This window comes from Sander lucioperca, chromosome 15, assembly GCF_008315115.2.
Source record: "Sander lucioperca isolate FBNREF2018 chromosome 15, SLUC_FBN_1.2, whole genome shotgun sequence".
NCBI lineage: Eukaryota > Metazoa > Chordata > Actinopteri > Perciformes > Percidae > Sander > Sander lucioperca.
Window position 1 is genome coordinate 19,577,989 of NC_050187.1, and position 117,976 is coordinate 19,695,964.

General features: G+C 40.9%; 6 protein-coding genes and 1 long non-coding RNA gene across 7 annotated transcripts; 5 read left to right on the forward strand and 2 right to left on the reverse strand.

The window, feature by feature from the left end:
* The first annotated feature begins 5,527 nt into the window (after window positions 1-5,527).
* On the forward strand, window positions 5,528-8,419 carry nkx2.3 (NK2 homeobox 3). The gene is made up of 2 exons (XM_031305156.2): window positions 5,528-6,303; window positions 7,368-8,419. Exons 1-2 carry the CDS (start codon window positions 5,913-5,915, stop codon window positions 8,003-8,005), a joined length of 1,029 nt encoding a protein of 342 aa, XP_031161016.1. The 5' UTR covers window positions 5,528-5,912; the 3' UTR covers window positions 8,006-8,419.
* A 3,623-nt stretch (window positions 8,420-12,042) lies between these two features.
* On the forward strand, window positions 12,043-14,447 carry nkx3.3 (NK3 homeobox 3). The gene is made up of 2 exons (XM_031305158.2): window positions 12,043-12,507; window positions 13,263-14,447. Exons 1-2 carry the CDS (start codon window positions 12,228-12,230, stop codon window positions 13,760-13,762), a joined length of 780 nt encoding a protein of 259 aa, XP_031161018.1. The 5' UTR covers window positions 12,043-12,227; the 3' UTR covers window positions 13,763-14,447.
* Window positions 14,448-32,524: 18,077 nt separating this feature from the next.
* Window positions 32,525-38,751, reverse strand: slc25a28 (solute carrier family 25 member 28). Its single transcript, XM_031305172.2, has 4 exons — window positions 38,183-38,751; window positions 35,554-35,782; window positions 34,036-34,092; window positions 32,525-33,573 (listed from the first exon to the last, which is right to left on the reverse strand). Exons 1-4 carry the CDS (start codon window positions 38,525-38,527, stop codon window positions 33,032-33,034), a joined length of 1,173 nt encoding a protein of 390 aa, XP_031161032.1. The 5' UTR covers window positions 38,528-38,751; the 3' UTR covers window positions 32,525-33,031.
* Window positions 33,908-54,766, forward strand: pyroxd2 (pyridine nucleotide-disulphide oxidoreductase domain 2). The gene is made up of 17 exons (XM_031305184.2): window positions 33,908-33,918; window positions 41,203-41,365; window positions 41,777-41,796; window positions 41,939-42,032; window positions 44,381-44,454; window positions 44,550-44,705; window positions 44,933-45,086; window positions 45,184-45,245; window positions 45,330-45,427; window positions 45,511-45,652; window positions 45,761-45,895; window positions 45,976-46,048; window positions 47,889-48,042; window positions 50,625-50,776; window positions 53,329-53,435; window positions 53,795-53,915; window positions 54,178-54,766. Exons 2-17 carry the CDS (start codon window positions 41,242-41,244, stop codon window positions 54,246-54,248), a joined length of 1,737 nt encoding a protein of 578 aa, XP_031161044.1. The 5' UTR covers window positions 33,908-33,918; window positions 41,203-41,241; the 3' UTR covers window positions 54,249-54,766.
* Window positions 54,767-56,766: 2,000 nt separating this feature from the next.
* Window positions 56,767-71,398, forward strand: zgc:123010 (uncharacterized protein LOC641500 homolog). Its single transcript, XM_031305197.2, has 16 exons — window positions 56,767-56,988; window positions 63,190-63,272; window positions 63,368-63,448; window positions 63,554-63,610; window positions 63,700-63,900; window positions 64,165-64,278; window positions 65,314-65,359; window positions 65,555-65,645; window positions 65,741-65,882; window positions 66,072-66,176; window positions 66,384-66,477; window positions 67,928-67,961; window positions 68,157-68,234; window positions 68,438-68,540; window positions 68,638-68,759; window positions 68,900-71,398. Exons 1-16 carry the CDS (start codon window positions 56,931-56,933, stop codon window positions 69,033-69,035), a joined length of 1,545 nt encoding a protein of 514 aa, XP_031161057.1. The 5' UTR covers window positions 56,767-56,930; the 3' UTR covers window positions 69,036-71,398.
* Window positions 71,399-74,221: 2,823 nt separating this feature from the next.
* On the reverse strand, window positions 74,222-77,050 carry LOC116053977. The gene is made up of 2 exons (XR_004105970.1): window positions 76,961-77,050; window positions 74,222-74,487 (listed from the first exon to the last, which is right to left on the reverse strand). It is a non-coding gene; the product is annotated as an uncharacterized LOC116053977 (long non-coding RNA).
* Window positions 75,784-101,812, forward strand: loxl4 (lysyl oxidase-like 4). The gene is made up of 15 exons (XM_031305208.2): window positions 75,784-75,869; window positions 76,967-77,308; window positions 78,249-78,544; window positions 78,628-78,842; window positions 86,515-86,553; window positions 86,842-87,055; window positions 87,160-87,337; window positions 91,806-91,960; window positions 92,049-92,216; window positions 92,610-92,772; window positions 92,869-93,112; window positions 94,171-94,286; window positions 94,717-94,853; window positions 98,628-98,739; window positions 98,824-101,812. The coding sequence occupies exons 2-15, from the start codon at window positions 76,987-76,989 to the stop codon at window positions 98,892-98,894; spliced, it is 2,430 nt and encodes an 809-aa protein (XP_031161068.1). The 5' UTR covers window positions 75,784-75,869; window positions 76,967-76,986; the 3' UTR covers window positions 98,895-101,812.
* The last annotated feature ends 16,164 nt before the right edge of the window (window positions 101,813-117,976 follow it).

Genomic DNA, 117,976 nt, shown 5'->3' on the forward strand with positions numbered 1-117,976 from the left:
CGTACATGTCTCCATTTGATATAATGACATGAAATCTGTCTTTTTTTCAATGTGCAAGCAAACATTTACACTTGGCTCTCGTATGTACACCTGAGGGACAGAAGTATACATTGGATTGTGTATTCAAATGAAATTGAAAAAGTGAAAAAAACATGAAGGGAAAAGTAAAGCTCTTTTCTTTTTGTTTAGACTCCCTGAGACAGGCCATAAACCACCTGAGATGGTTTTATGAGAGAAATCCTGTCAATGTCAATACATGTGCCACATAATGAAGCCACAGAATAAAGGAATAGCTCAACAGAAATATGTTTATTCACTTTCTTGCCTTTAGTTGGATGAGAAGATCAATACTACTCTCATATCTGTACAACAGACATACAGCCAGCAGCCTGTCAGCTTAGCTTAGCATAAAGACTGAAAATGGTGAAACAGCTAGTCTGCCTCTGTCTGGAGGTAACAAAATCCAACTACCAGCACCTTATTTTGTCTAATCTAGACAAAAACCAAAGTGTTAAAACAAGTTATGGTTTTACTAGAGGATAACATGTTAATCAGTGAGCTGTAGAGATGCTGCTAGGCGGCTAGCTGTTTCCCCCTTTGTCTTCAGTCTTTATGCTAAGCTAAGCTAAGCAGCTACTGGTCTGTACAAGGAGTAGTAATGAATAAGCATATTTCCCAAAATGTCGAACAATTCCTTAAAGGTGCAGTAGGTAAGCCTTATAAAACTAACTTTCTGTCATATTTGCTAAAACTGACCCTATGATCCAGTAGAACTACATGAAGCAGGTAATGTAAAAATCCAGCTCCTCTAGCACCACTTACAGCCTGTAGTGCGATTTACAAGAATCCACAATCTTAGGAGACCGTTTTGGGCTTTAGCGGAAAGGGGGAAGGGACTGAGAAGTTGTCGATGTTCCAATTTTTTGGCTAAGTCCTGGATCTTCACAATCCTACCTACGGCACCTTTAATTCCTTATCCTAAATAATAATAATAATAATAATAATAATAATAATAATAATAATAATAATAATACACTTAATTTATGTAACACTTTTCTTAAACAAAGTTCAAACAAACTTTGATCATTGTTTTTGACAAGCATGATAATATAAAGGTCTGCTAATATGCTTGTCACTCACTGCTTTTCACTGATATGGCCTTTACCCTATAAGGCTGGGTGGGACCTCCAACACAAGGTCTACAGTGTGCTATTCTAATTGATTGATGTTGTCTTTTGGCAACTCAGGCTCTCCAGGCCTCAGCTTTATACAAATATGCATGTAAAGAAACAAAGACAGGAAGTAGAAGAGTCACGTCTAAATTTTTTTTATCCTGACTGCTTATTTTCTGTCTGCATAAAGCCAAAAAAAATGATAGGTGACAAAAAAACCTGACTGTCTATCATGAGCCTTAATATTTTATTAATGGGAAATTTTATTCTCCCATTCACAGACGGAAACTGCATCGTTTGGTGTTTTATACAGTAATTATTTACAAAAAATGAACTTTATTCATTCATGAGTTTTGCCAAAACAAACTGTCACTTTGATAAAGATACCACCATAGTTGCTGCAGAGACAGTAACATTTTCTTTCAAGGATGTTTACCGCTTGAAGTCAGGATGCATGCCTGCTTTTATATTACAGCAACATTGTCTTTCCCAAGAGAGCCATTACTGCATGAGCTAGTTCGAGAAAATCCCTCCAGTAGCAAGCTGAACTTGATTCAACCTTTTGATATTTTTGATATTTTTTTCCAATGCCAAATAGGACAGAACATACAAGCAGTATAGAGGGATCATTCAAGGCCTACACATCCTATTCAGTTAAATTCGCCTCTCTGCGGCTTCTTTATCTACATAGCCTGTGTGGCAGCAGAGAGGATAAGCATATTTAGGTTGCATGTTTCCTCCCAAACTACATTCCCAACACCGTAGATCACAGACATTACAGCCCTTACATCCCCCTGTTAGCGCTCATATATACAAACACACACCTGCTGGGGCAAGGCCGTCTGGGAGAGAATTACAGCAGGCTAATTTATGAGACCCAGGGGAGGGCAAAGGGCAGGAGACCCAGACTGGCCTGACCTCACTTCCTCATTTCATGGTCTCCAAGTTAGACCCTTGATACACAGAAGAGGGCTTTGGTTCTCAAACACATCAACCTCTTACAGTCTTTCAAACAAACGATCTAATTAGGGTATTTTTTTCCTAACCTGGTTAACAAAATGAGCCCTCAGGGACTGTTGCAACATGCAAGTTAGCAAGCACCTCAGGCCCGCCATTGTGTAATATTTGGCACTTTCGGAGCTGAAGGTAAGGGTGAGAACAGGGTTTTGCTCAAAATCTGGCCTCGGGCTCGCCTCTGGCCTCCTCATTTCCTCCAGTGAGAAGCCCTGTCATCCGTCACTCGGGCCCAGGCAGGGGCACAATAGCACAGTCTGGGTCCTGGCTACTGACACCATCACGCGGGCTGCTGATAAGCCTCACCTTCCGGGACCCAGGAGAACTGAGCCATTACTGACACACAACAGTTTGGTCCTACAGATGACCATGAAATAAAAGTAAAGTACATTATGAGCTGCATGAGGCAAGCACACTCTGCATGTAATTGTGCTTGTCTTATTATTTTCAAGGTCCTTTAATCTTTATGGCGTCCTGACGTCCATATTGCAACACGCTCTCCTAATGCAAGATGCTGGGGAAAAGCTATCACACCCTAGTAGATAACCCACTCACACACAACATGGAAAACAGATTGTGCAGACACACTTGAGCTAATCTATTTTCCTAATGTAACAATCTATTGTTGTATTGACGAGTGGATAGTCATACTTCAGTTCCTCTTCAAACAGATTCAGGCTGTTATAGTAACACCTGTAAACAACCAGCTCCTTTGTAGAAAGATGTTAAGCGCTCTTCTACAAAGCTCTGTCAAGTCATAATAACACACATCTTCTTTCAATACACACACACACACACACACACTACACAAGGCCTGTACAGTGCACCCACAGACGCTGGAGGTGTTGATGCTTTCTTTACGCAGAGTTTACCACTGTGGTAAAACCATCAGATACCAATCGCCTCTCGGTTTTACAGAAGCAGAGACCACAGGGGAAAGATAATTGCAGTCATTAGCAAGTCATCAAACTTTCATTCTGCAAGCAGGGATCTGCTGTCTTTAGAGAACATTCAACCGTACATCTGCAAGTGGATCGGTGTTGTGGGCCTGCAACCACGGATCTGACTATACACCTGCCACTCTGCAGAGAGGACACTGCTTCAAGCCTAGCCAGTTGATATGGAGAGGAGGAGGGGGGGACAAGAAGAAACATGTTCAGCGCCGCCTTTAAAGAACTCACCAGAAAGTGAATTGTGAGGAATTCATGATTGAAATTTGACTGCTGCAAAAGTGGAAAGTAGACTGTCCAACAAATGATATCCAGAGCTCTGCAGTCTATCCGTGCCGACTTCTGCTGTGGGCCTGACCTTACCCAGCTTATCACGATGATTCTGAAATGAAAATGATGTATTGTTGCACCCGAGCAGATCCTTGACACTCTCTGGGAGTCTGGGTTTTGTTACAGGCAGGAAACAGACTCTTCCGCTCCGTAAACACGCTTCTCTGCTTGGCCACTTTTGGGCTGCCGGTGGCACGCGAAGACCACTGATGATGGTCAGTTGAGGACTCGCGAGGCTGTGTGTGTGCGCGCGCGCGCGTGTGTGTGTGCGTCTGCGTGTGTGTGTGTGTGTTGAAAAGCTAATTGAGCCATTAGCGCGGTCCCGCGTCTCTGACCCGTGACGCTTTGAATTTACATGAAAAAGGCTGCAGCGGCCTGTAGCACTGACTTTTCTGTGCGAGACATTAAGATAGACTACTGCAAGCTTTTCTCGTTTATTTAACCACCTCAGGCTTATTTAGCTAATAATGTGCACCTTAACACTTAAAAAATGTATTATGTCGTCGTCTGTATGCAACGGATAGCCTATTGATTTCTGTTTGGTCCGTCGTCTCTTACTGCACTCAACAGGACTTATTTGGGAAAACAATCCTACCAGATTTACAGCCTTTTTGAGTATTTTACGAGCCAATACATTCCACTTAAGTCCTCATAAATTCCTAGTATCTCGCGCAAAATCCCCTTTTGACATTGTGACAACTAGCATATATTTTTCCTTAAATAAATCTTTGAGAAAGACTATATGACCTGTTTCAGCAGTTTCCCGGGGCGCAAACTGACCATTCAAAATCTCCTTTTCTTTTTTCCCCCCTACGGGGGCACATTTAGAATAGCTAAAGCCTTGTGTACACTAATGCCTATTTTCTCCGCAGAGCTAATTCCCTACCCTGACTCTCCACTTAAACGGAACATTTTAAAGACATAGATCTCCAGAAGAGGGGAAGACGCTGCCCTAATCTAAACAGTCTTGTTGATGGTGAGCGGATGAGATTATGTCGACATGCCCTCCTTTTCTTTCCACACGGTTTGGAAGCAGTGGGCCTTCAGACCCTGGCGCCTGCACTTGGCAATAGGCGACTAGGAGGGAGGTGTCCCGTTACAACGTGTTTGTACTTTCGCACACAGGTAGGCCTACAATTCAAGATATATTTCACATATTTAAAAAACACAATATAAATAAGACAACACTTGTTGGGAATAATGGGAGTCTGCTAACATGAATCTGTGACTATACTCACACGCCCAAAGTAAAGAACACTTTGTGCCTAAACTACATGTATAACTTTTTTTTAAGCAGGAAGCATTATTGATGTTAATATTATTAATATGATTAGGCTATTCTTATTTAAAGACATTTAAAAACAATCTATTGAATTAAAATTATTTTATTATTATTAGCGACATTAAAGCGTGTCTTTAAGTGTATCACTTGCTGCACATGAAACGAATTATATCAACTGAGCAAACTGTCTTGTAACAATTTACCCAGGGCTTTTTTCCAGAAATACTGACCTAATGTCAAGGGAAAGCATCGTCGTGGCCAAATGTTGGTGGAAAAGAATCCTACAACTTTCTCAAATTATGAGACATAAATAAAGCACTACATTTATATTCTTCATATCTCCTTGGGTTGCCAATTTTATCCCATTTCCCACAGTTGAGGCATAGTATCTTATCCACGGATTGCCGAGACAGGAAACGAAGATAGGTCTAATCTTAAAAGCACCGTAGTGATGATGGGAAGAACTGTGATGTCGTGGGACCATTCAGAGACAAGAAGATAATAATACTATTCGAGTTACGGTATTTAAACTCAACCAATTACTTCCCAAATCAAGGATTTAGTTGTTTAAACTGTTTTGATGATACAAAATTAAAAGGCGTTTAATTGTGCTGCCTTTTCGGTTTGACTGTTTTCTTTTGGGAAAACAAAAAAACTGTAATAAAAGCTTCCTTACCTTTATTACCTTTAACAGTCTGAGGGGAGTCGATAGTGTTAATATTATTTCAAAAATTAGTCTTCCTTGACACACAACGACAGCGAGAGAGAGAGAGAGAGAGAGAGAGAGAGAGAGAGAGAGAGAGAGAGAGAGAGAGAGAGAGACTCTATCAGTCCCTCCCCCGCTTCAGGACGTCACTGAAAGGGAGAGGACAGCATCTTGGCTGACCCAGCTCTTTCTCTAGATTTCTGAATTCAGCCAAACAAACAGGATCGGCCTCTCTCTTTCTCTGTCAGCCATCCAGCCATAGACACACAGCCAAGGGAGAGGGATGTCACAGCTGAAAGAAAACCAGTCCTCCTCCAGCTGCATGAAAAACAAGCAGTCTGCGTCCATTATTCACGCTTACGCACGGTTTTACTTTTACGCGTCGTCCGGAGACAAATTGGTCCAATTTTGGGCCTGTTGACTATTTGTTATCTGTCATCTCTCTGTTGGTGGTAATAATGCTCCCCAGCCCGCTCATAACTTCTTCCACCACGCCTTTCTCTGTGAAAGACATTCTGAAGTTAGAGTTACAGCAACAATCTCAGCAGCACCAGCTCCAGTTTATCTCCTGCTTCGGTCTCTCCGGCGCGCTGTCACAGCCGGGAGCTTTCCCAAATAAACCGTTCCGCTCTCATTCGCCGCCCTCCTGCATGTTGGCCGGTAGGGACAGTCCGAGTCCCGTAAGCTCCGGCCTCTCGGAGAGCGAGGAGAGGATGTCGTACCTCAACACGCTGACTGTACAGGACCGGCTGGCGGAGTCCGGGATGCCAGGGGAGATGTTCGGCAACCCGGCGCAGAACCACTCTGCAGACCTCCGGCGGGAGACCGAGCAAGAGGACCAAGATAGCAGTAAGTACACATTCTAATAATAAATATGTTCATCCAAAACTGAGTGAGGATGATGATAATGATGATGGCTGTCGTTGTTATTGGTAAGTGTATAAATAATAGCATGGGCAGAGATGACAGACAGAGGAGTCAATCAGAATCAAAAGTCCATCAAAGTTAAATATTTGCCTATTCTGAAAAAAAAACATTAGGTTGCATCTAATTTTCTAAACATCTAAAACAAACAGATTTTGCTGGAGAAATAACTACTGGGAACAGACAAGTTATTTGTTGATTCATGTATAAATGACACAGAGGGAATAGGTAATCAATGCTGCACTGGTGTGAGTTTTACTAATATTACATTTAAAAACATGTAGGCATTGAATTGAATTGCTTATTTATTTTTTGTAATTATACATATAGCCTACTAAATATAGTGAGTGCCACCTTTACGATGAACGTCCATTGTTCGCTGCAAGTTTTATACATAGCGACTAAGCTGCAATTAAGTGTTTACATCTGAAGTGATTTGTATTTTTAACAATTCATATAAATAAATTCATATGACAAACCATAAACCAAACTTTCTTATATGTTGCCTTATGTGCATTAATCGTCACAGAAATTAGTAGCAATATAATCAAATATTTACCTTCAACTTTAATTTCCCAGATCTAAATATTAGTTCAAATTCACGGATGAATTGACAAATATTTCTCACTCTTTCATTAAGTCCTGTTTAAAACTAACTGTTGATTTATTTCCTAGTATACTTGCAAAAGGCTCATGAAGCAATTTCCAATCCAGTAGACCTAGAGACTTTATTATTATTTTGTTTTTGAAAAATACACATTTCATTAATATTTGTAATAAAGGTGAATATTTTGCGGAAATAATGCAAAATATAGTTAACACATTTTTAAATCCACAACAAATCTGTTTCGCTTTTAAGAAAGTTAAGATTTAAAAATGAATGAATTCATGTGTATCAGTGTGTGTTGGATAAATATGTGTAAATACTGCATAATTAACACGTCTCATTTTAGCTTTGATGTGCATTTAAACGTTTCTTTTCCACGCAGAGAGCTGCGGTGCGTTGCGGGGTGATTCTGAGGATCCAGACTCGGAGAAGCCTGCCACCAAGCAGCAGAGGAGCAGGAGGAAACCCCGCGTCCTCTTCTCCCAGACTCAGGTGTTTGAGCTGGAGCGGCGCTTCAAGCATCAGCGCTACCTGTCCGCCCCGGAGAGAGAGCACCTGGCCAGCTCCCTGAAACTCACCTCCACCCAGGTCAAGATCTGGTTCCAGAACAGGAGGTACAAATGCAAGAGACAGCGGCAGGACAAGACTCTGGAGATGGCAGGTCATCACCATCACCACCACCCACCGCCGCCCAGGAGGGTGGCTGTGCCTGTGCTGGTACGGGACGGGAGGCCTTGTCTGACTGGATCCCAGAACTATAACACTTCTTACACAGTCGGAGCTCCAAACCCGTACAGCTACAATGGCTATCCAGCCTACAGCTACAACAACTCGGTGTATACTAACACGTACTCCTGTACTTATTCTAGTTTGCCTGCTCTGCCGCCCAGCAACACCACTGCTAATGCTTTTATGAACATGAATTTGGGAAACCTCGGTGCACAGACGCAAAGCCAGGCGTCCCAAGGACCAGTCGTCACACCCTGCCAGGGAACTCTGCAGGGCATCAGGGCATGGTAGCGCAGACTTTACGCACAATCACAGCTGGGAGAGACTTATATGGGATGGCTGAATGGACTCAAGCATGTAAACCTGATCAACTAATGCAACGAAAGCACAATTTGAAACTCTGTAACAGAAAGTGTTGGCCAGTTGGCTGTAACTCTAGGCAGGCCTATGTGGAAACCCTAACCCGTTGACTGAGATACAAACCAGTTTGCGCATTTTTCTCTGAGGCACAATGTTTAGAAAACGTATTAAACCTACTGTTGGATATTTGATTGTCGCCGATTAGCAAAGACTGTGCGTAATGTGGCATATTGTGGTTCAAAATGGATGTAATGATGTGCGACAAAAAATAAAGGGAAACACATTTCTAAGCATAAGGTATAGCCCATAATGAATCTGGCCTAATACAAATCTGCAAGAAAATAACAATATGGACCACAATTGCTAATGCATTCGTATTGTGTTTTTTTGTTTTGTGTTTACAGTGTGATTTGTTTTTGACCATCAGGCTTTGGGTTTTTTTTACTCTAAAAGTGAATAAGATTGAAACATAGCCATGCGTGATGATTAAAATGGGCGCTTTTACGTTAGGGCTGTTTTTACGCTCAAGTTATGACGAACATTATCACCGATGATAAAATTAAATGATACAACAAGCATAACGACAAACGTGACTGCATTGTTCTGTGCTGTGTGTGTGTGTGTGTGTGTGTGTGTGTGTGTGTGTGTGTGTGTGTGTGTGTGTGTGTGTGTGTGTGTGTGTGTACGGAACTTAAACAAATAGGCTGCATTTAAAAAAAAAAAAACGTTCTTATACCCAATAGGGTCTTTTACGGAAGCACGTGTTATTGTATTTCAACATTCAAATGAATTTGGATGGGAAACTTAAATACATTAATTTTGAGTTGAGTTGATTCCATAAGCAAATACACGGTTTCTCATCTTCTCAAACCGTTTCTCAAGCCAAGCAAGCATTTTTTCTGCGAGAAAGCTTGTAGTAGACTTTGGCCTGAGACAAGAACCAGAAACAGAGAGAATTTAGAGGCGAGCTGATGTCCGGTCAGGATTCAGAGATGGACATTAACCAGACAGCCAGCATCCTCGGGACCCACAGAGAGAAGAAACTCACAGAGCTTTAATAATAAATATGGTTGGATTTTTTTCTCTTTTTTGACGTATACCACCGAAATATAATACATAGCCTAAATAAATAAAAATACTTTAAATTCTAGGTTACTCCAAATAATAACAACATGGTTTAAGTAGCCTGCCAGTAATTGTATGATTAAATTATATCATAATCAACATAATCAAAATAATTACCCAGTTTACATTACACTCAAGGGCACGCACACACACACACACACACACACACACACACACACACACACACACACACACACACGCCGTTAATTGGAGTTAAACTTAAGAAAATACCTTCACCTCCTAGGCATGGTCGATACGCAGACACTATTAATGGAGATGAATGGCAACGTAAACAGAGTGTTTGTCTCCTCTGATAGTCTCACCGGCCACTTCCCCTGGCTACTGCACTGCCGGTAGGACATACCTGGAGTCGGCTCTAAGTGCTGCAGAGTCACTAGTGTAAATAGAGCTGGCGACAGGACGGCGATGCCTGAGGACGCGGCCTGGCCACGGCTGCTCTGACAGGCGCTGCGATCGCTATCTTGCGCTTCCAAAGATAGCAGCTCGGATCATCGCCGCGCTAGGCGTGGAGTTTCCCAAAACAAAGTCTCCAATGGCAACCACTCAAGGAGCTCACAAAGGAACAAGTGCCCAAATATAGAGAAGGAAAAGTGCGTCGAGAAGCTGGAGTAAAGGCGCTCCCATTAGGTGGACCTTTCAAGTGTCCCAAACGCCAACATGGCATCAGATGGACATTTTTCCAGACTATATTAGCCATTATCTTAATTATTATTATTATTATTATTATTATTATTATTATTATTATTATTATTATTATTATTATTATTATTATTATCGTATTTACCTTAGATAGATTAGAATTAAAAATGCCATTTTAATCAGGCTTTTAGGAAAATGTTAAATGAACTTGGAATAGTCTAAGGATAGACGGTGTGCATGTTGTACAGATTGAAAAAACCTCTGAGACAAAATGTGGTTTATAAATAAAATTGGCTTGATCTGATGAGTCACAAGACCCAGATTTAAACATGACTTTTCTTTTGTGCTAACGGAAAGGTCATTATTTTTTCCAGCACATTTTTAATTGCTGTAGATATTTAGTGGATGCACAAAAAATATGTCTTAAACTTTGGTTGAAACTATGATGTATTTGGACGCGTTACTTATGAGGGAATCAGTAAACAAATGGCTGCTTCATGCAGATAGTATACTCAACTGTAACATAGTCTAGCAAGCATGTTATAGGTAGTATCTGAATTCCCACACGGTTTTGCGATTTAAAATGTTGTAGTTGTGGTAATGACATGTCGTGGTTTGAACACATGTAAGTGTGCCAGTACTTCCATGTTTCCCATCCGGACATGTTGTGACACCCTGGAGCTGCTTTGGCTCTGTGGCAAACAGAGATTTCTCTGTTTAGTCAGAGGAAGTAAAACAAAACAACACGGAGGAGGCAGATCACTGCATCTGTCATCGCGTCTTCTCATTGAAGGGTAGGCCTGTGTGTGTGTGTGTGTGTGTGTGTGTGTGTGTGTGTGTGTGTGTGTGTGTGTGTGTGTGTGTGTGTGTGAAAGAGAGAGAGCTAGAGAGAGCGAGAGAGAGAGAGAGAGAGAGAGAGAGAGAGATGTAATGTAATGGATGCTGATGTTGACGATGGTCGTTGTTGATTATATTGTGTCAACTTTGTAGGCTGTTATGCACTTTTGCTACCCTAGGTAGGTTACTTTGACGCTGCTATCCATGCACCTTGTACTGGTATTTTTTTGTCCTCGTACTGTTACGGTTGTGTTCCAGTTGGACTGTGTGTAGAACTTGTATGTATTTATGTTGAGGTGGAGAGAGAGAGAGAGAGAGAGAGAGAGAGAGAGAGAGAGAGAGAGAGAGAGAGAGAGAGAGAGAGAGAGAGAGAGAGAGAGAGAGAGATGTATACGAGTTGCTATTTTCTTTTCTTTTTCACTTTGGGAACCATGCATCATGACCACACGGCGGCGCTACTCACCTGTTTGAGCAACAAGGCTGGAAGTCTTCTCTTTACACTTTAAGAGACTATCTATGACCAATCTCAGCTAGTTTAGTGAAATTTCATTAAGGGGTTTTGTTAACATACACTGTGGTTTTGTATCCAAAAGCTCAGTAAGCTACATTTAAACATACACAACTGTAAGATTAAAAATGATCATATATGTCTGCAATTTAATGTACAAAAGAGAACTAAATTGCTAACATTCACTAGCATGAAGAATTGCATCTTAAATTCTGTTAAGATTAAAGAGTAGACTGGAGCCATTTTAAATTAGAAGGGTCCTGTCCGAGTACTGTAGAATTAAGCGAAAGCTTAAATCAATGTTGTATAATAACAGCTGTAGGTCTACTTCATATGTAAGGGCGGGCTGCAGTATTTTGGAAGAATTTAAAACCACATTGTCACATGTGAAAGTCTGCACTGAGCAGCGTTTTACGCACGCTTAGCGAACTTTACGCATCCGATTTTCTTATTCCAGTTTAATACTCGGTAAACACACAGTGACTGAAACGGCTTCACTTAGCAAGAATACTTCACAGCATCCACTCTGAGTTTCCAACTCATGTCCAAAATTCAATGAAATAAACTGTATTGAAATTCCCAACATTATCTAATTGCTCTCCTCGTCTTAGGCTCTGAATAATTAGGGAGCTATTAAGCTTTTTTAAATAATTAACTGCGTTCGTAATGCAAGCTAATAAAAATCACAACATACCAAAAATACCTCGTCTGGAAAATCTGTGTCCGTCGTCCTCAATAGGGCGCGGAGACCAGCATGGAGCTGGGCGGTGCGGAGGAGGGACCAGGCAGAAAAACCAGCCTATCAGAGGTTAACTGGAGCTGAGAATATTGTAAAAGACTTGACAGCTCCTGGTGTCGACTGTTCATTAGCAGACCGGACATAGATAACCACAATTAAATTAAAGCAATTCCAGAGAGCGGGGAAAAGATCGAATCAGTAAGGAAATTTTGCCTTCGAGTGGCTGATGCCTCTAAATAAATCGCATGCGAGCGTGAGGACATATCCGTGCTCTTATTTTAATCATGACATTACGTTTTTCGTCCTTCACCATCCAAGACATCCTCACCGGACGCGGTGTCCGGGGGAAGTCCTGTACCAGGAGTACAGAGGAGCTCTACGCACAAAAGCACAGCATCTGCACCGGGCATGATACGAGAGTCCCCGATCTGTCTCACCAAGACGTAGATGAGAACCGCATCTACCGGGAGAGACTTCCTGCTGATCTCAGGCTGTCTGTTGGAAATGTCCGATCTGATACCTACAACGAGGAGGCCACAGGAGAGGAGACTGAGCTCAGAGAAGGTGAGCAGTTTTATTCTATTCGACAGTTAAGACTCGGTGGTTTTAAACTATAACAAAACATGACAATCAATTGACAACGTCGCTTGTTGCCGGCATTTAGATCATATTTGCGCATCTTGAAATAAGACAGATAAAGAAAAGACAATTTAAGGGGAAAGAATACAAACTTGCTTTGGAAACAGGGCGAATAAGTCTCACCTCAATGGCATGTTCGTGTCATCTTTTCGAGATGAAATATGGGATGAGTTTGATTCACAACAGACTACTTATGTGATGGGATATGTTCTGCAGTATTTACAGTGATTAGCCTACATGTATTATGTTCCCTGTTTAAAAGAGCTAGTCCAAAGATCTCTAAAAAGTCATATTTGGCTTATAGGGATTTATATCAATAAGATTGAGGGCCAGAAATATAAGTAGCCTATAGTTTGTTAGGAAAATACCATTTAATAGATTTATGATCATTTCGTTTTTTGCCCAGTCAGACTTGTCTGGGAAAGGCAGCAGGCTGTGAGACACTACTGGACAGGTTGTGTTGAAGAATCTGAGAGTTTTGTAAGTCTTCTAAAAGCCGTATTTATTCCATTATATCCCCAGACTTTCTGACTGTGTGAAAGGGATAGAAGAGAGGAAAACCTCTTATTGGCCAACATCAGCACCTTGTTGAAGTAACCTCTCAGCCAGCAGCTCTAGCGTTACGAGCTTGACAGAGAAAACACACTTATTGTCATCACATGTTTCTATTGTCTTTCCAGACCAGCAGCCACACGACGTGGAGCAGGATAAACGGCAGAAAGAGGAGGAGGAGGGATGTCACCACGGCGGGGAGACGGTCAGCTGGTCGTCCGATAAGCAGCAGTGCAGGCCGGGTACGAAGAAGCGCTCCAGGGCGGCCTTCTCTCATGCACAGGTCTACGAGCTTGAGCGCCGGTTCAACAGGCAGCGCTATCTGTCAGGTCCTGAACGGGCCGATCTGGCAGAAACTCTAAAACTCACAGAGACCCAGGTGAAAATCTGGTTCCAGAACCGGAGATATAAAACCAAACGGCGCCAGATGGCGGCCGAGCTGGCGGCGTGCAGCTCACCAAAGAAAGTAGCGGTACAAGTGCTGGTGAGGGACAATCAAAAGCAGTACCATCAAGCGAATGGAGTACACATCCCGATGACTGTGCCCCTGTACCACCAGGCCTACCAGTACCTGGGACAAGTGTCTCTCCCAACTCAAGGTGTTGGCAGCTTTCTGTACAGTCAATAGATCACCCTCTCCTGTCAAACGGACTGAGATTCTACAGGTTCTTTTGTTTGCCGTTTGTTTTCAATTAGGGTTCCGTATTGTCTTATAACTAGAAGCCAGTTTAGCTATAGGCTTCATAAAATGTGTCTCACAATGACTAAACATGGAGATATTCTATAAGTTGTTAAAATCAAGGAAATTAAAATAATTAACGCAACAAGTGTTAGCCTGCAGTGAAGATTAGTGTGGGCATGCATCACAAAGCTATACACTGTCAATTAGGCTAATGTGTGTGAAGACTTTCTTTTTTTTTTAAATTTAAGACAAAGTGTGTGTATGGTTATTATTTTGTAATGATTTACAAAAAATAATAATGTAAAGGCTACATACGACTTGTTCAAACGTTCTTGTGGGCTGACATTTTTTTCATTTCATATTTCAGCATTCCCATGCAGGGTTGATTAAAAAAGGTGGTAAATTATTGTTATAGTTTGATTATACCATCTTAAATGATTTATGTTTTTCATTTTATTTTACTGGTGGAATGAGTTTTACTAACACAGTGCTACATTTTGAGATATAGAAGGAGGATATTGTAGTTTTTTTCTAAATCAAGGGCAAGTTAGCAATTAAATATTAACAATGCTGGAAAATGTGTTTTAATAAAAAAAAAAAAAAAAAAAAACTTAAATTTAAGATTGAATACCCCTCCACACCCCAGTCATTTTCATACAAACTCTGAATATCTCAATACTGAGAAGAAAATGTTAAAAGTTGCATTTAGTGGGTAATCTTAACGATATCCTACAATTAAGCACACTGAATAAACATGTATGCTTTTAAATGGTTCAATTTATAAAAAGATAGAAAAGATTTATTCAAATACTTGAAATCACTCCAGTGAGTCTGATGTAGCTGCACTTCAAACCAATTCCAAATTATTAACAAAATATATCAGTGTAGTGACTCCGTCACAGTCCACAGCAATGGCTCCTGACTGGCCCATATGATCTATAGGTTGCTTTTTTCCTCCTTGATGACTGCCAGCAACAGTCCTTAAGTGACTAGACAGAGCAGAAAGGAATCCTGAATTTATACAAACCCAACGAGAGAAAGTAGCTTATCGCGACGTGCGAGAAGCATGGCCAAGACTCTGACATTTTTAGTAGGTATTTATTTAATTTATGGGACATCTTTATTGATCATGAAACTCAACATAATACCTGAGAGAACACATTTTTTTATATAAGGTTTGTGGACCTTTAGTAACCATTTGGAGCGTGTGTTAGCATGAAAATATAACAAAACATTCCCAAAAACAATGCAGCCAACAGCTAAGTTAGTTCACTGATTTTAATATTACACAAAACTGCCACATTTCACTAACTCAACCAGATAATTTTTAGAAAGTGAATATTTACTGTTCCATTTAAAAAGGTGGTTTTTGTATGTGTGTTTAGATTCCTGCGTAGGCCCACTCTCCACCGTGTGCTGCATGAGTCAGAGAGGGTCAATAGACCGTGAAGATGTTGCACCATCTAGCCGGGCTCGGAACACAGCACACATTAATCATGTCTTAAAAGACTACACACTCATCACAGGGATATGTACACAATAGCCACAATTGACAGGAAAATAAAAACGTGATTCCAAAATGGACTGACTAGTGCTGTGGCTTAGTTCTTAACTGCTGGTACTTACTGCCAAAATTGTGTGGCATTGATGGAGCCTGCAGGCTGCTGGGGAGGGCAAAACACACAATCTGTTGATGTACTTCAGATAAATAGATATAAGTTTTCTATGTTGCCAGAAAAAAGAAAGAAAAAGAAGACATGTTTGTGATCACGTTGACACTACAAGGTACATTCTGTGCTCATGTACATATTTGCCTACAGCAAGGTAGTATCATGTCTATATAAGCCTATGGCAAATATTATTATTACAATATTATAACATTAAAGACATCAAAGAACTGTGATGTAAAATAGGTACTTCAACCTCCCTTTTCCCATGAAAAACTGCTTTGGCACGGAGGCTCACCTTGTGCCGTACGCTGGCACCAGCCCAGACCTCATTTATCTCTTATATCAAAACACCACTTCAAGCTATTCTAAGTGGTTGACACAACAGGATTCTGGGAGGAAGGAATAATACACACAGCACTGCTTTTGACTGTCCGACTGTTAATCACCAGGGCACCATTAAGTCTAATTATTTTCATTTACACAGGGTGTATTGGCTATTCAAGATGACTAAATAAGACTATGCAACAAAAAAGGTCAGGGTATTGCATCGTGGCTCCGAGGTATGCTACTTTCTATGTGCTCTGATTAGTCGCATTGTGCTGGTGAATAGTTGCTTTAGTCATTGCCTGCAACCGTGACTGACTAGATAAGATTTTCTTTTTCTTTTCCTGCACCCAGTGATGTCACACTGATGTACATTTCCATAAGAACAAGTAAGGCACTGGAAAAAGGCACAACCTCAGAGATGATTTTGATGACTCTGGACCTCATTCATAATAATCTTTACTTTAAGGATATTTCTAAATTTCTTACAACTTATTTACGTGTGTTTTAGCTATTCTTTATTTGAGCAGTTATGGTAAAATTATACTCACTCACCCAGTTAATAGCTGATTCATAATCTAATCTAATGGGACAAGAGACACAAGAGGTTAGAAATCAAGCCAGCATTTTAGTCATATCTTCTAAATATTTTAACTTTATTTAATATGGTAAAACTAAACACACATCTTTGCTACATTCCCAGATCTCAGCAAGTGTGTGTTGTTGCAGGCAGTAGTCCACTGAGCCTTCCAGCATTACTGCATGCATGTACAGTTTAAATATGTAAGGCTCAAGTATGTAAACACTTTGAGTCGTGCTTTATTAGTGTGCTTCCTCATGAGCATAGAGAGAGAGAGAGAGAGAATGAAAGGAGTAGGGCTGCATGGTATGAGGAAAACATGTTGATATCGTGATGACAATAAAAGAAACGATGTATTGTGCAGCCCTAGCAAGCAGCCACACAGTAGTGCAGAAGAACAAGTTTGTCTGCCTCTTCGCACAATCCTCAGCACTGGCTTCCACAGCTTAACAAAGCATTAAAGGGGAGATTTAATTAGGACTTGTTAATGCCAGTGGAAACAGGTAATTTCCTGTTGTCTTTTTCAGAATCAGAATCAGAATGGGTTTTATTGCCAAGTACGTTTTTTAACACATACAAGGAATTTGTTTTAGTGCTGTAGGTGCACGTCGCACATTCTCTAAATGGAATATTAAACAATATAAGTATGTAGGTATAAACAACATTTGTTGCAGGTTTCTCAGCTCTGCTGGGACGAATGCATTGAGGGTTGGGCCGAATTAAAGTGTGCAACGCAGGAATGACAGTCCTCACCTAATCCATGCTTGGCTTGCTTTTAAGATCTAGATCTATTGATGGTGAATTCTCCCAGGGCTCCTGAGCAGCAATTACACATGCATTTCCGATGCACCTATTGTAACAGGAACTCATTTCTCAAGGGCCTTGTTGATTTAAACAATATCATCTTCACAACACAACTGTTGCTGGCACTGAGACTGTGACAGGTAATATGAACGGATTAAGAGCTCACACGAGACTGGGAGAGGCTTCCCTCTTTTGATTCAGATCCTGCCAGTTGTTGATTGAACTGTCAGAAACAATTTTGACCAATGCTAAATATTTTGCTTTGGGAAAAAGATAGCAGTAGCGTGTGTTTTGCTTCTCCTAATGCGTTAGCCCTCGTCAGACACAGGGGCAGGAATCAAGAAGAAGAGGGGTCATGGTTAATACCTCTGTTTAAAGACAGATCTGCTCCCCTTTGACCTGGTCTCTCTCTCTCTCACACACACACACACACACACACACACACACACACACACACACACACACACACACACACACACACACACACACACACACACACACACACACACCAAATAATCCCACCCAGAGGACTCTTCAGGCTTGTTCCAGAAACTATTAGCAGATAGCATCAGTGCACGTAGGAATGTAAACATTTACAGTAAAGCTATAAGACATCAACTCCCCCTGGGGAAGACACATCCATCACGCCAAACGCATCAGCACTCACATGCCCCCTGGTTTTAAAAGGAATTAGATAACACACCTTTGCGCACAATTTTAACCAATTCTGTATCAGCATACATTGTTCTATTTGTGAAGTTGGTGACTTTACTGTGTGAAGATGCATAAGTGTACAAAGTTACTAATAATTTCTTAAACAAACCAAAGTGGAATTGTTTGATGAAAACTGGTTTACATCATTTGACAAATCTTGTTTTTGAGGTTTTAGGCTGAGTGGAGTAAAGAACCCATCAGTTGTTGTAGCCCAGTGGTCATAGTATTGTGCCTGTAAAGAAATGCAGTGATCCCAACTCTGTGTTTGTCAGAGCAGCAGGAGGAGTCGTCATGGGGGGGGGGGGGGGATTAGAAAGAATAGAAAGATGAGCCCACCCAGAACTTTAAAAAACAGGCTCATCTGAAGGAAGTAGCACAAGCCTAGTCCACGCGTGGTTGTTTATGTGCATGTGCATGTGTATGTGTATGTGTATGTGTATGTGTGTATGTGTGTGTGTGTGTGTGTGTGTGTGTGTGTGTGTGTGCCCATTAGAAGCAGATACAGGATATTCAGGGCTGAGAGTCTGAGTGGAGGCAGATTAAGAAACAGCCCAAAGTTAAAGCTCACGAGGGAGTGGAAAGACACTATACTACCAAACATCCCCATGCTACTATTGCTACAACATGTGATGAATATTGAATTTAAACTATAAAAAAATATATGTCCATACAAGAAACATAAATGAAGTGTAATGTGTCTGTATATGCATCAGCGGAAACAGTGTGTCTATCATTGGTTGAGGGTGAGTATGTGTTGAGTTCCTCTGTCCATAGATGGACAGGAAGTCTTCCAAGCTGCCACTTTACCTTCCTCTGACTCCTCTCCGCTCTCATGTCTCCCACACACATGCTCAGACAGACGCATACTCCTCCAGAGCCGGCTGGAGGAATCCAAATGTTTTAATTAACGGTGATAAGCAGAGACAAGGAGAGCATTGAGCAGCTCTGACACACAGAGAGACCGACTCCTATCAGTGGGCTGATAAAGATACTACTCAGGCCCACTTACGGCCTCTCAAGCTTCCTCCTCCCTCTCCTCTCCCTGGTCTCTCTCCACACCTCCAAAGAGGGGGACTCTCATTCTTGCTGTGTGAAACAGAGAGTATCCAAGGTCTCCTAAACCTTTGTGAGGCAAGCTTGTTGACTTCTCATCAGAATGCCAATTTGAGCTACCCTCCTCTCACCTGCTTGCAGCCTTTTTGTTTCCTCTTTTGCATCTGTACAGTAGTTTTACTCATCTGTGCCATAGTTTTACTCTTTCAGGCCCCAGGTTCTGCTCTTTAGACCACATCATTAACCAAACAGCAAGAGGATAATATATTTCACAATGCTACAGGGTAAGGACGGAAACTCAGAGCAAAAAATATGTCCTAACCTTGAACCAATGCTCTATCTCCGGAGGTCTGGAGACACACACACACACAAGCCCCAAGTCCACCTGTTACACACTGAGGGATACAATGTCAATTGGACAGATCCTCCCCTGAAGCTGCCAGAGAAAAACATTTTTGGACATGTGTTGATAACAAATTTACAATCTTCACCTGGACTGTCAGCGACTTTGCAGAACAAAAATGAAATGGATTAAAATTAAATTAAGTAAAAACATTAACTTAAAAAAAAGAATGGCTTTAGTATAGATCACTGCTGATAATGCCTGCCACTCAAGTTATTTCAGATAAGTGTGTAATGAACACTTTTGAATTGGTGTGAATGCTTTCGGTGAATAAATTAATGGCTCGTGGTTTTCACCAGACCAGTTTGTGCTGACTGGAGCTTGAAGGCATAGCAGTTAAGCTTATTTGACAGGAAGGGAAGACAGCTTTCTTTTCAAGATCAAGTTCAAAGGGCAGGAGGCCTGTTTCTTCCTCAGTGTCCCTGACAGCACCTGTGTTGCTTTGGCGCATACACACACACACACACACACACACACACAAGGAATCTTATCCACACCGCTTCCACACCATTGACAGACAACTTTAGTTTTAGTCCTAGGCCGTGTGTGTGATCTGCGAGTGTGTCTTTGCACTGGCACACATGCTGGGTGTGCACTGAGAGAGTGTGTGTGTGTGTGTGTGTGTGTGTGTGTGTGTGTGTGTGTGTGTGTGTGTGTGTGTGTGTGTGTGTGTGTGTGTTAAGTTGCGGTTGCAGCTCTCTGAAGTGCTTGTAAGAAGATTTTATGACCTCGCTTACCTTTTAAAAGGAATTTGTCACAACATTTGAGACAGAGGGAAGGGCAGAGGAGAGAAAGTGCTGGACACCTGCAGTCATCTGTAACAATGCTACAGTTCATCAGACCCTGCCAGGGCTTCACTCCCAAAGGCCCAAGGGATAATAAGTGTGTGCATTTGTGTGCATATGTGTATGTGCCTTTTGCTTTGATCATGAAAGTAGTGTGGCAGAAGACTGGGGATCCCTCCTTAGGCAACAACGGCAAATTTTCCCTCTTCACACACAGTCCAAATTTTGCACTAAGCTTTTCTAGCTCTGTTTAGCTACTATTAATTTTAGGTTTTTGTCATACTTTGGCTTTGTCTGCTCCAATGAAAATATCACTTTCCCTGCCATATGAGCCTTATCCCCCCTCTCTCCCCTTCTCCATATTCTGGCCCATTAGCAATGGCATTTTACTATAAACACTATACACTAAGCTTTCTATTCAATACTAGTCTTGCATGTTATTCTTTTATTGCACGAGAAGTGAGAAGGATCCTGTTTCAAACTCACACTCATGCCATAGCCACACAAAACATCTTCATGTTGTCCTGCGTTCTCTACAGGCTTCACATCACATATAAATGCTCATAATCAAAACAGCTGTTTCTTTCTCTTCTGTTGCACTTTCTCCCACAGAGGAATTGCTGTGCGTGCATATGTGTGTGTGTGTGTGTGTGTGTGTGTGTGTGTGTGTGTGTGTGTGTGTGTCTGTCTGTGTGTGTACATTTGTGTTAGTGATCATCTTGTATCCTCGGTGGTGGTGGGAAGAATTTTTCCTCCCCAACTTGTTCTCTTAAGTGATGACAGGAGCTGTATCTCCCCCGCATCCTAATTCTTCACAGCACGGCACTATGGGAGACATTCAAGCCACAACTGGTACAGGCGTCTTTTTTGTTATTTTGTAGATTGCCCCTTATCCAGAATTCACATTTTGCTGTGCTTCATAATTCAGTCTGATGTCCGATGAATAAACAGATCATAAAATCTAGCCAGGAACCATTTTCACCTGTCTTTGAATTTGATTGCAGTATGACCAGACCTCTTTAAGAAAGTCTACTAAGTGGGCATGCGTAGACAGTGAGGGCAACATTAGATTACTGAGCAAAGCGGGCAACTGCCTCAGGACCCAGTTGCACTAGGTCATCGTACATTCCGTTTGTAAATCTGCACTCAGCAAAGTGTAGATTTTATTGGCAAAGCTAACGTTAGCTCGCTAACATATAATCTGTTTAGAGTGAAGAGAGAATTAAATATACAGTTGACATATCTGACCTGAAACTTCAAAATAATGTCAAATAATGTGAACTGGGAGGATTTTCAATCACATTTCACAATATACCTCAAATTACAAAACTTGATGCTAGTAACGTCAGACTAAATCACTAAATAGTCCCGGTTAGGTTAGCATAATCAGGTATTTCCGACCCATTTTAAACTGCATGTATTCTGGAAATGTATGAATGCATAAAACAAAGTAACACCTATATTTACAAAAGACTGGCAGTTATGTTTAATATATCACTTGGCCATCTAAAACTGTTATTTGTAGCAGTTTGAGAAACTTCCTGATTACATAATGTATTGGTTTTGTTGACGGCCGTAGAGATGTTTCCTAGCAACCAATTAACACATAACTAAAGGCTTTACTAGCTAAGACATTTCCAAAGTTTTAATGGTGCAACTCGAGTAGTAAATCACTAGTTTGACACTAGCCAGTGGTTACTAAGAACTTAAACAAATGTAGTAATAGATGTACGAATAGCTGCAGCAACCTAATCTAAATTTAGCACAAAAAGTAAGGAAATTTGTGTTTGGTAGATTATTTCTCTGTGGTAACAATGCTTTTTGGCAATAAATCTTATACCGTTGGAAAATCTGTTTAGTTCCCTTTCAAATGGTGCCCCATTTGTAAGGAACGTGCATTTGTGGGATGAGCAGCAGCGCTGAGTATGTGGGTTGCGGCCATGAAAAAATTGCCAAATCTTCTCAGCTTATTCTGTCATTGACTCGTTTGGTGTTTGGTGGATTGGATGATTCTGCCTACGGCAGTTGGATCGTAGGGTCAAAGTATGGCGAAGACGTGGAGAACGCTATGCTGATTGCTGCACCGATAGAGTAACACCTTTTGGTGGAGGCAGTGTGATGGTGTGAGGCGGCATCTCCCTCACTGGAAAAACGAGGCTTGTCATCATTGGAGGCAATCTCAATGCAGAGAGATATAGAGATGAGATTCTGCAACCAGTGGCAATCCCATATCTCTACAGTCTGGGACCGAACTCTATCCTCCAAGATGACAACGCTCGCCTCCACAGGGCGGGGTTTATCAGAGACTACCTCCAGAATGTGGGAGTGGAGAGGATGGAATGACCTGCCAGCAGTCCTGACCTCAACCCCAATGAACACTTGTGGGATCAGCTTGGGCGTACTGTTCGTGCCAGAGTGACCAACACAACCACGTTGGCTGACTTGCGACAAATGCTGGTTGAAGAATGGGATGCCATCCCACAGCAGTGTGTGACCAGGCTGATGACCAGCATGAGGAGGAGGTACCAGGCTGTTGTGGCTGTGTATGGTTCTTCCACACGCTACTGAGGCTCCTGTTTGTGAAATGAATAAATAGTTAAATTGCCAATATGTCTAGTTTCTTCAAACTTCAATCATCCAATCCACCAAACGAGTAAATGGCAGAATGAGCTGTTTGGCATTGGCAGAGAAGATTTGGCAAATTTTTCATGGGCGCAACCCACATACTCAGCGCTGCTGCTCATCCCACAAATGCATGTTCCTTACAAATGGGGCACCATTTGAAAGATAACTAAACAGGCTTTCCAACGGTATAAGATTTATTGCCAAAACACATTGTTACCACAGAGAAATAATCTACCAAACCCAAATTTCCTTACTTTTTGTGCTAAGTTTAGATCCTCAAGGACCCAAAAATTCCCAAGTCAACTGCAATTAGTTTGTCGCAATATGATTTTGACAATTTGTTCAGTAACATGTAAGCTTGTGCCAAATTGTTTTTATTTATTATTATAAACCAGTTTGCTGCCTCTTCTCCATGGATCTGAGACCTGATGGGCTAGGTCCACCCGCATTGATAATGGGGGCTAAATTACAGTAGCTAACATTAACCGTTTTCCTGGTGCAAATCCGCATTTCCAATTCACCAAGTCTTGCCTCCAACACAGCAAATAAACTACATTTACCATAATCACTAAAGGTGGCAGAGGAATAGCTACAGAGTGGGAGGGAGAGGAAGAAGCCATCACTAACTGCTAAACTAAAGTAGCTAACAGAACTGAATAGTGTGTAAACAACTGTGGGATTAGCAAAAAGTCACTATAAGGAGAGAGCTACGAGTGCTTGAGCAGAACAAAATAAACGGGTTTGAGCTACTGAAGCACAATGTAATTAGCAACACAGAGCTTTGTCAACCGCAAATGACGCAATATCTTTACCACTGTACGTCGCCACAACAGCCAAGCAAGAGGCAAGACAGCCAAGCCATGTGTAGTTTCATTGATTAAAGTGGAAATGTAGTGCTGCAGAAGCTGCTTTGCAAACAATCCACATATGTTATGTTCAATTAGGTGTTCAATCCAGTCTGCCTGACAGACTGGTGATCGGATCGCCTATCGGTGATCTCAAGTAACCACGATTAGAAGATATGAAAATAGAAGCAATCGCCCAACCATAGTAACTACTAAAGTTCCCTAGTACTGTTCCTGCATTATAACCTTTATCTTGAGCCCGTCTTGTGGAGTATCAGAATTATTTTTTAGCGCTTAAATAAGCCAATTAAAAGTATGTGTCAAGAGTGCATATTCATAAATACATTTGTGTTTATTCAAATTATACCAAACTAAGGGGTTGTCAGGGGCCCCAAGCCCACTTTTACCCTGAAGCACCCTAGCGGGTTAATCCGGCCCTGAGTGAGGGGGGAAAGCCCACATTTCTCCGAAATACAATTCATATCAGATTGCATAAACCCAAATAGCACTTTGCTAATGGAAAAGAAACATGATGAAAATCAGAGATAATATCTCAATTCATTGTTATCTTGTCCACAGATAGTTGTACAGGATCAAGTTTTAAAGAATGCCAGTAAAGAACAAAATCTAAACAAATTACACCAGCCATAAATGTGTATCGTGTTCTTTTATTTGCTAAATGTACGCACCAAAAAGCTTGTTTGCTTTACTCTCACTGCAACCTTTCTGCTTTAGTTTCTGGTCTCTCCTCTTCTCTTCTCTTGGCTTCTTCCTCTCCTCCCCTCACATCTGCTGTATCTGCCCAGAGTGGGAGAGACTGCAGCAGCCAAAGACATTACAACAGCAGCTCCTTTATCCAGCAGCACCACCAAGGAGCGTGAGATCACAACCTGTATGTGTCTGTGTGTATCCCAGTGAGTTAGACGAAGAGCCTGTAATCACACCTCATCCATTAGCTGCTGGCAAGGATGGAATAAAGTGGACATTATGGCATAATCCTGTATCACTCTGTAATTCATGCTGAGTGGTTCAGTCGTGATTTGGTTTAATATATATAGAGAGGGATCAGACAAGAGACACAACAAAAGAGACATAAATATGGAGAGCGTAAGAGAAGGCAAGCGACTGAGGGAGAGTTGTTGTAGAGGACCCGAGTCCTTCAGGCATTCACATTCCTAAGTACCCTTAGAGTGTGTGTTTGTGACCGTGTGTGTGTGTGTGTGTGTGTGTGTGTGTGTGTGTGTGTGTGTGTGTGTGTGTGTGTGTGTGTGTGTGTGTGTGTGTGTGTGTGTGTGTGTGTGTGAAATACACCCTTCCACAGGTGCTTGCTGTAAGGGGCTTTGACCGGAGGCTTGAGTTTCCAAAACATGGGCTTACACCAATACACAAGGGAGTGTATGCATGCGTTTCTGCCAGCCCTTCATCAACTTGTAAGTCTTTTCCACCAAAAAAAGACGAATGTGGCACTCTGAGAGCAATTACTATCTTCTCTTTCATGTCTGTGTATCTAATTAAAATGACCTATTGCTTTGTTTAAAGGGTGTAATTAAAGATCACGACTCATTATCGTAATGGTAGACAATGTTATATTGGCAGACCTCTATTAGGATATGTGAGGGTTGAAGTGGTTAAAATGAATCATCAAAGAAGTATTTACTGTGTATACAGTAGCTCTTCACAGGCAAATCTATCTGTTGAATTACTTTACAGAGAGGTGAGAGAAGAGAAGAGAAGAGAAGTAATAAGTAATATGTTTTGTTAACAGTAGTCTGGCTCAACAGATTTTGCTATATATATATATATTTTTGTTGGTATTTGTGTAGGTTTGAGCATGTCTCTGTATTTGTGTTTAATGATTTGTCTATGCACTACAAGCCTTGTGAATTAAAATAGTATTAAAACAAAATACAGGAGACATTTTGACCTGTAATAGCAGGTAAAGCACCTGTATCACTGCCAACTTATATCAGGGCTCTGGAATTGGCACACTTAAATGAGGAGCAGCCATTATTAATATATAATTAATTACATCCTGCTACGACATGTTAAAACATCATGGGACTCTAACTAGCTAACGACTGCAGCAACAAACAAATGTGTTGGCATCTGCAGAAACTAAAGCCAAGAGGAAGCAGTTTTGTCTGAGTGGCAGAAAGGAGCAACAGCCATACACACACGTACAACAAAATGTAAGAGTTGTGCCTTGACACCAGAGCTGTCTGTGAACATCATAGGTCACATCATTGATCGAGAACAGGTCAAAGTCATCAACCAAGAGTGGGTGAGCAAGGAAGAACAAGGCAACCACATCTGACACCAAAGAAACCAACAGACGGGGGTTATGATCCCCCCACATATACAACCACTGGAAGTCACACACACACACACACACACACACACACACACACACACACACACACACACACACACACCTAAAAAAAAAAGCTACTAGTGGACCTTTGGAACCCCAAAGTAATGACAGAACTGCCAATGTTGTTGATTCGACACATGAAAGAGACAGATTTGTGAATGTCTAATGACAAGAAGCTGGTTTTATTTTCATACAGAGAATAGAAGAGAAGGTCAATATAAAATACTTCAGACTACTGACACTGCTTGCCTTTGAATTTAACTGTAATAATGGATACTGTATAGGCATGCTCTCCCACTCTCTCTTTCTCTTATCTCTTCACTAAAGTGTGCACCCAATTTGGGCAGGCCTGTAAAAAAATGGATAGGCCTAGGTATTTTGTTCCATGATTTTCCATAGTCATCCTGCTATCCCAAATCTACAAAGGTGATAGCAAAAAAACTTGATTATATACATTATATATATATAGGGTATTTGTATTACTACCATATCATGAGCACATATTGTTCTATTCTAGTAACATGCACTTTGTAGGTGGTAATAATTAGCTAGAACTATAACTAATAACTAGAAATGACAGCTGAGATGTAACTTATAGATCTAAAAACCAAAGCCAAAGGAAACCAAACCACCCAGACCTAAACACACTTTTAAAAACACACACCATCAAGCAGTTTACAATTCCACGTGTCCTTTTAAGCAGAATCATCTAACCACTCTAAATGCAAAGCCAGCACAGAGACAAACAACAATCTTCACCTTCAGTGGCCGCGTCATATTTATTATGACCCATGGCACGATGTCATTCAAGGGCCGCGGCGGGCATAAAGTAGCGTTGTTATCCCTCAATTAAACATTGGATCTGCTAAAAGAATTAATGATGATTTAGCTGTATACACAGCAGAACTGTTAGCAGTATGGATGGCCTTGATGTGGGTAGAGAGCAATAGACCTAAGCAAGCTGTGATTGCCTCAGACTCCAGCTCAGCTTTGACAAGCATCAAGTTTCTTCACTCTGAGTCTAGACAGGACATAGTGTATGAAATATTGCAACTAGCTAACAATCTGATTAAGTCCGGTATTAGTACTACATTTATATGGGTACCTGCCCATATAGGTGTAGGAGGTAATGAATTGGCAGATAAGTATGCAAAGAAAGCAGCAGAGCTGCCTGATATAGAGGTGGATATTAAATACAGTAAAGCTGAAGTCAAGAGTATAATTAAAGCTAAAACAAATAAAAAATGGCAGTTTTTGTGGGACACTGAACAATCTGGGAGACACCTGTATAGCATTCAAGAAAAAGTGGGGAAGAACAGGAATACATACAGAAGTAAGCAAGAAGAAGATGTGGTGTCCAGAATGAGGCTAGGACATACAGGATTAAATAGAACATTATTTATAATGAAAAAGCATGTTGATGGAATGTGTGAATATTGCGATAGTCAAGAAACCATAGAGCATGTAATTATGTATTGTCCTAAATACCATCAAGCCAGACAAAGATTGATTTCACAACTGGGTGAAAACCAGATGACATTAAATTTACATGATATACTGCAAAAAGGATCAGGTGAAATTTGTTTTTATTTTTTGTTTTCTTTTTTGAAGATAACTGGGTTATTAGAAAAGATTTAAGAAAGTGTAGGTTGACCTCTTGATCCACACTCCAGTCCAGATGGTGGCGGTAATGCTCCAAAAAGCTGGTTGCCAACCGCCATTCAAAAACACAAGAAGAAGAAGAAGAAGAAGAAGTAGCGTTGTTTCTTACAGTGGGTGGCTTGTGGGGGAGTCGCTGCCTTCTTGATTTAAATATTTAATCCAATGAATCTGTCAGCCCAAATTCCAGTGACAGTAAAGTCAAGTTGTTATTGTTTTAATCCTGTTCGTTGTAGAAAAAACAGTCTCTTTAGACGGCAAGATGTCGTTGGAAGTTTGCCAATGACCCTTAGGAGTGGATTTATATTAAATATATTGGGGGGCAGACAAAGTAACGTTAATGTTACATCCATAAAGAAAGAGCCGGGACATTTCCCGATTTTATTTTGTGTTTCAGCCGCTCCTGCTGTTTTAGCCATAGACCGTAGTAGCTATCTTAATTTATGCTAGCTAGTAGCCAAGTCCTCACTTGTTTTGAGTAGGCTACTTCTTCCTCTTCCATCCGTGGTTTCTATAAAAATCTTGCTATGGATATTTGCTTCAACAGTAACGTTAATTATAACTTAGCCTAGTAGCTGCCGCTTTTTTATTTCACTGTGAGTTCGAAATACTGAACACACCACACAAACACTTCCATACACACGTCTTGTCAAAGGTTAAAGGTAAACCCTGCCCACTCTTGTGTTGTCTTCCCGTCAACCTTGAAAAAAACACGTATTTTTTCGACGTTTTGACGCCTTTTTTCACAGTTTGTTTTTGCTTTTTCCAACGTTTTAAATTGTTAAATTTTTCTTCTACACATTTTCAGCGCTTATTTCTACGTCCCATATTTTCTGATATAAAACAAAAATTGAAAACGGGTCAATGTGACACAATTACTTGCTACTTTATAGCCTACTTCTACAATTTGGAATGCAACATTTTTACTTTTTCTCCACTACATTTATTTGATAACATGAGTTTTTTGCTGATTCAGAAAAGGAATACAAAATATGAATCAACTAATAAATTATGATATATTATGGATTAAGGTACACAGCTGTAGGCCTGTTTAAAGTATTAGCTCCACCTTTACAAGCTGCAACATCAGTAATGTAACGTTAGCTACACATTAATGCAATATTCATAATCCAGTATTCTGAAATGGGCCAATTACTACTTTTACTTTTGGTACTTTAAGTATACTTGAATGCCAATACTTATACTAATACAATACAATACAGTATTTTATACTGTGGTATTACTACTTTAAATGATCAAGTACTTCTTGCAGCACTGCAAAGAAAATCCTTATGTGATTGGGTAGGCCTGTGGTCTGTGGTGGAGATTTGGAACAGACAGGTTCAGTCCCAGTCTCCCACACAGACAGACAGACAGTAAGGCGGACAGAAAGACAGACAGATAAATAAAAAGCAGACAAACTTTTAAAAGACATGTGACATCCAGTTTCTACTAGTTGTACCTCTGTATCTGTATCACAGTATTTCTACACACGCGTGCAATTTCAACCCATACCTTTTCTTCTCTTGTAAAATCAGTCTCTCATGAGTTTCATTACTGGAGACACATTGGGCAATCTCTAGCTGGCAGAGCATTAGCACATGAAAGAGAGAGAGAGAGACAAATACACCATTCTAACAGCTTATGACTATGACAGGCCACACATACTGTACATGCATAAATAGTGGGAGAGAGAGAGCGACAGAGGCGGTTCATTAACACTCCCTGTTTGAACAGGTGTCTGCCTGACAGGCATAGGTGTGTGTGTGTATGTGTGTGTGTGTGTGTCTGTGTCTGATTCTGTGTGTGTATGTAGAGGCTGAGGTGGTGGAGCTGTCACTCCTCACTACGATTTGTCAAAGCATTAAACTTGCTGCTTTGAAACCGATGTGTCCACAGATTCTAACTAAAGGATTTTGGTGTTTGTGTAGGCTGTTTCATATTTAAGATAAGATGGAGAAGATAGAGTTGTATTGTCCCGAAGGAAAGTTGTCTTGGACACATACACAAACCGTAGCTGCTATTCAACACAACATAGTGCATACATACAAACAGTACACAGACAGTACCACTCCACATGGACATACTCATAGTTCATGCACAGACTGCCACCAACCAACAAAATTGCACACTGCCTGTTGTACAACACATCATAACAGTCATCATACTACTGTACATAATATGTGCAGTAAGGGTAAGCGGCCTCATCAACATAAAGTCATGATAAAATTTTTAAAATCCCCAGATAGTGCGATGATGTGAGTGAACATGTCCTATAAAAAGACCTTTTGTTTGACCTTCTGTTGATTTGAAAATACATTTTCCATTCATAAAACAATCATCAGTTAATTGTTTCATAGTCTGGATCGACGACAATTCATTTACTGGATAATCGACAGTTCTTTCGGGGAATGAGTGTAAAGATATTACAAAGAATATGTTTACAGCATTTACTATCTAACTGGAACGTTTTGGCACCGATTGGTGGGGATTTGCTACGGACAAAATACACACAGCGATACACTGGTAAGAGCAAATTACCTTTAACCATGTATCCAGCTAATTTAAATAGCTCACGTCACGTTACTGTATTGTGTGAACAGTAAACTTTATTTAATATTTTATGTGGCGTTTTCTTTTGCAGGTGCAAATGTTCCACCAAAACAAATTTCTTCCCGAGACCAATTTGCAGATACGCCATTGCTGCGACCGGAGCTTAGTGCCGCCCAAGATGATTGTGATTGGTTTAAAGAAATGCAAACAACCCAGGCCGTTTTTTTTCTCCTATGTATGTGTGGAGGGGCCAGACCTTACTATGCAGTGCTGTGGAGATAGGTCTGGCAAGCAAGACTAATCAGTTCACAACCTCACCCAACCCTGTCATATGCAGACATCATTACAGGAGTCCTGTTATGTAATGCAATTTTGTACACAGATGAAAATCATAACAAAAACATTTGACATACACGTTTTGGCCACAAGTAAAATAATAAAAGTCTAGACTAGCACTAGGGGATTTTATTCTTCTCATACTTTATTATATCCTAAGGATGATACTTTCAAACGTGAATGACTCACACCAACAGGTTTAATGATTCTAATAGATTTTAAATTAAAATGGTGTTGTTGACTCAGTTGTTGACAGTTTTTGTAAGGAAAATGTATTTGACTCAAACTCTTTATTCCAACACAATTATTGCCCCTGATGATTCTCTTATCCCACATATCTCTTATGTCTCAACACTCATTTTTCCACTGGAGAAAGAGGTTCTCCTGCAATTTTGACCACCAAGATGATCATTAGTCCTAAAGGTATAGAGGCCTGCTAGCTCTAGAAGTCATGGCATAATAGGACAGGTCTTTGTTTGAATTACCATTTTAGTTACTATAGGCAATTTAGTTTTTCAATATCCAATCTACTTTTCAGTCCTTTTTTGCTTTTTAAGGTTATCAACTTTTACTTTACCATGCATCATTTGCTGAATTCCAAAGCTTCACTCTACTGGCTGTTTGTATGCAGCCAATGTGTCTACAAGTTCATGTTTCTTTTCAGTCTTACAGGTCAAAGTTGAAATCTGCACCTGTGTTCAAGACTAAACAACTGTACCCGCCTCAAACTAAAAATAAATAATACCTGAAAACACAAGACAAACTCACTTTGTGTTTTTGGCAGTACAGATGTGGCTTAGTGCATTGCCTCTTGTTCATCCATCCCATTCTTTGGTTTCTATTCACCAGGAAAGTTATTTAGAGAAATTTAAGATTATTTTATACACACCCAGATTATATAGAAAATATGGACTTGTCTTGTTGTATGACAGGCAAGAACAGTCTAACTCATCTTCACATAGCAAAGTATTCAGAAAAATTTAAAGAAATCAAAAGAGGGCTTGCATCATTTATGAGCAGTGAGTAAAGCCCCGCTGCTCAGCCTTTATTCAACGAGTGCAATTCAGTGTCCGAAACAATCAGACATCAATCAATAAGAATGACAGCTTCCATTGATGTCTACTCAATGGGGGTACAGATACGTTATCTTGTGGGATACTGAACTCCTGTTGGGCACAGTGCAATGTACACAACCGTTGCGGTCAAGCACAGATATTGAAACTCAGTAGTTCACAAGCTGAAAACAGGCTGACAGCTACAGTTAATGCAGAGAAATGGCCGTCTTAATTCTGCCCTGGTCTGCTCTGCCAAACACGTACACAAGGCATTAATGGTGAGTATTTGGATGATCCACGGGTTGGGGGGGGGGGGGTAAAATAAAATAACATATAGGGAACAAACATTATTAATAATAAATTAAACACTCTTCAGAAACCCCAGAGCTATGGAATATTTGTATTTTCAGTCCAATTATATCATAGGGAACAATCTTGAACTTCGACATTTGAAAAAAGGAAAATAATTTCAATCATTATTCCTTTAACTGCCAAAAGCAAAAACGGAAACCCACATCTGGTCTATGGTCTTTTTGTTAATCTGAAACCATCAAATACTACTGGACTACATTTAAAATTACACAGTTCAATTTATCAAGATCCACACAGATGGTCCTAACTCTTGCTCTCAACATTTTGAGTTGACATGTTGGCAGGGTTCCATTACAATTCTACAAAGGTATCTGGGTACTGATCCATGCCAGGAAATAAATGTGTGTAACAACAAAATGTTGTCAGCTACTATATTGGGTCAATTTGCTTTTGATTCTTAATGGTTGAAATTATTTTAAATTGGATCAAATAAAAAATATTTTGACTGAATGCCTGTGTAGCCCAAACTAGAAAGTGAACTTGTCTTGGATTACTGTGAGAATATTCTGTTATGATATTAAAAAAGCAAAACGGATATATTCATAAATCCAGAAAGGGGTCTGTATCAGGAGTCAGTTATAATTTTCATTTGCAAACTGAAGGCTTGGATGGGTGAAAATGGGAATCTGGTTCTAGGAGAGCAAAGTCTATAAAACGAGAGAGAGAGAGCTAACAAAGTGACACTAGTGCCCTCTGCTGACTACCTTTCCAACTCAAAACTTGTGCGTTCTTACACTTATCCTCCATTTGGACAAATGTAGTGGTGACTGGAATGGCTTAAAAAAAAAAACTGAAGATTAACTAGTCCTATATTACTGTGTAAATGTTTTCTTCTACAGGAGAGAAAAAAAACAACCCAAACCATACCTAGTCTTGAAATAGTGTAGCAGAAATAAAACAACTCAAACTGTCTTTGAAGTGGTCTTTCTTATCTGCTATGTCTGAAAAGGATGGGACAACTGAGGTGAATTTTAGTCAGATTCTATGTGCGTATTGACTTGATCTTCTCCTCACAGGGAGGACAGAACAATATTAGAGGAGAATAAACAAAGGAGAGCTCAGATCTCTAAATCTCAGCCTCCACGTGCTGCGCTCTCCTCTTATTGTGCTGGTGCTTGGTGAGTCCATACTTGAAGAACTCATAGACCGACCAGCTGATGGCTGTGGAGGGCATCTGGTAGATGATCCTCGCCTGGACTCCCTTGAAGAAGCCCTGCAGGCCGCCCAACCTGTAAACCGTCCGGAAGGCATGGGCCAGGCCTGAGATGTGTCTGTGGGCTCCTTGGCCCTGGCCCAGGGTCAGAGACTCCTGGGTGTTGAGCAGGGTCTTGCAGACATCCAGAGGTGTGGTTGCCGCAGCTGCGATGGCTCCAGCCAAAGCTCCGGACAACATGTGGGATGAGGGATTGTACTGTCTGTGGGGGTTGAGCAGCTCCTGGAGGTACTCATAGGTCATGAAGTGGAGCGCCTGGAAGGGCACGTTCATGGTGAGCTGGGTGGTGTAGCTGCGGTAGAACGCAGCAGGGCCCTCTTTCTGCCACACGGCCCGTATACAGTCCATCACGCCGCCGTAGGGTGAATTATACATCTGCATGCGCTGTTTCACAACTAGATACACATGGGTAGATGTATTGATGAAGGAGAAGCCCAGATGTGTCCAGGGTTAGCAGTATGAAGGTGGCAAAGATAGAAAAAGAAAAGATTGCATACTGTAAATATGTCCTTAAAGCACATGAAGTTTCAATAAACACAAAGATGTAGTGTGTCACTTTGATAGCGTTTGCTCAGACAGCTGCACCCCATCTAACAGCTGCACATGAGGACTCTGACCAGTGGCCTTCTACTTAACATGTTTGGGCAGGTGGACAAGAGGCAGCTGTGAAAGTCAATATGTGCGACTGCAGGGTTAAGGCCAACATGTGAAGATGGTTGGCCCAGGCGTGGCACCTGTAAGTTTCTTCACTGAAATTCCTGTATGGCAAACTTTTGTTTTGTGAGAGAAAATGTCTTAATACCCATCCTAATTCTGTGGTGAAAGACAAATGGCATTGTACTGTAAAATGTCCTTACCTTCCGCTGGGTTCATGACTGCATCGTGAAGTAGTGTGGCCGCACACCCAGCTGTTCCTGAAACAAATACGCCTCATAATCACTACAAATTAAGATAACCATGAAGAATACAGAAGGAAAATAGAGAATGCAGTAAAAGGGCATAGACAATATGCTAAATAACATAATAATTTTCACTTGCAACATAATGAATCCCTTTGATCGTGTCCCAGCCTAACTGCTTAAAGCTGCAGATGTCATGCTGAAAACAATATATCATCATAGCAGAATTGTGCATATTCAGCAAATTGCACAGGTGTAAACTAGAGATCACGCCTGACTGAATTCAGGTGGCCCAACCTGAGCAAAGAGAGACACCTGGTGGACGAGGCAGTTCATTGCGCTTTTGAGAGGTTTAAACCAAAAGCTTAAAAAGACAGGACCAACAGAGGAGAGAGCAGATGAGATGGGAGAAAGAGGACTTACCCAGCCTCCCACTAAACTGGAAAAGAAGGAAGAGAGAGAGAGTATGGAGAACAAGGAATAAGAAAATGGTTGATATTCAGAGCAAGGTTTTCAAATTGAATCTTTGGTTGGAACTTTCTATTTTGTAGCCAAGGTGACTTTTCTGAACCTGACCCACATAAGACAAACTGTTTACCTTTTCTAAAAGCCAGTGACGGGCCTAAAATTTCCTAACCCGGATTTTCCACCAGGAGCGTCTGTGTTGCGTTACGGCTGCGCCGCAGTTTTGTTTCAGCCTCCGCCACGCACCATACCGCACTGGGAGCGTCTCAGATGCGGAGCGTCTTGCCTGCCCGACTCACAGATTTTATGGTTTCTACAAGTACTTGAAAACAATCAAGTTTATTAAGCTAGTATCTACTTTCCACTCCAAGCACTCCTGCAATTAAACTCCATGCCTTCTCTCTCTTTCCTGGCAGGATCTGTGGTGTCGTATTTTGTTTTTCCACCTCCAAGATGAATCTCTCGTCGTCCATGGTGTTGTAGAGGAGACGTATACGATATTGGGGGGGGTGTCTTTCGGTAAATTGACTGGATGTTTTCGCTGTTTTACTTCCTGCTCGGCTGTCCGAACACCCCGCGGCTCGCGTATCTTTAGCGGAGCAGAGAGCCGCTTCACACACGCTTCTGGGACGCGCCGTGACTCGGGTGGTAGAATATCAAGCATTGACTTGAATGGCCGCGATTGCTCGTGGGGGTCGCGGCACCTCCGGAATGCAGCACAGACGCGCCCGGTGGAAAATAGGGGTAACAGTGTACAACTGTAGCTAGGAAAAGCTGTATCCAATTTGATGGTCAGCCAGGTTTTTTTAGAACTAGTCAGGCCATGTCTGTGCTATACACGGATTAGGCTGAGTCAGCAGCTCCATCGAGATCACACTGATGGTGTTTGGCATTAGGGTTGGACAAGTCCTACATATCAACCTATCTTATAGTGATCTCCAAGTTAAGATACATGATCTGAACATCTACGGTACATCTCACTGTTAATGTGTAATGTATGTTTTATGGTACCATTAGCCAAATGGCTGTTAGCCCCTGGGTGTATGACATCACTTAGAGTCTTTTTGAGTTTCTCATAGCTGGCAAAGTAGAGGGCATGGGCAGGTCCCGCCCCAATTGCCGTTACATTCAGCCCTCTCATTGGCCGCCAGACTCCCTCTGTGGCTACAATTCGGCGAAGAGCATCCATCACATTCTTGTAGCGGGCTGCAGGGTCGGGCTGGAGGCTCTGCATGCGTGTCTGGAAAAGAGGAAAAGGTGAATGTAACAAAGTTCAAAGTCAACAGTGTTCTTCCTTTCTATTTACCCACCAGGGCTAGGTATCAAGTTTAGTAATATCTTCCCTGAATTTTATATAAAAATAGAATGTAACTAATAATTTAAGTCTTGCCATATGTCTGCCTATAGCAAAGAACGCCACGGCAAGGAAAAGAGTCCTGATTAGACTGCAGTGTGAATAAGGGGTCAAAAAAGGGAAATGAGATGTTCAACATTGTGTGTGGTGTACACGCAGAATTGAATAGAAGGAAGTATGGAGTTACAAGCTCCAAGGTCACAAGAGGACATAAGCCGACTTCCTGTAAGCCTCTTTTTTCCTACTGACCCTGAAGCACACCTTTCTCTCTTCCTCTTAACACAAACACACACACACACACACACACACACACACACACACACAAACGATAAAATGACCTAAAAAACAAGTGCAAAGGATCGGTGTTTCTGTAACCTGCTATTTGTATGTAGAGAGCGTTGCCTGGGGTCGCACTGGGTGAGTGTGTCTGTTTCTGAGAAACGAACAGCGACATTATCTCTGAATACCAAACTTCCAGCTGAATGGACAAACTTCCACCCCACTGTGGAAATGCATGTAGTGCTCTAGCAAAGCATAAACATGGCCTAATGTCACTGTATATTACAGCTGTGGAATGCAGGCCCCAAAGAGAGCTAGCTAACAGTGGTACGACGAGTATATGCATTATGCACATCTCTTTGCATAATGGTAAAAAAAGAGACTGTACTTTCATTAATTCATTAGTTCCCCATTACAACGCATGGATGTATGTCTTGCATTTAACAGCTATGGGTGTGGAGTGTTTATCTATGGTATGTTTGCACATCTAGAAAGCAATGACCTTTGTGCTTAACGAAAACACTACATCAACCACTCTTTGGAGCGAACACTGACTTTTTGGTTTCTTCATTGACAAATTGAATACAACTGTAATTCCAGTCATGTGTACTTTGCAGTACACTCTGGCAGACCTACAAATGCAACACGCTTTTTAAAATCCACAACCAATTACTGGGATTAAGGATACATTAAGGGGCGAATAACAACCTATTCTAAACTATAATTACACAACAATCTCTTAAGTGAGAGGCTTATCGTACAGGAGGAAAGTCTTTATTTGGTGTAGGGGAAAACATCTATATAAAAAAAACATACGCATCTCAAATATTTTTCAATTTTCTGCAAATATACATTTATCTGTATAAATGTGTATCTGTTTAAGTGCAGTAGACTACATCTTGCACAATATCACTAATCTCTTGCAGCTCGCTTGGAAAGATGCTGAGATACAATAGCAGTGTAGCAGACACTGTGTACATTCTGTAAACATAAGTATTGTCCGGGTTTAGGGATGGACAGGCGGCGACAGAGTGAGACTACAGGTGGAAGAGACATGGGTGTACAGCTTTTCAGTCTGACATGGACAGCTGACTCTACTAAGCTCATTGCCACTTGCCCCATCTCTCTGACCCTGTGCCTGTGTTATACAATGATAACTGCTGCATGTTCCCATCTAGCTGACCTCTTGGCTAGCCATGCCTCTATAGCTATGTTTAAGTTAAAAACTAAATAAATCCATACATAACAAAAAAGACCGAATGATGAGAAGAACTGTCCCAGTGAAGTTGCATGAGATCGCATGTGATCAAAAGACCTTTGCATACAATTAGTTATTGTGTGTGAAACTGTGCTGCCAAACTGTATAAAACTACCAAACTGTGTGTTAGGAATGTAGCAACAGATGGACTGGAAGGGCCAAATGGTATCACCATTGTAGTGTAATTCATTTATGTGTGTCTTGTAAGAGTAGATGCAGAAGGTGTGTATGTTACTCGAAACAACATTAAACCTTCCCCCATTGTTTGTAAACAGAGTACAGCTTTGGTCTCCCATAACTATTGTTGCAGCTGGAAATAACGCGTTCCCCTTATTTACACTAACGTTAAGTACTTTAGTTAACTAGCCTACGTACTATTATGCTGAGGCTTTGACAGCATATTAATATGATGATGTTTAGTAGTTTTACGCAAAGACCAAATTAGCTCGTGTTTGACCCTGCTAAAGGCTGTCATAACTAGCCACTAGTTAACGTTTGTCGCGCTTAATTTATAATAGCATGCTAACAAGTTAGCTAGCTAGTAGGGATGTACTGAACACACTGACCTTGTCCTTACAGCCGTCAGTACTGCAGCGTGTTAAGGTTAGCGAGTAAGCTAATAAGCTATGCTAACAAACACGTTGGTTACAAGAATAACGTGCACAGAACACAACAGAGATCAGGCTGTGAAAGCACTGGACATTCATAAAAGGTTGTGGGTCAGCTGGTTAGCCACTGAGCTGTGCTACCTTGACACAGTCGATTGGGAACATGAGGCAATGCTCCATGATCCCGGCCACGGCTCCAGCCAACATGTGGGTGCTTGTGGAGGCTCCCTGTGGCAAACCCTCATAGTCTGGTTCAGTGTCCTCTGTTTGTGCATCCTGTGCACTACGGATAAAATCAACAGTCTGTAGCTCCGTTTCCCCTCCGACCCGGGGGGTCAGGCTTCCCACGATACTTTCCGAAACTCCCCAGAATCTGCCCCCCAGCCATCGAACTTCTGCCCCGGCAGATGCACCAGCAACCCCGGAATCATTGCCTGTAGTCTCCGCTGTCATCCGACGCCTCCTCACAAATCCATCTGCTTCCATTAGAAACCAGGTTAAATGTTAGGTATTTAGGCACGCAGACACGGCGTCTTGTGGGTGATTGCAGACTTGAAGTTTTACATTCCCGTGTGGTGGTATGGTATCACAGCTTCTTGCTTGCTAGACCATTCCCTCCCCGCCTCTTTACATCCCAGCCAGGACCAAGCAAGAAGGGAGGCCGTGGCGGACAAATACACACCGATACCATAGCCCCACCACAGGCCGCGATGAGGAAATGATCTCTGATTGGTTACTATGGCCAAGTCGTACTGACACTATTGGGTGATGGACATGCCATTCATGATGATAGCTTTTGGTGAAGACTTCAAACCCAGTTATGTGACTCGCACTGCCAGACCTGACGTTAACTCTGTTCAAGTAATTCATGCTTTCATCTTCTCCAGACTTGACTACTGCTATAGCCTACCTCCTTTCTGACAGCAACAAAAAGTCACTCTCGCGTCTCCAACTACTTCAGAATGCAGCAGAGCAGGCTTCTTGGTTTTAACAGACAGGCCATCACCCCTATCCTGGCCTCTCTCCTATGGCTCCCTGTTCAATTTAGAATTGATTTTAAGATTTTATTATTGCTTCTATCTTTTTGATTTGTATAATTGTATTGGTCATGTTTTCTATTTGTCTTCTCTCTATTACTCAAACTTTGTCTTGCTATTGTTTGGCCTGTTAGTTCTCTGTTGTTATATTGACATCATGGGTATCCGGCTTTGCTTTGCTTTGTCTGTTTAAGCACATTGTAAACGCGCTATGTAATTAAAGTCATTATTATTATTATTATTATTATTATTATTATTATTAAGATCCCATTAACTTGGTAAATAATAAGACACTGTATTATTAATGTCACATCAAGTGAAAAACGTTTTATGTGTAGGCTAATGAACAAAAACAGTATGTTATGTTTTCACTTAGAATGTTATCATAATATAATATTCTAGTTTGTTCAGTATATGGGCTAATCGATTAATAGACTAATTGTTTCAACTCTAGATCAGTGTTCACCATACATTAGACAGACTGACAATTCTCCACACCAAACTGTAGTATGGACATTTAACTCAGTGTTTATTGGCTCTCTCTGCTGCAGGCGTTCAAATACGTTCATTCATTTTTTCATTAATTCTCCTTTGAGTAGGCCTACCTATAAGTATTATATGGACACATTATTCTTGCAAGTGCACTACACCTCAAATCATTTATCTTTTTGTCATTGAACAGTAGATGACCTCAGTGTAGCAAGATACTCACAAATGCACAGTAACACCTTTTATGATATGCTATCTTATTTATTAGGAATGCTAAAAGCTGATAGATAAATGTCTCCAGGCCTAACATCTTCACCATGTGAACATCTCACCCTGGAGGAAAATGGAGCACTTTTTTTCTCCAGAAAATGAGGTAATTGTGTTTTGGTGCGGCACTGTTATAACACAATTACATTTTCTCCTTTTATTGCCTGGGAGAGCCTTCAAGGGCTGTAGTGTTGAATTTCTGCTGACAAAGGGGAATGAAGTGTTAATTTCTGCTTACAAGAACAAAATCTCCTGCTTGTGATCTAGTTAAGGTTGATTGGCTGTTGTCCGCAGACGTTCCTTAAAGGAAAATCAAGCAGACAGCCTATCAGGATCATTTCTCTTTCCTGAAACTAATACTACTCTAATACACCAAGGGAGAGGCATGTTAGGTCTAGCGGGAAACTCTAGATCACCATAACACCTCATTTTATTCCCTCCACCAAGAGAGTGCACAATTTCAGGAATTATTTTACACTGTCTAAGCAAAACATAGTCTAAAATCCACATTATATAGACAAGATGAGAAGATAACTCGATTCTGTTCTGCTGTGTTTGGTTGTTTTTGTACCAATTAACACCCTTCCTTCCTTGATATCTGACTCTATCTACTCCTTGGACTGCTGCTCAGGCCCACAGATGATCTATGGCCTCTTATCTTATTAATGCACAATAAGTGAACCACTAGGCCAATATGACATCTTCAATAGCATCACTGAGAAACCATTATTTGTTAAGAGCTCATCTTAAAACTCTTAAGGTTGGCCCTTACTGTGAGATGACTTGAGCCCAACCCCCAAACCAACTGAGAGAGAGCTTGAACTGCACTTTTTCATTATATATATATATATATATATATATATATATATATATATATATATATATATATATATATATATATATATATATATTGATATTTTGTGTATATTGTCTGTGAAAACCAAAAACAAATGCCTTCACAAACAAGTCCCATGTGCTCTGTGGAGCAAATGTTTTTGTTTTTCACATGCAAACATTTTGGCCACATTGTATTCATAAACTGATTGCCCATGTCTTAAGTCATATTTTACACTACACACACACACACACACACACACACACACACACACACACACACACACACACACACACACACACACACACACACACACACATATACACACACACACACCCACACACACACACACACACACACACACACACACACACACACACACACACATGTGTTGCTGTATGTTGTATGTTTGTGCAAAACCTTGACACGAGACTTTGGAGCTGGATTAAATGGAACAATTGCGCCACCAAGTGGACAGCGCGGCAGGGTGAAATCGGATCTAGCCTTAAGCAGCTGCAAGAGAAAAAGGGAAGGAGAAAAAGGGAAGGATTGAGTAAGACCAAACTCTTCCTATGGCTGCAGCGGTGTGGACTGATCGAGGACGGAGGGCTGTGGCTGTTGTCGGGACAGTGACTAGATCCAGATCCAGTCACACCGCTTTAAAATCCCAGTATGACGCACTGGTCATCGGAGGAGGTGAGATCTGTGGACTGTGCAGAAAAGTGCAGAAAATACAGAGGCTATGCTACAGTAGGCTATTACATAACAATAACATCATGCTCCACGCCTGGCAACATTGATACAAAGTTTTAGCTAAGTTTGCAAAAGTAATAACGTATTTGACCCTTCTGAGAGAAGTGGTTTGGCACTGTCTCTTGTTTTATGTTATGTTAAGTGTTATTAAAGTTTCATCTGAATTGTTCAACTTTGGACTGATTTAACTTGACTGTAAAAAGTACTGGAGAGCAGTTTGCACAAACTGCCCAATAACAATTTTATTGAAACTTAAATTTGAACAACTATCAATTAAGTTTTGAATTTTCAGTAATTTCTATGGGATATTTGTATTTTTAGGAACACTTTCTTACATGTTATATTTCATTGCAGGACACAATGGACTGGTGGCAGTGAGTCCATGCATATGTTTCCCAACACCTACATTATACGGTTCAGCAACTGGGTAAAGGTGATGTGCATTTGGCATGTGTGTGTGTGTGTGGTGTGTGTGTGTGTGTGTGTGTGTGTGTGTGTGTGTGTGTGTGTGTGTAGGCTGCCTATCTTCAAAAGGGAGGACTGAAGACAGCGGTGCTGGAGCGCAGACATGTGCTGGGAGGAGCAGCTGTTACAGAGGAAATCTTTCCTGGTAGGGTGACCTCTGTCTGGGATACAATCCTGGCTCAACCCAGGTCATAAAGGGTCGGTTCACTCAAATTTAACTACAAAAACAAAACAAATTAAAGTTGCAAGCAGCGATGAACGGGCCCTCGCCTTCTTGCAGTCGGGGGTTTTGGCAGACGCCACATCACATGTAGACATTCTAACATTCACATTCTAAGTTTGATGTAAATCGGAATAACTTTTGCCAAGATACAACCGTTCATGTTTTAACAGCCTCTTACAGGAAGTTGTTCCTCCATAACTTGCGCATTGTTTTAGCTATCAAAATTCTTTTGATAAATCTTAGTCAGGAGGCTCCACCGAGTCTATATCCAAGTTTTCGTGCAGATTGGACTCACGGCCCAGGAGGAGTTAGACAAAGTATGTTTCCCATATATCGCGATGTGGCTAACTAATAAAAAAATCTAAAAGCACCATCTAATGGCCGATTCACTCGATATTTGGCATGGAAGCTCAAGCCCCTATGCGGAACAACTGTGTCATGTTTGGTGTCAATCGAAATAAATCTTGGTAAGATACGCAACTTCCTGTTTCGACAGCCCCCTACAGGAAGTTGATCCTCTGTAACTTGCGCATTGTTTTAGCTATTAAAATTCTTTTGATACCTTTTTGTCAAGAGGGTCCTCCGGATCTATATGCCAGTTTTCGTGCCGATCGGACTCACGCCCCAGGAGTAGTTAGACAGAGTAGGTTTCCCATATATCTATATATATATATATATATATATATAATATTTTTGCTGATTAATTAAAAACAATTAAAACAGCGCCATCTAATGGCCGATTGACGCCAGGTTTGGCATAGATGCTAAACCGGCCATGACGAACAACATTGTCAAGTTTCGGGGCAATTGGAATAATTGTTGCCAAGATAATTCAACTTCCTGTTTAGACAGGAAGTTGCTGTAACTTGCGCATTTTTTCAACTATCAAAATTCTCTGGATAACTTTTCGTCATGATGGTCAACAGATACTACCTGCAAAGATTCAAGAAGATTGAAATCACGGCCTAGGACGAGTTCGAAAGAATGTAAAACACATGAAAAATGCATAATTAAAAATGTCCGCCTTCTGGTTGGGCGGAGCTAATGAAGGTAAATGGGAAAGATGTCCGCAATGATTAGAGCAATATGGGTATTAAATCTGGTGAAGATCGGAGCAACTATGTCCAAGTTAAGGCCTTCCAGGCATTAGGGGGCGCTATGGAGCCCACTTACAGGTTTGGGCCGAATCGCTGTACATTCTTGTAAAGCTCCCAGGTGTTTATGTGGGGGCCAATTTTTGTGAGTTTTCGTATATATTGATGCCGTCAAAAATGTGCCCAAGTGATAAAACCAATTAGGGGGCAATATAGAGCAACCATACCACTCCCAAGCCTAAAAGTGAATTCAGATGAAAGAGTTTACTATTGTGCACATGGCTGCAAAATCTTGAGAGTTTTTGTGCATCCTAAAGTCCTTAAACAAGTGTTCGTAAAATGAAGATTTTTACACGAAAACCAATATTTTGGAAATTATAGAATTTTTGTAATTTTTTCTAAAAATAGCACCATGGACTTGAAGATGAGACCTATGTTCCCTCAAAAGTTGGTATATTAACTTATTACTTTTGTCCAATTTAAGGCGCACCTTAGGGGGCGCTATGGAGCCCCCTGGCAATGTCTGAGCCCAATCACTACAGAACTTTGCAATTTTCACCAGTTGTGACACGTGTGCAAATTTTTGTGAGTTTTGTGCATGCTAACCCCCTCAAAAATGCAACGAGGAATTGGTAAAAATAATAATAATAATCTTATGAAAAACAATAGGTTCCTTCGCACTATCAGTGCAAGGCACCGTTGGGCCTTGCACTTTCGTGCTCGGGCCCTAAAAAAACAACTATTTTATTGCTCACCCCTAGTTGCATCTCAATGTACATGCAGACACTGTATACAGGGAATTACTAACAAGTAGTCCATTAAGACGGTAACACTGTGTTCTGTGAATTATTTGGACACACACACACATACACACACACACACACACACACACACACACACACACACACACACACACACACATATTTCTGTAATTTGGGTAAACTGACCCTTAGTTTGTGGAGGAGGTTTAATTTTTGTAGACTGCTAGCAAATGTGCTACAAGTGGTTGAATGAATGTTGCATAATCAGCGGGGGTTACACACTGTTTTGTAATTATTAATTTTTACTTTTACAAGTTTCTAACTAAAAACACGGTGTTAACATGTTTTATCAAGTGATGCTTAAAAGGAATGTATTATTTTGTCCTTGTTAGAGTAACAATACTCTTGTGTGCAGGTTTCCTCTTCTCCAGGTGTTCCTATTTGCTAAGCTTATTAAGACCCCACATATGTGCAGACTTGGAGCTCAAGGTAAACATAGCAAAGTTGTAAAATATATTAATTCAGCTCATTATGAGAAGGCTTAATGTAGTTGGTCTTCATTTTTTGTTAACATATTTTTTTAGAAACATGGGCTAAAGGTGTATTTGAGGGATCCCCATGCTTTCACCCCCTTGTTGGAGGAGGGGGTGAATGGTGCCCCACCAAGGTCTCTCACCCTGGGCTCAGATATGGCCATGAACCAAATGGAGATTGGAAAGTTCTCACAGAAGGACGCTAAGGTGATTTTAGCATTATGATAGCCATAGTAAATGGTTGACTGTATTGTGCATGTTTCTGCATTTTAAACTTTAGTGCAGATTTAAGTTTTTGTCACAGTAGAACTGAAAAAGTTCTTCATTGTCCCTCCACCAGTATAAAATTAAAATTATTCCAGCCTTTTTTCTTATACAATCCCACATCCTTACGCTCATCCTCATCTTCACCCCATTCTTTGACATGTACCCAGGCCTTCCCAGATTTTGTTGCACACCTTGAGAAGCTAGCAGGAGCTATCCAACCTCTTTTGGATGCTTCTCCTGTCGACATTCCAGGTGTTACCACTGAATCACTGAGGAAGAGGCTGGCTGCAGCTAAAACACTGATGCCTATTGTCAAATGTGGTGCGTTGGTGGATGTGTGTTTGAGAAATGACCTTTTATATTTTCTCATTTTGTTTTGCAATAACTGAGTCATGGTGTTATGTTTTTGAATTTAAAGGTCTGAAACTGGGCAGAAACATTCCAGATTTTTATGAGATTATAACTGCACCAATAATGAAGGTTTGTTACAGCTTCCACTAAGTTTGGCATTCATTTCTGTTTTCTATTGACTGATTCGTGACTAACTCGGTTTTGGGGTTGTAGATCCTCAATCGGTGGTTTGAGTCAGAGCCACTGAGAGCAACACTGGCTACTGATGCTGTGATAGGAGCCATGACCAGTCCAAGTAATCCTGGTAGTGGGTGAGACACATTTTATGATACCCTGTGGCACCGGTAACTACAGGTTTAACCACATTGAATTAAACACTGACTTTGCATTGAAGGTATGTGCTCTTGCACCATGTAATGGGAGAGTTGGAGAAGGAGAAGGGAGCATGGGGTTATGTGGAGGGAGGCATGGGAGGCGTGTCTCAGGCTATTGCCAGCTCTGCTCGATCCTACGGTGTAGACATTTTCACTGAGAAGGTAATATGGTTTTGATTAATATACTGATTTTGATACAATTTATTTTTTGGAAACTATATTCTAGCATTTGAATTTTGGTCCTTATGCATAAACATGTATCCTTGGCAGGATGTAGGACAGGTCTTGGTTGGTTCAGATGGTGCTGCCAAGGGTGTGGTGCTAAAGGATGGCACAGAGATCCACAGTAAAGTTGTTTTATCAAATGCTACCCCACATGTTACCTTCAAGAACCTCACACCACAGGTAATATGGAGAAATAAACACTATATCTAATCATGGCACCAGACAATATGATTTATTCTGGCTTCCTGTTTTCATTGTAGGCTGCCCTTTCTCCAGAGTTCATCAAAACCGTAGATCAAATAGACTACACTTCACCTGTGACCAAGATCAATGGTAAATCCGTTCTGTTTCTGTCATACTAATTGATCTTATATACAATTCTTTCATTAGCTGGTAGCTCTTGTGTTTTGACCATAGACTGTATGGTTTGACTGCTAAAATAAAGGAAGATATCAATTGTATCCAAAGGTGCTGACTGTCAAAATAATATAAAATCTTCCCACTCCTGAGATTCAGTAGAGACCTTTTTCTCTTTAAAGCTGCCTCAGAGCATGATTATGTTTACTTTCACAGTAAAGCGTGAATTATGCTTCTGCGTTAAATTTACCGTGTCTACGTACGTAGTTACGTGGAGACACGGACTATACGCCATATTCTGATGTGCGATGCAAGTCGCTCGGCTGTGGCTCGGTAGCGTTGCATTTCCCCGTACTCATTTCCTGGTTCTCCTTCTCCATAAACAACATGAAATCAAGGAGAGAGTTAACTTTTCCTGCTCCAGATTTCCCACCGTGGTCAGAAAGCACAGGGGAGACACACACATGCCAACCCTGCTATTCTCTTGAAGAGATCGACGCACACACCAACGCACAAGTATAAACTTAAGGCCACTTACATAGGCTACGGCGAAAGCTCTGCGTGGAGCCTCTGTAGAACCATATATCACGCTTAAGGTTTAAAAGAAACCAAATTTAAAATATATCACTTAGGCTATAGCTACAGGGCAAATAATCTTATCTCTGTGCAAACTTTGTTTCTCTAGCCATATGTTTAAGATGTTTAAATGAAACCCGACATTCTTTAGTCATACTATGAGGTCTGTTTTTGTTTGTGTTGAACCACTACGTACACACTTTGAAAGCTGCAAAGAAGTGGGAAATTGTAAGGCAGACTTGACAATAAGCCACAAACAGATGTAGTGTATCAAGAGGGATCAGCTCTTATTCGTTCACTATTGAGTACTGTCAGTATTTTTACAGTGTGAGATTAGGTCACCGCCTAAGCTCTTGTTACTCTAAACACAAGTCCCAAAGTTTGGGGTATTATAAAGCACACAAAACTAAGAAGATGTTTAGTGTTCTTCAGCTTCTTGCGTGGTGCCAATTGTCGCTCCTACTTGTTAATTACAGTAGAGCCTGATCTGTAGGGCTTTATTACTCAGGAAGTCTTTACTCCCAACTGATCTTTTATGATCTTTAAGTGCATACAGTGCAATGCTTCTTAGACTTAACGATAGTCAGCAGTGTTAGGCACAACATATTCCTTGCACTGAGAGTTGCCCTAATTGTAGTCTCGCTTTGCCAGACCCTCCTCCAAAGCGCACTGGAGGAGAGTCTGGCTACTCCACATAGCATTCGGGGATGGGAGGAAAACGTGCTTTGGTTTATTGGCATTTCTTTAAACCAATCACAATCATCTTGGGCGGTGCTAAGCATTAGAGAAAAGCTGCGGTGCAGCTGCAAAATAGGCTCGGAAGGAACTTGTTTTGGTGGAATATGTGTATGTTTAAATGTTGTTTTAGTCATGCAACAGAAAACTCAGATTGGACAGATAGTCTAGTCAGCTGTCTGGATTTACCCTGCAGAGATCTGAGAAAAGGTTAACCATAGTCCTCATAAATCGATCAGAGTTTAAAATGCCAACACAAAGGAAGTCCAAGGCAGCGGATATCTGGCTTAAATGAGTACAATCCGGCGGATTTTCCGGCAGCAACAGAGCAATCCCGGAAGTGGAACGTCAAGGATATAGACTACCCTAATTGTAATTCAAATATTTAAGTAAGATGACACTTAAGCACACACTATAGAAAAATAAAAATGGATTTAAAAAAAGACACATAGAGCATACGCTGATTCCATGTAATTTTCTCTGTTTTATTTTTATTTTTTTACAGTGGCAGTGGACAAGCTACCAAACTTTCTAGCATCTCCCACACCAGATGATAAACCTGGACCCCACCATCAGTGCTCCATTCATCTCAACTGTGAAAGCGTGGAGCTCCTGGAGACTGCATACAAGGAGGCCATAAATAGACGTCCCTCAGCAAGGTACATCTTCAGACTTCCAAGTGAACACTTTAACACATAACACTTTTTCCTCAAATAAGATTCAACAATACATTCAGCAACCAAATTGTCCCGCTGGTTAGCTGACCATACATGCTAGAGATTCAACTGGAGGTAAATATCAGGCATATACAGCACCGTACAATTCGTCATATATATCTTGACACTATAATATTATGTGCTTTGTAGTAGATATTTTCTCCATAAATGAATGTCAACATAGTCTCGCATTGCCAGACCTATCTCCACAGCGCAGCAGAGTAAGGTCTGGCTCCTCCACACACACATTGCAGGACAAGAGAAAGAAACGCTCTGGGTTGTACAGGTGAAGCACTGCTACTTGGGCGCAGAGAGCCTGGTCATCGATGGCAGTACCTTGTCCCACTCGCAACAGCACAGACACTCTATTTCAGTCGGCATAGGTTGGCGTATTTCCCCACACTCACACCACCAGTTTGTGTTGGTTCTCATCCTCAAGTCCTCAGGCTGGTGAGCGATTGCAACCTCCTCCTTCTGTCGTTCTATTTCCAAAGCACGCAGCTCCTCTTCTGAAAACTCTGGTTCGTAGAGGTATGGTTCTGGATCTTGACTGTCTGAGAAGTCATCCTCTCGGTCTCTCACAAAATCCGCCGTGTTCATCGCCATTCACTATGTCTGCTGTAATAAAAATAGCCCGCTAATATTCACGCCGGTATGTTGACGGAAGTTGGGGGGTTTCAGGTGTTGCATGATATCTCTGCGCCCAAGTAGTAGTGCTTCGCCTGTGCTTTGCCCCAATATAGTCCCAAGTCAATATCTGCCTAGGAAATTGCCTAGTCTTAAAGAAACACGCCGACTTATTGGGACTTTAGCTTATTCACCGTATCCCCCAGAGTTAGATAAGTCCATACATACCCTTCTCATCTCCATGCGTGTTGTAACTCTGTCTGACGCCCCCACCGCTAGCCTGGTTAGCACAGATCCTGAAGGTAACCGGTTCCAACTAGCCTACTGCGCCCAATAAGTGACAAAACAACGCCAGCATTTTCCTATTTACATGTTGTGATTTGTATAGTCACAGCGTGTACAAATAACAACGTCACATGAGACACAGCCATCTTCTAACCGTATACAAACTGGGAACTATATTCTCAGAAAGACGAAGCAGCTGCTACTTCTGCTACTTGGGCGGAGTGATTTGCTTGCAGCACCCGAGAAGCCCAGCAAATCACTCCGCCCAAGTAGCAGAAGTAGCAGCTTAGCGGGGGAGCTTTTGGATGCGCAACACTTTTTACGTTTTAGTTTGTGATCTCCCTGCAGGGTAAACGGTCTCTGACATGTTCCGTTTGAGCTTCAACTTTACTCTGCAAACAAAAGTGTATTGGGAGTTGCACCTGGAATTGCCTATAGCCTGAAAAGAAACAAGAAGAACACCAAAGGATGCAGCCAATGGCCAAGTGTGACTTTGCTTAAGATGCAAAGGCGTTATATACTATATATACTGTCAGCTATTCCATCAATCAGTCGATAATCTCTCTCAAGGGTTAAAGACGACACAAGGGTTAACAAACAGCCATGTATATGGGCTCTTCCAGTCTCTTCACTGCTGGCTGTTCCAATGTAACGGGAGAGAGGAGCAAGACTTTAATGAAAACCTATTGACTCCGCCGCCGTTCCGGAGCGGATCCGCAGCCGTTCCGCAGTTGGTGGAAATTGGGGGTTAGGATCGTGACCGGCCTCTGACGAGCTGTTACCACCATCATCTACCAGAGAGGACATTATTTCTTCAGCTTCTTCTTGCGTTGTCACCCCGGCGGGAGGTGTGCTAACAGGGCTTGCAGCAGGTGAATCGGCCGTGCTATTAACGCCATTGCTACATAATTTCTTAGCAAAACCAAAATTAATTAAACAGCCTTGTTTTCTTTTTGCCATGGCTATATGATGCTAACTGCAGAATGGATTTCAAGGACTTTGCGCGCCGATTAATGGGCGCCAACGTTTATATTTTTTCTATGAATCTTTGAGTTAACATGTACTAAACATGAGTTGAATTTGCACCGCAGCGCCGCCACGCCTTGATGCTCATCACAAGAATAGCATGTATAGTTATCTTTATTGAAGTGAATTAGGTTTAAAAAATAATATTTTTTTGCAATTTTACATATAATGATCAACGATGATCACATTACACAAAACTGAAATTGCAGGTCAAAATGACTGTCAACATGTTTAGAGACCTCCCCCCAAAATTTCACAAATCCAGTTTTCAGGGGAGCCCATGTCTTATTAAGCCCTAGCTATTTGTACTCGTGAATACGCAGTCCACAAAAAGTAATACGTTTTCTTTTTTTTTGGCTCACTGTTACTCACGAAATGCTATCCGACAACAAAGGGTTCCATTCACAATGCTAAGCTAAACTAGCGGCGGTGCTGCCGGACTAAGACAATGCATGCACTGAGACAAAAATTTGTTTGCCCACATGTCTAAATCTAGGGGAGACGGTGAATAACCCCTATTTCAAAAAACGGTGGCGTGTTCCTTTCACTCCCCCACCATCTTGTCTCATCATGCCCCTCTGTTGTAGACCCATGCTGGAGATGACTATCCCCTCTGTGTTGGATCCTACTCTGGCTCCCCCTGGCTGCCATACGGTGTCACTGTTCACCCAATTCACCCCCTACCACATAGAGGGCAGGGAGTGGACTGACCAGGACAGGGAGGCCTACGCAGACACTGGTTTGAAACACAAAATGATCCAAGAGTTCTAGCATGCTGTGCTTAAAGCTGATCTTAAACTGATGATGTAAAAGTGTGTCTGTATTTCACTGTAGAGGATTGTAACACCAGACTGTAGCTGTCGCTGTGTCTGAAAAACACAGACTCAGCCTCGCCTCGCGGTCCGTGTACTTGGTGGCCAACGGATTTTCGTTTTGAAAAGAAAAAAACAAAAACGAAAAACGGCCAGTTTCCCAATTACCATTAGTAAATAGGAAAACAAAAAACGGAAAACAACCCATTATTCGTTTTTTGTTTTGATATTAAAAAACGGAAAACGAAAAACAATCTCGTTATCCGATTTTCTTTGATGTATTTGTAGATGGAACTCGGAAATTAAAATGTGTGTATAAATCTTATTCCTTTGTCAGTACCCGATCTGTACCGCCTGTAAAATCCGTTCTGTGCACTGCCTGATCAGTTCTACGCTTGCGCGAACACCGGCAAACTTCACAGCTCTATGCACGCATTGGCGTAAGGATGTTTGGACATTCCCGGTTACCGGAAGAAAACATTAGACAGTGACAGTAGACCGTTATGATGGCAAAGATGAAGTTTACAAGGTGTTTGCTGGAGTTGCCTAAAGTATCTGTTAATGATATACGGAGGTCGTCCGGCCATCCAGTACAACACCATGTAGCAAATTAAATAAAGGCTTCAAATTTTACGTTTCGTCATTTCTTTACAACTTTGAAGGTAATTTGCTAACGCTAGCTAGCCTGAGCTAGAAGCCTTGCTTTGGTGTTATAAGTCATGACTCCGTCCTGCTTCAGGTTAACCATGTTTTAAATAAAGTTTAAGCATGTGTATACCTCTCACTTCATGTGTTTGTACTTTTATGAAAGTATCAGGTAAAAACAGGGCTACAAATGAGATCTCTGTGAGAGACCAGCATACTCCTAGCAAACTATTATGTAGCTCAATGCTGGACATTTCACCCCTAATTCCGGTCACTTTACTGTATTTGTATTTGTTTAGTATTTGGTTTAGAAGCCTTTATTGGTGATTTTTTACGGTACAAAGTCCTGCTATATACGTACATAGCTAGCTATATATGCTCCGCTATGTCGCGTTAGCATGCAGCTACAATAGTTAGCTATGAGTATGCTAACGTTAGATTGTAGTGGAACGAAGCAGCACTTTCTAACGTCAAAAATCGCAGACCAAACACTACACAATCGGACATGTTTCAGCAGGAATGTGACCCGGAATTGGGGAGAATTTAACAACATTGCCAGCTAAGATGACCGTTAGCATGTAGTTACTATAGTGTTTACTGCCGTTAGCATGTAGCTACTATAGTGGTATACAGCAGTGGTGGCTGGGAGAGCTGTCATCCCATCTTCAAAAGGACACTTATGTACGTTTACACTTCATCGCATTAATAATAGACAGTCTATGGTTATTAGTCAAAACGAAGTATTAGGTAAAAACATTAACGTAAACAACACAACAACGATGTCGCTACACGGTTTTGGATCAGTGACAAGTTTCGAATGTTTGTAGCTATGACTATTGTATAATAAAGATTTAATAAAAAAAGATTTAATAAAAAAGTTGTAATGTTTGGTCATAAAGTGTTGACACATGTTACTTATATACAGTCTATCGTGCAGGCAGAACGGATCGTGTACCGACAGTTACAAATCGCACAGGGACATTGTTAGTTTTCTACTACGTAATTATGCGCATCCACAGAACGGATCTTACAGGCAGTACTGGCCAATAAATGCTATTGAAGGGCGGGTCTTGGCGTGGCGGGAGTAACTTCCGGGTCACGAAAAAAATACCAATGCAAAATTAAGGAATACGACTTATACACACGTATTTTAATTTCCGAGTTCCATCTACAAATACATCAAAGACAATCGGATAACGAGATTGTTTTTCGTTTTCCGTTTTTTAATATCAAAACAAAAAACGAATAATGGGTTGTTTTCCGTTTTTTGTTTTCCTATTTACTAATGGTAATTGGAAAACTGGCCGTTTTTCGTTTTTGTTTTTTTCCTTTCAAAACGAAAATCCGTTGGCCACCAAGTACACGGACCCCTCGCCAGCCTCGTGGTGCATTCAAAGTTATATTACCGTTTTGTGCTCCTTTTTTTTTTTTTTGTTTTTTTTTTTTTAGATCAACTTTTTATTGTTTTATATTTTTGAAAATACAGAACAGACAAATAGAATTGAACAAGGTGCTCCTTTTTTAATATATATGTATATATGTATGTATATATATATATATATATATGTATGTGTATATATATATATATATATATATATATATATATTTATATATATATATATATATATATATATATATATATATATATATATATATATATATATATTAAATTTTTTATTATATGATGGCAGAGTTAGAAAGGAAAAAGGTTATCCCAAAATGAGACTGATATTTTAAGGCTAAAATTGATAAACAGTGTTTAAAATAAATATACAATTTAAATGTGTAGTGATTAACCTGTTTCAGTGATAAAAGCCTGTGTTTGTCTCTTCAGCATTTGACTGGGTGGAGCAATACGCACCAGGGTTTAAAAAGTCGGTTGTGGGCAGGGACATCTTGGCTCCACCTGACCTGGAGAGGATCTTTGGGCTCACTGGAGGGGTACATACACTGAAGACATTGTAGAGCTGGGCAGCAATTTGAATGTGGATCCACAATTGATTTGCTTGACACAACCGTCAACTGGATGAGGAAGTCATTTGCGTACTCTGCAGTGTTCTGTTGTTCACTATCTGCTCAGGGACAGATCTGTTGCATAAGCAGTTAATGGTTACAGACAGTTTTACCACAACCCATGAGTGAGAATCAAAGTTCATATCCGCTACATAAAGTGGCACTGTTTGTGTTTGCTTACAACTGTATGAGGCAGTCATTGAACAAGGCTACTTTTATCATAATAACATTATATCTTATATCAAGAAACAAAAAGAAAAGTAAACATTTTGGTTTTGTATTTACAGAATATTTTCCATGGATCAATGTCGCTGGACCAGCTCTACCTAGCACGACCTTTGCCCTTTCTCTCAGACTACCGTTCACCAATTAAAGGGCTGTATCTGTGTGGCAGTGGCTCTCATCCAGGTTTGCTTTTAATGCTGAACCCTCAGCTGAATATTGAATTGCAAATGTGGCTGTAGGTTGTGTATATTGTAGTGCAAGCACAATAATTGATGTTAAGTTGTCTGGTGTTAGAAGAGCACAGTTAATGAACCTTTGGATGAAAAACTGCTGATGATAAATTAGTCGCTTGATGATGTCAGGTGGCTGAGTAAACTGTTACTGATTTTCCACACAGAGCAAGACTGACTAATTCTTGTCAATTTTATACGTTTGTTTTTTTTAGGTGGTGGTGTGATGGGTTCTCCCGGCTGGAATGCAGCGCTCGCTGTCATGGCTGACCTGAAGCGTCGCTGAAACATCTGATGCCATCAGTGTGTAATCAATCAGTGTTCAATTTCTTTTGTCGGATTTGTGTGAATTTGACTGATTTGAGAAAATAATTTCAAAACTCACTCCAACTATCTATCTGATCAGCTGTCTCTCTACCATATTATGTTTGTTAGGGTATCTGAAAAGAAAAACGTTGATTCAATAATACAACTGACATGGGATGAAAGACGAGAGGGGAGACTCAATAAAAGAGGCTTTTAGGTTCTTTATACTGTAGGTCGTCCATGTCAAAAGTCCACTAGTCAATCACTCCTGATATTAAACACTAATGCAACTGTTGTTGTAACTCCTGTTATGAAGTCATCTAACTGAGTCAGTAGAAAATAACTGATACTAACACAACAACATTAATGTTGAAGACAAATCCATTTTGAGAATAACTGACAACTTGTCTCAATGAAATTAACTGTTAATCTAATGATGGAAATGAAGCACAATGGGACTTTTTACAACTTTGTATGAATAAATTCAAATTATATCAAGCTACTGTTTTTCTTTTTTTTTTAACTATGCATAATGATTATTGGTGTGTTTTACATGAGATATCAGCGTAGAAATCTCATAGATCTTTTTCAGAGCTGAATATTTTGACTTGTCATGGTAGGAAAACACAGGTGGTACTAATAACATTAACAATGGCTCTGTTGTATTCAAATGTCCCAGTAAGGCTCAGGACCATGAAACTGAAGCAGCTAAATGGAATCCAGCCATCATTCATTTCATTATTTACATGTGTGCTTTTACTACTATGACATGTCAAAATGTCCCTCTGTGAAAAAGCACACAAATTCATGTTAGAATGAAGTTAATGTTAGGTGACTGACAAAATAAAACAGTATAAATATAACGTTACCTTTATAGTAGTCTCGCATTGCCAGACCTTTCTCCACAGTGCTGCAGAGGGTCTGGCTAGTCCACACAGCATTCTGGGATGGTGGAAAAACGTGCTCTGGTTTATTGGTATTTCTTTAAACCAATCACAATCGTCTTGGGCGGACACAATGACGGTGCCTCTGCAAAATAACCTTGGGAAGGAACTTGTTTTGATCGTTCAAAAGTTGTTTTAGTCGTCCAACAGAAAACTCAGATTGGACAGATAGTGTAGCTAGCTGTCTGGATTTACCCTGCAGAGATCTGAGGAGCAGTTAACCATAGTCCTCATAAATCGACCAGAGTTTAGAATGCCAACACAAAGGAAGCAGAAGGTGACGGACATCCGTCCGGCGGCACCTGACTGTGGAATGTCGTCAATATAGACTACCTTCATAGTAAATGCAGGCTAATTCTGAAATGTACAGTTTGAGTTAGAAAACACGTTAAAGCAACACTAGGTAACTTTTCCCGCTTCAGTCCCCCTACAGGTTGGAAGCGGAATTGTTCTGCTCTGAGTCACTTCCTTTTTTCTCTCGAGGCATCGACAACACAGCTGACAGGTTAGACTCTCCCTGTCAATACACATGCTAGAAAGAGGTTTGCTAATGTTTTAAAGACCACGCCGAAATATGTCACTCTGACATTCTGGTTCTGCTTCGGATGCCGTCAAGCGGGATCTCTGGTCGTAATCAGTCCTTCACTGACCAATCAGCATTCATTAGCAGAATGCTAGTGTGTTATGGGCAACAACAACTCAACCTGTAAGAAATCAAAAGGACATAAGTACTCATTCATTCAACTTTCGACCTATAACCCATGTTGAACTTGCAAAAACTACAATCAAATCTGAGCTTTCTCAATGACAATCAGGCAAAAGAGACAAATTTAGCCGTCTAGCTCCATAGAGTCCCATTCATTTTGCACTCGTCTGCGATCACCCCCAGTGGAACTCTGGTGGAACTGCAACCAAATTCGGTACAATGCGGCTGAATAGGGAGTGAAAAGGCTTTCCGTAGACGGGCTTTGGCGGAGCGCACAACTTCACACACTTGTCACACTGATGTCTAAAGAGCAACCAAGCGGCACCGCTACATGTCGCACGACACCGCCACCTAGTGGGTAAATATTGAACTGAAAATGAACCTTCTTCCAGCAAACAAACAAACATATGCACATTTCTTTTATATGTTCAGAACATTTGAATTAAATACAAGAATAGAAAATACATACTATAGGTACCCAGAAATAAATATGATGGGGGTGTTCCATCAAATTCACCACCCGGCTACACTTGTAATAAACATCCGGTATCAGAATTATTAATATATTATGACAATAAACTGTATATCAATTTAATTAATAATGATATTATTGTTTTTTTTATTAATATTATCATTCTTAATTAGCGATAGAAGGCATATATAAATGTAATTCTCTGTTGGTATTAACCATAGGCTGTTAATTTTACAGTCAATGGTATTAACTCACTATATAATATAGTTAACTCACTATATAATATAGTGAGTTAATTAATAATTTAATAATATATTATTAGACCTAAACCGTTCAATAATCGATAACGGTGTCCTGTCTCTTTAAGACGCCGCTCAGGGTGGATCCAGCGTCGGCGTTTGACGCTCAGGAAGTGGACTAAACCACCAAAAGATTCCCGCAGATTCGATATCGATTGTCCCAATGTTACAAACGTGTTCACACTGACCTAAACAATTGATTTAAATACTTTTTGTGGGATATTTTAGACGATAATGCTGGATGGTTGCACTCATGAAATTCACCAGAGATATATGCAGGCTGTTGGGACTCGGGAGCGGTAAGAAACGTCCCACTTTTTCAAAACTTTCTAAACTCAACCACAAGTAAAAATTGATTCCGTAAGCGATAACGAAGCGCGTCTAACAATAAAACGGTGGATATTATCTAACACGCGGTTTATTAAACCGTTTATTTGTGATAGTATTCCGCAGTTGTCTTTGTCTTGAAGTTCAAATGTACTTCTTGGTTAAACAATGAAAGTTCCCCTCTTGCTAGTTACACCCTTGCACCACTTCCAAGTTTGCGCAGTCGGTGCCATAAAGTTGTTGTAATAACGTATCTAAAACACTTTTCACAGACTTTTACATTCACCACGCCAGTAATAACATAACTTACAAGTCTAAGTATGCCTTATATACCAGGAGATGTGCGTAAAAGGCCTAAACTAATACAGATTAAAAGTACATTCCACGGTGCATATTGGTATGATAACAATGCCTCAAATAAGTGGCAAATGCCATGTAGCCCAGAACTTGCACAATGGTACATTTAGAGTATGATTCAGAATCACGTTATGTGTCTTTATATGTTATGTGCCCACACTTATGTCATGTTCCTCTTCTTGCTTCTCCGTATGTGTTTGGTTTCCATGTAGTGCAGGCTGTAGAGCAAGTTAGTTTACTGACTTAACGTTACTGTTATTCAAGCCACATTAGAGGCGGCTCAACATCACTTGATGTTCATGATATAATTATGTGATTATATAATCTATGAAATGTGAATCTAAATCTGCGTATTCACGTGTCACATTTAAACGTAAAACACATTTAAGGGGTCACACCAGAGAGCAGACTGAATGTTTTGGTGGTTCTTTATGATGAAGAGAGCTCTGTCATGTCACAAACTGTCCATGCCATGTCAACTTTGTAAAGACTCATCTCCATCCAAAACATTTAGATGAGTCACATAGTCAGTTTACAGAATCGCTTAAAACCATTGACACCTGATTTAGTGATTTTGTTAATGATAAGGTTATGCTCTCTCTCTCTCTCTCTCTCTCTCTCTCTCTCTCTCTCTCTCTCTCTCTCTCTCTCTCTCTCTCTCTCTCTCTCTCTCCCTCCCTCCCTCTCTGTGTAATGCCCTGTAAAGAAAACACAACTGTGAAGCTGATTTCCAGGTTAAAGGATGACACTTATTTACATTCCTGTTGAAAGAGCTCGCCTTTCAACTCAACACTAATTTATGCAGTCTCCTTGAAGGGGAGAAACAGAGACTTTTGTTGCTTTTGTCCACTGATCTTGGGTCTTTTATTTGTTAGGGCATTCTATTATAGTTAGGATTTAACAAAAAAAAACAGATTCAGCTAATGGGATGGTAGCTGCTCGTTAGCAGTGGTTGTTTCTTGACATTTGAGTAGTGAGCCAGATAGGTAGACTCTTTACCAAAGCCAATGACACTTGGTGCTACAGATGCAAAAAACAAAAGTGCTGGAATGTACATGGATGGATGGTTAAGGCATTGACTTGTTGTTGCATTTATCATCACTGTCTAAAATGTTGACCAGATCCCAAGTATGATATAGAATATACAGAATGAAGAAGTCTAGTGGCTGCTTGTCTTCTTTTTCCCCACAAGAAATGTAGTATGCTTAAAGGGCAAAACGGTATTGAGCAGTAGGAGAGTTGCAATCACTCACATCAATGCCTCCCGAGTCACAACATGAGTCACAGACCAAGTATGAATTTGTAACTACTCTGGAACTCTTTGCTGAACAAATGGAAATCTGACACCATAGAACATCTGCATGGTCCAGTGTTTTGCTTCCTTTTTGTCTTTTCATTTGTCTGCTGCCGAAATCAGCTCCGCTCCTGATCTTTGATCTATGTGTCGTCTCTCCCCAACACACACACACACACACACACGAAAGAAACTGTGTTCAGTTCTCAAACAGCAGTGCCCGAGGCAGCTGTGTGTTGCATGTTGGGCCTGTGGCAGTGAAAAAGTTTGAGCAAACATCTCTCTCTTAAGGACCAAAAAGAAACCATTTGAATCAAAAACTCTTGAGTGCATTCTTGTCTCATGTTGAGCTTTCCTGGCTTTTTTTTAATAAGAAAGCATTACATCATCTTTCCTGTTTCCACCAAAGTGGAGTTTTACATTTAGTTATCAAAGCTCAATGTGGTTAGACTATAATGTGAATGAGGAAGGAGGATCATGTTTATTTGCCATCCAGATGACCAATATTTCTTTTGGTAGTCAGGTTAGGAATTTACAAAGATTATGCTGTCTGCTTGATGTGTAAATATACAGTCACTTACATCTTGTACAGAGCAACATTATTGCAAAGTATCACATAACATGTTAGTATTAAGGCATGTCTAGCTGATGGCTACATCGTTACTATCTGATAGAACACAATGTGCTTAAAGGTATAGTAAGTGATGTTAATCCAATACACTTTTTGTCAAATTCAGCGAATATCTCCTTACGATTCAATTCAATTTTATTTATAGTATCAAATCATAACAAGAGTTATCTCGAGACACTTTACAGATAGAGTAGGTCTAGACCACACTCTATAAAGCCCCAACAATTCCAATAGTTCCCCCAAGAGCAAGCATTAGCAGAGGCTATTGCGACAGTGGCGAGGAAAAACTCCCTTTTAGGAAGAAACCTCGGCAGACCCAGACTCTTGGTGGGCGGTGTCTGACGGTTGGGGTTATGACAGTACGGGATGTAGCGTGGCACAGCAGAGCATGGGTGGACGCGGTGGACGCAGCAGGACGTAGCCGGGTATTGCAGGGAATCGTAGAGCGTAGCAGGGTGTAGCAGGTCCATAGCTACAGCTGCACCCAAGACCCAGGTCTTAGTGTCGCCCTAAACTCCCTAGAGCTAGGTGAGTAACAAGCACTTCTGAGACAGGATGTGCATAAAAGGAAACAAAAGAAAAGAGCATGTCATAAGAAGGAACTTCCTCGACAGTCTAGAATTATAACAGCATAACTAGGAGAGGCACTATATTATTGATTATACGATAGGTAAATCTGATGACTGTAAAGAGAAGCAGAGAAAAGCGGTGGTACTGTGTCTGAAGCTATACACCCTGCCCCCCTGGTCTAGGCGTTCACTGCAACTCCTCACTCCCTAACTATAAGCTTTATCAAAGAGGAGAGTTTTCAGTTTAGTCTTAAATGTAGCGACGGTGTCTGCCCCCCGAACCCAGATTGGGAGCTGGTTCCACAGGAGAGGAGCCTGATAGCTGAAGGCTCTGGCTTTTAGAGACTCTAGGAACCACAAGTAACTCTGCATTCTGGGAGCGTAGGGCTCTAGTGGGACAATAAGGTACTAAGAGGTCCTCAAGATATGAAGGAGCTTGACCATTTAGAGCTTTATAGGTCAGAAGAACGATTTTAAATTCAATCCTGTATTTTACAGGAAGCCAATGGAGAGAAGCTAATACAGGAGAAATATGATCTCTTTTTTTAGTTCTTGTCAGAACACGTGCTGCAGCATTCTGGATCAGCTGGAGAGTCCTAAGGGACTTATTTGAGCATCCTGATAATAAGGAATTACAGTAGTCCAGCCTGGAAGTAACGAATGCATGGACTAGTTTTTCAGCATCGTTTTGAGACAGGATGTTCCTAATTTTAGCAATGTTACGAAGGTGAAAAAAGGCTGTTCTAGAGGTTTGTTTTAGATGGGCGTTAAAGGATAGATCCTGATCAAAAATAACTCCTAGATTTCTGACAGTAGTACTGGAGGCCAGGGCAATGCCATCCAGAGTAATTATATCTTCGGCTAATGAGGTTCGTAGGTGTTTCGGGCCCAGCACAATAACTTCGGTTTTGTTTGAGTTTAACATCAGGAAATTATAGGCCATCCATGATTTTATATCTTTAATGCATGCTTGAAGTTTAGCTAGCTGGCTGGTTTCGTCTGGCTTGATTGACAGATATAATTGGGTGTCATCCGCATAACAGTGAAAGTTAATTGAGTGTTTCCTAATAATATTGCCTAGAGGAAGCATATATAAGGAGAATAGAATTGGTCCAAGCACTGAGCCTTGAGGAACGCCATGGTTAATTTTAGCGTAATTGGAGGGTTTATTGTTAACATTAACAAATTGCGATCGATCAGAGAAGTAGGACTTAAACCAGCTTAGTGCGATTCCTTTAATGCCAACTAAATGTTCCAGTCTCTGTAAGAGGATGGTATGGTCAATAGTATTGAATGCAGCACTAAGATCTAATAAGACAAGTACGGAGACAAGTCCTTTGTCTGATGCAGTTAGAAGGTCGTTAGTGATTTTCACCAGTGCCGTCTCTGTGCTATGATGCTTTCTAAATCTTGACTGAAAGTCCTCAAATAAGCTATTGCTATGTAGAAAATCACATAACTGATTAGCGACTACTTTCTCAAGGATCTTGGAGAGAAAGGGAAGGTTAGATATAGGTCTATAGTTGGCTAAGACCTCAGGATCGAGGGTGGGTTTTTTCAGTAGAGGTTTTATCACAGCTACTTTAAATGACTGCGGTACATAACCTGTCAATAAAGACATATTTATCATATCTAGCAATGAAGTGTTAACCACGGGTAACGCTTCTTTAAGTAGCCTCGTAGGGATGGGGTCCAAGAGACAGGTAGATGGGTTTGCTGAAGAGACCTTTAGCATTAATTGTTGAGGGTTTATAGGATAAAAGCAATCTAAGTATATGTCAGGTCTAGTCGTTCTTTCTAGCAGTCTGTCAGTTAAAGGTGACCCATTAGAGGTTGGGGGCAAGAGGTGATGAATAGTATCTCTAATTGTTATAATTTTATTGTTAAAGAAACTCATGAAGTCATCACTACTCAGAGCTATAGGAATAGATGGCTCAATAGAGCTGTGGCTATCTGTCAGCCTGGCTACAGTGCTGAAAAGAAACCTTGGGTTGTTCTTATTTTTTTCTATTAGTGATGAATAGTAGTCTGATCTGGCCTTTCTTAGGGTCTTCCTATAAGTTTTCAGACTGTCTTGCCACTCTAAACGAGATTCTTCCAGTTTGGTGGAACGCCATTTACTTTCAAGTTTGCGCGAGATTTGCTTTAATTTACGAGTGTGGGAGTTATACCAAGGTGCTAGTTTCCTTTGCTTCATCGTCTTCTTTTTAAGGGGAGCAACAGAGTCTAAAGTAGTCCGTAGGCAGGTAGTAAGAATTCGAAAGTTATTAAGAAGTGGTCTGATAATAAAGGATTTTGCGGGAATACTATTACGTCTTCAATTTTGATGCCATATGCCAGCACAAGGTCATGGGTGTGGTTAAAACAGTGCGTGGCCTTGTGCACACTCTGACTGAAACCAATAGAATCTAGCAGTGAATTGAAAGCAGTACTAAGGCTATTGCTGTCAACATCCACATGGATATTAAAATCACCTACAATAAGTACTTTGTCTGATTTTAGGACTACACATGATAAAAACTCTGAGAATTCCGATAAAAATTCAGAATATGGACCTGGTGCTCGGTAGACAACAACAAATATAATAGGCTGTACTGTTTTCCATGTTGGATGCTGAAGATTAAGAACGAGATTTTCAAAAGAGTTATAATTTAGTTTAGGTTTAGGATTAATTAACAGGTTTGAGTCAAATATGGCTGCAACTCCCCCTCCTCGGCCTGAGCCTCTAGGAATTTGAGTATTAATAATATGAGTGGGAGGAGTGGCTTCATTTAGACTGACATACTCTTCATGGCCCAGCCATGTTTCAGTTAGACAGAATAGATCAATTTGATTATCGGATATCAATTCGTTTACTAGTATTGCTTTACGGTCACCTAGCTCTATATTTACTGTGTGCGCTGAAAAGAAATCCGGTGTTAATACACAGCCCTGGCTCTGTAAATGGAAAACAAACAAAAAGGAGTGCACAAGCCACAAAACACTATACCAGCCAATCGACAACAGGCGGCAACAGTTGATGGTAGGGGGGGAGGCAGAATATGAATGTGGCGGCCGGCCAGTATTTATCTGTCCATGAGTCTGGGGGGTGGAGCTTCTGAAGGGGGGGTGTATTTGTTTGGCAGTTGAGTTCAAATATCAACAATCTTTGCGCAGCATCACTTACTGCACCTTTAAATAATGACGTATCATTTTAAGAATGAACCATTTTCTTGATTAGAGCTGTTTCAATTGACAACCTATCTGGTTCCTAAACGTTGACAAAAATGAGGACAGTGTAATCAGCTTCTATGGAGCTGATGTGCTGTGTATTTCCCAACAGGCCCCCCTGTCCAGGAGCAGGAGGAGCAGATGGACTGTGGTGCCGCAACCCCTGTCCCAAGTGATGATGCCATTTTGTCTCAGGTAAACAAATCGTGTCAGACTGATACGGACAGGAGTCAGGACAGCAAGCGTGAAGGTAAAATGTGCAACGTTCAACTGTGTGTGTGTGCGTTTAGGATGCATTAAATGGAGAGGAGGATTTGAGTGAGGAGGAGAAGGTCAGACGGAGGGCAGAGCGACGCAAAGCCAAGAGGAAGGTGAGCACACAAATCCTTGCACCCCTTAAAGTAAAGTCTATGATGCTATGTATGATGGGTAAAGTCATGCATTTTCTGATGTGTTGAGTACTGCATCTGTTTCAGCGGCGACGAAAACGTAAGAAGCAAGAGCTGGTTAAGCAAAATGAGAGTGCTGAACGGGTAATAATCACGTTATTCCTTTTAGGAATGCACTCTACGTGTGCCTTGTTTTGTAAATAACTGAATATTTACATGGTCCTACACATTAGGATGATGAAGACGAGGATGGAGGTGCAGAGTCTGAACTTGATGAGAGCGAGTCAGAAGCAGACATTGGTGCTGAAGAGGAGAAACAAGGAGTGCAAAAAGAGGAGAAAAAGGAGGCAAACTCAGCTGCCTCACACAACCACGTCGCCGCTCCTTCAGGAATCAAAGGACATCTGAAAAACCAAGCCAGATCCACTGAAGAGGTAGGGGAAATAAACTTGAGTATGATGCATGTATGAATTCTCTGTTGCTATCATTTTTAATTATAAGCCATCGATTCCCAAGAGTATGCAGGTTTTAACTCCAGCCAAACGCCACCATAGAAAATATGACCAATATTTGCCACATCTCAAGTTAAAGTCAGCGTATCAGTTGGAGGTAGTTTGTGTTTGATATAAAAAGCGTGCATGCTTGTAGGCCTGGATGGCACCCGACTGAACACCAGTGTCTGACTTTGTGTCCCACAGGAGCCAGAGTGGGATGTGAGCAGTGCCTTTTTTGCTAATGCTGCTAGCCATATCAAACCCAAAGGATCAAGTCGCAAGTCCAAAGAAAACAAGGAGAATGAGGCCAAGAGAGAGGTGAGTGAATGCTGATAGATAATGTAAGATAAGAAGTTATAGCAAGAACTCCTGTGCACTATTTTTCTTGTGGCAGCAGTAAGTTCCAAAGTCTGATGTGTGGAAAAGTGGACTCAGGACCATGAAAGCCTTTAGGATATAAGTGTGTGTGTGTGTGTGTGTGTGTGTCTGTGTGTGTCTGTGTGTGTCTGTGTGTGTGACCTGGTATTTCTCAGCTGTAGGATGAATCTGTTGAATTTGTTGTTAAAATACATATGTCAGATGCAAACTAAAACACTTTTAACATACATGCAAACTAGTCGCTTTTTGGCGAAAATCGCTGTTTTGTATGGGGAAAATCTCATCCACGTAAATTGTGTAGATCCAAAGAGTTTTTATTTTGGGGGGGTGACGACACGGTGCCTTAATGACCGTTATCTACCAGACCGAATAGCAACGCGGATTTTGGTGCCTTATTTAGGTGCCACTTAAATGCCTGTGCTTCTCTCTGATGCCCCGAAAATGGACGTTAGAGGGAACTGAAACATCGCCACACGGGACGCTAGTTAACACTACACTCGACAGCAGGTAACGTTAGCCTACCGTTTGCTAGCAGCTTTAGTAAACACGGTTAAAATGCTGACAGCTAAACGGTGTAAAAGTGTGTCTGTATTTCACTGTAGAGGAGACAGACTGTAGCTGTCGCTGTCTGAAAAACACAGACTCAGCCTCGCCTCGCCAGCCTCGTGGTGCATTCAAAGTTATATTGCCGTTTTGTGCTCCTTTTTTTAAAATTTTTTTTTTTAGATCAACTTTTTATTGTTTTATATTTTTGAAAATACAGAACAGACAAATAGAATTGAACAAGGTGCTCCTTTTTTAATATATATGTATATATGTGTGTATATATATGTATATATGTATATATATATATATGTACGTGTATGTATATATGTATGTGTATATATATATATATATATGTACGTGTATGTATATATGTATGTGTACATTTTCACAGCTGTGAATATGAACTGATAAAAAAACAAATTCTTACAGACAAATGGAACTGACACCACAACTAAGAAAAGCGCGTCACTGACAGGTAAGACATGTTTTTTGCATAGCAGGATAGATAACCAGCCTTACAATATATAAAAATAGCCAAAGCCTTCAAGGAAATGATTGAGTACACATTCCCTTTGTGCAAGCATGTCAGCATGAAGCACTGAGGTCAGTTGAGGCTTTGGGCTGCCCAATCACCTGATAATTATTTACAAGCATTTTTTCCTTCTCGCAGAAAAAGGCATTAAGCTGGTGCAAGAGGGGCAGTACGCACAAGCTGTCAGTATGTTTACAGAAGCCATCAAATGTGATCCAAAGGATTACAGGTATATTCATCTGAGGTCATGGTTTATGACAAAAGGAGTGCGTACTCTTTAGAAACATGTAACGTATTCCTTTTGCATTAAATTCATTTCTGTAGGTTCTTTGGGAATCGTTCCTATTGCTATTACTGCTTGGAGCAGTACCCTCAGGCCCTGGCAGATGCTGAACGCTCCATTCAGCTGGCCCCAGACTGGCCCAAAGGACACTTCCGCAAGGGCAGTGCTCTCATGGGCATGAAGGTGTGTATGTATGTATATATATATATATATATATATATATATATATATATATATATATATATATATATATATATATATATATATATATAGCATGTAATCAAAGAAATATCTGCTGAATAGCTTTACACTATAGTGTGATAAAATTAGCCTTTACCAACTCAATTTTGTGGGTCTTTGCGTGTGTTGTAGCGGTACAGTGAGGCAGAGAAGGCCATGGAGCAGGTGCTGAAACTCGATAAAGACTGTGAGGAGGCTGTCAATGACCTCTTTAACTGCAAAGTGCTGCAGTTAATGGTAAATACAACCCCAAACAAAGTTGCAAAGGTGTTTCCTGTAAGCCAGGCAGCTGTAAAGGAAAATAACCAGAGCTGCTGCTTCTTTTGAATTTTCCTTTTTTTAGAAGCAACATTTTGTTTTTAAATGAGTCATCTTAATTTGAAATTGAATTCCTTTGTTTTATGTTCATGACTGGTTATTAATGTTTATCTATTATTTCCTCAGGAGTTTGGTTTTGAAGAAATGCAAAGTGTCCTACTGCTGGAGAGATTTTCAACTGTGCAGGCTGTTCTGGCGTCTTGTTCTGATGCTGTCAGGGGTATGATCACATGTACATACTGTATTTTATAAAAAAGAGCTTGCATTTTCTCTATGTAACACTGGAGAGCAGTAACGTAAGTAGTAATAGGCCATATATTACAGTTTTTTCCAATTGCTAAAACACAATTTTACAAACTAGGCTGGTTTCATCAAAATACTTAACACAATTCACAAAACCACACACCCAAACTGCAAAATACCTCATATAACCTGCAAAGCACTGCAACCAAAACTACATATAGCATTATCAAAATCAAACTTTTGCACCAAATGGCACACACTTCATTCATATTACCAGGTTTTTATCTAACCAACTACACACTGTTGGGCATAATGAAAAGCACTCTCATCTTTAGTATGCTTTGTCATAATACTAAAATAGTTCAAATTGTAGAAGATTCTTCAGATTGTTCACATGCACAGAAATATTTGCAGATGCACACACATGCTGTTGAAACATTTATTTATTTTATTTTTCACCAAACAAGTCAGTGCAACATATGCACAGATGATATATTTACATTGGACTGAACAAAAATATGCTCACAAAAAACAGTAAAATGAAAAAGAAAATTGCAGAATAAATGTGCAGAAACTAAAAAAAAAAAGGTCCTCACCTGTAGTCTTTTGATAGTGCTTACTTCCTGATTGAAGTGGTAACAATGAACCATTGAGGTGTTTGGCCGGTGGCGCATATATTGGCCAATCAGCTCATGTAGTGTCATTTTGAATGGCAGTGTTTTGAAATGGCAAACATGTGACTTTATGTCAGATTGTTGTGTGTTATGCAGAGAACCGTGTTCAGTGCATTTAAAAAGTGCCATTTTGTTATAGGATACGAAATACCCAAGTCTTGTAAGGTACTTTATCTGGGAAATCTGACACAAGATATAAAAAGAGGATGAGTATCTTGTTAAAGTTCTGCTTTCGGCAAGTAAAAAAGCAATAACAAGGTTATGTTATAAAGCAGAACCCCCGACCGTGGAGCAGTGGGCGAGCATTGTGGAAGAAGTATTTGTAATGGAAAAAATTACACATAAACTACGATTACAAGAGACACAATTTCAGTAAAAATGGGAAAAATGGATAGTTTATAGAACACAGCAAGAGGACACCACCATCACCACTGGACAATAAGGAAACTGATTTGTGAATAATTGCTTTGTGGAGTGTGTAAAACCGGACACTGTAACTGTTGACAGAAAATTTCAATAAAAAAAAAAAAAAAAGTTAAAAAAAAAAAAAAAAAAAAGTGACATTTTGAATTGCAAAACGTGTGTAAAGCAGAAAATATGTTTAGACTTTTGGAGCTTGAGAAGAGGTTATGCTCTCTGTGTGTCAGTTTAAATAATTGTGCTATGCATGTCGTTTTAATGTGTTAGCAATTGGAAAAAACTGTAAAGTCCTACAGCGTTATTTTTCTATTGATGGCTTTTTTTGTTTTGCAGCTGGGAGCCAAGATCCGTTAGTTGCGCAACCTGGGTAGGTGACCATTTGTTTGTCCAATCAAAGCTTGGGGTTGGAGGGGTTCTTGTGGCTAAATGGATTTCTTTCACTCATTTGTCTTTATAGGTTGTCACACCTTTAGTGTTTTTTGGAGAGGTTTCAACAAATTATGTATCTGAACTGTGATTTTATTTCTTTCAGTCACATTCTTTCTCTTTGTATTTCCTTCAGAAGCCCTTGTCCATCTCTGTGGGTGGGAAATGTGACCACTCAGCTAACTGAGAAACACCTATGGGACCTTTTTAAAATGTATGACCCTCGCCCAGTATATATATTATAGGATATACTAACCTAATTCCTGACTGAAACGTTCTATTCATAATTCAATAATTAGAAGTGTGTGTGTGTGTGTGTGTGTGTGTGTGTGTGTCTCTCTCTCTTTGAACAGAAACATGGACATTTAATATTTAACCAAGGTGGTTATTGATTTGTATGTTTGCTTTGCATTGTAGGTATGGTGAGATCGAGAGTATCCGTGTTTTGCATGAGAGATTCTGCGCCTTTGTCAACTTCAAGAATGCAAACATGGCAGCTCGGGCCATGGAGAAACTAAATGTGAGAACTTATTTGGTTCCCCTCTTTCAATATTGTGTCTGATTTTTGAAGAACTTTGTTACGGACTTCGAGTTGTGTATATGCTTCACTTTCACAGGGTTATTGTATTGAGAACACACGTTTAGTGGTGCGCTATCCTGACCGTCGCACTCAGAGGGTCCTTCCCTTTCCACTTAAGCCCTGTCTCCCTGTTACACAGCAGGCAGGGGCAGCTGCTGGGTGAGAAGCACTTCAGGCTCACTTTAGAAACTCTTGTTTCACTGAAATCATACAAAAGGACTGCAGTTTTATTTGCTTTTATACCTAATGTGCTTTCTCTGTCTTTCGTATCTATTTATGTCATCTTCCTCTCTGCCCAGACCTCGGCGACATGGCCCAGTGAACGGAGACGAGTGTTACTTCTGGAGAACCACTGGCTGCCATTTTGGGGACAAATGTCGCTACAAACACATTCCTGATCAGAAAGGCAAGGACAGGAAGCCCTGGCAGCCTTGAACTCAGTTTACTTTCTGCCTCAGTAGTGTGCAGGAAACTGAGATGCACAGACTGAGCCAAAGGAGCCGGTAATTACTGGACCAGGTTCTCTGGGCTAAAAATATTTACTGTAGCAGAATGGACCAGAATAGTCGCAGGATCAGAGCCAGCACTCAGGCTCAAGGCAGGGATAGTCACACATGTGCCATAAAGGACTGGGAGTATGAAGGTTTTTATTTCAACCAAAGACTGTACAGAACAGTATTGCTCAATAGCACAACATTAACCAGAGGGGAGCAGCACAGTGACCTGGCGTAGTCTTTATTTTAAATGAAAATGTTCACAATCGCAGCCCTTCATGGCACATGATGACATATTCCAGCTTTAAGGGATACAACCTCACCTCAAAGGCATACAACATAAGGAGGAAGTGAAACTTCTTTGGTCCACTTTGTACAGCAGTAATGAAAGGACTCCGTATGGATTTATTTTTTAGGCCAAGGTTCTTCAGTGATAATCCTGGGGACCTTTTTTTCTATAGAAATTCCATCACAAATCAGTGTTCCTCTCTATTTGTGAAGTACAGCAACTCGACCAATACTTTAACTTGCAGTTTGTGAACCTGATTTTCAACAGTTTGGATGAATCAGTCCGGTTTATACTGGGGCTCCATTTCCCTCTCATTGTTCCTGTTCCAATATCAGCATGTTGTCCACCAGACCAAAGACCTACCAACAGATGTACTTGACATTTCAGTACCTCCCTTATGCAGATGAGGTTTTCTTTGAGCTAATACACTAAAGAGACCCAGAGAGGTGCCTTTTATACTGTGCTATGTAGCCTTAGTTAAGATGAACATGGACATAAGAACCACAAATTTGACTTGAGGGATTTCAAATTATATCTATTAATGCATGGATTAGGTGTATATTTCACTTTATCTATTGGGTGCCCTTTGGTTGAAAGATTGAAAACACACTGCATGCCTGTTCAGTTGTCGTGACTAGTTATGGTGGACTGGAAGAAGTAATAGAAACACCTGATAATGTCATGCAATCCAGTAGAAGTAACTACTACCTTTTATGAAGTAGTGCTGTAGTGTTCAGTTTTTGGTGAGACCGTAATAGAGAGGTATTATTTCATGGCAATTTCTATGGCAATTTAAGGCCATAGTTTTTGGTTTTGTTGTATTGGATTGCATTAAATGTCACATGTGAAGTTCTTCAGACTTCTCCCTGTTTTGGGGACTATAGAGAGCTAGTTGAGGCACTGATCACTTGATCAGTGTGCCCATTGCAAAAGAATAACCCTTGTACGTTTTATATCAGAATAAACATTTGCAGAGTAAACATCTCAGTGCTTAAGTATATGCAAAAGAAACAACTTAATTGTCAGTTCTGTGTCAGACATACACACAACTACCACCTCTGACAGAAGTAGTCTGTTTTTGTAGGTTGTTAATGTCTGTGGCGTGGCAATGTCATGGATAAACGTGGACACTGACATGGAAACATGGATACTACAGGATAGTGCCTTATAACAATCCATATTCAGTCATGTGCACTGCATAAAAAGCAGTGTTTTTGACCTAAGGGCCTCCATTTCAGTATTTCAGTGAACCAAAGAATGCTTTATCTGATGGCTCTGCACTGAAATCAGCAGCATTCTTTAATGAGTTTCAACACTAGACAGTGCATTAAAACCCATTGGCTGTGTCTATCATCCACTAGATAACGATCACAGCTAAAACACACTACATTCACTAGTAAACTATGTACAGCATAGTAAGAGTATTTATTTTCCTATTTATACCAACGTTTTATTTCTATTTCTTTTTTACACATACCTTGGGAGCTTCATTTATTGGCCTTTTAGTATTTCTAGAAGTCCCCTCGGCTGTTTCTTTCTAGCTTGAGAGGCAAGCATTATTAACAACCATTTGGTGCCAACACGGTCACATGCTGCACTTCTGCTTTTCACATATTTACTTTCTGTCTTGTGGCTAAAACTTGTGAAAAAGGAATTGGACACCTGTTGATTTAACAAACTTGCTTGTTACTTTTGTGACTGGTTGCACAGTGTATTTAATTTTGCAGACTAACAAAATGTGTTATGTGTGCTATGTTACCATAGCATATTTTGATTTCATCTTATAGATATTTCAAAATTGGACAAAAGATTTCCCTTTGTTTAATTTTAGCTATTTGGTATGTTTTTAGTCTTTTGTACCTTGTTTGAAACTATTTCAGGAAAATGCATTTTTAATTATATGTACACATTGATAACCAGAGCACTGCAACTGTTAATCTTCCAAATATTTTGTATTATCATTACTGCACTGTAAAAAAGTGTTTTATATTTAATAAATGTATTTCAACCATCTATTTCTAACACTCTACACGAGTAATGGCACACATTGGGGAAGAAATGTCTGAGGTATGCAGTAATCTGCTAATGTCGTAATCATGAATTGTCTGGCAGTGGTGTGTGGTTTTCCTGCCTTCCACAAGGCGGCACTGTTGTACATGTAAGGTTTGCACTGAAATATGTCACCAAATTAACCAGCCTATGCAATGGATACACATTCATCTTTTTTGATCTCCAGGAACCAAGACATTGCTCTAAGTCATTCCTGATGCTCAAAACCCTGAATAAGTAAATCAAAGCAGGCCAAGCTGGTGTAGGGGGAATATGGTAACCCTGTCATCACTTGTGTGGCCAGCATAAAAGATGCATTAGGGAATCCGTAATCGCCCAGACCGGTGGGAGATGGAGACGTGAGAACGTGTGGGAAAAGCAACCATTATCCCACAGATATATAGACAGTGTAACTAAAGCCTTATGCCACCTGTTCATGCATGTGTAACAGTGCAAGATGCTGTAAAATTACAGGGGCACTCAACAGATCTTTACATGAAGTGTACTCAAATTAAGTACTACACAGCCTGTGAAAGCAGTTGAATAATGCTTTCCAAAGTTTAAAATAACCAAATAACAGAATGAGGTGTTGGGTAGGGGTGCACGATATATCGACTCAATATTGTCATTGTGATATCCTGTTGCGCAATATTATATCGAAAGTGTCGTGATAAGTATGCAATATTTTGTTTATTTTGTGGAGCGCTGCGTCCCGTCCGCCGCTGTGTGGCTTAGTTGTGCTTGATTTAGAGCCCGCTTGAAACGCTATAATGATCATGTTTCATTGGCCAGTTACCATGCCACTTGCACGTTAGTGCACGTCAGCGCACGGGTCCACTACGTGACAAACCCTATGGAGCGAACCACCACGTGATGTGTGTGCATATTTCGACAGAGTGACAGTGTAAGTGAAGAAATAGAGTTAACGAATCAGAAGCGAAAGAAAAGAAGGACCTAAAAAAACGAAGGGAGTCAGTGGAGCAAAAGAAAGAACACAAAACTAAGAAAATGAGTGTTGCTCAGGGAAAAGAGATTGAAGAGGAAACTTTAGTGGCCAAAAGTAATGCCTCCTCGGTAGCTTGGAAATACTTTGGCTTTAAGCCAACATATGTTACACAGGCTAATGCACTATGCAAAACGTGTTGAATGGTGGTTAACCGCGCAAGAGGCAATACAACAAACCTATTTTTTTATATCGAAATTAATATCGACATCGCAATATTCATAATCGATATCGCAATATCACATTTTGTCAATATCGTGCAACCCTAGTGTTGGGTTTGAAAGAGGTGGGCATTTGCAAAGGAGGCAGGGGTAGTGTAATGAAACATGTTATTGAGTTGCATTATGGAGTGTTATTGTCATACAAGGGACTATAATAAAGAGATCTTGGCTTCTGCTTACCCTTTTAAAATGCAGACTGTACTCATCGGGGTGGCAAACTCTGAAGTAAGGTAACAAGGTATAGGAATGCTAAGGCAGGTTGGGGTGGAGGATGGCTCAAACAAACAGGACGTTCACTGGGGTTCATGTCCCATGTGAAACCATAAGTAAACGGTCACTTTTTTAAAAAAAATAACCGTTTTCCTAACCCTAAGTATTTTTGTTGCCTAAACTTAACTAGTTCCATTTCGCAACGTAATTAAAAGGTTTAAAACTGCGACCATTACGTTAAATAGAACATGTGATTAAAACTTCCACAGCGGTCACGTGTTTAAAGCGACCAGCGTTTTTTTTATAAATGCATTGGCTAATGTTAGCAAATCTTGCACTTCTCGCCTTGGCAGGTGAGAATAAAATGCTTTTGTCACATCTGATGAACAAGAACGTTTTCTAAATTACAATCTTATATATCTTAAAGCTATCTTGCACCCACTGAGATCACCACACCTGACCATTTAAGAAGCGATGTATGGACATTTTTGGGGGATTTCCATCAACAAAAAGAAAAATAACAAATAAAGATGTAGTAATCTGCAGATTATGCAAGGTCCAAATGAAATATCACTTGACAACGAGCAACCTGAGGGCACAATGCTACAATAACAACCACATGCTGATAATTGCATTGGCAATGCATATGTCCATGTATACAGTGTATAGGTACATAGTAAATATTAATTATAAGCTAAATTTGAGCATTAGAAATTTGAATATAATTTGAATATTAAAAATAATATGGAATTTGAATGGGCTTATGGAGGAAGATTGGCAGCAGTAACTTATTTTTTAACGATCCTATATACTACAACAGCATAATAGAATTCTTGAAATTCAGTTATGGCTTTTGGTTTTGGTGTGCCACCCCAAGATTTTCTGTGGCCCCATCTGGCCACCTCTATGAAATATGTCTGGGGTGCCACTGTATGGCAAAGATGGCCTTTGAGGCTAGCTCCAATGAGATCAACCTCTATGTACAGCTGCATTCTCTGCCCTATAACCTGTACAGCATATCATCTGCAGTATGTGCCTACATGCTCCAAGTAAAAGCATTATGAAAGCCTGGAGAGACGACAGCGGGGGTGAGCATGAGGAGGTGCTGTCGTTTGAAAAGGCACTTGTTTATTGTTGGAGAGCATGTATTTATTTCATGCCTCCACAGATTGTGGGTAAGGGCAGAGCCGGCTCGGTCGGCGTAATTAGAGAGGTGGAGAGAGAGAGAGAGAGAGAACGTTGTGCCACAGAGAGCTGCTTCGCTCAGATACTCTTAGCCCTCTGAGAGCTCTATAATGCACTCTCACTAGCACACACACACACACACACACACACACACACACACACACCCGTTAAGTATTGGCACACAGGCAGGAACACCTGTCTAGTCTAGTTTAATTAGTCTGATATGCAACGGTGCATCACAAGTTATAATAGAAAAATGTCACAAACAGCAATGATAGTTATATTTTTAAATTTAGCACCCTCCTTTCCTTTTGATTTTTTTTATACATCTCTCTTTCCTCTCACTGTCGGCCTTGGAGATCCCTCTGATTTGGCCCCGCTAATAGGGGGTCTGCTCTTCCTGTTCGGGTTTACCAGCCAGGGAGGGACCACCATCCTGCCACCCAGTCGCACCATCAATCGCACACAAACATCTCAATTACAGCTTCAAAGTTTACACGTGTGCACACAAATACACATATAATGTAACGTATGACTTTTTTTCACCCTGTAAGAGCTCTTCATACAAGTAAGTGTTTTTACGGTCTCGGTTGATGTTTCGGTTCCTACCTCCCCTGCCCATGATTGTAATTCTTCATGTCTATGAATAAACCTTGTTGCCTCAAAAAGGTGCCCACTGAGCTTTACTTGAAAACTGGAATACAGTTTATCAAAACCCTAAGGATATAAATTCCATGTAGCTAAATTTGTCCCAAATCCTCCCGAAATGATTCAAAAAATAAATAAACAAGTTTTGAACATGTAGAAAGCCCTTAGTAGACATCTGGAAGAAAACCTAAATTGGATCAGAACTGAGCACTTGGAAGTGACCCGGGCTAGAAAGCCACAAAGGACCGTTCACTCATTTTTTATCTGATCTACACTAGGTTAGAATATAGCAACATACTCCTGGGCAGGGGTGGTATGGCATATTCTCATCAGTCACGTGCACCATGGCTACAGCGAGGCTGGGCCTATTTTAGAGTTGGTGGTTTGCGGCCATTTCAACAAGGAAATATCTACCCTGTGGTATAGGGAGCTTCTTTAAGACACTTGGAGCTTTAAGTTTGAAACTATTCTGGAACCAGAGTCCTTCCTGTTGGTTACATTTACACACGTTCACCCTAAGGTTTTGTAACGCTCTGTGTGTGCAGTTATGTAAAGCAGCGCCTAACAGAAAAAGAGGGGTGTAAAGAGGTCCGATCGGAGAAAAACACTTTATTTGATTATGAAAATAAGTTTCATAATGTATGATGTCAATTTCTGCTAAGGTACTAAACACTCCATTGTGAAACTGATGAGTCTTGTGGTTGCTGGAAGCTTATTTCTAAAAGGTTCGGCGTATCTGTGAGGAATGTTTAATCACAGAGCTCATTCAGCAGTGCTTAAAAGTATTCAACCACAATTATACAAATGTCTGCAAAGAAACAGAATAAGTTAAAATGACAAATCCTCCATCAGTAAAGGGACCTCACTACTTTGATATTTTTAGATTTGAAAGGAAAAGTGTTGCAGCATTATGCATACAATTAGGCTGCAATCTAATAAACCAGTTTTACATTTTAGCACTTGAAATCCGTCAACATTTCTATGTAAGAGAAAGATACCTAGAGTGAAAGAGAGCACAGAAGGAGTGAGGGAGGGAGGCAGGGAGGGATATAGGGAGGAGGGCAGAAGGGAGAATTGACTAAGGGGAGCATTTAGTAGACACACTCCTTCACTCAGTCACTCTCCCCTAGCCAGTGACGTCCACCACTGCAAACATTTGCTGCCTGCCAGGTGAGTGAACTTTCACCTTACCTTCTCCTTTTACATTTTTTCTTGGTAAAGAATGTTATTTTATTCTCACTTGATTTAGCAGTAATTTTCATTTATTGTTGTATTTCTTTTTAATACATAGCATCTGAGTGCAAGTGCAACAGGTGTTTTAAGGGTTGAGATGCTCTCTTGATTCTTTACTTTAACTAGATTCCTTTTCAAATATCAGTTAGCTATACTGCTGCCAAAGTTCAAACATGAGAAAATATTTGTTGTTTAAAATGTTTTTCTTACACTGAATTAAGCAGTAGTAACAAAAAATATAGTATAGAATATGTATTGATACAACATAAGATTATTTTCCCCCACTATGATTTACTGAGGCCAGTCTGCAAAGTCTGTTTGTTTGTTTGCTGTTGGCTTGTTCCTTTATAATTTTATCGTCAGTGTTTTTTGTGCTCAGTGTTGTTTCATGGCATGCAGTGATTTAATGTTTGTCTCCACCACTGCGTTCTTGTTTGGCTGTGACACTTGTTAACCTCCAGTTAAAACCTGCCTCATGTTTGTGTCTGGTTAGTTAGCCTTGGGGGATGTTTATTCACGTGAAATGTAATACAAAAGTGCATTGGTGTATCTCTAATTATATGCCTATGTTTTGGCTTGAGTAAGCGGTATTCATTTTATGTGTTTTGGCTTGCATTAAATCACTACAAAAATTGATGTTGCACTAGTAAGTTAAATCAAATGTGGGACTACAAAACACGTCTAGCTATGTGTGACTGTGAATAGATAAAGTAACTGTCTCAGCAGCACACCATTTCTTCTTCTGCCATTGAGACTACCTGAACTATTTTGTCCAGAGGATGTCACCGTTGGCCCATTTAATAACCGGGCTTCGCAGGTTCCCTATTGGCTGACTGTTTGACTTGAAGGGAATTAAGTTTTAGAATTACAGAATCATTATAGAATTATAGATTTGAATTGACTGCTTAATTGACAAACCAGTTAATACTCCACTGGTCAATTTAGCAAAAATGAATAAAATAACTTTCAACCTCGTCTAATTAAACTAAGGTAGAAGAAATGTAATCATGCAGTGTTTCATCTTTTACCTGCAGGCCCCCTCCTCTCAGCCACGATGACCGGCACCCTCTGCTTGAGCTCCCTCCTCCTCCTCGTGCTGATGCTGCTGTCCCTCTCCTGTCCCGCTCGTGCTGAACCTCGGCGGACCACGTCCTCTCAGCTCAGGCTGGCTCGCGCACCAGCTGCCAAGGTGCGTTTGGCGGGCAACTTTGCGCGAGAACCGCACGAAGGGCGCGTGGAGGTGCTGCACAACAACACCTGGGGGACAGTCTGCGATGATGAAGTGGACATCAAGATGGCCAACGTGGTGTGCCGAGAGCTCGGTTTCCAGAGCGGTGTAACGTGGGCACACAGCGCTAAGTATGGAGAAGGAGCGGGTGAGAGCACTACCTGTACCAAATTACAGCCACTTTTGGTAGCGAGCCATTTTACTGAAGACAGGTTAAATTTGACCATTTTCTCGAAAGCCAAAGCCATACTGACTGATTGTGAGTGATGAAACAAGCTATGATAGGCCTTTGACGTTGGGCGCCTGGGTAGCTCACCTGGTATACAGAGGCTTAGTCCTCAGTATAACCTGTCCTAACAAATAAAAGGCCTGAAAATGCCAAAAAAAAAAGATTGGCTTACTGACACACTTAATTGGAACAGAGCCATCATTAATGGTATTAATTACACCTGCGCTTTTCCTGACATGTCAAGTCAAAATGTCTGATCTGAACAAGGCCCATTAAATTATCATTGTCACTTATTAGAAGATGTCTAAAACTTAGTGGCAGGGGCCATATTGAACCGGTTTATTGCAACCTGTCTCCTGCAAAATGTCCGTTACAGTGTGCTTACCCCACAACACACTAAATGTAAGGGTTCATGAAAAGACCACCAATTAAGACATCCAAAATAACTAACATCATAAAGTGACAAAGATAACTTGTTGTGGGATTGAAGTCTACATCTCGTTAAGGTCGCCTGGCAGGCTGGCAGAGCAAATATATAGGCCAAAAAGGGCCTTTGTTTTTGAATAATGACAGCATTCGCTTGCCAGAGTTGTGCAACACTTGCTATGGTTTATGGACATTCTTTACTGGTGCTTTTAAATCCAAATTAAAGAGAAGGTTGAGTGAGGTTCAAGGAGTAGGATCTACAGCGCCATGCCTTGTAAAATAATGTGTATCTCAACCCTAAACCTAAATCAGTGTTAGGTGTTTAGGAACTGATTTGGGCCCTTGTGTAGATGAAATGCACAGTATGTCTATTGAACAATCAATGAAACACAATGAATGAAGTAATTAATTGTTTATCCTTTCTATTCACAAGGCCCAATATGGATGGATAATGTGCGCTGTGATGGCTCAGAGAAGTCCTTGAAGGACTGCAAACACAACGGTTGGGGCGTGAATGACTGTAAACACTCTGAAGACTTGGGGGTGGTGTGCACACCTGAGCGCAGGCTGGATCAAACAGCAATTAGAGGCTACACCACGGCCACCAGGCCCAATGGCAGATCCGCACCTCAGTGGCAGGGCCCTGTGGCCACCCGCAGGCATCCAGGATATGGCTATTATGGAAACGGACATCAAGCTGAGATCCCCAGGTTTCAAAGACATCACCAGGTACAGCAGTTTACTTCTGATTAAGTTCTATGTTATTCTTAGATAGGCATGTAACTGTTGATGTGATGTGCATTTTTCCTAAGGGTCACAGTAAGGTGCAAATCGAGGAAGTCCGTCTTCGTCCCATCCTCATGGCTACCAAGAAGAAGAGCCTGATCACAGAGGGTGTGGTGGAAGTGAAGCACGCTGGGAGATGGAGGCAGGTTTGTGACTTGGGTTGGAGTCTCAACAGCAGCCTAGTTGTGTGTGGGATGCTCGGCTTTCCAGAGGCTACTCAACACAATGTCAGAACATACAAGTGAGTATGAATCTTTCCTGCTAGCTGCACTGACAGCAACACATTTCAACTTTATGAACTCAAGTTATTAGATTACATTACACTGGGCTGTTGACTGTAGTTCAGAAGGGCAACATGCTATGCCATTCATCCCATTGTTAAGTGAATAAAAACTCATCCTGAAGAATAAAAAAACAACAGTGGCATCCTGTTTAGAGCCACTTTGAGTAAAGGCCTTTTGTTGGGCTTATCTTCCTCCCCCAGCCACTTCTGCCCTGTGTCCCCCCCCCCCCCCCCCTCAGCCTCAGGATGATGATAAAGGAATCCCTGTCCCCTCTCTACTTGCCTTTTCTCTACACCTCTCCCAAGGCAAATCACCTCTGCTCACCTCATTGCCTCTCTCTCACACATGCTATCTTCAGCCTGCAGCTCTCAGACAAACAGCCCCACTTTAACTTTTAGATTCCCATGCTGAGGTGTAATATCGCTGCTGATTGTGCTTTAACTGTCTCATCGATACCATGTGTGGGACAGAGGTGGCTATTGGAGAGCGTGAAGTAAGTTGTCTTATTGGCAGGGCAGCCTCTGCAGGCTTGAGTCAGCCAGGCATTGCTTCACTTTTACATCCCACTTCAACAGCGTGTGTGTGTGTGTGTGTGTGTGTGTGTGTGTGTGTGTGTGTGTGTGTGTGTGTGTGTGTGTGTGTGTGTGTGTGTGTGTGTGTGTGTGTGTGTACTAGGGCTGGGTATCATTGGAAATTGTTTTGAATTGTTGTTGTGCCAGTATAATACTTTAGCATTGGTACCAATTCCAAAACAATACTTCTTTCAATACGTTACTTCAGGGAACATAGAAATGTGTTTAATGTGTATTTAACAAAACAAGCAACACTTCTCAAATTCATCAGTGTTGAATTTGGCCTTTCCTGATCTTCGCTAAATAAAGCATACTCTAAAATTAGAAACAAATATGATTAAATCAGAAAATATCTCAAAGGATAATTTAACAACAATGACCAAGCATTCAGTGTTGGCACATTTTGGTCACTACTTAAAGGAATAGTTTGCTTTCATGCCAAGAGTTAAATGAGAAGATACCACTCTGTAAATGTATAGCTTGAGCCAGCAGCCATTAGCTTAGCATAGCATAAACACTGGAAAGAGGAGGAAGCAGTAAGCCTGGCTCTGTCCAAATGTAACAAAACCACCAACCACAACCTGTAATGTCATATTTTGTTTGTTTAATAAGTAAAACAAAAAAAGCAACATTTACAGGGGGTTTTGGTAGGCAGTTTTTTCATCTTTGGCCAGGCTAGATGTTTCCTTTTGTTTCCAGTCTTTATGCTAAGCTAAGCTAGGCGGCTGCTGCTTCCAGCTACATTTTTGACTGACAGATGGGAGAGTGGTATCATTCTTCTTATCTCTCGTCAAGAAAGTGAATTTCCCAAAATATCAAACTATTCCTTTTCCAAAGTGTTAAGCTTCAATACCCAGCCCCAGCATGTACACGTGCATACTCTCATCCAAACACTGTTCCAATGAGACATGTACTTAAATGCATTTTATTTAGGTGTCTCCTTTTTCCCCTTTTGACACTGATCTACATTTCCTCTCCTCTGGCTAAAAAAAAGAACCCAATGACAGTGGTTTTTGGGAAGGTTCTGCTCCTAAACCACATGGACCACACATTTGAAGAGGATTACTCCATTGCTACTATAAGAATGAATAGTGTCTGACCATTTGCCGTCCTCAGAGTAAGGGGGACCCAGTTGGATCTCTTTCCTGGAGAGCTGCCGGCTCTAGGTGATTCACAGTTTAGCTATTCCTTCCCTCCCTTGGCCGGGGTTATTCTGACTCAACTGGTGACAGACCGCAACATCTGCTTTGTACTGTAGATGTTAGATTCCTCTTTCTACTAAAAGCCTATAACTGTTGAGGGGGTAACTAATTTGTTTTATAGACTTTTCAACATTTTATTGACTTTACAAACATCCCTATCTGTGAGCACACTCACTCACTAAAAGTATTTCTGCATTGCCCTTGAACTAAGCTATCTCTGCTGAACTCTGTTATTGGGAACACAGTGACGCTACAACTGGATTCTATTGTTGCAGGAGGAGCTGAGTCTGTACACGATCTGTACAGAATCATTTACCGGTATTAGAGTACAGCTTCCCTGCATTGCATGTGTGATGCTTTTCATGTCTCTCTTCGATTTTCTATCGCAGCACATTTGCCACTTCATGCAAAAAATAGGAGATGAGAAGTACAATTAATAGTTGAGTGAGAAATTAGATGGGTATATTTGTATGGCTGCAACATAGGATTTTTGGCTGCTCACCAAGAAGAGAGATATGGCAGAGGACAGGGCTGCTGTAGCTTGAAGGGCTTGGACTGAAGCCTGCAGGGAATCTATCAGGATGTAGTTTTTTAATCTCCCTCTGAGGTAAAGAAACTTAAACAAAAGCACTACATGGACTCTTTTAGTCTTTGACCTATGCCACAACAAAGTGGATAATACTGCTTATCCAACATATATGCTTCTAAATGTACAGTGACAAGTTTGGGCAGACGTATGCCATTATGTTGATTGTTTTATCGTGCATGTAAACTATAAGGCTCTGACATGGAAGTGGTCGTGACTTGACACATCTAGGTCTGCCTGTCCTGGATTTGACTGGGTGTTTTTTCTGTAACCTCAGCTGCTATACTGGTCTGAACCACGATGATGTGTTTGTTTCCAAATCTGTACCAGTTCCCTCTCAATACATGTTTTTGACTTCAAACTGGTTAAATGTGTACACATGGCTCAATGTCTTAACTGCCAGTGACACATTATTTTGATAGTGATATACTCAAGTTGTTTTACAGTATTTGGTTTCCAGGATGAAACCATATTGTTATTGTATTGGGATGTTTATATACAACTGACAGTTACAATCAGTACTTGAAATACAGGTAATGCTGTTTCAGCCTTTACTTATGGGTAATTGTATGGATTGCCCTCTGACTGAAATTGCCACTGTAATTATAATTACTGCACAAAATGTGAGCAGAATCATGGAGAAACAATTGGGTGGGAGACAATATGATGTTCAGTTTTCATGTAACATCTTCCATCTAAACGGTTGCCAGAAAGCTTAGGATTGTATTACATGGTTTGACCAAATTTAGCCAGTGACACTCCCCCTGTTTCTCCACCTTGCTCCAAACCTCTCAATCCATTCTTAGAAATCCCGGACCATGCCATGTCTTACGACTCCCTGTGTCTCTTGGATGAGACTGAAGATGCTGTAATTACAGGTTGATCACAACCAAGGCTCTCCGGGGTTTCTGCTGAGAGTGAAAAAAAACACCCCCAATTATAGCTGTGTGTGTGAGAGAGAGTAAGACATAGTTGGCGAAGGAGGAAGAGAGTAACATGAGAAAGAAGAGATGGAGAGAAAGTAAAGGAGCAGCAGTCAGACGAGCCAGATTTTCGCTTGCTCGTGTGAAATATGTCCAATTACAGCTGGAGTTTGCAGCGGGGCCCGCTGTGTCAGCAGCTGTCTGTCTTCTTCTGTCACCATAGTGATTTAGGGACTTAACCAGCATTTCATTTTTTAATTATGTTTCAGCTGAAATTTTCTTATGATGAGGGTATCATTTTCAGGCTTTTGTGTGACATTTGAAGTGACCGAGTCTAGCTTTCCTGTCTGATGTCTGTGTGATTTTCCTCAATGACCTCCTCTCTAATTTATTTTAGCATCTTTTAATTTCTGTATGCATGTCGTGGCTGTTTTTGTGATCTGGAACTGAGTTTAAGCATAGGGATTTTTATCACCTCACTCTGGTCTGCATGAAAGTATTTAGCAACTATTTGACATGCAAGATCCTTTAGATATTTAAAATAGGGCAAACAAAATTCTTTAGCTGAGTGTTATGTCCACTCTTAGGATAACTTCTTGATGTGTACTGCAAATAATATTTTCAAGCGTCTTAATGCCACCTAATGAGCGGAATCAGCATCCTGTAATCCATGGTTATATTAGCATTCTTAGTACTCATAGTATAGGGTACAAAAGGGTCAATGCCAATTTTCACAGCAATAAATAGCAAGATTTTTAAAAGGAGCAGAATAAACTAAAGAAATATACTAAAGCTAAGGATTATACTGCTGTATGAAGATATTTTCCACCGCGACAAGAAAAGCTCAACAGTTTTCCTAAATTATGAAAAAATAAAAGGTTTGTGTTTGTAATGCAAATTATATTATTTAAATCTGATTTGCAACCTGATTTTTCATATTATGATTTTTTTCAAGCATAAAAAAAGAAACACTGATTTTGTTTTTAATAGCCTATTACAACCAGAAGACCTAGAAATAAAGCCAGTAAGCAGTGTAAGGGTGATAAAACCCAAACAGTGGTGTAATGCTCGTCTTTTAACAGGCGGGTGGGACTCCCTATCATTAGCCTCTGTTCTCTTGTCTCCACAACAAGTGCTGGATACACTGTTTGCTTTCTTAAGCAAGGCTGATGGAGGCTATGGAGGTGGAAAACAAACTAACACTGAGTCTGTCTGTTCATTGCATCAGCACACAGCATGTAGTAAAATGCTGTCTTACTGCTCATACTACCTATTACATTTAAATGTATTTGTATAGACCTCATTGTTAATTATTTGATTTTATATATTCAAAAAGTGACATTTATGCATTTTATCTCACGTGAATGAAGTTCAACATTAACAAACAGTGCTGTAATTCAGTGAAATTAAAGACCTGAAGGCTGAAGGTATCATTTATAGCCTGTGTGTGTAGTAGTCCTGTTGGTTTCTGAAGAGGGAAAATGGTTAGCTGATTGGTTTGTGGTAAGGTCACAAACAAGTCACAGACATGCTTGCCTCATGGGAAAATGTGTGTGTGTGTGTGTGTGTGTGTGTGTGTGTGTGTGTGTGTGTGTGTGTGTGTGTGTGTGTGTGTGTGTGTGTGTGTGTGTGTGTGTGTGTGTGTGTGTGTGTGTGTATGCTCCTCACTGTTTGTCCCTGATGACATGTTACTGCAAAGCCACATGGTAGACACATTTAGGATATTTAAACTGAAGTGTAATTCAAGACACTGTAAAGAATAAGTGTTAAATTCTATACAATGTGTCAGTCGCAATTCACAGCCGGTCTCGTGACCTCACATACAGCTTTATTTAGAGCCCTTCACGTGATTTAAAATTAGGGGAATTTTCTGCCTCATCAAGTCAAATTTTTTATATAGCTTTGAAAGGTAGCAAGCAATGTTATTTAAGCTGCTGAGATTTCATTTACAGATGTTCCTAATTTAAGCTCCTCAGAGCTGCATTTGTGTTTCAAATCGGCCTGAGAAACGACTTAAAGTCCATTTGAAGAGTGATGTTCAAAAATAGCATCTGTAATTTGCAAACACCTCTATTTGCTAAATGATTGCTGAAATGAAAGTACGCACTTTTTTCCCCTAACCATATGATAATGTTTTTTAGATCTCTTCTGTCCCATTGACTCCTTACAGCATCAGGAAACAGGTTGTTATGTGATTTTGGAAAGTGTTCAGTCAGCAGTCTATGACTTCACACAACCATCTACATAACATCATGTCAAAGACAATGCTTCTCTTGAGTCCAACATCCTCAGTTTTTTTGTTTTACCTTTACGGGAATGTTTAAAGTTCAAATATTTATCTACCTGTGCTTTTATACAAATTATCTTAGACATGTTTGTTTCTATAAAAGGGAATGCCACTATAACCCACATTGGAGTATTTTCTAATTAGGTTTTTTTTTTTACTGTGTCAGTAGCCACCAAAAATGGAAAACCATTTAAGCCTCTCACACTTGTGATGCCATGCTGATATATACAGCTCTACAGAGATTAAACTTGAAAAGATGTGTTTGCTTTGTTGTACAAGACATTTAATGGAAACTACACTTATCCAGCTCATTAATGAACCATGATGAATGCCAGTTGTGTGGTCACATTTTTTAGCCCAGTAAATGAGCTACATATTCTGGATAATTTGTGGACAATATGACAGCTATGGATCAGGAGTTAGAGTGGCTGCCATCTAAATGTGAGTGTGAATGGGTGAATGACCCTCTGTGATCAGCATTTTGGATTAATGTGCTTTATAAATGCATGTCTATTTTTTTATATTGTTGCTATCACAATGTCAAAAAATCAGCGACTAAACTTCGTTACTGCAATATTCACGTCATTTGGACGACGCTTTACGTTCTGTGCGTTACATTTTGCTAAAGTTCTTAACAAAATGAGAAAGACTTAGTACTTTTCATTTGTCAAGTATTTAAATTTACACAGATATATACAAAAAATTGGATTTACCATGTGGTTATTTTATATAGACTATGTATTTATTGAATTACCAGAAATCATGCTACATTGTGATATATCATTGTCTAGATATGAAATGACCTACATCTGGAGGGAAGATTTTGGCCATATCGCTCAGCCCTTGGCTGTAGCGTGTATAACTCTGAGTGTTTTAGTGTAATTGACGTGAATGTCTGTGATGGTGCATGCACTTTGCAGTGGTTTGAGGCTGTCCTGGCATGGTCTGTGACTGTGGCATGTCTGCTCTGCGTGTCTGCCAAGAGAACAGAAGGCTTTCCTCACCACCGCGCTCCCGAGTCAGCCAGCCTACTTGGTGCATAAATCTCTATTTGGCTCTGGCATTTCTCGGACGTGCAGCGTACTGCCAGAGTTTTTGTTTGTATATCGTGCTTGGTCAAACCCTGTTTTCCCAGAAATGTTGTACATCACTGATGTTGAATGTCATGATTTTTTGAACAGAATGTGGCTTTGGAGGTTAACGACATAGTTCAAAATATTCTGTATTTTCTTTTTATCCGTTTATAGTTCTTACATTCTGTAGTTATGTACAAATCTCTGTTATATTGCAACAATGAATGCTAAAGTCTTATATTCAAAGAGTCTATGTTAGTTTAAAAGGCAAGTCAGTTTTTTTTTATGTAAAGGTGGGTAATTTAGATAAAACTTACCCAGCAGCACATTCCTGTTGAACACTTATCCGTATGTTGGTGAAAGGAAGTACTGTTTCATTATATCTCACAACAAATGATACACTGGCCAAATACTCTAAACAGAACACACAGTAACACACAGTAAATAGCAAGCAGCCCACATTCCAGATGGAAATGTATGCTACTCAACCTATAAAGCAAGTAAAAGAGATGGGAAGTGAAGTTGCCTAAAGAAAAGAACATTGCATTATTCTTTGAACTGTACCAGTCATCTGCATCAATATATCTAACTTTACACTCACCACAAAGCCACAGGCATAGCTCATTCTGGTTTTATATATAGAAGATATGGAGCTGTATGATTCATCCTTTTGATAAGGCCAGTGTCCGAGCTCTAACTATTTTAAGCCATCACCAAGTACCCCAGTAAGACTACGTTTCTAGTAATAAGCAAGTCGGTGTATATGTGTTTGTGCTGCTACTCGCTGTGGCAGAAATCCCTCCTGTGTGGCCAGGTTACATATAAAACAAACAGCAGATGCTACAGTATATCCTACAGTCACTTCCTCTTTGCATGAGAAATTGGTGACCTAGGTCACCTCACAGGGTGTTATGTCTATGTGTTGGTAACCTCAGCAAATATACAGATATGAAAGAACTAACATCTGTTCTTTGGTTCTTTTACAGAAAAATATGGGATACCAAGGTTGCAGATCCTTCTACAAGGTAATAAAAGGACCATTCCTCATGTTTCTTAGCTTTATTTGATCTCACTCATTGGATCACTCTGAGATACTGGAAGACCTAATGAGTTGAACTTCATTTAAAGGCCCTGAAAACCCTTTTTCTCAATTAGCTTCTTACTATGAATGATGGAGTCCTACAAGAACACAACATTTTGTGCATCAGTCTTTTTATTCATATTTAATGTTATTGAGAAATACTAAAGATTTAAAATGAAGTTGCCAAGGGGCTTAAAGAATTTATGACCAAAAAATGTCCTCTTTTATCTAGATTGAGCATCATGTCAAAGAAGAAAGGATTCTGGGTAGAAAAATTTCACTGTCTGGGCACTGAGAACAGCCTTTCAGAGTGCCATTCTAAGCTGTCAATCCCCCGTAGTCCCACTCCTTGTAAGAATGGGAGACATGCAGTGGTCAAGTGTGTGCCAGGACCTCAGTTTGCTCGCATCTCCTCAGGAAGACCCCAAGCCCCCTATCCAGTTGTGGTAAGATGAATACAGTTACGCCTACACTGGCACAATCATACATTGTGTTTATGAACTGCACATAAGCGTAAACTGAGTTATATTTCCATCGCTGCCCTGCACAGCCTGTGCGTCTGAAGGCTGGCCCCAGGCTTGGTGAGGGTCGTGTGGAGGTGCTCCGAGACGGAAAATGGGGGACCATCGTGGACCACATGTGGGATAGACCTGCAGCCAGTGTGGTGTGCAGAGAACTAGGCTTTGGTTCTGCCAAGGATGCCCTGCATGGAGCCTTTATGGGTCAAGGTGAGAGAGAGAGAACTGCTGTTGCTCAGAGCAAAGGCTTTCACATAACATAGACTGGAAATTCTGGAAAACTCCACATTTATTCGTGTTCTTTTGAGTCTGCAATTTGGATGTTTGAATGTGTTTATCATGCGTCATGGTATTCCAGGGAAGGTAGGGAGGCTTTTGCTTATCTTAGACGCCGCACCCGTCTGCCCTGACTGATCAGATAATGCATGGGCATGTGTGTTTGTCTGTCTGGTACCTTGTGAAGCTGCAAATGTGTTGATTGCAGTATATCCAGCTGTGATTAAATGAGTCCTATGCCAGGGCTACCCGCTGCCCTAACACTGTGCACATGTGCGCGCGCACACACACACACACACACACACAAAATGTAAGACTACAAGCCATGGTGGTTTACGTTGGCATTTGGTAACTAAAGCCACAGAAATAATCTTACTAACTTCAAGCACGGTTTTCATTCACTCACTGTGCTGTGGTCTTTTTTCTTCGTTTTCTATTTTACAGCTTTTGTGATGCACAGATTCAGTCTCTATCCAGCTGCACCAGTGGTGTCCCCACCCTTACGAGATGTGAGAATGACTTCCCCATACCACAGGCTAGGGTCTAGTCTCTAATCGTGCTGATCGAGATGAAATGTGGGATGAAAGTCTGCTGGTTTAGCTGTTTAGTTGATCATACATAGGGTATTTTTGTATATGTTGGATTAGTCCCATTTACCTTTTAACCTCTTAAATTGGGTTTTCTGTAGATGATGTAATGTATGCTACCTTTCTTTTTGATGAGTCTAACAGAATTAAAACTGGTTTAGTTGGCCCCTCTAAGGATACTTATATTGCACCAGGCCTCCCACCCCTTGTCGTCAAGTTTCAATCACCACTTTTAGTCGTTAGGCCGAAATTCAGGTTCATCGTAGTTCCAGCAGTCTGAGGCAGAGGTTCATCGTCAGGAGTGGTCAAAAAGCTTTACATTTTTTACCTAAAATAGGTTTTCCTGATCTAACCATGAAGCTACATTTGTGTATGTGCAAATGCTGACATGTGTATCTCGCATGGTTGTGTGTATGTAATTATAATATTAAGATGTGGCTCTGGTTTGACAAATGGCAGGTTTACTCTCTACTATTAACTCATATTACTCCTGTCTCGCTCCTGGAAATGCAGGTTTCCTGTTCCATGTTTCCTGAGTTGGTGATTCACTCTCTCACACCCTAAGGAGCAGGCAGCGCTCCAACTGTTTGGTATTTTCTTGAACTTGAAATTGGCTTTGTTCGTCTGTGTGGTGTTTTGGTGCCCATCTTATCTATAAACACATTTATCTATACATTATTATGAGTGTTTTTTACAGTATCTGTTTATACTGTATGAAAAGCTTCTCTTTCAGTTCATTAAATCCCTGCAGCCATATGAAGGCATCAAGACGGATATGTTGATTGTGGTGGATTTGTAGTGCTGTACAATATGGTTTCCTGGAGAGGCGTTTGTTGAGCTGTTGTCATCATGTGTTTTAGAGCGATGAGACCAGTGGTATGACTGGCTGAGATTGTATTTAATAATCATCAGACCCTCTGATCTATACTCACCCTCACCCAGCACATACATGAACCAAAATAGCAGGTGTGCTTGGAGCTACAGACCTACTGGTTTGCATTTGTTGTTGTGCTTGCGCAATTGAAATAGGGCCAATAAACACACTTCACATACATATACATACATACTCTCTTTTCTCTCAGACACCCGCACATGTGCACGCATGCACGCACACACACACTCGCGCACACACACTCGCGCACACACACACACACACACACACACACACACACAGTACTTTCCCTTTTTGTCTGTCTCTGTCTTACACTTACATACAGTAAATACTGCCATTGCAGGATGATTGGACTTCAAAGTCCTCTCACAGCTTTCTTTCTATAACATGCAGCCTGTTTTTACTGTACATTTCACTGTGACATATAATTTTCCATGTGCTTGAAGGCCACATAAACACATGACTATATCTCATTGGAAAAGGCCTAAATAAGACTCTTTGATAGAACAAACCCCTCACTGTGAAATACTTCCTAAAAGAGTGAATTGTTAAAATATACTGTAGTTTTGTCCAAATGATTAAGTTGGGCATACAGTTTATTTCTCTGTAAAATAATTGTATCTCAAAAAGCATTAACACTTTGAGATAGATGATAATACATTCTTCACATCACACGTTCTTCATGTTTTCTGTCAGGAAAAGTAAATCTCTTCTATCCAATCTTTCAATCAGCAGTCTGTAGCAACAAGTTCCCCCTGGAGAGGGTTGGAGTATTTATGATGATCAAATGTGACAATGTGATAAAGCTTGTGGACGGCAGTTTGCCAGTCAGAGATTCTGGCTTCAAATGTGGTCTCACTTATCAGATTTGTTAAACACTTGCTTGCACATAAGCACTTACCTGTGGTATACAGGTGGTATACAGGCAGACACACAAGCACAGAGTATCCCCCTCGGGGATAAGTGAAGTTGTCACATTGTAACTTGTTAACCAGCTTTGAAATACTACCATCTTAAAGTTCACATGCAGGAAGATCTAACTTACATGATTTTAGCTCTTGGCTAAGAAACAGATTTAACTGGTGACAGAAAGTTTTTGTTAGAGGCATAGAAAGAGACGTTTCATGGAAAGAACTACGTGAACTACACGCACATTAATGTGCCTAAAACAGTACAATTACAGAGAGGAAAAGAACAGGGTATCCCTTGCAACCACTAACCAACTATGTATGCTATTCTCAACAAGAATCTGGCCAATGTTAAGCTGTTTCCATCCCCTTAAATCAATTTTCTAATCTGTCCTAATTATCTGTGGCGTCTGCCAATTCTAATTATATGGTAATTAAGCTAAATCTGTTTCTTGTAAATACTAAAATTAAGCTACCACATTTATATTTTGCCTGAATGTTTCTCTCAAAGCTATATCTGCTGTCAATCTTTGACATTTTTATTTGGTTTGATAATTTGTGAAATTGATGTCAGGGAGAATGAAAGTGAAGAAAATATTCTCTGTTCAACCCTCTAACTCCCATCATCATTACATTTACGTATCTTCACCATTAGTGAGTTAAAATACAGGGACAAGGTTTTGATTTCCTTTCTTGACCAACACTTAAGTTTTAGTTCTTTCTTCTGATCATTTGTGCAACAATTACAGAGAAGCATTGGCAATGAAAATTTTAGGCCTCAGGGACCCTCCAACCATGCTCATATCTATAAAAAAAAGATAATCACGCTAGTCAACGCAAAAACTGAATCAAAGACATTGTTATTTTACTGTGTTATTTTGCCCGTGAAGTACATATACATATAGAGTACTATATGTACATAAGGGAGTAAAACACCCGGACTGCCTGTGTGTACATGTACATGTATGTGTGCATGTAAAGTGGGTGTGGCCGGTTTCTTGGAATTTATTTAGAGTTTTCGTGTATTTCCCAAATTAAGGTTTAAATACAGCATGTCACAGTTCATTTTGAGGATCCCATGACTGGGCCCCGTGTTTGTCTTGATAACTTAAACAGTGGGAGTTTGGATCTAGCTTGTGGCCTTTACCATGCAGATAGAGGCGGAAGTGGTTTAGATGTGTCTTTTTTATACGTATGAACCCACACATGGTGACCAGTATGAAAGCAGGCCTACAATCTACCAAAACCAACACAGAGACACATTGGGTTAGGCTGCAATCTGGTCCCTACCATTTCAGTCATCTTCCTTCTCACCCTTTGGTTTTTCTCTTTTTCCCCCGGTTTCTGTGGTTTTGGTTGTTTATTTCAATGCTGCCTCATTTCAAAGTTTGCAGTTTGTGCCTTTTGTTTTAAGAAAACACTGAAGCCATAGTTTGTTCTGTGTTTTCATAATATACAGCCATCGTTATGAAAGCAGCTGTTTGCTTTCACAAAATCCTTAAGATTTTTTTGTCCACCATGTTCTATGTTGTTTAGAGATTAGCTGGTTTTAAACGACGAATGAATGCTAGTGAAAGTCTTTTATTTTGTTGTCACAGATTTGGCCTTGTTTCCTCACCCAGGGTGGTGGACTACACACAGTGTTATTGTTGTTGTGCCTGAAGCAACAGAGTGATGGTAATGAGGTGTGACAGATCCCTAAAGTAGATGTTGGTGCTGCTTGGCTTGCAGGAGCATTTTATCACGACAGATAGGAACTTTTCATTGTTGGTTTAAAGCTAAAATAGAGAAAGCCCATTCATGTGAAAGGAATACAGAGCCTTGCATGTGTGTGTGTGCTAGTTTGCATGGTAAAGTCTGCTCATGCCTTTGTGTCTACATTGGGTGGCCCCAAACAAGGCACAAGAAATATTGCCCTTCAGTTATGTCCATGCTCTTCTGCCTACCGTACTTCCCTGCTTTGTTTTTGTCAGCATAGTCTTTGAATCTACCTCATGTCCTCCTCCTATTTTCAGGTACAGGACCTATCCATATGAACAGTGTCCAGTGTATGGGGTCAGAGCGCTCCATCCTAGACTGCTACTTTCAGGAAGTCCAACCGTGGACATTCAAACACAGCCAGGATGCCTCAGTACGCTGTAATGTCCCAAAGACTGGAATGGAGAACACGGTATGAAAATCATCACAAGACATATACTTATCAGCTTTCACTGATAAAGCATCACCCATTTAATCCCTTTAATCTAATGGATTTTCAGGTACGACTTGTTGGTGGTAGAGTCCCATCAGAAGGCCGTGTGGAAGTGTTGATGGAGGTTGGAGGTCGTAAGCGTTGGGGCTCTGTCTGTAGTGAGAACTGGGGCATCAACGAGGCGATGGTGTTATGCAGACAGCTCGGCCTGGGCTTCGCTGCCAGTGCTCATCAGGTACATAACAACCTTCCTGATCAACACTACATCCATATTTGATGAGGTGGCAGCAGTTGTAGTGCAAGTTTTGTTGAAGTCTGATTATCAGTGTCTAAAATGATGGGCATGATGTCCTGAATGAACAAACAATGTAACAATCCCATCTCTAAAGTAATTAGTGAGTGTTCAGAGACATCATTCCTTCAAGATTTGTCAAAATCCTATCAGCAGTGTCTGAGTTATTGATGAAGGAACAAACAAACAGATGTTTAAACAAATGAACCCATGGAGGCAAATCCATATTCACAGACCCTGTATTCACAGTGGTGGACAATGAGCTATGATACTGCTTATTGATAGGAAACCTGACAAGCTTTCTATGTCTGCGACCCCACCCCCTTCCTTTGCCAGGAGACCTGGTACTGGCCCGGTGACCCAAATGCAGCTGATGTGATTCTCAGTGGAACTCACTGTGTGGGCACAGAATTTTCAATTCAACAATGTCGCCGCAACAACCATGTCCATTGTCCTCGAGGAGGTGGAACTAAGGCAGCTGGGGTCAGCTGTTCAGACAGTAGGTCGAGCCGTCTTCCTGTAGCTCCCAGTCTTCTTCATTGGTTCTAAATCTGGTTGAATCCTAACAAAACCTCTCACGTCTGACCTGCTTCAGCGGCACCTGACCTCGTTCTGGATGCCCAGCTGGTCCAGGAGACAGCCTACCTGGAAGACCGACCCCTCCACCTGCTGACCTGTGCCAATGAGGAGAACTGTCTGTCCTCGTCTGCTGCCAGGATGAATTGGCCTTATGGCCACCGACGCTTGCTGCGCTTCTCCTCCCGCATCATGAACATGGGACGGTCCGATTTCAGACCCAAAGCAACAAGAGAGAGCTGGACATGGCACCAGTGTCACAGGTAGAGCATCTCTGAGTAGTTTATTGAGGGGTTACATTGCTTAGGTTATTGCAATGTAAATAACTGTTTAAATACTTACTATATGTGGGATGTTGTGGTTGCCCTTGTGGTAAGTGTTTTTTTTTGGGAAACTGTGGCTTAGAGTGTCCTGGATACTGGTGAGGTGTGGTTTTTAGAGTCTGTCAAAAATATTTTGATAAACACCTGTTCCTCATACAAAATTGCTTTTATGTGCAATATGACATAGCTTCCTCCATGTTAAGTTATTTGAGTTATATTTAATTTAATTGCATTCAAATTGCTACCAGAAAAGAAAACATACTGAAGTGTGATCTCTGTACCAGTACACACATGGTTTGACGAGGTGGCTGTAGGTAGCATGCAACCTGGGCATTAAACACAAGAGCCTTTGTCCTCCACTGGGCCTCAGCAGCATTTTGTCTGTTAGTTGTAAATAGACTAAATATTATCCTCAGGTCTACTCTTAACAAATTCCACTCTACATCTCACTTTGTTCCCCTCAGTGAGTTAGTTTCTTGTCAGATGACGAGAGCACTTTCAGGCCTGTCGTCATGAAAGAAGAAGGAGCCATTTGAAGCTCAGTGTTGGCTGTGTGACGTGTCCCAGTAAGTTACGGGTGGCCTGAAACAGTGTTGTCATCTCTCCAGATTCATTAGCTGCCCTGCAGCACGTGTCTGTGGAAATGAGGGCTGAACCAATCCAGTCAGCACAGGTCGGGTGTAATACAAAGGACAGGGTAGCCCATGCACGGTCAGGTCCATTTCAGTTTGTTACAACAACACATCAGAGCTATGGATGTGTGTTTCAAAGCCCTCCATTCACTCAGAATGAGTAAACAGCTCAACCAAGCTGTTGCTAAAACAAGCTTCTGTGAGAGGTGTTACGGTGACACCCACACTCATGTTCAAGCAGTGAGGTCATTAGGCTACAAGCCATAGGGAGCCAGTGTTCAGTTAGCGTAAATACACACACTCATAGATGTACAGACACACACACATAAACACTCTCACCTGGACTTTCCTTTTCTGTTGTCACAGGCACTACCACAGTATCGAGGTGTTCACACATTACGACCTGCTGACTCTGAATGGCACGAGGGTTGCAGAGGGACACAAGGCCAGTTTCTGTTTAGAGGACACGTATTGCCCTGATGGTAATGTTCACTACTATTTATGAGTCCCAGTAAATTCTCTTCCCCATTAGTGACAGGAAATTAATATCAATATTTCAGCTACAGCTATTTACATTTTTACTTTGTGGTTAATGTGTTAGATCACAGCTGTTTGTTGTTTGTTCACTCTCCATTTACTTATTATATCATGGATGAAATAGCTCATATGAAAAACAGTTCACATGTAGTCTGATGCAATTCATGAAGCTAAAGGCTCTTAAAAATAAGAGGGAGTGCCAAGCATTAAATGAGCTTTGATGTTGTGATTGATAATGCTGTTGGTGTGTGTGTGGGTGTGTGTGTGTGTGTGTGTGTGTGTGTGTGTGTGTGTGTGTGTGTGTGTGTGTGTGTGTGTGTGTGTGTGTGTGTGTGTGTGTGTGTGTGTGTGTGTGTGTGTGTGTTTGTGTGTTAGGACTCCAGAAGCGGTTCTCCTGCTATAACATGGGTGATCAGGGTATCTCTGTGGGCTGCTGGGATACATATCGCCACGATATCGATTGTCAGTGGATTGACGTGACAGATGTACGGCCTGGAGACTACATCTTTCAGGTCAGAAGTCATTTTATACTTCTCCCCTTTTGCACACCATTAACTTTTTGGGAAATATGATCATTTTGTTGTCTTGCCAAGAGTTGGATGAGGAGATCTATGCCACTCTTATGTCTGTACGGTATATGAAGCTACTGCCAGAAGCCAGTTAGCTTAGCTTAGTACGACCAACAACTTCTTAGCAGCTTACAGTAGGTGCAATAAGGAGTCTGGAGTCCTGTCTTCTGGAGTCTCCACTGGTTACTCCAACTACACCCAGAAATCAAGTCAAGAAATAGTCTGACACATAACCCTGTGTAAAACCATGATGTGACGTCTTTACACTTGTGTTTTTGTACAGATTAGTAGTGCGTTCCATATATTCTCAGAAGTCTGATTTTCCGAGGTCAAAGTCGGAAACATGCCCCCTGACTTTGGATTTCCGAGTTCGGATCTCGGACAGCCCCACAGTAGCCCGAGCTAAAAATCCAACGTGGCGTGCATCAACAGTAGTGAAAGCTGTGGTAACATGCAGTTATTAGCACGTCTGTCTTATTTGTGTCTCACACAGGCCTGTCAAACTTCTATCTGTGTACATGTTGTTACGTTGTTTGTATGCACAAAAAACTGCGTAATGCGCTGTAATCAACTGGTATTGCTAACAATGGCTAACCTGGCTAGAGCTAACTCCACAATGAAAAATCTGACTTGTAAATGGAACGAATTCAACTCGGGTGTGATGTCATTCCCAGCTCCGGCTTCCAAGTTCCAAAGTAAATGGAACGCACTATAGACCAATTTGGAGTGGACGTTACAGTTACGTCACAGTAGTTGCGCATGTATTGTGGTGACAGAAAACCGTCCGAAATAATGATGAATATACTGTTTATCATCCATGGTTTTTCAGCGACGACTTTCTTATAATACATCCCTGGGGATAGCTGGCTAGATTCTTAGCTAGCTTGATTAATCCGCCATGTTTTAATGCTGCGTTGGTTACAGAAAATGAGCCAAACAGCTGACTGGTGAACAGCGGCACTGCTGGCTCCAGAGACGGATAAGCTAGCTAGCTAACTAGCCAGCCCTAACATTAGCTTATCTATTTTCGGAGGAGCTGCCCTTAGCTCTCCTCCCAGCGACGTAGTCTGCTGGTGGCAGACTTAAGGTGACTACACACCAAGCTGGTAATCATCCTTCGGACAGTCTGGCGAGGTCAGTGACTCAAGTCTGTTTGGTGTGTTCCGTGCCGTCGTCTGTCCGAGGGGCCGTCGGTCTTAATTTTAGCCGATTTGACATGTATAATCGGCGGGGCGGGCACTGCCGGCAGTCGGACTCAAATGATCCATCTGATTGGTAGAGTGCTAACCCGGAAACGGGGAGCAGAATGAGCGTGACTAGAGTCTCTCAAAATCTGACGAAAATCTTTTAAACTGACCTTTGTTGATCTGAAATGAAGACAGATTCAGCAACTGCATGGCCCATTTCTCGCTTAAAATGTTTTCAGAAACACGTTTCGGTGAACTATTTTAGTACAATATGAGATCGTATTCTGAACAAGCCGCCACGACAGTCTGTCTTTGAATTTCCGGAGAAATAAGAACCACGTGACGCGAATCAGCTGCCAGTTTTCATTTCATTTTAAATTGAATATACAATAAATATATAAGATATTTCCCAAATGATTCTTTTATTTATTATGCTAGTTAATGAGAAAGAGGTTCACAGCATCTAAAGGTGGACTTCCTCGTGATTGGTTGGGGTTTCTGTCTATTTCAGTAAAACCTCTCAACCTCCCTCATCACAGTCATCACCTCAACTATTCCTCTGCCTGTCATTACTTTGAGCCAGGTCAATCAGTCGAGTCATTGTGGCTACTAGCCTAAAACACATCAAGGACTCCATCTCCTATTATGCTCCATTTCCAGTTCGGACTACTGATCCCACCATGTACGCAGCAGTCCTCAGATCTCATGCTGCCAATTACCGCCCAGCTGTGGCAGATTGGTTATAGTGTAACTGTCTGATAATTAGTGCTGTCACCCAGTTTGTCTGATAGGTCACTCTCAATCTTTGTAATTACACTTCTCTACTCTCTGTTGAAGATGGATTTATTTAATTTACTTGTAATATACGTGACACACATATATATATATATATATATATATATATATATATATATATATAAACACATGTGCTGACTGAATGTATTTTAAGCATGTTGAGCGAGGTATAATTATAAAGTGGAACATTGCTACAGCACAATGTGGAGGCGGAAAGAAGGAATGAATGAGAGAGGACAGGAATGAAGTGGAGATAAATGGGAGAAAGAAATTGGCAGAACTACTTGAGGTGAAAAGATCAGGGTCATTTGAGGAGAAAAAGCCCTAAGGGTGCATAACCAAATTTAACTGAGAAGAACAAGAGGGAAAAAAGAGGAAAGTAAACCAAGCAGGGAGCAGTTATTCACCAAGACTGCAGAATTGGAAATATATATATATATACAAATATATTTTACAGCAGCTCTCCTTCTCATGACTCTGTTCGTTCATTTATCTAGTAAATTGCAGATGACGCCTGACTTTTCTGATCCTGGGCTTTACAGATAGATTCAGCAGGCCTACCCTTGAACCACCCACTGCTAATGAAACACACCAATTACCCAAATTAACTATTGCATCTCTTTAGTTAAACAGCTAGTCCCCCCTTCCATTAGAAACGGCTAATTTGCCACCAAAGATTTCCTCCTGCCCTGTTTTTATTTTTATTGCCACTTTCTCAGTGAGCAACATATTCTGCCACTGAACCGGCCCTCTTCAAAAGCCTCGTACACTCTGGTCCAACACTGTAATTTACCCTGAAAAATTAAGAGACAGCTTTTCTGCATTGACAAGTTTTTTAAAGTTTTCTGCCTTTTTTTAGTGTAGTTTGCCTTCGTTCTCCCTGTAGCTGTTAGTAACATGTACTTAAAGTGGGTGTAACAGTTTACAGAGCAGCTATTAGAGTAAATTACTTCTCAGTATTATCACCCAACCAGATTAAGAGAATGGTTGTATCAGCAGTTATGGAGCTGCTCTGCAAATGACAGACTATTAGTACAGTGTATGGCAGCACTGAGTAGGACTGATTTCAGACATATAAACATATAACTACTCATAACTACTCTATTGCAACAGACTTCAATACTTCCGTCCTCATTATTGCATACCTATGTTGGTGTGAGGAGCAACCACATTCCATGAATCTCTTATGCAGCTCGTCATGTTTTATGTGGGCAGATGTGTCTTTGTTACATGTTTTCATACAAGTTCTAAAGTATTTTTACGATGAGCTTTTTTACATCCAGCTGCTCTTTATTTCGAATGGCTTTCTCAGTGTGTAGTGAGAGGAGACGTATTCCTTGTTCGATCATGTGCCTGGCCAGCTTGAGATACAGTACTAGATAACAACGTGATAAATTCTCCCTGTTTCTTCATAAATGTTTGTTGCAATGAAAAAATGTGCAGCTACAAGTCATAAGGTCAGAAACATTGTGACATTGAATTATCGTTGTAATATTGTTTTTTTTTTTTTGGGGGGGGGGGGGCTTTTATGGCCTTTAATTGATAGGGTAGCTTGAAGTCAGGAAAGGGTAGAGAGAGGGGGGACGACATGCAGCAAAGGGCGGCGGGTCGGATTCAAACCCGGGCCGCGGGTCAGGCTCCGCCTGCATGGGGCGCACACTCTACTGGGTGAGCTAGAGGTCACCCCGTGATATTGTTGTTAACATAGGTTTTGTATGATTGTGTTGTTTTACAGGTGGAAATCAACCCCTCAATGGACATGGCTGAGTCTGACTTTATGAACAATGTTATGAGATGTCGGTGCAAATATGATGGCCACAGAGCTTACATGTATGGATGTCATGCAGGTGAGGACAGACAGCCCTCCTCTCTCTCACTTCATCTTTATTTCTCCCCTTTGTCACTGATAGTTATATTCTTTTCCATAATAGGTGATGCATACAGTGCAGAGATTGAGGACCTGTTTGAGCACCAGAGGCAAATCACCAACAACTCTGTGTAGCCCATCCTAGAGCCCAGTGCAAAGGCCTTCCAGTGGGACCCAGAGACTACTCAGGGTGGGCTGAGGTAGATGGCCCTAGGCCCTTGGGACCTTAGGACCCACAATAACAGACAACAACAATGGTGCCTGTTCACCTCCTTGGCAGATGTGGATAAAATATTGTTAACCGCATCATATTACAGCAGCGACCATTGCAGAGACTCTATTGACAACAAGAATGGAACAGGTGCCAAACTGCTCAACATGTTTTTTACTCTAGGAAAGTAGGAAGATATTGGATATTCAAACTATACAGATTTTTTTGAATGTGGACGACTAGTAACTTAAAATAGTTATTCAAAACGTGTACGTATGAAAGACCTTAATGTCGCTATAACTAATCTGTCACAAAGGCAACAGGGAGGCCCGTGCTGTTGGGAAATCTCATTCCCAATTTAGAAGATATGAAAATCTGAGAAAAAATAATAATATTGTGAGTTTGCATAATTTCTGTTGCAAAAGGCCAATGTAATGCACATCTAGCATAAGTACTAAAATTTGCTCTGTTGGCATTCATTTTACCGAAAATTCTTTACTTTAATTTTGTAACTGTTACGCCTTTACATAACCTTACTATGTTTCAGGTGAACAGTGTTGTACAATCGTTTTGGGTAGTTTTCTTTCACAGTTAATTAGGTATTTTATCATTGCTTTGGTTTTAACAAGATCATTGTTTTATAAAAGTGTAGTCGTGCTACAAGGTTTTGCTTCTCATCTAGAATAGGTAAGAAGAGGTCACATGATTTTTTATGGAACAAAGCACTTTATCTTTTAAACAGCAGTATTCTAGTTTTGCCCCAATACTTGTTTTTTATTAGCCACAAATTTGACTTCTTAGGGTGTTTATCTAAAAAACACTTTATTGTGTTTTACATTTCAGAAAGTTGCAAAGAAACTCCCGCACACTGTCTAACTTGCAAAAATAAATGTAATCGCTGGCAGCGTTTCAGTACTAGAACTTCCTCAGGCTGAGGGAGATCTAATACCAAAATGTGTTTAATAGCTGGCAACATCAGCTATTAAATTTAATTTGGCAAGTTAGACAGTGTGCGGGAGTTTCTTTGCAACTTTTGACCTACTCGTCCCTCTCCGACCTACCTGTCTCACGTTATAGATGTGTGAAGTATTTTTCTGTTCTACATTTCAGAAAGTGAAATATAAGGTTTGTGTTTAGTTTTCATATGCAATATACTATTTATGCTGTAACTTTATTTATTCATGGTTTCACACATACACAGCATGCTCAGTAAAGAGTTTGTTAGCCAGCGCTTAATTAACAATGCTGAATACTTTTTTGTTTTGTTTCTGATAATTAACCAGGGAGGAAAAATTATTTCATACAGGACATATTATTAGAACTTTCCCATGATGCAGATAAATCATTTTTTATTTATTTTATTTTAGTTATTAAAATAACTGTACAGGTTTTTCTTTTCCAACCTCTCTGATGGAAGGGACAAAACCACAGTATTGTGGCAGGCAGGCAGGGAGGCTGGGTTTTGAGAGCATATAAAAAAACTTTTAATTACATCTGTTTGGGTTAGACATAAGGTTATGCTTAAGGTTAGGGCTATAGCATGTGCTTTATAAAGAAAAACTATGGCGTTGTTATATATGGAATCACGGAAAGAGCGAGAATCTGGATTTTCACCTTAACACAAACTACAAGAAAGATTCTGAGTTTCTGAGATGATTTAGTAAGGGAGATGGTGATTGAAAGAAAGATTGAGTAAGAATGACAGAAAGAGAGAAAGGGGTGAAGTTTGGAGAAAGACTTATGCAGACATGCAGTTTTTACTACCAGAGCTGTCTTTTTGTAGGCAGCCATAGAGAGACCACAAGCTGGCATTTTCAGTTCTCCGACGAGAACAACATGTTTGTCTGGGAGAAAAAATAAATTCCTCAATTCACGCTTCAACTCAGTAAACAGTGCCCTTATTTTTACTAAAACGGGGCTGCTAAAATATACTGTTTCTCTCTATACTTTCTTTGCTAACATTTAGCTCCACACCAAACAATGATGCAACTTAATTTTCTTTACAGCATGGAACTTGTGTTAATCATGTTGTTTTACCCCAATAATGTGTTTGATGTGTTTGGCTTGATTTCTTGGTGGTTAAATGGGTTAAGATGGTTTTCTAATGGCCAGTTTCCAGGACATGTTGTGGAAAGGACAAGTCACTCATAAAGACAACTGTAGACTTAATTTATTTAGCACATTGTCTTCCTCCTCACTGGAAGGCTTAGAAAGAATAGATAGCTTTTTAGAATAACTTTTAAAAATCATGCACATCTGGTCAAACACAGTCAGCCCTATTACTAAAAACTGTTGGGGATACAAATGTTAGAAGATAGACCTGAAAGTCTAAAATAAGTGTTTGCTGATTTGCTTTGCTATTGTTTTGTGCTTGTATACAGTTGCTATTGACATAGTGTGGTCTGTTCTGTGTGTTATTTAAAATGATATGCCATTCCATATCTTAAGTTGGTTCATATTCACCACTCTCATCAAATTACTGTGTTGTACCCATGCTATAGGCATAGCACTGGGACATTTCCATGGCCAGTTATGCTTTTATTTTGTTTTTAAAGCTGAGAGTGTGAGCTACATGGTGCTTATCTACAATCATATTTAGAGAAAGCTGTGCTCTCAGGGACTTTAACCTCATCTAAAGAGAAAAAATACTGTTTCATGTGATGTGATTTGGGTTGCTTTTAGCTGTAATGCATACACTCTTACAAAAAAGTGATCTGTACCCACAAAAGTTAGGATAACTGTTGATAGACACTGGCTGAGTCAGGGGCAACTTTCAGTTAAAGACCAAATCACAATCCATTTATTCATCATTACTGTGAATCAATAAAACTTCATCACATACTAAGCTGTCCTCTGCCTCCTCTTTGCTGCTAATACACGACGCTGCAGAATATTTGTTGATGAGAAAGTGGCTAGATTTGTATGTTTTTTTCTGCATCAAGAAGAAGGTAGATGCTATATTATATGTCATTTTCCTTCCGCCTGCTCTGATACATGTGTTATTTTGTTGGAAGTTCTGATCTATTCAAACTGGTTACTCAAGCACTCCGGGTCCTTAGTTTTTTTAGACACTTATAGGCCAGTGGAATACTGGAACTTAATTTTACAAGGTTTCCCCTAAAATGACTAGGCTGCCCAAAGATAACCCTTTCAAGCTGTTAGATTTTCTGTGTCTTAATCCTTTGCAAACACTGCTCCTCATGGGAACCGAGAAATCGCCTAGCCTAACTATTTCAGTAACAAAAATACACAAAAGTGTCCAGGAATTAATAACTAAATTCAAGGGTATCAAATCTAGTAGGAATGGGTTGAGTAATCAGCTATGTCTGGAAAGAAAATGTACTCTTAACAAAAGTCTGATTTGATCACATCTGACAAGTCCACCCAGAAAGAAAACAGCAGAGCTGTGAAGTGGTCACTTGCTGGGATGAAACAGCTGCTGGGCAAACAGGAAAGGAATACTTAAAAGCAGAGCACCTGGGTTCACAGAGTGTACTCTCACACATTCAGCATCCTTTCATGCACTTTCAGCATTCTGTATTCCTACAAACACATACTGTGAGCAAGTATAGTGGACTTTACAGATTATCTTAAAATATTAGGTCTTAAAACCTTTTCATTCTGTTGAACTTTTTAATTGGAGAAAATGCAGGTTAGAGATAAATCCACTTGCTCTTTGTGCAGTTTCTCTTGTTCTGGGGAAACATGTCACTACCTTGGAAAAAACACAAATGATATCATCACACTGGCAGACACTAGATACTATAGTGTCTAGAACTTGCTTTAAGATAGAATGATTTTGTCAGAACTTGATTACATCTCCAACACAGCGTGGACACCCAAAGTGAAATCCAAGCAAACCGAATCACTCGACCAAGATGAATCAGGATAGGAGAAAGAAAGCAATTTAAGATTAAAAAAAAGAAAAGAATTGAGGACATATGAGCAAACTCCACTCACAACCCCTCAGCTATGCAGATCTTGTTTTATCCTTACAGGCCCACTTCCTGTTTGCTGCACATGTTTTTATTCGGGAGGCCCCCTTTGCCACCCCACCCTGACCCAATGAGGACCACAGACGGCTCCACAATGGAGACTGTGTGCCCTCTCTGAATGATAGACCTGTCCATACAAGCTACAAGGAACCCAGTCCCCCGCCCCTTCACACATGCACGCACGCACGCACGCACACACACACACACACACACACACACACACACACACACACACACACACACACACACACACACACACACACACACACACACACACACACACACACACACAATGCGTTTCACTATCTTTGTGGGGACCCGTCATTGACATAATGCATTCCCTAGCCCCTTACCCTAACCTTAACCATCACAACTAAATGCCTAACCTTACCCTAACCCTAACTATAACCTAATTCTAACCCTAATCCTAAAACCAAGTCTTAACCCTCAAACAACCCTTTAAAATTGTGGGGTCCAGCATTTTGGCCCCACAAAGCTGTCTGGACCCCACAAGTATACTGGACTCCCGGTTTTTGGACCATACGAATATAGTTAAACAAGAACACACACACACACACACAAAAGTGCATAACAGGCTTTGTTGTCATCTCTTTTGGAAGCAGTGTTCCATGGTTTATAAGGCAGACAGACTGGAGAGGGATTTTTGTGATCAAACTTCAGATTATTGTGCAGGAATGTCTTTGCTGAAAATCACATGGCTGCTTTGATAATAAGAACCGTTGGACCTGTCTGGTTCCGTGCTGCCTTAATGATAACATGCATTTTATCACATTAGGGGTGATGAGCTGCTACTGTCCAAGAAGCTGATGAGAATGCTCATTAGTGTTTTCTTTCACTTATAATTGATTATTATTTTGCATGTGTACAGTATGTGAGTGTGTTTCAATGTGCTCATGGATCATAAGCAGATGTATGAGCCCTAACTCATCACCTGGGATTGTTAATATTTACTGATAAGGAGATGCTTTCCTGAATAATGATGCATTTTGCATAATTGTCCCATTCTGTTAAGTGAAAAACACACATTATGAGACACGTTCAATTTCAATGTCAGGCCCATTGAGAGAGTAAATGAATAGTCAGTGAGATATATTGACTTATAGAAGCAAAGAGAACACTTGCACATTAGAACAATGCCTTTTCTTAGGTGCTGGTACATTTTTTTTAATCTATGTTTTAATACATTGCTTGAGCATTGGAGTGAATGTGTCTTTGTGTTGGTGCATGTGCTTGTGCACGTACCCCACAACCCAAATCCTCTCCTCTCCACTATGAGATTTATTGCAAAACAGCCCTGTGAGAGAGTACACATGCTCTGCCCAGTCTCCGTACTGCACCCTGACAATTACTGCTATATATACCGCTTCAAATGAGAGCCATGAACCGGCGTGATTATAGGGTGGAGCAGAAGCATAGAGGGAGAGGGGGGGAAACGAAAAAGTGAGGCGAGTTGAGAGAGAAGGGGAGAGAGAGAGAGAGAGTGAGAGGGAGAGAAGAAGGACGACAGGCAATACAAGTGGAAGTGACTGAAGTCTGCTGTAAATTGCATTGTGCACTTTTCATAAATCACAGTGTATATGACACACTACGTTTTAGTCTGAATAGCTTCCTTTTCAAAAGAGTGAAATGGGAGAGATGAGATTAAAGGGATGAGAAGCATGCAGGGAATGAGCAGCATCTTCTCGACTTTGAAGATGATGACCTCTGTCAGCATACTTCTCAATAAATCACACAGGAGAGTTACAAATGCCAGAATACTGTAAATGGCAGACTTTACAATAACATTTGGTAAAGAAGTGCTGCCCTCTTCTGGAAGTGAGGGAAACCAAATACATGGAATATGAATGAGAACTTGAAATTGAAAATAAAAGTTACAAGAAGAGCTTTTTCTCACTAAAAGAGTTAAGATTGAAATCACTGTTCAGGAAATCTTCTTGTATAAACTGTCCACAGTTGGAGATAACTGAGACAACATAGCAAATAAAGAAAGATTTCTGGAAGCCTGGCAAGAGAATAGACATTGAAGAAGAGAATATTGTTTGACATAAACATCCTGGTAGGTGAAGAAGCTTTCACAGGCTATAAACAGTCAGTCTTTATATCTCTTCTCTATCAATCTCTCTCTTTCCCGGAGGCTGTCCAACACTGAGCTTGTCACTTCAGCTGAGTGACAGCCTGCTGTCAGTCACGGGGCAGCCCTGACCATGCAGTCATCTCTGCCCTGGCTGTTTGGTGACATCAGGATGCCTAAAAAGAAGGATCTAAAGAAAGACTGATAACACAGGAATCGATGTCACAGCAAAAATCCCCAAACTCTTTTCACCTCAGGGTGATACCGTACACATCCAGGTCAGCCAAATACACATTTGGCTGTATTTGGGCTGGGAATTCAAGCCATGTTGGGACTCTTTTTCCGGCTGCTCTAAAAACCAAACGTCCTGTTAAGTCAGACTCATTTCCCCTCAGGGTGATACCGTACACATGCCGGTCTGTCACTGGCCAATATCGGACCCTTCCGATCCAGGATTTTAAAATTCAAGGCTTAAACGTCCGATTAAAGCTATGCTTTGGCTGTATTTGGGCTGGGAATTCAAGCCATGTTGTGACACTCTTTCCGGCTGCTCTAAAAACCAAACGTCCTGTTAAGTCAGACTCATTTCACCTCAGGGTGATACCGTACACATCCCGGTCTGTCACTGGCCAATATCGGACCCTTCCGATCCAGGATATTAAAAATTCAAGGCTTAATCGTGCGACTAAAGCTATGCTTTGGCTGTATTTGGGCTGGGAATTCAAGCCATGTTGGGACTCTTTTTCCGGCTGCTCTAAAAACCAAACGTCCTGTTAAGTCAGACTCATTTCACCTCAGGGTGATACCGTACACATCCAGGTCTGTCACTGGCCAATATCGGACCCTTCCGATCCAGGATTTTAAAAATTCAAGGCTTAAACGTGCGATTAAAGCTATGCTTTGGCTGTATTAGGGCTCGGAATTCAAGCCATGTTGTGACTCTTTTTCCGGCTGCTCTAAAAAACAAACGTCCTGTTAAGTCAGACTCATTTCACCTCAGGGTGATACCGTACACATGCCGGTCTGTCACTGGCCAATATCGGACCCTTCCGATCCAGGATTTTAAAAATTCAAGGCTTAAACGTGCGATTAAAGCTATGCTTTGGCTGTATCTGGGCTGGGAATTAAAGCCATGTTGGGACCGTTTTTCCGGCTGCTCTAAAAACCAAACGTCCTGTTAAGTCAGACTCATTTCACCTCAGGGTGATACCGTACACATCCCGTTCTGTCACTGGCCAATATCGGACCCTTCCGATCCAGGATTCTAAAAATTCAAGGCTTAAACGTGCGATTAAAGCTATTCTTTGGCTGTATTAGGGCTGGGAATTCAAGCCATGTTGGGACTCTTTTTCCGGCTGCTCTAAAAACCAAACGTCCTGTTAAGTCAAACTCATTTCACCTCAGGGTGATACCGTACACATCCCGGTGTGTCACTGGCCAATATAGGACCCTTCCGATCCAGGATTCTAAAAATTCAAGGCTTAAACGTGCGATTAAAGCTATGCTTTGGCTGTATCTGGGCTGGGAATTAAAGCCGTGTTGGGACCGTTTTTCCGGCTGCTCTAAAAACCAAACGTCCTGTTAAGTCAGACTCATTTCACCTCAGGGTGATACCGTACACATCCCGTTCTGTCACTGGCCAATATCGGACCCTTCCGATCCAGGATTCTAAAAATTCAAGGCTTAAACGTGCGATTAAAGCTATTCTTTGGCTGTATTAGGGCTGGGAATTCAAGCCATGTTGGGACTCTTTTTCCGGCTGCTCTAAAAACCAAACGTCCTGTTAAGTCAGACTCTTTTCACCTCAGGGTGATACCGTACACATCCAGGTCTGTCACTGGCCAATATCGGACCCTTCCGATCCAGGATTTTAAAAACTCAAGGCTTAAACGTGCGATTAAAGCTATGCTTTGGCTGTATTTGGGCTGGGAATTCAAGCCATGTTGGGACTCTTTTTCCGGCTGCTCTAAAAACCAAACGTCCTGTTAAGTCAGACTCTTTTCACCTCAGGGTGATACCGTACACATCCAGGTCTGTCACTGGCCAATATCGGACCCTTCAGATCCAGGATATTAAAATTCAAGGCTTAAACGTCCGATTAAAGCTATGCTTTGGCTGTATTTGGGCTGGGAATTCAAGCCATGTTGGGACTCTTTTTCCGGCTGCTCTAAAAACCAAACGTCCTGTTAAGTCAGACTCTTTTCACCTCAGGGTGATACCGTACACATCCAGGTCTGTCACTGGCCAATATCGGACCCTTCCGATCCAGGATATTAAAATTCAAGGCTTAAACGTCCGATTAAAGCTATGCTTTGGCTGTATTAGGGCTGGGAATTCGAACCATGTTGGGACTCTTTTTCCGGCTGCTCTAAAAACCAAACGTCCTGTTAAGTCAGACTCTTTTCACCTCAGGGTGATACCGTACACATCCAGGTCTGTCACTGGCCAATATCGGACCCTTCCGATCCAGGATTTTAAAAACTCAAGGCTTAAACGTGCGATTAAAGCTATGCTTTGGCTGTATTTGGGCTGGGAATTCAAGCCATGTTGGGACTCTTTTTCCGGCTGCTCTAAAAACCAAACGTCCTGTTAAGTCAGACTCTTTTCACCTCAGGGTGATACCGTACACATCCAGGTCTGTCACTGGCCAATATCGGACCCTTCCGATCCAGGATATTAAAATTCAAGGCTTAAACGTCCGATTAAAGCTATGCTTTGGCTGTATTTGGGCTGGGAATTCAAGCCGTGTTGGGACACTTTTTCCGGCTGCTCTAAAAACCAAACGTCCTGTTAAGTCAGACTCTTTTCACCTCAGGGTGATACCGTACACATCCAGGTCTGTCACTGGCCAATATCGGACCCTTCCGATCCAGGATTTTAAAAATTCAAGGCTTAAACGTGCGATTAAAGCTATGCTTTGGCTGTATTAGGGCTGGGAATTCAAGCCATGTTGGGACTCTTTTTCCGGCTGCTCTAAAAACCAAACGTCCTGTTAAGTCAGACTCTTTTCACCTCAGGGTGATACCGTACACATCCAGGTCTGTCACTGGCCAATATCGGACCCTTCCGAACCAGGATATTAAAATTCAAGGCTTAAACGTCCGATTAAAGTTATGCTTTGGCTGTATTTGGGCTGGGAATTCAAGCCATGTTGGGACTCTTTTTCCGGCTGCTCTAAAAACCAAACGTCCTGTTAAGTCAGACTCTTTTCACCTCAGGGTGATACCGTACACATCCAGGTCTGTCACTGGCCAATATCGGACCCTTCCGATCCAGGATTTTAAAAATTCAAGGCTTAAACGTGCGATTAAAGCTATGCTTTGGCTATATTAGGGTTGGGAATTCAAGCCATGTTGGGACTCTTTTTCCGGCTGCTCTAAAAACCAAACGTCCTGTTAAGTCAGACTCTTTTCACCTCATGGTGATACCGTACACATCCAGGTCTGTCACTGGCCAATATCGGACCCTTCCGATCCAGGATATTAAAATTCAAGGCTTAAACGTCCGATTAAAGCTATGCTTTGGCTGTATTTGGGCTGGGAATTTGAGCCATGTTGGGACTCTTTTTCCGGCTGCTCTAAAAACCAAACGTCCTGTTAAGTCAGACTCATTTCACCTCAGGGTGATACCGTACACATGCCGGTCTGTCACTGGCCAATATCGGACCCTTCCGATCCAGGATATTAAAATTCAAGGCTTAAACGTCCGATTAAAGCTATGCTTTGGCTGTATTTGGGCTGGGAATTCAAGCCATGTTGGGACTTCCGGCTGCTCTAAAAACCAAACGTCCTGTTAAGACCGACTCTTTTCACCTCAGGGTGATACTGTACACATCCCGGTCTGTCACTGGCCAATATCGGACCCTTCCGATCCAGGATTATAAAAATTCAAGGCTTAAACGTCCGATTAAAGCTATGCTTTGGCTGTATTTGGGCTGGGAATTCAAGCCGTGTTGGGACACTTTTTCCGGCTGCTCTAAAAACCAAACGTCCTGTTAAGTCAGACTCTTTTCACCTCAGGGTGATACCGTACACATCCAGGTCTGTCACTGGCCAATATCGGACCCTTCCGATCCAGGATTTTAAAAATTCAAGGCTTAAACGTGCGATTAAAGCTATGCTTTGGCTATATTAGGGCTGGGAATTCAAGCCATGTTGGGACTCTTTTTCCGGCTGCTCTAAAAACCAAACGTCCTGTTAAGTCAGACTCTTTTCACCTCAGGGTGATACCGTACACATCCAGGTCTGTCACTGGCCAATATCGGACCCTTCCGATCCAGGATTTTAAAAATTCAAGGCTTAAACGTGCGATTAAAGCTATGCTTTGGCTATATTAGGGTTGGGAATTCAAGCCATGTTGGGACTCTTTTTCCGGCTGCTCTAAAAACCAAACGTCCTGTTAAGTCAGACTCTTTTCACCTCATGGTGATACCGTACACATCCAGGTCTGTCACTGGCCAATATCGGACCCTTCCGATCCAGGATATTAAAATTCAAGGCTTAAACGTCCGATTAAAGTTATGCTTTGGCTGTATTTGGGCTGGGAATTTGAGCCATGTTGGGACTCTTTTTCCGGCTGCTCTAAAAACCAAACGTCCTGTTAAGTCAGACTCATTTCACCTCAGGGTGATACCGTACACATGCCGGTCTGTCACTGTCCAATATCGGACCCTTCCGATCCAGGATATTAAAATTCAAGACTTAAACGTCCGATTAAAGCTATGCTTTGGCTGTATTTGGGCTGGGAATTCAAGCCATGTTGGGACTTCCGGCTGCTCTAAAAACCAAACGTCCTGTTAAGACCGACTCTTTTCACCTCAGGGTGATACTGTACACATCCCGGTCTGTCACTGGCCAATATCGGACCCTTCCGATCCAGGATTATAAAAATTCAAGGCTTAAACGTCCGATTAAAGCTATGCTTTGGCTGTATTTGGGCTGGGAATTCAAGCCATGTTGGGACTCTTTTTCCGGCTGCTCTAAAAACCAAACGTCCTGTTAAGTCAGACTCATTTCACCTCAGGGTGATACCGTACACATCCCGGTCTGTCACTGGCCAATATCGGACCCTTCCGATCCAGGATTTTAAAAATTCAAGGCTTAAACGTCCGATTAAAGCTATGCTTTGGCTGTATTTGGGCTGGGAATTAAAGCCATGTTGGGACCGTTTTTCCGGCTGCTCTAAAAACCAAACGTCCTGTTAAGGACTAGACTCATTTTTAGTAGCGGTTCATATATGATGTATTGAACCGCTGGATATAATAGATGCAGGTTGTTGCATAGCACAGATCCGGTGATGAGCCATTTACTAAATAGATCAGTCTACCTAATGGGGTCATGAGACCATGGGCAAAGTGGTGAACTGGGAAGTGTTGAAAAGAGAATTGGCTGTTCTTTCAATCACCTCTCCATGGGCAGAAACCAACCCTGTGAGGGGGAACGCAGCAGGATCACATTACCCATGGACCAATTTTCATCGTACAGAAACCCACGCTCTGCCTCACTCCAGCGGCTCGCATAATTGGAAGCATCTTGGCATGAAGATAGAGTCAAGGTGGCATATCAATGGGCGCGTACTCCAAGGGCATGCAGATAAGAAAAAGCTGCTTCTCTTAACAGGTCGTGTCCATGATAGGGTCACTGGCCCTTCCCAAAAAGACAGCAGGCTGGGTGTTGACTCACATACAAATAGCTATAGCTGATCAGTGGTGTGGAGCCTTGTTGTACAATTCACTCCCAGTGGCGCTCATCCCTAACGCCAACAAGAAACTGTTTTGTTACCAAGCCTTGTCTCATTATGTATGCATGTGTAGCAGCACAGAATTCCTGCAGCTCAGGATAAAGAAACCAAGTGATATTTTAACAGTGTCTTCATGCAACATGGCTGAAAATCAATTCTCATGAACAGTAATTTGCTCTGAAACTTTACTGCATTACACCAATAAGAGCACTTCAATGTGTCCGTGTTTAACCAGGGCTGGGCAACATTTTTTAAATCCCTATCACAACATCAAATGGATACTCCAGTGATTTAGAGTTGGATTACATGAAATTTTAGAACTTGCAATGGACAGATTTTTTAAAAAAAAGATCAAAGTCGATGCAGCAGAGGCAAAAAAACGTTGGATGCTACATGTTCCACAATGCTTATCGACAGTATCTTTATCTTTTCTACTGAGACAACCCTGATGACATCATTATGACATTATCAGGGTTATTTTCTCAGACTCAACAAAAGCCCTGTTTTCACTGCAGGAACTTTCCCAGGGGACCAATAACTGTTACCTGCATTTACCAGGGTCTACATTCCTAATAGTTCTAAGTCCTTGCCAATTGTCTGTGCATGGGGAGTAGTACTTTCCAATAGTTTGGGTAGTTTTCTGGATGGGGCTTGCAGCGCTAAACTTTGCTGATTGGTGAAATACACTAACATTTCCAGCAGCATTTTACAAGTGCCATTGTGGTAGTGGTTAGACGACGTGTCCAGGCTTTGTTGGGCATTTTTGCTGAGTACGACATCCAGAAGAAATTTTAGACTGCGACCAGCAACGAGAATGTTTACTTGTAAGCTGCCAAAGACGACATTATGTAGTACTCCTCAGTCCTCATGGCTGGTAAACTAGAGTTTATGTGTAAAATTGGTGGAGTATTTTCTTTATAATGATATGGAAAATGTTTGTTTGTATATGCAAAATCTTATACAATATTTAAACTGGTGTTTCCTGCAATTAACTGCATTCCTCAGCATTACATCAGATAAAACGTATCATACATAAAACTAAAACTTCAATAACTGATAATATAATATAATTTGACCAGCTCTCAGTCATACATCGATTCAGTCCTGTGTAGTACTTATCATATGGCCGCGTTAAAAAAGGTCAGTTCCTCTTTCTCCCGCTTACTTGTTCTGTCTCAGCTAAGCATTCTCTATCGCCCCACTGCTTCCCGTCCTGCAACAGTATCCACTCCGCTCTACACCTTATCCAGAAGCGGGACTTGCACAAATAAAACTGTGTGCCAAGCCGCATTAACTCTGCATCCTTATCGCCCTTCTGACTTGAGACATTTTATGAGCGGGAGCCTTCAGCCCCCTCAGACTCCAACAACAAGAAGAGGCATGCTTTATGCACTGCTGCATCACCGGCACCACTGTTTACTAGACACCTTTATCATTTAACTGCATGTACACTACGAAAGGTCACATTTTTTACTTCAATTTATCACATCTCATTATATGATATATTTATAATGTAGCTTTAAAGCAGTGCCTAAGCTGGGGGCAGGTAGAATTAAGCAAAGTTGTGGTGAAGTTACACATAAACACAGCTGTATGTGTACCTAGTTGAAGACCTGCTGTGGCCTCTGCTGCCAGCCTAAGCCAGCTTCCTGGTTTCTGCCCACACAAACACTTACCGCACCGGCCCTAGCTGTCTCTGAAATAGGCATTTATGCTTACTGAGGAGAAAATGACTCAACAGCATGCCGAAAATGTGTGCATATTTCCACAAATATCTTAATGTAAAAGTATCTAATTTAAAATCCAAAAGCCAGTGGCATGTTGTAGATATTGGTCAACATGCTCCACCAGGACCACCATTCATTTCATGCTCCTACAAATTAAATGTTTGGTCTGATAATTTTTGCTTTTCAGTATTCATCCACTGTTGCCTGAATCAACTTGTACTCATTTCAGCCGCATCGCTCCAGCTTGCACTCGACTACAGTATTAGTATATGCAAACCCTCATAATCATGCTTTGGCTTTGATTTAATTCTGCTCCACTAATCATAATAATTATAGATATTACAGTATCCTTGGTAATTACTGTAGAGCACTGGCTTATATCTTTTAATGGATGCTTAAACAAACAGATTTCAGATAAGTTTGGGAAGAAAACTAATCTACGGCATCTGAGGGGAGATCAATCAGGTGAAGGGGTTGGGGTTGGGAGGGTGTAATAGGGTGGGGTTTAGTAATTAATACAGAATGCAGTAAGCGATGGAACCTGGCTCTTCCTTTTTTTCAATTTGCGTCCCTTTCATCCCTACACCCCTCCTTCTCTCTGTGCCTTTGCCATATTATTTATCTCCGCTGTCACACCATTGTTGTGATTATGGATGTCATGCAGCCGTAAAGCACTCCACGATCAATAGGCCTGAAATGAAACCAAAAAATGAATTTCCGCAGCGTCGGCCACATGCACTCCTGAGCAGGAATTACCTTGCAGGAGAATGGCTGATTATCCCACTGAGGAGACAGGAGGGATAGTGCTTGACTGCGGCTGGCAGCCATGGCAGTGTGAGGACAGTTTTAATGTTTTTTTTTTTTACAGCTACAGACCACAGAACACATGGCATATATGTTGAAACTTTGTTTAAACAAGCCCTCAAACACCAATTTTCAGAATCCTCAAACTGTGATAAGTTGACCTTATGACTGTGGATCTCACAGGTAGGATCCTATATCTCATATAGATAGATGTTGTGCAGTATGTAGAACTAAGTGTCTGTTATATAACGAGTCCGGGTTGTTCATGATGACACAGGCCAACTAAGTGGATGATGTAGTCATTTCTTCCAGGCTCAGATCAATACACTATTAAGCATGATGAGATGAAAAAGTGCTCATTACTCCTTTCATCAGGTCATTTGGAGAAGCCTGCAGACCGGGACCGTTAGGAAAAACACAACAACACAATAATTAAACAAAAACATAATATTTAGGAGAAAGCTAATAAGAACTATAGAAGGAAGACTGTTGTAGAAAAGAGAGCAGGTTTAATAGAAAGGTGCAGTAAGGATGTGCCTCCTGTATTCTGTGAAGTCACATTCTAGTGAGTTTTATACCCCAAGTCACTTGACATTTGCAGTATTTTTGGAAAGCAACACTATGAAACCTGCAGCTCTCTTTGTTTTGAGGACTGTCACTGTGCCCACTTTCACTTTGCTATTTGTCTAGTCCACACCAGCACTTGCTATTTATCCTTAGCAACTGAGAGCTAGAGAGAGAGAGAGAACACAGGGATGTCAGATACCTTGTGTAGCTTTCTTGCCTTCCAGCATCTTTACCTCTGCACATCCCTCCACCGGAGATGGACACATCCTTTTGTTTTTTACTCGTTTCCCTTGTCCCTCATTTAGAATCGATTTGCTATTAATGCCAGAGCATCACAGAGGGAGGGTGACAGGGGTTGAGGTGGCTGCAGCTGCTTGACAGGCTTCTTCATCTCCGAACAGGAAGTTTGGTTTACATCAGCCACGGGGCGGGAACTGTCATCAGGAGACCTCAGGGCTAATGGGCTGGATTTATGCTGTCCTCTCCTCCTCTCAGTGTGGACCAAGTTTAAAGAAGCTTAAGTCACTGGTCTGTGATCTCTTCAGTGTTTTCTTCCATAGGTAATGATTAAGGTTTGGGGACAGAATGCTGATGCAAGATCTATGCTAAAAGATTTTTAAAAAGAGTTTAGTTTCTATGATAAGCTGTGAAATCTGATAATAAATCCAGATATGACCTTAATGCATTTATATAACATGGTCAGTACTTCACCTAAAGTAAGTTCTTTCTTTTCCCCTAACTTTTTTATTTTTTATTTTTTTTGGGGTGGGGGGGGGGGGCATTTTTAGGCCTTTATTGACAGGACAGCTGAAGAAATTAAAGGCGGGAGAGAGAGGGGGAATGATATGCAGCAAAGGGCCGCAGGTCGGAGTCGAAGGAGTAAACCTCTATATATGGGCGCCCACTCTACCAACTGAGCTATCTGGGAGCCCTCTTTTCCCCTAACTTGACACATCAAGACAAATTCCATTCATAACTCCTCCAAGGAGCCTGGTGCTGGGCAATAACCCACAGTTTGATTTTCAAATCAATTTGACAAATCCTCTGAGAATTGTAAACCAGTCTAAGAGCAAATAATGGCCTGACAGCATTAGCAGAAAAGATGTGACATCTAACAATGTGGCTCCTGGGTTTACAAAGAAACGTCATGTTCTGTCACTTACGACATTGTGGTAAGATGTCAATAAATGTTAGCACTTTGAACACACAAGGGACAGCCAAACCTGGAAGCAAAGCGTATTATAGCTCAGTGCACCAGCTTATTCTAAAAGTGATGAAAACAGATGTGACTTGTGCCCTGGTTTCACATTTAGACTCAAAGGATACAAAAGTGAAAAGATAAATTCTAGTAATTACAGTAATTATTTCTATGTAGATGAATTGAATTAACTGTGTATCAGCTCAAATTTTACAATATGTACATGAATCAACAGTATTTATCCTTCATGATGATTTCCTACTGTATAATTCTTTTACTATTGCTTTCAATTCCTGCTTTTCCTCCTCACTCCATCTCTCCCCCATCCTCGTGAGCAGCGCAGTTTCTGAACTCATTCTCAACTATTTATTTGCTTTATTTCCTGAGATCAGCTATAAAGAACAAACACTATTAAGCCAGCCAATCAATAAGGGAACATCCCCCCCCCCCCCCACTCTCTCTCTGGAAAATAGATTTATATCTTCTGCCTGAGCAACATAAATCACATATTCATACATTAAATTAAAAATGTGATTGATAGCAACGCAGAGAGTGTGTACAAAACCTCATGATGTAAAAAAACACATATTAGTTGGGGACTGCAGAGGGTGAAGAGACAAAAAACATTGTTTTCTTCAAGTGTAATTCTTCACAGTCTTGTGAGGACATCCAAGTTTAGTAGATGAGTTGTTGGTTTAGGAAAGGGGAAAACTGACACTTGGGAAAACTGCAGCTACGGAAGCAGATCATGCAAATAATTATCAGCATCTAAACTCAAATATGAACTCAGTGTTACTTGACAATTTTCACAAAAGAAACATTAGCTGTAAGAATAGCTAAAAGAATAACTTGTCCAAGAGACATTTATCTTGACTTTAAAGGAGATGGTCAGCTTCAAGCCTCTATCCTCCACATGTCATTCTGCAGGGCGAACTGCATGTAGAGAAACAGGATCATTCACAAAGTGACACTTAATGGGATATATACAGATTGTGTCATGCATTACAGGGCCCAGTGGTTATAGGAGCATTCCAGAGAAGAGAGGCAGAGAAATATGGCAGCATCCATCAGAGGCTCGGCCAGAGAGGAAAAGGTGCAGGAACAGAGAGGGGATGAGAGCTGGGGGTTGGGGGGCTGCCAAGGACATTTAAGAGAGCTGTCAGGGGAGGCTGATCTATGAAGGACCCTGTTGGCTAAACCTATATCCCAGCATGTGAGGATGTGTGTGTGTGTGTGTGTGTGTGTGTGTGTGTGTGTGTGTGTGTGTGCGCGCGCGCGCTATGGAAAGTGCATAGGTGCAGTCACACCATCGTACCCTGTAACACATGCGCTCACGCCCTAGAGGGTGAGTATAGTAGAGTAGTCTCGGTGCACAGGTTCAAAGATCATCCACACAGAAAATGAAATGTTTTGAAATGTGTATTCTTAGCAAATGATGAAACAGAGTAAAAACTAGGTAAACAACAAGAGATGAACTGTTCAACTGCAAAAAAGTTTTCTGAAAAAAGTATATGTAATAAAACGTTGCAGATTAAAGTTATATTTGTTAGTTTCTTGCAGCAATGGCAAGTATGCATGAATCATGAATAATTGCTGAATAAATATTCAAATATTAAAGAAAACTAATAACAAACCAGATACAGAATACAGGACATACATGTTAAAATGTCACATAAAGTCCAACAATAGGTTCATCAATTCAAAAAAATTGATTACATAACTTACCTAACCAAATTTTCAGACATTCATGTCTTTAACAAAACTTCTAAATTACTAATAAATCATAATTGTTGTAACAATTAAATCTAATTAAAAAGTCCATATTGGCTGCTTTTGAGAAAAAGCAGCCTTCAATATAATAGAAAATGGGATTCACTTTCCACTTCTCCCACAGCAAACAGCTCACACAATCTATTTTCCTCCACAATATTTTATAATCTGCCAACCTCAAATAGCTAGAGAAAGGAATACCACTTCTTAAAAGTGCTTGCTATAAGGATCTTTGGTTACATTTAAAAGGGCGCTCCCCAAATTTCACATTTCACACAAATACAGGACTCTAAAATAAAATAGAGACTTTTTAGAGAGGTTTTGCAGGAGTTCTGTCCCTTCTGCCAAGAGTCTGTGTGTGTGTGTGTGTGTGTGTGTGTGTGTGTGTGTGTGTGTGTGTGTGTGTGTGTGTTTGTTTTGTCAACCAAATGCTTGAGCTGCTCATTATAAATAGTAAAAAAATAAATAAACATGCTTTAATTTTGTGCTATTTGAGAGTATGGAAATATATATTCTTAAAAGAACTAAAACTGAAAAACTGCATTTCTTTGTGGAGAATTAAAGCTTCACATATAGTAATAAATCAATGACAGTACATTCTGGATCTAGCAGCTACAGGAAGCTGACTCTTCTTCAGCTATATGTAAGTCTGTATGTAGCCAGCAGGCCTGTTAGCCAGAGGAGTGAACGCCAGGCAACCCTGCCAGAGGGGACGCAGCATTGGGACCATTACTAAAGCTTAATGATATGAGAAGTGTTCTATCCACCGCGGAAGAGATTCATCATGATGCTGTAGCACTATACATCTTTCAACAGCCCTTAAAGAGGAAAGGGGACATTTCTTCATGCTGTAGTAAAAACCCCTCCCTTCCCCATTCTTCCCTTGAGCTTTCTATCCTCATCTTCACTAAAAGACTCTATTTTAAGATCATTGCGTTTAAGGAGGGAGGGGTGGCTTAACCTTGGTGACGGGTGAGGGTGAAATAAGGTAGTGAGAAGCACTGGATGAATCTATGTAGACCAAAGAGTCACAAACCTCAACATCTTGTCTGGGATTTGTCCCAGTGTGCCCCAGGGGAAGGAATACAATTCACTCTCCACCTCAAAGTCACAC

What these genes read in the sequence shown, in the direction of transcription:
- nkx3.3 (XM_031305158.2), top strand. Translation starts at nt 12,228, where the DNA reads ATGACATTACGTTTTTCGTCCTTCACCATCCAAGACATCCTCACCGGA. An exon ending in GGAGACTGAGCTCAGAGAAG is followed by an intron (nt 12,508 to 13,262) that starts GTGAGCAGTTTT and finishes TTGTCTTTCCAG; the next exon opens with ACCAGCAGCCACACGACGTG.
- zgc:123010 (XM_031305197.2), top strand. Translation starts at nt 56,931, where the DNA reads ATGGTTGCACTCATGAAATTCACCAGAGATATATGCAGGCTGTTGGGA. An exon ending in ATGATGCCATTTTGTCTCAG is followed by an intron (nt 63,273 to 63,367) that starts GTAAACAAATCG and finishes GTGTGCGTTTAG; the next exon opens with GATGCATTAAATGGAGAGGA. An exon ending in AAGCCAGATCCACTGAAGAG is followed by an intron (nt 63,901 to 64,164) that starts GTAGGGGAAATA and finishes TGTGTCCCACAG; the next exon opens with GAGCCAGAGTGGGATGTGAG.
- slc25a28 (XM_031305172.2), bottom strand. Translation starts at nt 38,527, where the DNA reads ATGGAAGCAGATGGATTTGTGAGGAGGCGTCGGATGACAGCGGAGACT. An exon ending in TAACAGCCATTTGGCTAATG is followed by an intron (nt 34,093 to 35,553) that starts GTACCATAAAAC and finishes TATTTGTTTCAG; the next exon opens with GAACAGCTGGGTGTGCGGCC. An exon ending in AGTCATGAACCCAGCGGAAG is followed by an intron (nt 33,574 to 34,035) that starts GTAAGGACATTT and finishes ATGTGTATCTAG; the next exon opens with TTGTGAAACAGCGCATGCAG.
- pyroxd2 (XM_031305184.2), top strand. Translation starts at nt 41,242, where the DNA reads ATGGCTGCAGCGGTGTGGACTGATCGAGGACGGAGGGCTGTGGCTGTT. An exon ending in GACACAATGGACTGGTGGCA is followed by an intron (nt 41,797 to 41,938) that starts GTGAGTCCATGC and finishes GTGTGTGTGTAG; the next exon opens with GCTGCCTATCTTCAAAAGGG. An exon ending in TCTCACAGAAGGACGCTAAG is followed by an intron (nt 44,706 to 44,932) that starts GTGATTTTAGCA and finishes ACATGTACCCAG; the next exon opens with GCCTTCCCAGATTTTGTTGC.
- loxl4 (XM_031305208.2), top strand. Translation starts at nt 76,987, where the DNA reads ATGACCGGCACCCTCTGCTTGAGCTCCCTCCTCCTCCTCGTGCTGATG. An exon ending in TAAGTATGGAGAAGGAGCGG is followed by an intron (nt 77,309 to 78,248) that starts GTGAGAGCACTA and finishes TCTATTCACAAG; the next exon opens with GCCCAATATGGATGGATAAT. An exon ending in CATGTATGGATGTCATGCAG is followed by an intron (nt 98,740 to 98,823) that starts GTGAGGACAGAC and finishes TTTCCATAATAG; the next exon opens with GTGATGCATACAGTGCAGAG.
- nkx2.3 (XM_031305156.2), top strand. Translation starts at nt 5,913, where the DNA reads ATGCTCCCCAGCCCGCTCATAACTTCTTCCACCACGCCTTTCTCTGTG. An exon ending in GCAAGAGGACCAAGATAGCA is followed by an intron (nt 6,304 to 7,367) that starts GTAAGTACACAT and finishes TTTTCCACGCAG; the next exon opens with AGAGCTGCGGTGCGTTGCGG.